At 39.5% G+C, this 120,070-nt stretch overlaps 2 protein-coding genes across 2 annotated transcripts; one reads left to right on the top strand and one right to left on the bottom strand.

Moving 5' to 3' along the window:
* Nucleotides 1–4,522: 4,522 nt before the first annotated feature.
* On the bottom strand, nucleotides 4,523–12,389 carry plpp6.L (phospholipid phosphatase 6 L homeolog). The gene is made up of 3 exons (XM_018258800.2): nucleotides 11,625–12,389; nucleotides 10,717–11,223; nucleotides 4,523–8,830 (listed from the first exon to the last, which is right to left on the bottom strand). The coding sequence occupies exons 2-3, from the start codon at nucleotides 11,183–11,185 to the stop codon at nucleotides 8,469–8,471; spliced, it is 831 nt and encodes a 276-aa protein (XP_018114289.1). The 5' UTR covers nucleotides 11,186–11,223; nucleotides 11,625–12,389; the 3' UTR covers nucleotides 4,523–8,468.
* A 24,536-nt stretch (nucleotides 12,390–36,925) lies between these two features.
* Nucleotides 36,926–102,724, top strand: fam78b.L (family with sequence similarity 78 member B L homeolog). The gene is made up of 2 exons (XM_018258801.2): nucleotides 36,926–37,377; nucleotides 101,543–102,724. Exons 1-2 carry the CDS (start codon nucleotides 37,115–37,117, stop codon nucleotides 102,069–102,071), a joined length of 792 nt encoding a protein of 263 aa, XP_018114290.1. The 5' UTR covers nucleotides 36,926–37,114; the 3' UTR covers nucleotides 102,072–102,724.
* The last annotated feature ends 17,346 nt before the right edge of the window (nucleotides 102,725–120,070 follow it).

The following is a 120,070-nucleotide window of genomic DNA, read 5'->3' as shown; positions in this document are numbered from 1 at the left end:
GTCATATATCATTATATGATTCATGGGCATGACCACAGGCTTTGTGTGGGGGGGGGGAGATCTATTTTCTGGTCTCTGAATTGAAAAGATGTATATTAAAAAGTTTGTGCTTACTGAATTGTTTAAATCATTTACTTGCAGGTTCAGAATCATGCATAGTAATCAGTGAATTTATTTTCATGTATATCTCATACTGCTAGCTATTATAAGATTCTATAAACTAGTGTTCATTTTATTTGAAATATTAATTTCTATTTCTTTAGACTGTCTCTCGCAGACTACTTCCAACCTCCAGCTCCCACCATTCTCTAAAAACCTACTGGGTTTATTTAATGTTTACATGGTTTTCTAGGAGAAGATCCAAATTTACGGAAAGATCCATTATCTGGAAAACCACAAGTCCTGTTGATGAGTGTAGGAGTTAAAGCATTCCCCTGTTGACACAATCTGGTACTGAATACCAGGGAAGATCACTGATTAACATAAACGCCTTCCCTTCTGAAACAAGAATTTTATCTTTGGCTAATGATAGCAAAGTACATTGTCACATTGAAATACGATTGTGTTCAGTGCTAAAGTACTAAATGTATGTCAGTAAATGTATGCCTTGTTATATTAGAACTTGATTTTATATTAGGAGAGATATTGTTAGGTTATTCTTTTTACATATATCTGCAAACATTATATAGATGTGCATTGCAGCAGCCACAGTGCTTACAATGAGTTACTAAAGTGGAACGCGACACCCCTGGAAAAAAGATGTCAAATTGCTGAGCATTTTTTTTAGGAATATGTTAATTTTTTTAAAAGATATGGAATCGAATTTGAAAGCAATTCGAATAGAGTTTTCCTCCAAAAAAAAAAAACTTGAATGTCAGGAAGGCTATTAACTATTAGGTTTAAGATGGCAATTTTGAATTTGAGTTGGTGATTTTAAACTTTTTTAAACGAAATTGTGAGTTTTGACCAGAAAAACCAACTCGAAAATTCTAATTCTAATTTACCATTCGAACCTTGGTAAATCTGCCTCCAAATATCACCTATAGACACCACTGAAACTTTGACTCCAGCATGAAACTGACATGGCAATTCTGAGAAAGCTTACTTGCCTTTATTGCTTGCATTAACCATTAATAACATACAAGGACAACCTCAAATGTACAAGAAGCATTGTCTCACTCAGCAGAAAAAGCGTAACGAAGCTGATACAGGTCTCCATAGTCATAATTGGTCAAGATGATAACCCTTCAGATAAGAGTTTAAAAATCAAATATAAATATAGGGACAAATTTCATTAAATTAAATAAAAGCAGAAATTGACTGGAAGCCAGTGTTGAAGAAGAGATATATACCGAGGGTCTATTCTTTGTATGAGGGAGATCAGATAAATGTTAATCACCAGCAAAGCACTGCATCTGTGCCTATTACATTAGGAAGAACCTTATACTGAACCTGCACTTAATGTTGTTGATCTTTATATTTACTGCCTGACCCTGTCCATTATATAAAGAGAGGGACTTCTCTTGGGCCCGTATTCAAGGTGAACCAAAATGCAGTGTAACTTCTAAACAAATTAATAGAGCTACTAAGAGCTTGTGTGTATGAAGCCTAATGTGAATGCAAATTGACACACTAGTGTAAAAATGACACACAACAATCCGCTCTAACCAGACGGTAGTGGCAGAAATATTGTTTTGAGGCTGTTTTGCAGGAGACATTGTAAAAATCAAGGAGAAATATGGAGCAGACAAAAAGTAAATGCCACAGAACAATTCAATTTGGCCTTATAGGAATTTGACTCCAGGTAGGAGGTAAACAACAGTTCTGTTTCTTGTAAACATTTTATTTGATATCAGTATATTGGAGAGTAGCTTATTATTACATTTTCTTTCATTATGCAGTTTGAACTGCATTACGCAGTTTGGGTGGAGGACTCCTTAAATAACGAAATGTTTGAGAGGCGTATTTCCCCTTTAACAGTGTCAGACTTATATGTGCTATGTTCCACTTTGATGGAACAGAAAATAACATAACTCCACCTTGCCCTGCTTTGTCCGTCATAGGTAATTAAGAGATTATTTCACACATCCCACCTGTGGCGCTCTTCGTCGAGTCCATTGCCTAACATCTGCTTGGAATTTAATTAAAACTTAAAAAGGTTTAAATACAGAAAGCAATATTCATTTGGGAGCAAGTTGTTGATGCCACCTCCAGGCTGTAGAGTTAAAAGACCTAAGCAATATGCCACAGACGTATTGCCTGGGGCAGGTTTAGTTGCCGAACCCTAAAATTACTCATGATTAAATGCAATGCTAAGCATTTCTTAATATGACTAACAATTCCAAAGGCTCTACCCTTCATAGGAATCTAATTATGTCCACAAAATCTGAACCCTTGCATGCACACCATCATGGGTGGATCCTGCTTTTCTAATACCTTTGATAAAATGATATATCCGATACGTATCCTGTATTCACAGTTTAAGATATTTGAAAAACTTTTTATATGGGAAGGCCATGAGCAGAAACAAACAAAAACGGAAAATACGGTGTAGTATTTTTTGATTTGTTTGAGACACCCAGTGTTTGGAAGGCATAGTGAATATTTAAAAATTTTTCTCTAAATTAATGGTTCCTCCAGTGTCACATGCATTTATGTATTTTCCCAAAGGGCACCTTCACCAACTTTGGCTAAATTGCCTACTCACAAGATAGCAGTAGGGCTATTGCATGTAGTAATAGTACTCGTATATCCTTTGCTTATCCCAGGCAGTACAGTATCCAGTATCCTCCCCTGTCAATATTCAGACTCCAAAGCAGGGGTATAAACAGATCATAGTATAAAATCGTTTTATTGAGATAATGTTAAAAAATTAAAATTCGCACTCACGTTACATGAGTTAAGAGTCATGTATAAGCGTCAGTCCTTTTTTTTTGCAGGTACCGTGTGATGTTTTCAAAAGTTGGTGAAGGTGAAGTTGCCCTTTGGGGAAATACATAAGTGTATGTGACACTGGAGGAACCATTCATTTAGAGAATGATTTTTAAATATTCACTATACCTTCCAAACACTGGGTGTCTCAAACAAATCAAAAAATACTACACCATATTTTCCGTTTTTGTTTGTTTCTGCTCTCTCCGTTTGCTTTAGGAGTTGATCCAAAAACATTGTATGTTTTGTGTGTAATATTCATCTGTGCAGCTGAGAGACTGAATGGGAATGGCAGGAGAGAGTTAAAGGATTGCATTGTTCCTAAGTATTGTTGTAATTTGAAGTTGGGTGTATACGCCAGCCTATGCAGTGTATTTCTATCCTTACATAAACTTAAAGAGGCTGAAGTCAGCAGATTTTGAAAATATTGGTTACCACCCTACAAAAAATCAGTGTCCTAACCCTCCCACACCCTGGCTCTTATCAAGCGCTACTCATTAGTACACACCCACTCACACTTCCTTGCTTTGATTCAAATTTTTGCTATAAATTTCATCGATCCCTTAAAAGAGAATTCAACCCCCTTAGGAGCAAAAATCCCTCCTCCCATTCCTGAGAAGGCCCCCTCTCCCTCCCCAGGCAAATGCCCCTTACTTGTTACTTACGCCTCCTTCTAGGTCCTCTCCAGCGGAGTTCACGGCAGCCATCTTCTCCCGAGCGCTCTTTGCGATGTTCCGAAAGTCACGAGGTTTCCGAAAAAGAAATCGGTAACTTCGTGACTTTTGGGCACATGCGCAGTTGGAGGAATTTGCAGGTACGAAGCTACTGCGTATGCGCCCAAAAGTTATGGGGCATTTGCCCGGGGGGGGGGGGAAGTTGGCCGGGCGGGAGGAGGAAGGGGGTCCTACGCAGGGGAAGGATTTTGCACTCAGGAGGTTGAATTCTCCTTTAAGGTGGCCATAGATGTTACAATTATGATCTTTCCTGGAAAAGACCTTTCCAGGAAAGATCATTCATTTCAATTCCCTATAGTAGAGCTGAATTGTCAGATATACAGGTAGAAACAATAGAATTCTACCTGTATCTGACAATTCAGCACTAACAATGGGCGATATTCAGGTTCCATGAAAGGCACCCGTTTAAAATTTTCTGGCCAGTCCGATCAATGAGCCGACCAATATCCAAGTATTTTGCTCGTCTCACACCATACACGCATCGAATATAGCATAAAAATATGTTTTGTATGATATTATTGGTGCGTCTATGGGCACCTTTAGAAAAGAACTAAAAATAATGTTGACACAAGACACTTTATAAACAACTTGCTCCTTCCCAAGGTGAAACTTTCTGATGTTCCGCGCCAATCTTACATGGACTAAAGGAAAAACCTTATTAATGCCAAGATACAGATATGTTTTTGCCTGAAATCGACAATGCAGTGTTTAGGGTAAAAAGTGATTTACTTTATGAAATAACATTTTTCCTACATGTTCTTACCTTGTCCATGAATACCATTTACACAATAAATATACAGTTCCTCAAAAATGAATGAAACACAAGGATGAAGTAGGGCCACTTGTTTTGTAGATCATCAATTTATTTGGAAATAAATTAAAATGTGAAGAAAAAAAAAATCTAAGTAGACATTTTTACAAGTGAGATTTGCCAATATCTATAGCCAAACATGCAGTAATACAGAAACCATCAAATAATTTACTGTACCACAAGATATCGGCAATCTATTAGATAGGAGCTTTTACTGCCCAGGAACAGCCTTGCAAAGAGATGGTAAGAGCATATTGAAGTCTTAGAATAAAGCCATACTAATGGTTTTTGTTTTGATTAATGAACTTGATTGTGCCCAAACTTTTGGGTGATCGGAGATCACAAAAATGGGATACCTCTGGCCTGTATGGTAAGTTGGCCTCTTAGTCAAAGAGCTAAACTCCATGAGAGGCTTTGTAGGATGTTGTTGGATCAACAAAACCCATCCTACAAGGCAATGTAGTTGTATGGGACTTGGGACTGAGATTTTTGAGACAAAAATCTGATGTGTAAATTACATAGAATTTTTTCCATCCTACTCGATACAACTGTCAGATGTGAACGCTGCATGCTGCTTCTTCATCCATCAAGATAAAATCTGATGGTGTCTGACTTTTTTCTTTTTTTTAGTTGAAATACATTGAATGTCAGATGTAGATGCATAAACAAACGACACCATCTGACTTTATCTGCTCGAACTTTACATTTTGTAGCATCCTACAAATCTTGTGCTGTTGTGTGGTGTTGCATGGTATTGCGTGGTGTTGTGTGGCAAGATGAGATAAAATCTGATCAAAATCTCCCAAAAAATAAACTACCTTTTTTAATTGAAAACATACTGATCCAACAAAGTCTATGGTGTACTTGGGAAATGCACAAAAATGTCTGTTAACCCTTACAGACAAAAGATTTTAGTACAGATACTGGATCTATTACCCAGCAAGCTCTGAAATAACCAATGCCATTTCTACCCTAATACCTCTTACCTGATGCTAACTAACCCATCGCAAATCCATTATAATGAAACAACAGTCCTATTTTTTATGTTTAAAAAGTCTCCTTAAGGCACAGTGCTCCACTACACAAAAAGTCCTTATTGGGTCCCAAAAATGTCAGATAATAGATCCAATACCGGCATATAAAATATAGCCCACAAGACGTGTACATTAAAAAAACATAAACTAGTGTTCCATTGTCTATAAAATTATCATATGACATAGAAAATTAAAGCATGCCACAAAACTATTTCTTCTGCACCAGAAATATATATATGAAATCTTCTAATAAAAAGAAAATGAACAGTCATCAACAATAAAATTGTAAAGCTACAATATGCACAGCACTCCCCCACACACAAAAAATCAGAGAAGGAAGTGCCTCCACTTTAATACTCCAATGCACTATACACTACACTATGTTATGTAAGTTCTTATACTACCTAAGGGCAGGAGGTAGGGGGCAGTATGAATGGAAACAACTGGCCCAGGACGGCACTTGTTGAGCAATATCTGCAGGTGGTCAGTAGTAGGACAGGATTCCAACAGTCGTCCATCACTATTAGTGTTGCTGCACACCAACAGATTTCATGCCGACACCTGTTGATTGGCCAATGTGCAGCAAAGTCAAACATTAGTTTGGGCCACAATCATTAGACATTAAGGGTATTATTTATCAAAGGTTGAATGTTAGAGGTATTTTTATACCTCGAATGAACTCACAACGGTTTCTTATTTGAGAAAAAACTGAAATGGAAAAAACTCAAAACAGTGAGTTCAGGGTTAACAAACCAAAATCTCTAATTGATAGAGTTTCCGGCGGAAAAAACATTTTAAATTGCTCTAATTTATCAAGTTTTTGGGCAAGATCCCTCCATATCATCAAACTCTATCATCTTCAAATGGTTCAAGGGACCTCTGCTGTTCACTCCTACATGACCTGGACAGATTTTTTTTTTTTTAACCCGAAAAATAGATTTTTGGGCAAAAAAAAATAACCTCGAAAATTCGAATATTAGTGGAAAACTCAATACTTAATAAATCTGTCCACAAATGTAGCTGGTGCTAATCTCTTGATTTCCCCCTTATTTGAAAAAAATTGTTTCACAGTATTCTTTTGCAATAATTTTGTTACGGCATAAAACAGCAGGTTTTACAAATGTTCCCTTTGTTGACTTAAATCAACAGTAACACCAAAAAACTAATTTGGTTTTAAAGTAATGAAAATATCTTGTAGTGTTGCCCTGCACTGGTAAAACTGATGTGTTTGCTTCAGAAACACTACTAGACTTCATATAAACAAGCTGCTGGGAAATTGAAAAAAGGCTAAATGGCACAGGATAAATATCGGATAACAGATAACATTATGTTCTACGGAGCTTATCTGCTGTGTAACCTGAGCCTTTTCTCCTTTGAATGGCTGCCCCCAACACTACACAGCAGCTTATTTATATAAACAATAGTAGTGTTTCTAAAGCAAACATCAAAGTTTAGCTAGTGCAGGGCAACACTGTATTATATTTTTATTACTTTAAATCAATTTCATTTTTTTGGTGTTACTGGTCCTTTAAATCATCAGTACACTGGCCTACGTCAAGAGGAATGTAATAGAAATAACGTATAAGAAAAGGAATGGGTATACTATTTCTAATACAGAAGAACACTGAACTTGCCAACATGATATTTCAATATAAAAATTATCAAACAATGCTCTGGGCCCAGTAGGGGGTATGCATTAAAAGTGGCAAAGTCTTCCTGATCTATAATGCTTGCTTTCTTTATATACGTGTACTAAAATAGTAATGACTAACTGCAGATTGGCTACTACATGTTCTTAGAGCAGAGAAAACATTGCCCATATTATTACATACCCTAATATGTGCAAGCTAAATGTCTGTTAGATATTACAGTGACTGTGTATGGCTCTACTTTGGACAATGTTTCCCTAAATATTCCCAAATCATGAAGTTCCGTTCTTGTTCTCATTAAGGCAGGTTGGCAAAAGCATGGCAAGTTTAAAAGTTATGCTGGTGGTAGGAACGATGTTCCCAATGAAGTGAATGGTCTACTGATTTGTTCCAAGAACATTATGGCCTTCTCCTCCAACTCATCACATTAACAAGTACAGCACAGATGATTTTATTATTTTACATGTAAACCCAAATGATCCTATCAAATGTAGGCAAATGTCCAAGGTTCCTCTTGGGATAAAATTTCCTTGTTAAAATTATAATAATAATAATAAAATTAGAATAACTGATAATGTTGGCACGTACATCAAGTCTGATAATCTCATAATCCTCCCAAAAACCAATGTCTGGTTTGGGTTGCTAGAAACTGTAATTCCACTACTTACTGGAGGCTCACAACCTGTTGTTATGTATTGCTTTTTCTCGTGTTAGGGGCCCCCACCAACCTGCTTTACCCATGCACTGCTAAAACTGACAATAACCAAGTACATTAAAACCCCTAACTCCAACCTGCAGAGGGAACAAAGCTCGGAGAGAACAGAACCATAGTAGATTAGGAAAACCAGTATATAAAATATTTAAAGACAAACAACATTCATCAATAAAGGCTTCAGCTTGCTGTTGCCTTAAAAATTAAAAAAAACTGATCAAATGTAATTACTTTCACAGAATTTAACATAAAGCCCACGAAATATAATGAAAGTGTAGAAACTAAATTTAAACAACAATTAAATTACATTTTCCACAGTGTTTTTTTTCCCTGCAAGATATGTCCATGCTGTACATATGAACATTGCAGGACAGTTTATGTATTTGGATTGCAATGTCTCTTGAGGCTATTATTAGATTCTAATTTTGTCCCAGTAGTCACCTAAGTGCTGCATGTACCTGACCTCTTAATAACACAATATGAGGCCATGTATAGAAAGCTGCAGGATGCAGTGGAGACCCTTGTCATATCCATAGGAAATGAAAATGAGGTTATTTGTGATAATCCCACCTTAAGATACTTTTCACCCCAGAGACTTCACATTCTGAATAGGGCAGGCAAAGTACTCGGTGACAACCAGAAGTACTCAATCAGACCATATTGCATGTGGCCCATAAAGAATCCAAAGGCCACATCAGTCACATTGTGTCTACCCAGCATGACCCTCGACAAGCTGACCAAAATGGCCCACAGCATCACTAGAATCCTTACGGGTACTGCCAGAACCAGATGATTCAGCATGAAGCGTGACACCATAGCCGCACGTGTGGCGTGGCCTGAAGGGAAAGAATACTTGTCCACAGAGAAAGTAGCAAACATGTCCATGCGATTGTGAACTGGTCTTCGTCTCTTCACTATACCCTTTACAATTCCAACAAGGACTAAATCCAGCAGCAGTGCTGTACAACAAAAAAGCTGGTTAGAAAAATGTCACTTTTATAGAAACAAACAAGAGCAAATATAGGAATCATAGAAATATAGTAAGTAAGGTTGAAAAAAGACACAGGTCTATCAAGTTCAGCCTTTTAGGTTTTTGTTCTTTTTAATCTGCCTAACTGCTTGTTGATCCAGAGGAAGGCAAAAAAAACCATTTGAAGCCTCTCCAATTTGCCTCAGAGGGGGAAAAAATTCCTTCCTGACTCCAAAATGGCAATCGGACTAGTCCCTGGATCAACTTGTACTATGAGCTATCTTCCATAAACCTGTATTCCCTCACTTGCTAAAAAGCCATCCAACCCCTTCTTAAAGCTATCTAATGTATTAGCCTGTACAACGGACTCAGGGAGAGAATTCCCTAATAAAAAGGTCGCCAAATTTTCACTTGAAATGGCAGAGACTCAACATTGTTATTAAGTATGGGTTGAGAACTGGGAATTTGAGAATAATACTGCAAAGCCTCTGCCGCAGGTGCCACTCGCTTCTACCAAAAGGCACATGTAAAAATATGCAGAATTCCTTCCCACAATATTCTACTACAGGTATTGGAGCCGTAATCCAGAAACTCGTTACCCAGAAAGCTCTGAATTACGGAAAGGCTGTCTCCCATAGACTCCATTATAATCAAATAATCCAAATTGATTTCCTTTTTCTCTGTAATTATAAAACAGTAGATTCTACCTTGATCCCAACTAAGATATAATTAATCCTTATTAGAAGCAGAATAAGTCGATTGGTTTAATTTAATGTTTACAGGATTTTCTGGTAGACTTAAGGAGATTTAAGGAGTGGAGAGCCAAATTACGGAAAGATCCCTTATCCGGAAAACCCCATGTCCTGGCATTCTGGATAACAGGTCCCATACCTGTTGTAATTTATGTATAATGCTTTCATGAAGAAGAGTTCTATGGCATCATGATAGCCTGAGGCATCATAAGATAGTGTTAAAACAGTTGTGGGCAGGGATAATGAATTTGCTGCAAAAAAAGGTCATGTACATGGGGCATTTGATTGGTCCACCCCAAAATATTGTGATATTGGTAGCATGCAATGTGTACTGTATTACAACCACACTCATAATACTGTGGCTACAAAGGCATACAGTGAGGCAATTAATGGAAGGACTAGTTCAAACTGAATGTTACACGACTGATTATTTTGTAAATGATGGTTTACAATTAACACAAATTTAAGGCCAATTTTAGAAACAAATTAATTTCAATTTAACTGCAGTTCTGGATACTTTTAGAGTGAAGGTACGCAAGGCATTTTGACACCAACCAAAAAGGCAATTTTACACGGGCAACATAATACCCTGCGTGCCCTTAAACTACAACATGTGGCTAATGTGAAGGTCATTCATTGATAAAAGGGGACGTATACCCAAAAATAAAATTTTGTCCAATGAAAGAAAGTGCAATTCTAAGTAACTTTCCGTTATACATTTATTAACATTTCCAGTAGTTGAAATTTTTTTTGCAAATGTAACTATAAGCAATACTTGTTTATCCCTTTATGTCCTCTAGTCTATATCCTGGAACAAAGCAGAAGTCTTGTCCACTTCTGCACGTGTCTGTTAATCAGCTACTACATTCTTTTAAAAAATTCAAAACCACCAGGGCAGACAACAGGAAGGGGCAGACAAATGCTGCTTTAAATATAATTCACATTTAAAAGCAGCATTAAAACAATTGTGCGTTTGTAAATAGTGAAAGTGTTTAGGATTGACATTTATTCAATTATTATTTTGTACATTTCATTATAAGAAGATGCCATTTTATTTCTGGCTTGACATCCCCTTTATGTTATCTGATATTGCATTTACAGCCACTAAGTTGCATGAACGTACCAAATAGTAGGTTGAGAATGACCTCACGCCCAGCAGAGCTATCACTTTTGTACAGGCAATACAGGCTGCCAGCAATCCAGGGAATGCCATGCCCAGATATCTCCACCAGCTTCATCAAAGGACGGGCACTGCCCCAAGAGGAGCCCTCTCTGGCACATACCCCCATCTTCTTAGTCAACCAGAGGTCAACAGCCAGCAATGAACTGAGAGCAATGTCAAGAAAAGATGGGTTTAGTTTCATGCAGTCTTCTTCTGGAAGCTGCTGCTGCTGCTGTTGTTGCTGCTGTGAGGCAGTCGATGAAGTGGCGTTGAAGGAGTCCTTGCGGTGAACTGGACTGTCAGATGTCCGGTGACGGACGGATACAGGATCTGAAGCATTTGTCCTGTTAGTAAGTAAGGACATAAATTCTAATTTGTTCATGGGATTAGCAGAGTTGTTGGCAGCTCTTGATACCCTTGGACTTGGCATTACGGCAGGATGAATGGTTTCCGCTCTAGTTCAGCAAGCTATGGGGGGAAAGGAAACATAGGATCAATGACAGATATGTGAGCAAGACACTAAAAGCAATATCTGTAGTTATTCACACATCACACACTAAAAACCATATCTAATATGTACTCTTTATGCTCCCAGCTTCCCTGCCTAGGGCCCCACATATCTCACCCTGCTCCCCCATGTCTGCTACACCTGCTACATGTCACACTAGCCCAGAGGCATCACAAGGGACAGTCCAATACAAATTGGGAAGAACAATAGAGCTGGCATAAGAGAATGCACCATTAAATGCCCTAAATGAATTGCAAGCTCAGGCTCACTTGTATGAAAGCAGTTCTTCACCACCAGTCTTTCCTGTTTAAACATTACACAAATTTTGTGGGTTGGTTAAAACGTCCCACAAATCACTTACCTCTCCTCTGCATTCGGTCTGAGCTGCTTCCAAACACAGAAGCTCAAATCTGCAGCTCAATTCATCAACTTCCTGTTCCCGCGTGAAGCTCCGCCCCCTTAAGTTGACCGTGCTCTGCTTCGTTTCTGACAATTTAATCAGTCTGACGGCCCTCTACCGCGCATGCCTAGTAGGTCTCCCGTCAGATCAGATCACAGTGAGCATGCGCAGCTTCCCTCCCATCCCAACCAGTAGCTGCCAGAGTTGCTTATTCGTTCTGCACTTGTGCTTCATTCCCATACAGAGGAAGCAACTGTAGGGGCTCTTACCCAACTGTATTTAAATAGAATAGGGGGGCTGTGCTGCATCTAGGGTTGCCACCTTTTAAAACAATCTTTACCTGCGGGTGGAGGGGCCGGGGTTAAAAGGGCGGGTCCGTGACTATAAAGGGGCGGGACCGTAACGCGCTATTGGCTGGCTGGGTCGTGACGTCAAATGGGGCGGAGCCAAACACGCGAACTTGGCAAGAAGCCCAGGAAAAAAGGTAAGTTTGGAGCAGGCTGGGGGCAGGCCATGGGCTTTTTTTTAGGTGTATTACAAATTTACCGGCAGCTACATTGCCCAATAAATTTGTAATACCGGCCTTGGCTGGTAAAATACCGGCCGGGTGGCAACACTAGCTGCGACGGAGAAAAATATATGGCACTGGTGTACGGAAAGCATTTTAGGACATCCTGCAGCAAAATATATGTCGATATCCTATGCCTTCGGAATGGCGCATTGGTTGCTTTTACCGTCACTCATCGTCCAAATCTGCAGTCGCACCTCCGTCCTCTACCCTCCCTTCTCAGCCGTCAGTCATACCAACTCCGCCCTCAGCCTTCCGCCCTACACCCTCTTTCTTCAGCACTCCCCCCTCAGATCATTCTTTTCAGCCGGCAGTCTTGTCCCTAAGTTTCTGAAGTGGTGAGCGAGGGCGGAAGGAAGAGGACTGAAGGCAGAGAACTGAGGGCGGAGTTGGAAGTTAGCAATTGATCCGCAGCATGCAGCTCACATTCAAAAGCAACAGTTATGACCCATGTGCCCCCCTCAAGTCACTGATTGGTTACTGCCTGGTAACCAATCAGTGGAAACCAAGAGAGCTGCAAAGCAGGAAGTAGTGTTCTGGCTATTATGTTACACATCCAGCCTTTATACATTACATTTTTGTCTAATAAACTATATTAGAAACATTTTTTATTTTGCACAGCCGATCTATTTACCCAGTTTTTATTTTTTTATTGAACAATTCCTTTAATGCCCATAATGTGCCTGCCACATAGCTATGCTTCATTACTGTGCAGACATATTGAATTGCTTTATGGTGCTCCAACACAATGGGCTCAGGCCCCTTGTAGATTTGTTGTGTGAGGCCTAGTGTATATCAGAGATTACGTAACAGAGGATCCCATGTCACTTCCTGTGTCTGAACTTAGTCAGGTGCCTGGCTGCTGCTGCTTCCTAAATGCCTGCCACTTAGCTATGCTTCATTCAGGTTACAGGCATTGATTCAGTTGTGTTGCTCATAGAGTAATGACTGAAGCCTTGTGGCCAAAATAAGTCTCTTACAAGATGTTGTACTTGCATAAAGCAACCATAAATAAACCATAGATTTGAATAGATCGTGCTTGTGACCTTTCTCCAGCTCAAGAACATTTCATTTATGATAAATAGCTATACGGAGGCAGGTTGCCAGCAGCGATTGGCCTGGATTGATTGCCGTGTACTACGCTTTGCATTATCAGCATGTCCAGCGCAAAGACACTGACAGGCAGAGAGCATTGGCTGCTGTTTGCAGACTCCGCATAAGGGGCACTTGAAACTGCAATGTTTACACCATCAATATTATTAGTAGAACAAGAATAAAAATGGTTACATCGATACAGAAAACCCACTGGGATGCAGCATTAACCCATTCTTCACTAAAGGAGAGGCGAATATTATATTGGACAGGGGATTCAAACACACTCCAGGACAGTGCATATCAAAAAGGCAAGTTACATCTCATCATACTGGCATGTACATCAGCAGTATACATCCAGGCTATTTTAAAGTGGTTGTTCACATTTGAATACACTTTTAGTATGATTTAGAGAGTGATATTATATGGCAATTGTTTTTTTTTTAAGTTATGTAGCTTTTTATTCAGCAGTTCTTAGCTCAGTTTTTAATTTCAGCAATACAGTTGCTAGGGTCCAAATTACCCTAGCAACCAGGCACTGATGTGAATACAAGACTGGAATGTAAAAAGGAGAGGCGCTTAACCCTTACAGAGAATTTGTTTTTAGATTGGGTCAGTGACCCCCATTTGAAAGCTGGAAGAAGGAGTCAGATGAAGAAGGCAAATAATTCAAAAACTATGGCCAATTAATGAAGGCCAATTAAATCTGCCAGTTGATCAGTTACTTATAATTAGCCATCTTATAACATACTAAAAGTTAACTGAAAGGTGAACCACCCCTTTAATGTAACAAAGAACTTCAATTAGAAATTAGAAAATTAGAACCAGCTCTAAAGAAAATAATCTGAAACAACCAACCATGCTACAATAAAAATCAGGACTTCTGTTCAAAAAAAAATATATTTTTTAATAACTGAATATAAAATAATATGCTATACTTCAGTCTGTGAAGGTTCTCGTTCACCCAGGTTATGGATTATCTATAGTAATAAGTCAAATCAACTGGACATGCTGTATTTTTTTTCTTTTGAAAACATTTCACTAGTCTTCTGAATTCAAGATACAGCAAGTCCAGTTGATTTGACTTATTACTATATATACACTCAATTTTCCTGCTGCTTGCCTAGAGCCATTGGGTTGAAGAATTACGAATTTTTTGAAAATAAAATTAGTGCACACATTACAAGGCCCTTTATATTGCCCCTAGTTTATACTTGAAAGGTCACACTGGTATATAATGTATATAAACTGATGAAAGGTTAATCCCCATGCAACCAGTCACCAACGCTATTTATTTTCTATTCACAAAGGAACATTTGTTAAAGTGTTAGGAGTATAAAAGGTATAAGGTGTCCCAGCTGCCAATTCACTATAACATGTCAAGCAAGTTGTGTTGCGGCTCAGCGCTGATAAAGGTTAATATTAGATCAGGATGTACAGTTGCTGATGGTTTTCCCAGTAGAGTGCCACTTAAGCAGCAAGAGAATTTCCCAGCACCTCAGCTAATGCCCATTGACTATATTTATTGAGCAGTCAGACCTGCTATAATAAAAAAAAAAGCAGCAGCTCACTAAAAACCCTGTGTCTCCTGAAGCTTAATGTTTTTATAAAAAATGCCCCCCAGTTGAATGCATGGTAATAAAGATTTGCAGCCTGTTTTTTAAATGATAGATATTCTTAATGAACAAACATATATAGTGGATTAACAAGAAATAACTGGACTCCCAGAGAAAAAAATTAGGGGCCCATATCCCCAAAATTCTGGGAAGATGATCTTGCGTATAATATCTCATTATGCCAATGTGAGCACATTATTTAAATGAGATTTACCAGAAGGTAGATTTAATACTTATAATATTCTTCCCATATTGGATTTTTCAATCGCAAATAATACTATAAAGGTATCTTTTTTCATGATAAGGCTTTATTGACATTCTATATGAAAGAGTGTTGTACATATGGGGTATTTTATGTAAAATTCTTTAAAAACTGTAATGTTCAGGGGTTTCATTTTTCCTTTTGCATGACACATACTATTGCCAAAAGAAATGCAAGTGGTAGAATTCCCAGCCAGTTGGGGTTGAAATGCTGTAATTCCACTGAACAATTGATTATATGAGAACTCAGTTATTGAATATATTTAGTTTGTGTAATTTATTCTTATTGGATCATTCCTCCCTACTTTAGCAGGTCAGTCCCTAATCACTGACCCAGAAAGGGGTCTGCCACTTTTATTAATGTCCTCCTTCTCCATCTTCACGAATATTCTCCTTTTTTGCTTTTGAATTTGATGTTCATTATATTCATATATTTGGCTATTTGGTATCCCCTATGTGGACTGGCAGCCTACAGGAGGCTCTACTTGGCACTATACTTAGTTGTTATGCAATTATGCCTCCAAGCCTGGAATTCAAAAATAAGCACCTGCTTTGAGGCAACTGGGAGCAATATCCAATGGGTTGGAGAGTAACATGTTGCTCTCGAGCTACTGGTTGGGGATCACTGTTGTACATAGACATATTTGGTCTGGGACTTCCCTAGGCACCTGCCCACCAACTGCTCCCCTCCTTGCAATTGATGCAGTTGCAGAATATAGCGTACCACCCCTTCCCTTCTGTTCTGCTGGCAGATTTAGGCACAAGTGCACAGCGACAAGCTGGGATCACCCATGTGACACCCCATTAACACTTAGGACTGCTAAAAGGTGCAAAGTTTATCCCTTTACCCTTACTCCTAGGACACCCTGCCTGCTTTTGGCTAGTGTTAAGCTTCCATTGGTTCAAATGACCTTGCTCCTGTATTATGCATCTTGAATAAAGGGGGCACAATAGGGGACATCTACATTCCACTCCAAGGAATTGTACCCTCTGGACTTGGCAATTCTTAAAGCTGGCAAGAAAATTGGCAAGGAATACGAAACTAATAAGTCCTTAAAATGCAGTACCTGCTGCCTGCCAGCAGATAGAGCTGTAGTACAAAATATAAATAAATATAATGCTCTAGAATTATTAAACAAATATTGGTCACTTGGTGCATATAAAACATCAGCATTTCCCATGTTATCTGATTTGAAATAATAATAATGTACTCATAAAGAAAAACTGAAACTGGGCAGTAAAACTGTAGAAAAAATATGTTGTGTAATATAAAACTGGGGAAAAGTGTTGTAACCCATAACAACCAATACATATTTAGCACTTAACTGCTTTGAATAGTGAATGCAAACATTTGACAGATTAAGCCTCCCCAGCCTTTACACTTTCTACAGTCTATTTTTTATCTATCGGAAGGTAAAGATAATCTACAGTATATTGAGTGTAATTATAGTTATATGTTTTTTACATTGTTGCAATAGTAATACAAGATAGCTACAAGTGCAAATAATAGAGAAAGTTCTCCCTTCAATTAGACAGGGTACCATCAATCGCCGTGAGGCATTTTGGATCTTTAAATTAAGGACTAGAGGTCCTGATGGCCTCAACAAACGATGGGACATAAACTGCTTTGTTTAAATTTTGGTAATAATAAAGAAATATTTTTTTCTTAAAAATTATCCACCATATTATTTATTGTTAATGGGGAAGGTTTCTATCACTGTACCTATACCAAATCCTTGATATGGATGGTTTTGAAATTAAATATTCTCCACAAAAAGTGATATGTGCTTATTGCAGCTTTTCTTTCCCTTTAAATGTGTTCTCAAGAGGGAGTATAAATGCATTCACACTTGTCATGTGATTTTATCATTGTGTATTTAAATGTTGTTTGAATTGTACATCATTTAGCCTATGATTAAGGACTAGTTGAGTCTGAAACGCGTCAGACAATGATGCGTCTGCATGCTTTTATGAAATCTTTTCTAATAGCTAAACAATAGAGGAGAAATATTTTTTATCGGTCTATATGGCTGCTAGAGTTCCAGTATCCAGTGAATAGAGAGATGTGAGGGGTAGAGGTATGTTACTTGTGCCTATAGGTTAGGAAGGGGTACAGTATGCTAGAATTATTCCAGAGAGTTTGTGCTGGTATTTTCTGCTAATGCATGATGCAGTCCACCACAAGAGTAGGTGCTGAAGAGAAATGGAAATACCTTCTATGGAGGGTGTTGTGTGTCTTCATTATTGTGTCAAAAGTGTGACTTAGGTAGCTTAGCTTTTGTGCCGGCACCTGCACTCAGGCCCGGATTTGTGGAGAGGCCACTAAGGCCCGGGCCTAGGGCGGCAGGATTTTAGGTGGTGGCATGCTGCCCAATCACACCCACATTGGTTCAGAAATACTGTGGATGCGCAGGAGATACTATAGTTTTTTAAATTCCCTGTGAGCCAATCCCCATTGCTCTGGTCCCAATGATGAAAATGTAAGCAAATAAAAGGGAGGGGAAGGGGGATGATGAATGACAGCGGGCCTAGGAGTGCCCGCTATGTAAATCCGGCCCTGCCTGCACTGGATATTAGAGTGTTGGGTACTGCTATTTAAAATTGGGGACAACTATATAATTTCCTTTCGGATAGTTTCTTGCAAGCTGTTGAAGCAACTTCCAGGAATGGAAGTTAGTCCAATAAATTACCCATAAAATGACCAAAACATTTATTTAACTGCACTATAAATCATCTCTGTATGATACATAACATGGCTGCATATGAACCTCTAGGGGGGCTTGAACTGAAAACATCTATCCACCATTCTAAGTGAGCCATCCCTTAGCTAGTGAGAAGCATTCAATCAGCTGCCAGCTATTAAACACTTTTAATAGGTGGAGGAAAGTTTTACAGTATCACAATGTCACTTTTCACTGTTCACCTTCCACTTTTTTAGTTCAATTGTTTTCAGATTGTTCACCAGAAATAAAGACTTTTTCAATTACTTGCCATGTTTTATTTTTGACTGTTTTTACGAAATTGAAATTACAATGTAATGTTCCTGTCCCTGGTGTTTCAGAGTGTTACTGTTACCATTGGCTCCATTAAATGATACATTTCTTAGAAGCATCTGTGGAGTATTAGCAACTGTTGTATCAATTATGACAGCTGCCTTTAATAAAACTCAGGGATTCTGCTCAGCCAGGACAAATATAGGAAATGTATCAATTTATGTATACAATTAGAACAGTTTGCAGAGTCGGTGACCTCCTCCCAGAGCTGCTTCAGACATAAGAAGGAGGAAAATGGAACTTTAAAGGGATGTTTCACCTTTAGGTTAACTTTTTGTATGTCATAGAATGTATGTTATAGAATGGCTAATTCTAAGAAATTAAGCCTTTATTTCTTTTTATAGTTTCTTTTTTTTTTTTATAGAATTTTTGAATTATTTGCCTTCCATCTGAAACCTAATGGAAAGATGTTTTGGTTGGGTTGCCTTACAGTTATCCAGGATTCTTAAACCTTTAAAATAAAATATTATAGAAGGGTGTAAATATATGTACAGGGGTAATGCAAAGGACTATAGAAATGTGACCATAGCATAAAAAAACACTAATACATTTGTTCCTGGGAGGCACAGCAATGTAGAATTTTAGAAAATTAGGAATTCATGCTTGAAAGAATTTCACTTTGCCTTGTAAATGCTAATCAAAAAATGTGATTGTTGTGATCATTAGATTAGCAGTCCAAATGTCAGAAACCACCAACTGCCACTCATTCAGCTAAATTGGAATTGGGTCTGCCTATGGCACACTGTATGGCACATTGGTCAGTTGCCATTGGCCCAAGATACTAACAATGATGCCTTAAGCAGTTCAATTGCCATATAATACATTACATTTCTTCTTACGGTTATGTACCATGATTCTGTGACATTAGACATCAGCAAGGCACAAGTAGAAATCTACAATACATAGTGAAAATACTGAGGGACCAATGGTGCAGAATGAAGCAGCAACAGGCATCAGATTCAAAGGGGTAGATTTACTAAAGAGTGTAGTGGCTAACACTAGCAACTTTTCGCCAGCGTTGCTGCCAGCAGGGGCATCACAAATTCACGCGCAGGCACCAATTCACTAGCAATCAGGACCGTCAATAACGGTCATTCGCACTGGCGAATGGACGATACTCAACAAGTTCACTAAAATGCTGATTTTACTGAACGTTACCTCTTTCGCCAGAGTTGCCTTTGCCACCTCAGACCAGGCGAAGTGCTATAAAGCTAGATCTTCCTCAATCTTCTGTCACATCATATCCTGTGAGCTGAAAATGCATCAAAGTTCAAAAAAACACTGGCGTCTTTTCATTTTTTCAGCGTGATTGCCTGCAAAAGTCCTAACAATCTTTTTTTTGGGGAACCATTTTTTTCCCCATATGGACATATGGAGCATTCATTTTACAGTGAGCTCCTGTGTAGGGCATTATAATAACTCTATTGTCTTTATTAAGGTTCCCTAGACATGTATTTGAAAAAGTGGAATTTGTAAGTATTTGCACCAACATTCAACATTAAACATCCATACAACTTTAAATTACCCGCTTTATGCAGATTGACCTGAGCGTAAGATCACTAACGATTTTTCGCTAGGCAGAAATGAATGCTAGCACATCTTCACTTGGAAATGCTCGCACTGCCGAAGTAACACTAGCGAAAAGTCGCCAGTGTTCAGCTCCCAGGATGAAACTCCGCATATTGGTGAACTGGAGTAGTCTGAGCGCATTAGCGCCTGGCAAAATGTTGCAATGTTTGTGAAAAGGACGCTGGCAAAAATTCGCCAGTTAGTGAATCTGCCCAAAAGTGTCCACTGTGGTGTTCAACTTAGCATGAATGTCTTCAGCTTTCCATAGGAAACATTACACCATGCTTATTATTAAAAGGCCAAAGGCATCTTCTTGTTATAGCTGCTCTATATTTAAACTGCAAACTCATTTGTTCCCTTAATTTGTATATGCCTGATAATATATTCAATCAGTTTTACAGGGTGATGAATGAGATCAAATAAATCTAAACAAAAATAGATAGCAGAAATATTACAAATATTTGTCATAGCTGAACGCATTCCTGCAGTACAGCAGCAGTAAAGGAGTTAATGCAGCACTTGCAGCATTGTGATAAATGGAATGCTGAGCCAGCAGGCAATCAATAGGCTTTCTTGCTGCAGGACTGGTGGCATTCTGCAGAGGCCACCGGAGCAGACCAAGGGACCAATATAGATCTGGCTTGCATTCTTGTCATTCCTCAGCCATTCTGGTCCAGCTTTCTATTCCTGTTTAGGAAAAGTGATCCTGTTAACAGCTTGCCAGCCTCCTTGGCCCCTCTAACACTTGCCTTCAACAATTAAGATGCTGTAAAAATAGCATTTTCATTCTTTTGCAAAGTAGAATCAACAGTGCTTTCTGAGCATCAGATGCAATAGAGAAATCTGAATGTCCGTTATACAAATAATAGGCAAAGATTCCTGTAATTGATCTATAGTTAAAGCTACATTTGCAGGCTACTCATTTCTTTACAATATATACCCGAACTGCCATCTATTTGATGCAGGCAAAATGAACCATGCATTTTATTAGGGGGGTTTTCAATAAGAGACATGCCGCTTAAAAGGAATAGTTCAACTTTAAATGAGCTTTTAGCATCATATAGACAATTTGCAATTGATCTTTATTTTTTTTTATATTTTTCCATTTTTTAACTATTTCCTGCAGCTCTTCAGTTTGGAATTTTAGCAGCTATCTGATTGCTAGGGTCCAGATAACCCTAGCAACCAGGCCACGGTGTTAATGAAACAATAGAAGATGTATATGACAGTGCCAGAAATCACAGGGAATTAGCTTTTTGGCTGCTGGGGTCAGTAACCCCTTTGAAAGCTGAAAAAAGGCAGAACAAATAGACAAATAATTCAAAAACTATAATAAATGAAGGCCAGCTAAAAAGTTGGCAATAATAGGCTAGGATAGTTAAAGTTAACTTAAAGATGGACCACTTCAATTAATTCACTACCAAAATCTAGCATAGTTACCCCCCATATATATTTTTAAAAAAGTAAGGGGGGGATATACAGCTTTCTACAATCTGCTCTGCTGCCATCATATAAAACATCTAAAATGCGTTAGAATTTCCTACTCTCAAAAATGAACTTGGTTGGCAAACATGTCTGAGTTACCCAAATGACTGGCCTCAATGTGGCCATACCTGTTGTTACATTTTCATAGGACAGTGTTCTGCAGATTTTTCTTTTTGGCTCAAGACCCCCTTATAGCTCCAGCATTTGGTGAAGGCCCCCATAATCTAATTACAGAAAATGAAAATGTTGGTTTTCAGTAATTCAATCATATTTTAAAGAAGACCTAGGATGGCAAATAATTAAGTGGCTGAGCTAATACTCAGTAGGTAACATTCACTAAAGGTGGGCATAGACGAAAAGATCCGCTCGTTTGGCAACATCGCCAAACAAGTCGTTCTTTCCCCGATATGCCACTAACGGGCATGGCAATATCGGGGGTAATCCCTATGGCCGAATGAACAGATTACAATGAGAGCGGAATAGGCTCCGGCGGGATCGGTCGGGACAAAATCCAATGACCAAACGACCGATCGAAAAATGTTGGGACTTTCCACACACGGTCTGAATATCGTACAAATTCTCGATTCATACAATAGGATCTTTGCGTCTTTGGCCACCTTAAGGTGCAATGAGCAGTTACACTAGAGCAATCACCATGATCTTTCCCACAATGCATCATTTTCCCCAGAATTTCACCATAATTAGAGATGCAAATGGGCAAATCTCTTGACGCTGCGTCTACCACAATTGTGTTTGCTGCATTAGTATAATTGGTGTGTTTACTTTAGAAAGACCAATGTGTAAAAGAAACGGATCCGCACACACACCGATTAGTGCAGTCGGGGATTATCCCCTTTTATTCAGCCACCAAACATCAACGTTTCGGGGGGGAGACCTTGATAATTACATTGTACTTTAGAAAAGACCACTATAGTTTATATGAAGAGGCTGCTGTGTAGCTATGGGGGCAGCCATTTAAAGCCAGGTTACATAGCCAATACCAGAGGCACTCTGTAGAATAGTATTGTATAATATTACAGAGATTATCTATTATCTGCTAAGTAACCTGTGCCTTTCTCCTTTTTCAGCTTGAATTGCTGCACCCATGGCTATACAGCAAATTAATTATATAAACTATAGTAGTCTCTGTAAAGTAAACACAGAAATGTTACCAATGCAGGACAACAGTACATGGTCAGGTGGTGGCAGAAGTTCCAGGATTCTCCGGCATCCATAGCTGCAGCAGCTCCCAATTGAGGACAGAAGGCAGGAAGGACTGAACTGTACTGAGCACAACTAATTGGAAATACAATAAACACCACGAAAGTGGTTTTAGGTGCAACTTACTTCGAAAAGTGCAAGTTGTCCACTGCCCTTGCAGATGTAAAAGAGCCCTAGTGTTTGTAGTGGATATATACAAACCAGTACCTAATTAATGTGTATTTCTAGCTTGCACCAATGTGATCTCTATGCCAGTGCTCATTTCCTTCATTTCTTCCGCTACCATTAATGTTTTATTCCTCTGACAAATGCCAAGGCGTATTTATCAAATGGTGAACTTCACCCCACTATCACCCTTTGATAAATACGCCTTTAAAAATCCCATAGAAATGAATAGAGAGACGCAGAGTTTCACTCTGCGGACTGCGGAGATCTCTATCTTCACTCTTTGATAAATCGACCCCAGTTGCATGTAAATGTAACACGTTGTAGCTAAGCACATATTTGCCTTATGCTACATGCATTTATAGATAGAGATATGATATCATTCAAAATAATCTGTCACTGTAACAGCAATGAGAAAATCCTGGCTTGCCATACATGCACATTGTCATGATAACTGCCAGATTTATCAGATAGATTGATCGGGGGAAGGGAGAATTCCTGCAGGATTCCTATTTATTTGGTCTTTGTAATACTTAAAAAATCAATCTTATTTGATCAAGGAGACAAAGTATGGATGCTTCTCATTGGTGGATGCCACCATAGAGCATAGAGGACAACCATAGTGGCTTCCAACAGAAATGGGCAGCTCTGCATTTTCAGTACAGAGGGAATCTTTAATTTGGTTGGGGAGAAGAGAGTGCAGGTGACCCCTGGTAACATTTTGACCCTTTAAGGATCAACCATTGGGGCAATAACTTATATTGATTGTGGTGGGGATCAATTGGAATTGATTGTTCAGTGATAAATCTGTCCCTCTGATTTTGACCTCAGTGACAAGGTGAAACACTGAAACAATATGCTGTTTTACTGCTAATACCAAGGACTTGTAAAGGCAGATTTATCAATGGTCGAATTTCGAATTTATATGAATTTTTTTTACTGTAATAAAAATATACTCACAACTCAAATGGGAGGTTAATTAAGAAAACACTTGAGCATCTAATATTTGATCGAATAGTCCCGAACTGATAATTCATATCCAATTTGAATCAAGTTTTCCCTCCGAAAAAAACTTGAATGTCAGGAAGGCAATTAACATATTTAAATGGTTCAACATTGACTTGTAAAAACTCTGCAGGTTTTAGGTGGCGAATATTCAAATTAGAACTGTTTCCATGGTCGAGGTGTGATAAATCTCACATTCAAATTTACATTCAAATTGGGGGATTAAAATTTGAATGTGTGAATTGTGACAGCAAAGAAAAAAAATCGAAAATTCGAATTTAGTATTCGACCCTTAATAAATCTGCCCGTAGAGTTGCTTGTAGAGTCGGCTACACACTTTGTATATGCTATACTTAGAAACCCCGTAGGTAGGCTGTGCTGAAAACAAAGTCAATGGAAAAGAAAATTAGGTGACAAATTAAAGAATATAGTATACAGTAAAATAACACAACAGATCATTAGTGTTATGTATATAGTTGAACAATTCCTGCAGCTTTTTATTATTGTTATTTGTATGGGTTTGAGCTATTTGTGAAGTTTTACATTAGGCAATATGGAATAATCCCTTTCTTCTTGAATTGTTTCAATAGTGCATTACAAAATATACAGACATCTGTGCACAAACCTCTAAATGATGCATTTGAGCTTAGCCATAGAACAGGGGTTGGTTGATGGGGTGCATGGGGAGAAGATGTCACTGGACTGCAGGCACAAGTATTTAACATATGAGTCCGGGTTGTCCTGTTTTGCATTGGGAAGTCACAGTGCCCTTTCTCATAGAATCACGAGCTGTACACTGTGTTAACCTATTGGTTCCGTGGGGACAATAAAAATAGGTGAATTCATAAATACAAATACGGTTATACCTTTTCAAATAAGTGTAGAAAAATGCAGACACCGCCAAAGGTTCTACAAATAGGGAGTGAAGTAAAACTACTAGAACCTTTGGTATTCCAGTTATTGTTGAGTCCTGGCTATTGCTTCTGGTAGGATTATATTAGCAGCAGCTGGGAAGTCATTTGGCCTAGGAGATTCTTGCTTTCTATTTCTTTCTATTTCTATTCCATGCCACATCTACAAGGGATCATTCAGTCTGGGGTTGGAGCACAGTCATTGACTTAAGCACAGAATCAATATCCATTAATTATATGTATACATCTGTTTGATATAACAGCTATGTGGGTTCTAAGTATGTCGCTGAACCTTCACTCCCATATCCTTCAACATGAGATAAAGTGTTAAAGCATGCTGGCAATTGTGGAACATCTTGGTTTCCCAAGGAAGTGGTTATTCGCATTACAGACATTGCATTAAGAATATATTTCACAGTAAATTAAAAAAGCCTAAGGTAGGCATTAGTGTGAATAATTGTAATTATAAAGCATACAAAACTAGAGATAATAGGAGTAATCTCTGAAATTCTCATATGGAAATAATTTAATACCAGGAAGGAGATATATAGAGGGGCTTGTGAGGAGTTCCTGAAACTGAATACGTTTTGTGAAATACATCAGCAAATGGAAAAGGAACATAGTAGAAAACCTTTGTGAACCCTTTGGTATTACCTAGATTTCTACATGAATTGCTCATAAAAGTGTAGTCTGATCTTCAGCTAATTCAAAATAATAGACAAACACAATCTGCTTAAACTAATGACACAGAAACAATTGCATCTCCTTGTTTATATTGAACTTATTGTTAAAATATCCCCAGGCAACTTTCAGCTGTTGGTAGGATGCTATGAGCTGGAGTTCAAAAAATAGCTGGAGGGCTGAATTATATACTTTTATTCCTCTGAGGGCCTACCTGATATAAAGTCCCCGTATGACTAACTCTTTTCCTGAACCCTTACCAGCCAATCATCAAACTTTGATTTGCCTAGAGAAGTTATAATATTAATAGCAAATGTGAGAATGGTGATAATCACACTTGCAATGGACATATTTTTACAAACATATTCTCTATTCCAATGAAGAATGTTTATCTTTTTTAAATATGAATGCTGTTTATCATTACCTTGGATATGAGAACATAGGAATGAAAAGAAACTTTCTTAACACACATAGGATGGAAACATTTCATCTACCAGTAAGTCATTTCTGTATGAGGAATGAGCACCTTGACTATTTAATTTCATTCCAGCACCATCTGCAGACAATTGTTTAAAAATGATTCCTTTCCTTTATATAGATTTAAAAGAAAGGATGCCATACAAATACCTAATGTGTAGGGTTAAAAAATAAATTTGGATTTAGATAAAATCTTCTTCTAATGGTGGGTCACAGGGACAAGTTTGGTGAGCCACAGGTTCTCCAGATTTTTTTCAACAAAGCCTCAGAGAATTACAATAGTCAACAACCAAGCCACACCCATTTAAACCTGGGAGTCTTTGAATGCAGTCTTTTGACAATTTTGATTACAGGATGACAGTGGTTTCCAAACTTTGAGGCTGGGCCAAGCCTAAAGCTGGTGATAGGGGGCCAAAGTGGCCAGATTTAAGGATATCTAGGGTGGCTTTTTGGAATTCGAAACATTCCTGTAGCCCTACTTGAAGGACAATTGGGATGAGCTTTTTTGGGTGAGTAATTATTAGCCACCCCAGATATGGTTGAATTATTGAAACCCAACATTTTCAATTTCTCTAACCAGATTATGAGACCAGTGTCCTTTGAGGATGTACTGTAACAGCTATTGCCATACACAGGGACCAAAGTGTCTGCCTGTGGATCCTCCCATTTACAGGCTGTCATAATTTGAGAATAATATATTAATGCATATACTGATATATATATATACATAGCAACATAGTAACATAGTAAGTAAGGTTGAAAAAAGACACACGTCACGTCCATCAAGTTCAACCTTTTTTTTTTTTTTTATTATATCTGCCTAAATGCCAGTTGATCCAGAGGAAAGCAAAAAAACCCATCTGAAGCCTCAACGATTTGCCTCAGAGGGGGAAAAAATTCCTTCCTGACTCCAAAATGGCAATCGGACTAGTCCCTGGATCAACTTGTACTATGAGCTATCTTCCATAACCCTGCATTCCCTCACTTGCTAAAAAGCCATCCAACCCCTTCTTAAAGCTATCTAATGTATCAGCCTGTACGACTGATTCAGGGAGAAAATTCCACATCTTCACAACTCTCACTGTAAAAAACCCCTTCCGAATATTTAGGCGGAACCTCTTTTCTTCTAATCGGAATGGGTGACCTTGTGTCAGCTGGAAAGACCTACTGGTAAATAAAGCATTAGAGAGATTATTATATGATCCCCTTATATATTTATACATAGTTATCACATCACCCCTAAAGTGCCTCTTCTTCAGCGTGAACATCCCCAATTTGGCCAGTCTTTCCTCATAGCTAAGATTTTCCATACCTTTCACCAGCTTAGTTCCCCTTCTCTGTACCCTCTCTAATACAATAATGTCCTGTTTGAGCGATGGAGACCAAAACTGTACGGCATATTCTAGATGGGGCCTTACAAGTGCTCTATACAGTGGAAGAATAACTCCCTCCTCTCGTGACTCTATGCCCCTTTTAATACAGCTCAAGAACCTTATTTGCCCTTGTTGTTGCTGACTAGCATTGCTTGCTACAGCCAAGTTTATCATCTACAAGGACTCCAAGGTCCTTTTCCATAATGGATTTGCCTAGTGCAGTCCCATTAAGGGTATAAGTGGCTTGGATATTTTTACATCCCAGGTGCATGACTTTACATTTATCAACATTGAATCTCATTTGCCACTTAGCTGCCCAGATTGCCAGTTTGTCAAGATCGTGTTGCAAGGATGCCACGTCCTGGATGGAATTAATTGGGCTGGATAGTTTTGTGTCATCTGCAAACACTGATACGTTACTTACAACACCCTCCCCTAAGTCATTAATGAACAAGTAAACAAAAGTGGACCTAATACCGAGCACTGAGGGACTCCACTAAGAACCTTACTCCAAGTAGAGAATGTACCATTAACAACCACCCTCTGTACCCGATCCTGTAGCCAGTTTCCTATCCATGTGCAAATGACTTCATTAAGCCCAACAGACCTTAATTTAGAAAGCAGTCGTTTGTGGGGCACAGCATCAAACGCTTTGGCAAAATCTAAATAGATCACATCTACTGCCCCCCCACTGTCCAGCATCTTACTTACCTCATCATAAAAAGCAATCAAATTTGTCTGACATGACCTATCCTTCACAAAGCCATGCTGATTGTTGCTCATAATGCCATTGACTAGGACAAAATTTTGAATGTGAGCCCTTAACAAGCCTTCAAATAATTTGCCCACCACAGATGTCAAGTTTACTGGCCTATAATTGCCAGGCTGAGATCAGAATCCCTTTTTACATATTGGAATAACATCAGCTTTTCTCCAATCCATAGGCACCATACCAGATGAAAGTGAATCTGAGAAAATCAGAAAAAGGGGCTGGTCTAAAACTGAACTAAGCTCTCTTAGAACCCGGGGGTGTATGCCATCAGGCCCTGTAGCCTTGTTTACATAATTTTTTATTAAAGCTTTATGAATCAAATCCTGAGTCAGCCACTGACTAGATTGAGCTGAGCCATTAGTGCAGCTATAAAGTGAGCCTGGGAACTCAGACTCCTCTATTGTATACACTGAAGAAAAGAACTGATTTAACACATTTGCCTTTTCTGTATCTGTTACAACCATACTGGTACCATTATTTAATGGAGCAACACTCTCAACCTGCATCTTTTTACTATTTATATATTTAAAAAACTTTTTAGGGTTAGTTTTCACCTCCATCGCAATTAACTCTTCATTTCCTTTCTTGCCTTCCGGATTGCTGATTTACAACATTTATTACACTGTTTATATTCATTAAATGCAGCTTCTGCCCCAACAGATTTGTAGTTTTTAAATGCCTTTCTCTTCTTTCCTATTAACTTCTTTACTTCTGAATTAAGCCACATAAGATGATTCTTAGAGCTTCTACATTTACTTCTTAAGGGAATAAATTGAGAACAGTAATGATTAAATATCATTTTAAATGACAACCATTTCTGTTCTGTGTTTTTAGCTGAAATCCTAATGCCCCAATCAATGCTCTGTAGGGCAGCCCTCAAGGCACTAAAATTAGCTTTTGCAAAATTCATGGTTTTTGTTGCCCCAGTATATTTTTGTTTTTTGCACCAGACATTAAATTTATATAATATTATGGTCACTATTACCGAGGGGCTCAATGACTTGCACATTTGCTATAATTTCTGGGTCATTTGAGATCATTAAATCCAGAATAGCATTTTTTTCTGGTTGGCTCCTCAACAACCTGTGCCATAAAATTGTCATGCAACAAATTTATAAATTTGTTCCCATTAACTGATCTGGCAGTACTGTGGCTCCAGTCAATATCTGGGTAATTAAAATCGTCCATTATCATTACTTTACCCAAACTAGCTGCCTTTTCTATTTGCATGAGGAGCTTTGCCTCCTCCTCGTCACACCAATCACATCATATTTTCCGTCCAGCACCTTCAGCTCTCCCATTTTACCAGTTAGACTCCTTGCATTTGCAAACATACATTTAATACTGGTACCATATTGAACATATGACATGTGGTCCTCCCTATCCTTAACAGTATCCCCAGCCAAATCTCCTCCCCCATTTTCCCTTCCTTTGCCCACTATCTCATCAAAGAATGCAGCTCATCCCCACTGCCCCCTACCATACATAGTCCCACCTCCCTGCTTCTGCCCGCATCGTTGATAACTTCAGTAATTCCCCCTAATCCTGTAATTATCCCTCGTTGCAGAGTAAGCACAGCGGAGCTCACAGGTGTCATCTTCTTCTCTTTGGTTATCTTCGGGTCTTCTTCCTTCCCTTCAGCTATTTCTATCAGTTGTTCATAATCGAAAGACTGCCTCAACTGCACATGCGCCGATATGGCGCTTACTTTCCGAAGATTATCGAAGAGAAGAAGATGGTACCATGAGCTCTGCTGTGCTTACTCTGCAACGAGGGGTAATTACAGGATATGGGGCAATTACTGGAGTTATCACCTGTGCGGGCAGGAGCAGGGAGGGGGGACTATGTAGGGGGTAGTGGGTTTTATTATATGAGAGGTTTAGTTCTCCTTTAAGGGCAGATTTATCAAGGGTCGAATTAAAAAATCAAACTTTCTAATTTTTTTATGTTCAAAACTGTCAAATTCAACTAGGGAGTTATTAAAATTCGATTAGAGTTTTTTTTTAAAAAAAAAAATTCTAATTAGATTTTCGAGGTTTATCAATTTTTAGTTTTTTGCAGCCTTCCTAAGTTTTTAAAATTCAAATTGAATTCAATTCAAGTTTTGGGTCGATTCCATTCAGCCGAGTTTAAAAAATTTGGTTTTTTAAATAAATTTCGATTGTTCTAATTTATGGGAGTTTAGGGAAGTTTTTAAAAACTCACATGAATTTGAAATTCGACCTTTGAAATATGTGCCTCCTCGTCAACTAAAAAATCATGTAATAATTATATAAACCCTAGAGGCTGGTTTTGCTTCCAATAAGGATTAATTATATCTTAGTTGGAATCAAGTACAAACTACTGTTTTATTATTACAGGGAAAAATTTTGGATTATTTGGAAAAAATGGAGTCTATGGGAGATGGTCTTTCCGTTTCTGGATAACAGGTGTCCGGATAACAGATTGCAACCCAAGAAGTCCTGCAAATGAAAGCAAGAATAGATAAGTTATCTACTACTCAGAGACTCAGTAGCACAATTCTCTTTTCTAACTGTCGTGTTTTTTTGTTTTTTTCCATCTTGATAAACCCTTACCCTTTTACGTCTCTCAATAATCAACAAAATGTTATAGACGTGCTCATGCTATACCCCCGTAGTTATAATTTTATGCTTTTGCTATCTTATAATTGAGTTCTTTTAGCCTTATGATATCTCACCTTTGTTTCTTAGAGTTTCAGTAGAAAGCATTTATTTTCAGTAATAAAAGAGAAGTTTTAATGTTATTGTTACATCCCATCCTGTGTTATGTATGCTTATGCTCTGTCGCACGCACCAGAAGAATTTCAATATTCGTCACAGCATGAGAAAGGCCATATTGATATAAAGGAATAATTGTTTTATTTTATTGTATCAAATATAATATCTCAGCCTTGGTTAATTTACAGTGTGTGATTTCTTAAGGTGCCTGGTTGCTTCCTTGGTATTGCTTTTTAGTAAAAATATGTAAAGTCAATATGACTTTATATTTTGGCTGTCTTTCCTGTGGTTATCCTAATTGTCAAACATGTGGTTAAATCTTTCCTGGCATCTCTGCTTTGGCTGCAGAAGCAGAGAACTATATCAAAAGGGTCCCTTTTAGGACAAAACAGAAATTGAAAGGCATTTCTTTTACAGACACAAGGTAACACAGCCTGGAAATGAGGTCTTTGTAGCTCATGTTTGAAAGAAATTAGCTCAGTTCATAGACAGTATCTTGCCTTTGCCATTTGGCAGACCACTGACAGACCACTGTGAAATGAGCAGCCTCCAAAAGGCATGCCTCCCAGAATATGATGTCTGTCAATATTTACAGACCAGCCGTGCACCAAGCACAAGGATTCCCTTCCAATCTGCTCCAATAACAAAGTTACACAGCTGCTCTAAGACCCATTAGAGCTGCTGAAAATAGGTACAGGTATGGGATCTATTATCCAGAAACCCATTATCCAGAAAGTTCTGAATTACAAGAAGGCCATCTCCCACAGACTCAATTTTAATAAAATAATTTACATTTTTAAAAACAATTTCCTTTTTCTGTAATAATAAAATAGTACTTTGTAAATAGAGATAATTAATCCTTACTGGCGGCAAAACAATCCTATTGGGTTTAATGTTTAAATATTTCTTTAGTAGTCTTAAGGTATGGAGATCCAAATTACAGAAATATCCCAAATCCAGAAAACTCCAGCTACCAAGCATTCTGGATAACAGGTTCCATACCTGTACAATGATTGGAGGACCGCTCTTTGTAAGTGAAAGCCCCTTTATGAAGATGCTGAATGTAAAAACAGCTTTTAAAGAATGAATACTACAATATCATTGGTCAATTAAAAATGGGTCTTATGTCTTGTTGAGAATCACTAAAAGATGTTATGGCAATATAGTTATTCTAATAATGGTTCAGTTTCTTATTCAAAAAAAGTACATTCTACAATGCTGGAGCTGGAGGATCCACCTACATAATGTTTGCTTGTAATATAATGGTACAAGTATGGGATCTGTTATTCAGAAACCCATTATCCAGAAAGCTCCAAATTATGTGGAGGCCTAATTAATTAAAGGCAACAAAATCCCATTCGGTTTATTTAATGTCTAAATTAATTTTAAGCAGACTTAGGGGCTATTTATCAAAGGTCAAGGGTCGAGTGTTAGAGTTTTTTTATACCTCGAATGAACTCAAAACTAAATAAAATATTTACAAAAAGGGTCGATATTTACTTTATTATTATATAAAATATCATTGTATGAGTCATCAGAGCAATCACTTAGACCTCCATAAACTCCTGCAAACACCTGAGGCCTCTAGCCAATTAGTCATGGAAATGTTAGACAGTTTTCTAAATTTTGCCAAGCAAAGAACCCATGTTGTAGTTGTCAAGAAAAGATATGACTTCAAATAAAAATACATTTTCTGTGATCATAAAATACACTCTCTGAGCCTGCAGAGAATCTGCATTTCTTTGTGTATTAGAACCAGGGAAGTGTTGAAAGGGGCAGTATACCTCCTTCTTTAACATGTGTGCAATGAATAGGGCTTGTATCGAATGTGGGGGTTATTTATAAACATTAGGCAAGTTTGCCCCTGCAAACAATCAGGTGTTTGCTTAATTGTTCTACCTGCAACGGGCTAAAACATGCTAATCACTGATTGGTCACTAGAGGTTACTGCTCAGGGGCAAATCTGTCCAGTGTTTATAAATAAGCCACATGTTTTGCTTATTGTTTTTGTTATTTCTTAAGTCTTAAGAAACAACAAAAACAATAGGTAAAAAATGTGGCTTATTTATAAGATAACAGGGCAAAAAGGGGACGTGAAGCTGCTCCATGTTTGATCCTTGCGAGGTAGATAATTAGATAAAAAGATAGTTCTCCTGCAAACAAAACAGTCACAACAAATGATGGATGAATGGGGTTGGACACTGGGAATCTAATTATTTACCTCACAATTAACAAACATGGAGTATTTTCAGTTTCCCTGATTATCTTAAAGATGACCTGGCATCCTAAGAAATAATTCCAAATTCTTTTCTATTGGCAAAATAAACTTTACTAACACTATATACATTATTTAAATAAGGTAAAATATGTAAATGTCAGATGAAGTCGCAGCGTTGATCCGACACGACACGACTGGCAGATGCAGTGTGCAGCGTCTGCATCCGACAGTCATGTCTCGTTGGATCAATGCTGCAACACCATCCGACAATGCTATTACTTATTTCTGTCGCATCCGACGTGAGACCTGCGTTTTTGTGCAGCACATCGGATTGCGCTAAATCGCTCCGTGGAGTTCTACCCTTAGGTAGTTTACAGAAACAACTGCAAGAATTGTTTTTCCATTTGTGTAATGCACTTTGATTTTTCCTTTACCGTTGGGTGCAAGTTTCCAACACTGTCGTTATACCTGTGATAGTGAACGCCGGCTATTACATAGAGGGCCTAAATCAAGTGCAGCTATAGTTATGTGTCTCTCTCATTCTCTGATTCAGTCACCACATTTTAAACTGCTGCAACTCTGCATTTGCCATGACAGATACAGGCTCAATTGTACCAATCTGGTATGAAGAGCAAAGGGTAGTCTGTGCAAGGCCTTTCAAATGTGTGGAATGAAAAAAGTTTAGCAATATGCGTTGAATTTATATGGTAGTTAGACATGAGGGGTCATGCTAAAATCCACCAGGTTTGGGTTGTGAAATACTGTTTATGATTAGTGCAGGGGCTGCCTGGCACACACATAGTTAAGGTATCAGATGTAGTTGAGCACATTCCATGCCTATTTTTAACCTGTCTAAAGACACACAGTGAATTCCATCCTGACCTACAGAATTGCTGATGTCCATTAGATTCCTCCCCTACTTGGTGCATAAAGGCATTTCATTTTTGCACCATTTATTGAACACTGCCACGGTGCCACCAAACAGTTTGTCAAGTCATCTTGACCCGCCTGTATTTCAGCTCCACCAGCGTAACAGAGCCTGTAAATAAAGGGCCCATCAAGCACTTGAACCTTCTTTTATAAAGAAGTACTTCCCAAGCACTATACAGGCATACTAGAATTACATGTATAAAATTCTATACATAGCTGTTGAGTCCGGACTGATAATTTAAATAGGCCCTGGCATTTCAGGTACACAGAGGCCCAATCAGCCCACATTGAGGCCCAAACAGCCCCCACCAGCCCATTAAATACTGACTTTCTATGGGACCTTATAGCAGCCCCTCCGGCATTTGCCAGAACCAACAGATTGCCAGTCCGGGCCTGAGTGCAGATGTTACATACCTGTGTGCCCACTGTTATCTCCTCGCTTGGCTTGATACAGTGTCTAAAGTCAATCTTATCTCTGCTCTGGTATTTAAAGTCATATTTTACTTTGCTAATGTAAATAAAGAATGTTTGGGTCTTGAAGGGCTATTGAGAGAGATCAGTCAGCACATAAATAGTCAAAGGCACAGTATTATATTGTGATTATTACGATTCAATGCAGTCTCATTCACATACTCATTTACAGTCTCCATCTATGTGCATATGTCACATCTAGATAATAGCATTTCTATCTATCTATCTATCTATCTATCTATCTATCTATCTATCTATCTATCTATCTATCTATCTATCTGTATCTATCACCCTTTCATGATTTTCCACAATTAAAAGGTAAGTAGACATTTAAAATAAATGTTGACATGTTATGGACAGACCAATTCCAAGTTATTGTTCAGCTGGCATATTTTTTCTGCTCTTACAATGATTTTTCTTCCTGTTCTGCTTTCCTCCAGCCTCTGGTTGGTGAGTGTTTGTAGACCCATGGAAACCATGTATAATGCAGGAGTTCACTTTATTCTGAATGAATCCAAACCTTACATAAAAACCAGTTGTCATAGAATGTAAATGTCTAGTACACCAAACTAAAACTCACTTAATGTTGTCAAACCAACAACCCCTTCTATTCAGTAGAGAGGAGATATACTGTACATGGCATTTTATAACAAGGTGGTATAAATTGTGTGCTCGAGCTGAACAAACACTACTCCCCATCTCGTGATTGCTGACGGATGTTGGGAATTGTAGTAGAGGGAAAGCAGGTTGTACATTTCTGCTTTAAACAAATAATGGGGTCCCACACAAGTATTATTGCCCTGGCCCCAGACCTGACTGCAGCTTAATATATTGTAACAGCATTTTGTTCTACTTCCAGGAAAATGTAGGGAGCAGAATGGAGCACCTTTAAATTGTCGGCACAGAGCTATGGCAAGCCATGCCGTTTTCTTATTTTTGTTGCCTTCTCACTTCTGTCCATCACCCTGCTATAACTTCAAGGTCCCCACTTGCCCCGCTATATATAGAAGAAGTTTGGAAAGGATCATGTAACCCAGACAGTTTGTTTCTGATTAACAAAGCAGCAGAATGGTAACATAAAATGAAATAAATGAGTGTGGGTATGAGAAGGAATGAGTGTGGGTATGAGTGTGGGTATGAGTGTGAATATAAGAAGGCATGAGTGTGGGTGTGAGTGTGGATATGAGTGTGGTTATGAGAAGGGATGAGTGTAGATAAGTGTGGGTATAAAAAGGAATGAGTGTGGGTATGAGTGTGAATATAAGAAGGCATGAGTGTGGGTGTGGATATGAGTGTGGTTATGAGAAGGGATGAGTGTAGATAAGTGTGGGTATAATAAGGGATGAGTGCCAATGAGTGTGGGTATGAGAAAGGATGAGTGTGGGTGTGAGAGGGGATGAGTGTGAATGAGTGTGGGTACGAGTGTGAATATAATAAGGCATGAGTGTGGGTATGAGAAGGGATGAGTGTGAATGAGTGTGGGTATGAGTAGGTGGGGATATGAGAAGGAAAGAGTGGGGGTATGAATGTATGATATGTGATGTCCCAGGTGTGTGTGTGTGTGTGTGTGAGAGAGAGAGAGAGAGATAAGGGGATTTAGACCAGAGAGAGAGATGAGAGAGAGAGATATGAGAGAGATATCAGAGAGAGAGATATGAGAGTGATATGAGAGAGAGAGATATCAGAGAGAGAGAGCGAGAGAGATAGAGAGAGATCAGAGATATCGAGAGATAGAGATAAGGGGATTTAGACCAGAGAGAGAGAGATCAGAGAGAGATATGAGAGAGATCAGAGAGAGAGCGAGAGAGATATCAGAGAGAGAGAGAATCAGAGAGAGAGAGAGAGAGAGAGATAAGGGGATTTAAACCTAATCTTAGCGTGGCCGGGAAGGGACAAATCTCGTACAGGTGAAACGCGTTTATATTCGGGGCCACATAAAGTACAGGGATGGATACACACACACAGGACAGGAGGTGATGGTGAAAAGGATAAATAACAAAGGAGGGGTGTGTGGAAGATGCAGAGACCCTGACAGCGTTTCACATCCATCCCCTGACAGAGCGCAGCCTCCCCGGGCCCGGACCCCAGGTCTCTAGTGGCTTCTGAACATCATACGGCGCCTTTGGATCCGCTATCTGTGCGTCTTAGGGGTCTCCCCAAACCGCTCGCTGTATGTATGACAGATCTGTGGGTGGGAGGATCCGAACAAGCCCCCCCTCCCTGTGCCTGAAAGAGAGAGAGAGAGCGGCTGAAACAAGAGCAGGAGAGAATTCACCATCCGACAAGGACATCAGCCCCGGCCACCTGGGACATGACAAGCCCTGGCAGCCCCAGTAGCAGCAGCAGCCCCAGTAGCAGCAGTGGCATCAGGGCACAGGGGGAGAGGCTGGGTCGGGCCTGCACAGGAGGAGAGGTAGGGTGGCAGGATTCAGTGGCAGGTGGCGGCGGCACAGGGAAACAGCATGTCAGGGAGATGAAGAGAAGCAGGAGGAGGAACTGGGAGGGGGGTATCTCTCCATCAGTCAGCAGTATAATATTACCATCTGGCTACACTAAGTGAAGAAGCAGCAGCACATACACACACATATATACACATATATACACATATATACACACACACATATATACACATATATATATATACACATATACTGTATATACACACATACACACTACACCCTGCACTGACACACTCACTCACTACTCATCCTGGTGCTGCTGCTGCTGCTGGAGATGCTGCTCCCCCCATTCCTTGTGTCACACACACACGTTCAACCTCGCACTTGCCCTCATCGCTCTCATTGATGCCTCTGCTTCCCTCCTGCCCCCGAGCCGAGCACCGACCATGGGCTGCCTGCAGAGTATCACCTGCAAGTCTCGCGTCCGGAGGGAGAACATCACTGTGTACGACGTGTGCGCCACCATAGACCAGTGCCCGACCTCCATCGAGGAGAACTCGCCCATTGTCTTAAGGTACAAGACCCCTTACTTCAAAGCCTCGGCGCGGGTGCTCATGCCCCCCTTACCTCGCAGCGAGACCTGGGTGGTGGGCTGGATACAGGCGTGCAACCAGATGGAATTCTTCAACATCTACAGCGACCTGGGCATGTGAGTGACCTCTCTATCTCTCTTGTGTCTTCTCCTCACTTCAGGGAACTTTTAAGTTTGTTTTAGTCAATGTGGGGGGGGAAACAGCAGCTGGCTGCAACTAGTAGCTGTGCTGTGCGACTAAAATCGCTACATACTGGAAGGATCCCCTTTAAAATCAAGTGTGGTGGTGGGGAGATTGAATTGATGACATTGTAGTTCAAGTGCACCTGGAGACCCTCTAGTAGGAAAAAATCCATGATGTAGATATTCAATACAGCCTTTGTTGAACCAGCATCACCTGAAAGCACTTTCTGAGTTCTGTAGTTCAACAACAAACAGACTAACTACTACCCACTCAAACACCATCTCTTAATCACCTGAGTTCACCCACTGGATCCTTATTGGAATAATATCATTAGAGAGAGAGAGGGTATTTAAGGTTCTGGAGGCCCAGAAATGGTAAGAAAGTTAAAAGCCCTGGACCAACTCATTTACTTTATCAAGGGCAGCAATCTAAAATTATGCCTGGCAAAGAAAGCCAATGAATGAAGTGATGCCCTAGAGCAGGGGTGCCCAAAAGGTAGATCAGGATCTACCAATAGACCTATAGCTGGTGATCAGTAGATCTCAAGACACTGTCAACAATCAGCTTGTCTATATCACCCTCCTATTTCATTCTTTCCATTCAGATATTTATTATGTTAAGGTTACTTAAGAAATAGTTGTTTGTTAAATATAGCAATATAAATTCTCTCATAAATCAATATTTAAGTTATATTTTCCATGGAACAGAATGCTAACAATGCTTTTATGGATATAGATCATAATGGGACAACATCACTAAAAGTAAACCCCGCTTTAATAAAGTATGGGCAGTTGACTGATGCTTGAAGTGGGATTAGGAGAGCCCATTATTCTCAGAGCGGAACTCTTTGTTTTGGGAGGTCTAGTGCCATTTTTCTGCAGTGGGTGCGTCTGACAATTTCCTTGCTTTTCATCTTAACCAGGAAGGTTAATGCTAAATACAAGTACAAATACTAAAAGTAGCTAAAACCTAAGACCCTATGAAAGAAGGGGGGCAGTGGACTAGGTGGGTTCCCCGATAATGATCCCTTGCACCTTCTGCCTTCACAGGTGCTGCGAGAAGGGTTCATGGTAAAGTGTCATGCAGTGGGTCACAGGAAAGTTAAGTTATAAATCAATGTAGAAGGCTGTGCAACTTGCTGACGCTATATAAATAAATCATGATGAAGTTACTCCACTGGATAAAACACTTCCCTTTGGCTTCTGTACTTGCAGTGTAGTGCAGAAGGAGAACCCTCGGAGCAAGACAGTATGGCATGAGTTAAATATACTGCTGATTACAGCAGGCTCATCCCATTTATACTGCTGCATTTTTACAAATTCATCTGCGTCCTGATGTGGCTGGATTGTGCCTAATCCCCGCGTGTATTGCCCTTCCATCCCTTTTGTAATCTCATGTTCTTTGGCTTGCCCTGAATATTACAGTCTTCGGCATCATCTGTCTGCCACAGTGTAATTCTGCATTTTGCTGATACTCTTTCTCCCAGCCGAGCCTGTATCAAGTCAGGGCCAAGTCAGCTGGATAGCAAAGCTTTAAAGAAGATCCAATGGTTCCCAGTCATCATACTGGTGTGTGCCAGACACAATGCATGGAGTAGTACTAACCATGCTCATCTACAGAGGATATGTATTAACAAAGGTAAAGTTTGAGCCTGTCCTGTAACTCATAGCAACCAATCTGTGGTTCAGTTTTTTTTCCTGGCCTTAGTGCAATAAGAATAATAACAGTAGATGGTTACTAGAAGTTACTGGAGTGGAGCAAACTTTGCACAAGTTCCTACTGCATATCCCCCATGGTTTATTATATTCAGAAAGTGCGTTTGCATTCTCATGTGCTTCACATGCAGGTATAAAGACAACCCCATATTTGATACTGGCACTGACTACCATGCATATATTAGCCCTAAATCCCGACAGGCAGATAGACATATAGACATAGATACAAGTCTGTGATTTATTTCCACGGTTCTGTTCTTGTATTCCCAGACTATAGCGTGTCTCATTGTATAATCAAGCCATTGTACTATTATTGTGTTCCGCTGAATTATAGTTTGTCTTGTAACTTAAATATGGGAATAATACATTGTAACTGGGATGGTGGCATTCTGCAAGGTAAATGATTGGCTGACTCATAGGAGCTTACAGTCAGTTCACTTCTGTTATAGAAACATTACACATGCACCAACTGATTGCTGGGAGGTAAAGTACTTTATCAATGTTTAATGAGCAGATCTGTAGGAACAGTTCGGATAAAAAAATGTCAGCACATCAAGTTAAACAGTTGGACCCTTGGCACCAAACTGGGTGAATTCATATAATTCAGTGAAAAATTTAAGCAAGTCAGAGAATGGAAACTAATGTTTTTTTTCTGCACTTAAAGATGACTATACCTCCCCAGGGGACCAATGAACCAGACAGAGGGGTACTAGGATAAGTATGTCCCCATTACATGCTTGTTAAAGGCACAGCATTTAAGGTGGTGTATGGGCACCATTTCAGGTAGCCATAGTTAGCCTTTAAACATCATTCAGAAGAACTGGTCTGTGCCATATTGTACTTGTACTCGCAGCCAGGGAAAGATGCACTTGCTGAGCTGTTACACAAGCAGAAAAGAATTATCCATCTATCTCCATGTTCATTGAGACATCTGTAAATATGAGGTGGCAATTGACAGGTGTGGGGACAACCTTGGCAAACCTATAGCGCTCAGCTGAGCCTGAGGAGGTTTCCCCTCTCTCCATTCTAAGGGGGATTCAGTCAAATCTGAGGAATGTGCAGAAGAATTCAGAAACTGCAGAGACATTTTAGGAATGTGTTTCCATGTACAAGTGAGCAGCTGATTTCTATATGTACTATATAATGGCATGAGCAAACTGGCACTGGAAATGCACCAAGTTATATTCTGCTCTGAGTTCTTAAAATAGAAGAACTAACAATGGCCTGATTTCAGTGCAAAACTCTCATATATCTCTGTAGCAGTGGCACTGATATTACTGCACTTGTTTGTAGTTCTTTCTTGCACTGACTAGGGATGTCGCGGACTGTTCGCCCGCGAACTAATTCGCGCGAACATCGGCCGTTCGCGTCCGCCGAATGTTCGCGAACGTCGCGCGACGTTCGCCAATTTAGGTTCGCCTTAGCTGGCGCTTATTTTTGCCCTCTCACCCCAGACCAGCAGATACATGGCAGCCAATCAGGAAGCTCTCTCTCCTGGACCACCCCCACACCCCCTGGACCACTCCCCTTCCATATATAAACTGAAGCCCTGCAGCGTTTTTTCATTCTGCCTGTGTGTGCTTGGAAGAGCTAGTGTAGGGAGAGAGCTGTTTAGTGATTTGAGGGACAGTTGATAGTAACTTTGCTGGCTAGTAATCTACTTGATACTGCTCTGTATTGTAGGGACAGAACTCTGCAGGGATTTGAGGGACAGTGAGTTTAGGTTAGTTAGCTTTGCTGACTAGTAATCTACCTTCTACTGCAGTGCTCTGTATGTAGCTGCTGTGGGCAGCTGTCCTGCTTCTGATCTCATCTGCTGACTGCTGTAATAACCCAATAGTCCTTGTAAGGACTGCTTTTATTTTCTTTTTTGTTTTTTTACTTTGCTACTATAAGAGCCCAGTGCTATTAGTCTAGCTGTGTTGGGGAGTGGGACTGGTGTGCTGCTCCTAGTAGTAGTTCACCACTACCAGCACCAACCAGAGTCAAAATTGTTACAAAGTATCTTATTTGCACCTGTTAGCTGTTCTGAGCTCTCTGCCAAAAGCTAATTAAGTTAGAAACTGTTTTTTTTCTGGCTGTTCAGTGCAGAGAAAAGAGGGACTTTCCAGTACAAAAGAGGGACAGGGGGTTGAGTGGTCAAAAGAGGGACAGTTGGGAGGTATGCAAGTGCCACCTAGCTGTGTGAGCTTTTTCACATTCTGTCTAAATAACAATAATAATTCCGTGTCCGTAAACATCACCTGAGTGATGTTTTTACAGCAGCAATAATATATTCAGTATCCACTACTGTATACGTTGCCCTTGCAGGCATTGTTTGCCCAGTCTTTAACCAAGTGCCACCTAGCTGTGTGAGCTTTTTCACATTCCGTGTCCAGAAACATCACCTGAGTGACGTAGTGTGATTTCTGCCCTTTACAGCACAAAACGCAGCGCTGTGTCAACAATGTATTTTTCAGATACATTTTTGCCCTTGATCCCCCTCTGGCATGCCACTGTCCAGGTCGTTGCACCCTTTAAACAACTTTTAAATCATTTTTCTGGCCAGAAATGTTCTAGCTTTTAAAATTCGCCTTCCCATTGAAGTCTATGGGGTTCGCGACGTTCGCGAACCGTTCGCATTTTTGGACGCAAGTTCGCGAATATGTTCGCGAACATTTTTTCCGCCGTTCGCTACATCCCTAGCACTGACCCTGTGGTGTTACCATACTGCATATACAATATGGTAATATTCAGTTTACACACCGTTCATCATTTAGAACGATGTTCCATTTTGTTTCCTGCTCTTCTTTTCTGTTGATGTTTATGAAGAATGCCTTAAATGAGACTGGGAATATAGCATCTTCAACTGACTATTAAAAACCACATAATATCAATAACCAGTGCTTAAAGGGGTTGTTCACCTTTGAGTTAACTTTTGGTATGATGCAGAGAGTGATATTCAGAGATAATTTGAAATTGGTTTTTCATTTTTTATTATTTGTGTTTTTTTAATTATTTAACTTTTTATTCAGAGGCTTTCCCATTTGCACTTTTTGCAATTTGGTTGCTAGGGTACAAAGTACCCTAGAAACCATGTATGGATTTGAATAAGAGACTGGAATATAAATAGGAGAGGCCTGCATAGAAAGATGTGTAATAAAAAGTAGCAATAAAAATACATTTGTAGCCTTACAGAGAATTTGTTTTTTAGATGGGGTCAGAGTTAGAAGAAGGCAAATAATTAAAAAACTATAAAAAAATAAATAAAATGGTAGACCAATTGAAAAGTTGCTTAGAATTAACTATTTTATAACATACTAAAAGTTAACTTAAAGGTGAACCACCCCCTTTAAGGAGATCAAGATGTTAATCCAATTAATAGCCCCATGGTGGGTAGGCTTATTTATCAATGCCAGATTCAAGTGGTGTGTGCTCCAATGGGTGCAAAAGTGGTAGAGCCAAGCCAGCTTATGCCAACACTCCTTCAGGGGAAAATCCTGCTCTCTCTGCCATACTGGCCCTTATATTTTGTGTTGTCTCTGTCGGTGGCATAGCATGTGCTATCATATGTATCCAGTTATTCGCAATACCATCATTCTTAGAAGGTTCTTACATTATGATTATTCTTTTCAAACCACTAGACTGAAACAATTTCTCCTGTCCTTAATATTTGCTTATAAAATGAGCGCTTACCCAATGGTTAGGTTAAGTGTTATCCCGCTGTGAGCTGATGCAGAGTCAGGAAGAGTCACAACAGCTTCACTTCAAGTGCTACTGCACATTCCCTGTCTCTTCCTCGCTCATTTGCATAGCATTAGCGGCTTTCATTGCCAGTACGATTAATATTATGCAAATGAGCAAGGAAGACATGGGGTATGTGCAGTAGTATTTGAAGCCACTGCCTGCCTGACTGTTCCTGGCTAGGGATGGGCGAATTTTTTCGCCTTGTTTCACTGCGGAAATGATGCCCATAGACTTATATGGCGTTGTGCGTAAAAAAAAAAAAAAAGAAGCGCGTCAAAAATATTTCGCTGCGCGACAACATTTTTTTCACGCCCATAGACTTCTGCATTTAGTAGTGGAGGCGACAGAACTGAACCTGGGGTTGCCACCTTTCCTGTCCTACCTATAGGCTTACCTTTTATTATGCATGTTTTATTTAGCTTTTTGTTCAGCAGTTTTCCAGTTTGGAATTTCAGCAGCTTTCTGGTTGCTAGGGTCCAGATTTCCCTTGCAACCAAGCAAATATGAAAGTGGAGTAAGTATAGGAGAGGGTCTGAATAGAAAGATAAAGTAAATGCAACAATAACAATGGAATTGCAAATTAACAGAACAATCGTTTTTTCACTTATGGGGTCAGAAATTAAACTGTAAAAACCCTATCTGTTAACTGACAAGTTGGTCCACAGGCAGGGTAAGAATTTTGGGCCCTCTCTTTCCTTTGCTCAGACACATATATGTATCCTAATGATCCACTAATCACAAATACAGGTATGGGATCTGTTATCCAGAATTCTCGGATACTGGGGTTTTCCAGCTATTGGATCTTTCCGTAATTTGAATCTTCGTACCTTAAGTCTACTAGAAAATAATGTAAACATTAAATAAAACCAATAGGCTGGTTTTGTTCCAACTGAGATATTAATTATATATTAGTTGGGATAAAGTACAAAGTACTGTTTTAATATAGAGAAAAAGGAAATAATGTTAAAACGTTTGCATTATTTGGATAAAATGGAGTCTATGGGATGGCCTTTCCTTAATTTGGAGCTTTCAGGGAAAAAAATTTCCTTGAGAACAGATCCCATACCAATGCTATTGCGTGATACACTTTTTGTAGAGATGCTAGGGGTCTAGGGAGCATTGAGTCTAATCCAGATCTGGTAACACCTGCTGAATCGTCAAATACAGGTAGAATTCTATTGTTCATACGTGTATATCTGAAGATTCAGCTCTACACGTGTGTATTGAAACAAACGATCTTTCTTGGAAAGATGTTTTCCAAGAAAGATTGTAATTGTTAGGTCTATGGCCACCTTTACTCTCCTCTATGGGAGGAGAGTATTTCGTACTTTGCCATAGCCTCTCTATACCCACCCCCCTACTAGTGATGTGCAGGTCCAGATTTTAAGAACCCTAACCCGCCCAAGCAAGCTTGACTCCTTTATTTAAAGAACCGCGCCTGCCCGCAGTGACATCACGAAAGGGATAGGGCCAAAGCAAATCTATAAATGGAGGAGTCAGAGGCCAGCAGTGTTAGGCGACGCGAAGATTTTATTTGGCTGCCGGTCCGAACCTGCCCGATCCCTGGGTCCCGTGAGTTTTAGGCCGGCCCGCACATCAGTACCCGCTACCCCCTCATGCTTTGATCAAGAATTCCACCAATTGCTTATTTCCTAAATATGAAAGGAGGACAAAATTCTTAGATATATACAATTTCATACAATTTCATATTTAGTTTAAAAAAAATTATCCACTGCCTTCTTGGTACTGTGGGAGCCTTCTGTCAGCACATCCCTAGAATGACAGAATGAAGGCCAGAGTCCTTGAAAGCCAGAGTAAGTAGACTGTAGAGTTTAGCTCTTTTTGAATGCAATTATACCCCCCACACCCGTGTATTAATTACATGTTTTTTTCTGATCAACAACTTTTCCAGTATCTATTATTTTCTTTGTATTTCCATATTTATAGTATTATATACTGTATACAGGTATTAGACCTGTTATCCAACATGCTTGTTACCTGGGGTTTTCCTGTAATTTGTAAATTCTACTCATGTAAATCATGTTTAAATAAATCCAATAGGCTGGTTTTGCTTTCAATAAGGATTAATCAAATCTTAGTTTGGGTCAAGTACAAGGTACTGTTTTATTATTACAGTGAAAAAGGAAATCATTTTTAAAGATTTGGATTATCTGGAGTCTATGGAAGATGGCTTTTCTGTTATTCTGAGCTTTCTTTCCTATATCTGTATTACTAACTCCCATAGAAGGAGGAAGGGAAATATTGTTTCTGGGTGAACTCAAACTGGGAGCCAGAAGGCCATTGAGTACTTTTATTCCCCTTCAAACCCAAGCATGCTCCTCATTATGAAATGTACAATAAATTATATGTGTACTTTATATGTGTACTTTTTTGCTATGGAACTTGTAGTTCTAAGATATTTACAACGATGCTTATTTTTTATTCTTCTTACCCATATAATCAGTCCTCCTCAATATATCTCTCTTATACTTGTCTAATAAAAATGATGTATTCATACAGGAGTGTATTATTGCAATGTGGGATCTTTATGGAGTGGGAATTTAAAGCCTATGCTATCAGGCTTGGATCCTATTTGTATAGTATTAATTACAGCCATTTGCATGCTCGCCAGCTTTAGCTGCAGTTGCATAAGATCTTAATGCCAACTGGCCGACACTCTTGTTATATTCTGCTGGGCTATATTAGTACAGGTATGAGATCTGTTATCTGGAAACCCCAGTCCCCTGCTTGTTGAAAAGTCAATGAAAAACAGTTGTCTGGAAGCAGATCAGCTCTGCTCAACGGTTGTTAACACAGAATAATATGCATTCTAATTATATATATAAATGAGTAAGCGCATGGCATTCTCGCTTCTGTTCGCCTTCTTGTTTCATTTCCATATCTGTAGGCAATGTGAATGCTCCTAGTGTAGGCTACTAGCTGCCAATTCTTGCTTTTGATTTCAGGACTAATTTTATAGATGCTCTCTGTCCTCCATAATAGCACATACCTGTTGTTCATTTTGATGCAGGTAATTCTGAATCAACAGACAGAATACAAAATGATTCCAGTCCTTGTTTGCTGTACTCATTAGTATGTATGGCTTGAATGTTTGGGTCCTGTGGGGCCATATTCAATACTATATATAACTAGATCTGTCAGAGCCTGCAAAGCTCTTATTTTGATTACTCTATCAGCGTCTGTAGCCCATACTCACTATGATGTGTCATGTCACTAGATCTGTTAGCTCTTGTAGTTCCATGTGCTTTATTTATGCAGCTAGATTTATTACACACCTAAAAGTAGATCTGTTATGTACTGCAATACAGGTATGGGATCTGTCCTCCTGAATGCTCAGGACCTGTGGTTTTCTGAATAAGGAGTCTTCCTGTAATTTAGATCTCCATACCTTAAGTCGACTAAAGAATCATTTTAACATTGGTTAAACCCAATAGGATGGTTTTGCCTCCAATAAGGATTCATTATTTTATTATTACAGAGAAAAGAAAACAGTTTTTTAAAATTTGAATTATTTGATTAGAATGGAGTCTAATTTGGAGCTTTATGGATAATGGATTCCGGATAACAGATCACCATACCTGTACTTACTTATAGGTCCAAAGCATTCAGGATAATAGATGCCATATTACATGGGAATTGTTGTAGCAGCACTATACTCAGTATAAAATGTGAGTTTGCAAGTACTGTAGAACCATTCAGATTTTTTTAACTTTTAGTATGTTATAGAATGCCTAATTCTAAGCAACTTTTCAGTTGGTTTTCATTATTTATAGTTTTTTTTTATTACAGTTTATGCCTTTTTCTTCTGACTCTTTCCAGCTTTCAAATGACTGACCCCATCTAAAAAACAAATGCTCTGTAAGGCTACAAATGTAGTGTTATTGCTACTTTTTATTACTCGTCTTTTTATTCAGGCCTCTCCTATTCATATTCCAGTCTCTTATTCATGGCAATACATGGTTGCTAGGGGAATTTGACCCTAGCAACCAGGGTGCAGAAATTGCAAAGCTGCTGAATAAAAAGCTAAATAACTCAAAAAACACAAATAATGAAAAATTAAAACCAATTGCAAATTGTTTCAGAATATCACTCTCTACGTCTTACTAAAAGTTAACTTAAAGAACATCTCCTTTAACTGGGGAATTTTAATCTATGTGTAAAGATATGAATAAAATGATATTATGTGTGGGTAGAGTTGTCAAATATGCCAATTTCTGTACCGTGCCTGATGGTGAAATTCAGTTAGTTGAAAGGGTTGTTCACCTTTGAGATAACTTTTAGTATGATGTTGAGAGTGATATTCTGAGATAATTTGCAATTTGTTTTAATTTTTTATTATTGAAGGTTTTTTAGCTATTTATCTTTTTATTTAGCAGCTCTTCAATTTGCATTTCAAGCAATCTGGTAACTAGGGCCTAAATTACCCTAGCAACCTTGCATTGATTTGAATAAGAGACTGGAATATGAATAGGAGAGGGTCTGAATAGAAGGTTCAGTAATAAAAAGTAACAATAACAATACATTTTTAGCCTTACAGAGCATTTGTTTTTTAGAAGGGGACAGCGATGCCCGTTTAAAAGCTACAAAGAATCAGAAGAAAAAGACAAATAACTATAAAGCTATAAAAAATAAATAATGAAACCCAATTGAAAAGTTGCTTAGAATTGGTTCTATAATAAGTTCTATAACATAATAAAAGTTACCTTAAGGGTGAACCACCCCTTTAACTAGGTGCCTCACATAATTCCAGATCATTTCTACGTTTAGCAGAGGCAGGGGCATTATTAATGGGACTAAACCAGATCCCTGCCTTATATACTTATATACCTGTGTGGTTGTGAGAGCTATTGCCACCCCAGAGATGAGACCTTTCATGTTGTGGAACTTTCCTATCCTACAACCTGTAGACTACTCTTTCTATTAAATGTCCCTTGTTCACTGCGTTGTGCAAATACTACTCTGAATCTCATGATCAGGGGTTCAACCGGACCCCAAAATAGTGGATTTTAGTGCTTTCCTAGTTGCCACCTTTTCTAAAAAAAAAATACCGGCCTTCCTATAGTTTCATCTTTCTTCCCTATTAATAGCGTTGACATCAATCATCATTTATACCAGCCAGGCAAGTAGAATACAGGCCAGGTGGCAAATATACTTGCTCTAAACTAGGGATGCACCGAATCCACTATTTTGGATTCAGCCGAACCCCTGAATCCTTTGCGAAAGATTTGGCCGAATACAGAATCCGAATTTGCATATGCAAATTAGGGGTGGGAAGTGGCAAACATTTTTACTTCCTTTTTTTGTGACAAAAAGTAATGCAATTTCCCTCCCCGCCCCTAATTTGCATATGCAAATTCATATTCGGTTTGGTCGAATCCTGCTGAAAAAGGCAGAATCTTGGCTGAATCCCGAACCGAATCCTGGATTCGTTGCATCCCTACTTTAAACTTTATTACTACCTTCAGCCTTCTGTTGAGTGACCTCAGTATAAAGCATTACTGTCTCCAACTTTCCCTACTGTACTCCTCTATGCCTTTCTAAATAGTTCCTACCAGCCAATAGGGGTCAGGCATGAAAAGGGTGGGCAATCGTGCATGGACAGATGGAGGGTTGCTTATGGAGCAGATCTGGGAATTGAAAAGGTAAGATTTGGGCAGACTGGAGCTGGGCAGGGACTCAACTAAAGGGTTTTACAAGTTTGTAATAGCAGCCCTGGACTTGGGTATTTTACCAAGATGGTAACCCAACCCACAATTACTGCTCTTTGGAGCCCCATTTTATGCGGTGCCCCTATTTTCACCTCCCTCAAAAGAGATCCTGGGCGTCAGAAGAAAGGAAAAGTAAATCTAGCCAGAGATAATAGGTAAGGAAATTTTTGGGTAAAGGTTTCTTTGACTGAGAACTAGCATTTTCACTGCAGTTGTACTCAACTACAGCTCCCTAGCTACATCACTTATAGCTGGAGTTGATCAACAGCCGAAGATTAACAAGAGTGACAGCCCTGGTCTATGGAAAGTGTTAGGAGATCTTTGAAATCTGAATGGATTAGCATGTTCCCATAAAAGCAGAGTTTCTTATTCTTAATAGTCAGGAACTTGATTGAAACGCGTCAGATATGTTTATGAATTACACATCCCTGCAGGCTTATAGAGACAACAATGTCTAACATATCTTCCTTTATAAAAGGGCAGTCAAGAGACAAGACTTAAGAGTTATCAGTAGACTAATCATAAAATGAGTTGCTTGGGTACACACTGCCTTCTTGTTGCAAGGTGGAACATACCGATTTCAGTATTCCACAGGAATGACACCAAAACATGCTTCTAAATTCAGTAGAGTTAAGCTGCCCATAGACGCAAAGATCTGATCGTACGAATCGAGTCCCGACATCTTTCGTCCGGCAGAGATCGGTCGTTTGGACGATCAGACAGGTTAAAAGTCGGCTGCGGGTAATTTCTCTGCATGTATTGCCGATCGTACGATTTCAGAGGGAGACTGTCACCAGCTTTGTCGGACATCAATTTTGTATGATTGCTGTCAGGAGCAGAACATTTTGACAAAGGGCCCGAGTGGTCCGAAACGTTGCCCTTGTCTGTATGTATTTGGGTGAATAAATTTAACACTTTTTCAGCATTCAGTGTGCCACTGGAATTTTTTCTAGGGGCAGAACATTGGCTGATCTGTTCTTTTCTACTTTATTTGATCGGAATGTTTAGTGGCAGGTCGGGAGACGTTTATTTGTACAATCGGATCTTTGCGTCTGTAGCCAGCTTAAGTCTGAATATCAGAATGTGTGTTCTTGCTTTTTGCACATAATATCATATATTCTAAATATTCTAAATAATGTCACTCGGGGTACATGTAAATTCCCAGGCAGATGCTAGATTCCTTACATATGTATCAAAATGCCAGCCTGGAATGTGGCTATAAAGCATATGTATTCCCGAGCATATTTTTTTTTAAGTTGTATAGCTGCACTGTAATAAATATGTAGAAAGTGGAGATGGTATTACACAAACTGATACCCAAGAGATGTTTCAGCCTGAATATAGCCTTAACCCCAAGTCAGACATGAGCAGATGTATTTCACACTCTCTTTAACACGCAGAAATTCACATTTGGCAGGAAAACATTCCTAACTAATAATTCAACACATACATGACAAGAAGTCATAATTTTCTCTTGCTAAATAGCAATCCAGGGAATTCTGGTAGTTGTAGTTCAACAACAGCTTCTAAGCTACCAATGGGACATACTTGTGTCAGAGGAACGTATTTACTTTAAAAGAAAGGGGTATCATTTCCAAGTCCTTTAAGGAATAGCATGTACGCTTTTTATGAAAGATATGTATTTATCTTTTTTACAATATTTCACATCTTTATTTAAAATGAAGAATTGAAGAATGGTTTAAGGGCTCTTACTGAGGAGCAGTTGAAGCTGCGCTCCCCTGCGTTCCGTTTTTCTGTGTTCAGCCACAGGGGAGCGCAGTAATAGACGCATTAATCTTTTTTCAATGGGGCTGTACTCACACAGGCGCGTGTAGGCGCCGAACGCAGGTTGAGACGCAACATGCTGCATTTTTCCTGCGTTCAGCGCCTACACACGCCTGTGTGAGTACAGCCCCATTGAAAAAAGCTTAATGCGCATCTGGACTTCACGGGCGATTTCGCAGTGATCCGACGCACTGCGCAAAATCGAAGGCATCACGTTGAATGCGACGGAAACAAGGTAAGTAATTCAATTGTCGCATCATGTCGCATTGTTGATGCGACACGACTGTCGGATGCAGACGCAGCGCGTCGGATCGCTGCGAAATCGCCCGTGAAGTCCTGCCCTTAAAGATATTCCATTTCAACCATCAGTTGTTTGCAGCATTGAGCTGTACTCAATAGTAGGCTGTAGAAAGCCTTGTCTCCTGGGGTAAAGTGGATCACAAGTTACTGCAGCTGTTACTACTTTTTCTAACTCCAACTTTTCAATAAAGGTTTTTCCGGTGATGTCAGAAGAGCGTTGCAGCATATGAACTTTCCTGTAACACATATAATACATAGGATTCTGCAAATAATAATTACCAATGGGTCTAGTTACATGATGGCCCTGTAATGTTCCCAGCCAGCTATATACCTCATTTCTGTTTGTCCTTACCTCCATCTGTTTGTGTGTTTTTTCTGTATTTTCATATCCTAAAATGTCTCTATGTGCCACTGATTCTTAGTCTGGTTGGTGCAGGCACCTGTTTCAAAGAAAAAAAAGGCTGTAGAATTAAAGTCTTTTCAATCAGTCGTAGAGCATAAACAGGCATGTCAGAAATTTCCATCTGTGTCCGTTTATCCTTCTGTGTCCTGACATTCATCTCAGCATCACCCTGTGAGTTTCTTATCCTACATTGGCTCCTGTGCATCTCGTTTCTTCCTCTGTATCCCTCCATTGCTGCCTCCATACACGTGCAGACATACCTGCAATATCGGACGAACGATCGGACGTCCCAATCTCCCGACCTGCCACGAATTTTTCAGATTAAATAAAGTAGTAGAAGAACAGATCAGACGATGTTCTGCCCTGATGGCAATTGTACAAAAGTTATGTCTGACAAAAGCTGGTGCCAGTCTCCCACTGATATTGTCAGATCAGCAATACATGCAGAGATATTATCGGTAGCTGACAGAAATCTTCCAACTTGTCCAATCAACTGAACGACCGATCGCCATGGCACTCGGTCCGAAAATCGTATGAAACAAAGATTGGAACGATCATATCTGCACATCTATGGCCAGCTTTAGTCCATTCATCTTCATGTCACCCAGTGTGGGCTCTTTTACTGCACCTGGTCCTCCCTTTCACCCTTGACTCCATGACTCCCTGGGGCTGAATTCAGTGATTGGCTTTTACTTATTGCACTTAGAACAAAGAATTCAACAATTTGATAAATGACCAATAATGTCCATACATATCTCTCATACTCCTAGTTACACCTATGTGCGAGTTGCAGTTCAACTAAGCAGCGCAGCACAATTTACCTTCACCTTAATTATGTGAGGTATAGTCAGCAGGGCTGCATGAGGGACATCCCTGACACCTTCTATTATTCTGTGGACTATCTTTCATTTTATAATTTGACCAGTTGTACACTTATAAGTTCCCATTCTCAGCCTGAGCTCTGTTATTTTGAGTGTGAGTCTGTGTGTGATTATCACAGTTAGCAGGCCCTGTGCCCATGTTTTTTAACCAGAGCACTTGAAATAAATCTCTTATGTAGGCAGAATTGGAAAGTGAACCTTTATGGACCCACTCAATGACTCACTGTGATTAATTTACTAACAGTGGGCAATGTTACAGTAACCCATGGCAACCAATCAAGTTGTTGCTTTCTTGATTCTTCCTTCAGCCGGCTGAATAAAGCTAATTACTAACTGGTTACTATGGGTTACTGTGTGTGCAAGTGTTAGTAAATAAGCCTCTGAGTTGACAATTTAGAAGGCAAACATCTTAGGGTAGGATTAGATTATATAGAACTGGATATACCCTGACCTCTGGCATGTTAGGTTAAGCTTGGCTTAAAGATGAAAGTGTATCTCAATAATATGTCCTTCGTGAAACATTCGTAGCAGGGCTATCATATTTATAGTGCCGGACATGTGTGCATTGTAGGATGAGACAATGTAGAGATCAACTCCAGTAAGGCTAATGACCAGTGTCGGACTGGGATGCCTTGCCCACCAGAAAACCTTAGACCGTGGGCCCACTTTCCAAACTATTATTCCTCCTCTACTCACTTAACCTCTTTATTCTCTTAGTCTTTTATACCTACTTACTATACTCTATTGTTCTATTTTTAAACCTCTTTTTTCCTGAAAAGAAATAGGGAATGACCATGAAATAGGCCAAATTGTTAGAAGCAGCAGGGCCCACTAATACCTGGGCCCACCGGGAGTTTTCCTGGTATCCCGGTGGGCCAGTCCGACAGTGCTAATGACCAACAGGGAGATTTGTTGTCCACAATAAAGTGGCATTTCTGTGAGTGACAAATCTCCCAAAAACACTCTCATTGAAATTGGCAGTGGTAAAACCTATGTGTTGCAAAATCGCCCAAAGTTTCCATGTGAGGCAACTTCAAGCGACTTCAGAAAGTGAAGCACTTCGAGTGCAATCCCGCCAGCGATTAACATTCTAGCGGGTGTGGAGATTAGTCGCCCCGAAGAAGAGATTTGTCAACGGGCGACTAATCTCCCCAAATTGCAGCGTGTGTCTTTGCCCTTAAAGTTGAGTGGGGAAGCTTTTGTCTGTAGGGTATTACATGTAAATTGGAAAAATCTCAAAGCAAATCTGTGTTTCCTTCCTAGGATTATCTCTGCTTTAGATAACATAAAGAATGATTAAACAGCAACTAGAGGGTTACAGACTGACCATTTATGATTGTAGTTGTATGTGTTTCCTTTCCCAAGGTGCCCATCTCATGCTTGGGGCCCAGGATCAAGGTTCTTTTTTGAGTTAGAGGGAGTTAGGGGGCAGCTGTGGAGAAGTCCTTCAGGCATTAATGAGAGTAGGAACGTGGCATGATTACAGGAGATCAGATATGAAAGATACGGAACCGTTTCTGGGAAGCTATAGACGTGTGGAGGAGCGACATGAATGTGAAGGGCTTTGAAGGTTATACACTACATTTGCTGAGAGACCATAGAACCTGCAGAGAAGAAGAAGTCTGGGAGGTGGCTGAGGTGGGCAGCAGCAGCAGAGGAGGAGAGACATGAGTTATAAATCATTAAGCTGTCTCTCCATCTGAGCTATAAAAGCGTGACAGAAAATGCACACGGATAAACTACTTCATCTCACATCCAGTGACTTTATTCATCAAAGTCAGTCGCTGTCTAAGCCTTGGATCTGGTATGTGCTAATTCTTGGCAGGTGGGGGCACAAGAGAAAGTTCTGCTACAGAGCCCATCATTTTACCCCATCTCTCCCATTACAGTATTGATGAATCAGGTGCCTCTCTAATTCCTATTGCTCCAGATGAGAAATAGCATGTACCAACCATCACCCGCCCATGAATTTAATGAATTACTATACAAGGGAAATTAGCATACAAATCAGACGAAGATGCTTTGGTAAGAAAGACCTCTTAGCATCCTGTGATAAAACCCACACACATAGCACACCATCATTTAGCAAATAGCTTTTTGTCTCTGCACTTAAAGATAAATGGCCCAATTACATTCACGTTTAATTAAAGGTCCAGGAGTTCTTAAAGAGAATCCATCATCCTAAAGGCTGAGCAAATCATTGATCTGCTTCTTTTGGGAACCTTGTGCAGCAATATGTATCCCCTGGGTGGCCCTAATATTTCCTCCAATCATTTGAAAGTGGCCCTTTTAGCCAACAGCTCTGGCCACTAAAGCTGCATGGCATTATATCGATTAGACTCAAGACTACAAATGCCATTGTGTAATATGACAAAATCTGTAATGAGGAATATAGACTAATGGCCCCATACATGAGCAGATATAAACTGCAGACAGATTATTGGACAGTGTATGGGGCCTTCAAATGTTGTTTGGGTGGGTTTAAAAATCTTGTCGGGTTGTGGACCGCATCGGTTCATTGAAGTGGTCCTCGATCCGACTGCCCTTATTTTCCTCATTGTGATCTGACCGTTGGGTCCTAGGATCCACGAATGGATCAACCCAATATTGCCATATCATATGAGATATCTGCTCATTTGTTGACCTCACCAAACGAGCGGATCTCCATATGTACAATACAAATAGTTACCTGCTGTATGCAACCATATATTTACCAAGGTTGTATTCTCACTCCCTCAGAGGCTGTGGGCCTGGGTAAGTACCCGCTATGCTCAGAACTGATATTGTGCATCATAACCCCCCACCCCCTAGAAACTGTGCCAGACAAGACCAGAGTTTTAAATATGAATTTTATTATATCTAATGTCTTGCCAACTTTTATTTAATATATATCTCCCATCTGCTTCCACAAAAGCAGTTAAGTGTTCTATTCTAGGGATTATGGAGTCCATTTAAAATCTGCTCTTTGGAATGTTGGGAATATGTGGCCATAAGAGCATTGGAGGCCCCCTGAGAAAGCACAGTCGAACATTCTTGAGAAGCTTTTCTTAAATGCATTTTACTATACACGAGTGCCATACTTCCCATGGTTTAAAGTTTGGGGTTTTTAGAGCACGGCTCCTCATGTCTTTCAGTGTGTTTGGTCATGCAGAATCACTTTTTGAGTGACGGCAGCAGTGACGTAACTAGATATTACTGGGCCCCACAACTACAGCAAATTATTTTTCAGGCCCCCCAAATTTTTTTTCAATATTTATTGAAATATTTATTGAAATTGTATATGAATTAGGGCCTTGTGGGGCCCCCTATACCTCCTACCCACCTATGCAGCCGCAGGGTCTGCTTCCTCAATAGTTACGCCCCTGGACAGCAGGTCCCACCTTGAACTTACACCCTAAGCAAGACCACTTATTTTTGGATGTAGTGAGGATGGGTGTTTGCCCTGCTGCCTTGTGCTATGTGTTTACTATATCTCCATAGTTTAGATGTCTGTACAACCAATGCCTGGCTCCATATTTCACAGTAGGTTGAGAGCCATGAGTTTATATCTCTTTTTTTAAAGAAAAGGGTACAAAATATGGGCCAGTTTAAGAAGACTCAAGACAAGGCATGCCGGTTGTTGTAGTTCAGTGATAACCAAATGGTGACAACTAGCCTACCCTGTGGTAGCATTGGCCGGTTTACCTTTAGCTGGATGTATAGTATATCTGCTTATGCAAGACCCAAGGGGCAAATTCACTAAGATGCGAAGTTGCGCCAGGCACAACTTTGCCGCACTTCGCCACACTTCGCCAGGCGTAGTTTCGCCAGCGCTCCGCAAATTCACTAAAATCCAAAGTTGCGCATAGGGGTAGCGTAAGGTTGCGAAGTTGCGCTAGCGTTGTTTCGCTATGTAAAGCGAAGTTACGCTAGCGAAGGCTAATTTGCATACAGCGCGAAATTCAAATTTCAATGGAGGAATACGTATCAGAACTACAAATGCCAAGAAAACCTTCAAATCATCAAATAAAATTTTTATTTTGCCCTACACATGTGCCCACTGTCTAGGTAAGTTGCCATGAGTCAGGAAATGTAGGGGGGAAGGAGGGGAGCCCCAAAAATTTTTTCGATCTTTTTCAGCCTATCACCCATCATGTAGAAAACACGCCAGCGTTTATTGGGACTTAGAAAAAATTTTGACTTTTTTTGAAACAATCCCTATCTACTCTATTGCGCTTCGCCAGGTCTGAGGTGGCGAAGGAAGTCTAGCGTAAAAGGTAGCGTTCAGTACACTGCGCAAGTTAGTGAATTTGCGTAGTTACGCCGCTAGCGAAAATTCGCCTGGCGTAAGGGTGCGAAGTAACACTAGCGAAACTACGCCAGCGTTCGTTAGTGAATTTGCGCAGTAACGAAAATGCCAAACGCTAGCGAATTAACGCTAGCGTTCGGCGCTTATTGAATTTGCCCCATTTTAGTATCTCAGCCGTGGAGCAGATGTGTAGTCACTACAGTCTTATTATCATTTTCACTTTCATAAACACCCAAATGTATATTTGTTCATGTCAGTAAATTTCCTCACCAAAGCTACATGTGCAGTAGATACAAGCCTGGAATTCTGGAGTCCGTCCAACAATTATTTGTTCATTTATAGAATGCATTCAGCTCATTGACAGCTATTAGCCAGGGTGAAATTGCTGCTTGTGGGTGATCTTTCAAAGCAAGATGTTACTGCAGCCCATGGAAAATATCTATTGTGACTCACTTCTCCTGAAAGACACTTGATCAGCCTAATTAATAGATAATTGCAATTATTTAAGTGCCGGATCTAAAATCAGGGAGCCAAGGTGAAATCCAAACGGAGATGGCATGTAGACTATGCGAAAGGCCTGACACCAGAATGGCTCAGGGTGATGAGGATAAGTTAGGGATATCAAGAGTATCACTTGTCAGCAAGAAATACTATTAACTGCCTCTCACTACTGCACCTGGTGGGAATTAGCACCCGCATGCTCTCAATGACAAATACTATTTTGATGTAATGCTCAGCTTTAGCGCTCTTAGACACGGCCGTTTTTGGCTGCGCTCCCCTGTGTTGCGATTTCTTCCATTCAGCCGCAGGGGAGCTCAGGAGTAGACGCAGCCAATTATTTTGAAGGGGGCTGTACTGACACAGACGCATGTATGCACCGAATGCCGGTGAAATGCAATATGCTGCGTCCCAACCTGCGTTTGGCACTTACATGCGTCTGCATGAGTACAGCCCCCTTCACAATAATTGACTGTGTCTACACCTACGCTCCCCTGCGGCTGAACGCAAGAAAGCACAACGCAGGGGAGCGCAGGCAAAAACGGCCGTGTGTAAGGGCTCTTACTGACGAGCGGTTGTAGCTGCGCTCCCCTGCGTTCCGTTTTTCATCGTTCAGCCCCAGGGGAGCGCAGAAATAGACGCATTTAGTTTTTTTTAATGGGGCTGTACTCACACAGGCGCGTGTAGGCGACAAACGCAGGTTGAGACGCAACATGCTGCATTTTTCCTGCGTTCGGCGCCTACACGCACCTGTGTGAGTACAGCCCCATTGAAAAAAGCTAAATGCGACTATTCCTGCGCTCCCCTGCGGCTGAACGCTGAAAAACGGAAAGCAGGGGAGAGCAGCTACAACTGCTCATCGGTAAGAGCCCTTATGGTCAGGTCATAGTAATATTAATGGCAAGATGGGTGCCTCATCATATGAAAAAAGGCGGGAGTTTCCTATTTTCTTTCTTTCTGTTTTATGATTGATCTTTTTCTTTTATTTCTTTTCCTTCTGTATTTCTTTTTGTATATATTTTATTAATTCTGATATTTATGTTTGTATCTTTGAAATACCTTTCAATAAAAATACAAGTTACAAAAAAAAAGTTTCTGAAGATGCTACTTTTTGGAATTTTTTGTTGGTTGATACAGCGGTACACTGAAGCCTAAAAAAGGCTGCATTTTATGTACTGAAAATATAGTACCAGTATAAGAGGTTCAATATATATATAAGTAATGTTTCAGGCTTTCAAAACTGTCCACAACGTATCCAGCTTGGATCTTGTCAGGCAGTTCTTTGAGTGTCAGTGGCACTGCTCATGCTCAGTGTGCTCTGGGCTGCTGTTGAGATGCTTCAATTTGGGTTTGTTGAAAATTAGCAAAGCATTACCGTTATCTGTCATAGCGACTGATGCTACAGCATGTCATTCAGCTAGAGAGTGCCATGGGAGATAGTAAGTCTGAGCTTTCTGGATATCAAGTTTCTTCATAAGAGATTCCATATACTGTGTACACTGGCAGAACTATAATGGAAGCAGACTTGAGCTTGCTGAGGGTACAGTCCTTTTGGTCTGCAGCCTCTGTAGTTGTAGAAATTCCCCCTGATATATGGAATGAACACTGTTTTGATGTAGTCCCTTGGAAACCATAAAATTGGGGTTGTACTGTATATTTGTATTTTGTATATACACTTTATATTATGAGTTGGTCCCTAAGCACAGAGCGTGTGCTGTAAATCAGCAGAAAAGAACATGGGGAGGTAGAGGGGGCATCATCTGACGCACAGATCATTCTGCACTGCTAAAGATTTCTTTTTTTTTCTCTTAATCTCAGAAACTACAGTAACCGTTAAACCGTTATAATAATAATTTTTCCTAACTGTATTGAAATCACAGAAGTTCCTTGCTGGACAGTAGTTTGTGTATGGCCTGAGACCAGACAGGGTGAAGTTTTGGGGTGAAGGTTTATATGTAGTGTTTATGAAGTAAGAGGGACAGGGCCGTATTTTCTTTGTTTTTTTGTTTTGTTTTTGTTGTTTATAAATCCCTCCCCACCCTCTGCCACGGACAGTGATGGAGCTGAGGGGGTGAGGGGTAGGATGGCTGAGGAAGAATGCTGAAGTGAAATCACGCACATGACGTTGGCGTCAATTCCGCTGATTACATGACATCAACGCGCACGACGTCTGATGTCAGTGTGCTCAGCGTGTGATGTCAGTGTGCACCGCGTAGGGGGTGTTTCGGTCCGAAGCCTAGGGTGCCATCAGACCTAAATACAGCCCTGTAGAGGGACCTGGAAAAGTAATGGGTCAGCAATAGTCTTGAACTCATAGAAGTCTGAAAATAGACCGAATTCCTTTCTGCTGCTTAAAAAGGCGACAAAACATCTGAGATATTTATTCTTATTTGCAATAACCGTACCCACAAAGCCTATGGCAAACTGCCAGTTTCATGAGCTTTATAAGCTCAGCACCTGCCATTTATGTTAATAGCTATTTTTACTCATGCTGCAATATGGCTGTTTAATCAGTAGCCTATTGAGAGCAGAACAAAAAGCAAAGTAGTATTTCTTCTCCAAATTTAGGTTCCCAGCCCTTTTCTCTGCTAGGTATATTCAAGCAAGTCTTGAGATATTAGTATCAGTGACTGAGAATTAAAGAAGGTTCTCACTGATAAAGCAAGTCCCACTGTGGTTAATTCATACAGGTATTATGGCTCTAGTGAATTGCACAGAAATGCAGGTATTAGCATTCAGGGCCGGAATGGGGGTAGGCACGTACACAGGCTCAAGATGGCCGGACAGTTGGCCTAGGGCACCCAGCTTGCGTGGGCCAGCTCTGTTAGCATTAGTTGGAGAGTGTGTGAGCAAACAGTAAGGGGTGGGGGCTTAGTATATACAGCAGGCTTGATTAAATAGGTGAGCATTTGAAAGTTTGGAGGCTTTTATAGGAAGAGAGTTCCATAGAATAGGAGCAGCATATGAGAAGTCCTGGATGCAGAATTGGGAAGAAGTATGTAGTGAGCAGGAGAGAAGGAGTTCATGTGAGCAGGAGGAGGTGTATGAATCTAGCAACATCATTGGACTGGAGCTGGGGCAGTTTACAATAGGAGGGCATGGATGAGAATATTGGATGTTTCTTTTGTGAGTAGGATCAAACTTGGAGAAATGTTCCTAAGGAGGAAGCGGCATAAGTTACTTAGCATTTGAATGTGGCAAGTAATGAGCAGCAAACATGGAGAACTGTGGTGATATAGTTGTTTTGCACACTGATAGTGATGTGTAAGGTGGGAAGATAACCTGTTCAGTTTTGTCCAGTGTATTGGCAGCCAACATTCTGCAAATAGAAAGAGGGACAAAAACATTTGCTGATTTTTTTACCACACACATTTTTGTGGCCACACCCCCAAATTACTATGTTCATTTTACAAAATTTATCAGGTTATGAAAGTTTGAACATATTTCTGTGGTTTTTATGTGCTTTTATGTGTTTTAGGTTTTTACCTGCAAAAGAAAGTAAATTGCCTAGGGTCTGGCCACACGGGCAGATTCTGCCTTCCGCTGGCTAAAATATAAATCACCTGGAGGCAGGCACACAGAGCGCTTCATTTTCCAAAGTTACCCGTAAAAGCCTCACGAGTAAACTTCAGGCGACTTCGGAAAACGAATCACTCCTTGTGCCTGCCCCCAGACGATTTACATTTTAGCCAGCGGAAGGCAGATCGAGGAGATTAGTCGCCGCGAAGAAGAGGAGATTTGTCGCCTGGCGACTAATCTCCCCGAATCTGTCCATGTGGCCAGACCCTTAAACTGTAAGTCACAGTTTCCCAAAGAAAACTACTTATCTTAAATTGTTACAATTGTTTCTTTTCTTATCTTAAATTGTTACAAAAGAATCTAAGTGCACCTGCCACATATTCTGGGCTCTTTGACAAAAGCCAATTAAGTTTTAGAAACTTTGTATCTTTTTCTGACTGTTCAGTGCAGGGGATCAAAGAGAAAATCAGGACATTTCAGTAACAATACAGGACTGTCAAAATCAGGACTGTCCCGCGAAAAAAAGTTGGGAGGTATAATAGGATGCACGATAATTTGCAGATATAAACCAATTCAGATACTAAAACATGTAAATGGAGCTCCGAGGTGACAGGAGGGTTAATTTCAGGGGCTATTTTATCGTCTGCTCTATTATTTGCAACTTGCTTGTGATTTCACACAATTCATTCGGGATGAGCCCTGATGCGTTGGTGCTAGCCAAAAATCGGAGGTGCGTGTATCGGTGCAAGTACACGATTTGCATTTTCATGTATAGAATTAAACATATTGGCATACTGTATATTAAATTGCACAGAGTAGACCGGCAAGTCTCCAGGGATTTTACTCCCTAAAGACAGCTCTGTGTCAGTAGCACCCCTAAAATAATTTCAGAGCACAGTGCTCCTACTTCTGCCTAGTGCTGGGCACATAACAACCATTTACAGTTTGTGAGGTTTTTCCTCTTATGAATTTTTAAAACCAGTTCAAAAATGTTGTTTATCCTGAGTGGAAAGAATTACTGCGGTGTGGTTGGTCTGTTTCCTTGTGTAAATATTTTATACGGTAGCGTAGTTGTCTGTTCTGACTGTTCTGATTCTGTTATGTTTCTCACAGATTTGTCGCTTGAAATGATTTTGGGCAATGTTTGGGTTGCTGTAATCTCAAGGGCCTTCCTTTTGTCTATAGGTCCTATAGGTCTAGACGGGGCTAAAGTATTTAAAGCAGTGATTTTCATGATCTCCAGACCTGCCCAGTAAAGGTGGCCATAGACGTAACAATTACGATCTTTCTTGGAAAAGATCTTTCCAAGAAAGATCGTTCGTTTCAATACACTCGTGTAGAGCTGAATCGTCAGATATACAGGTAGATATACGGGAAGAAACAATAGAATTCTACTGTATCTGAAGATTCATCACTAACAATGGCCGATGTTTGGGTCATCAAAATTTTCCGTCCGGCCCGATCAACGAGCCGACCGATATCCAAGACTTCTGCCGATATCGGTCTGCTCTTTTTCCATCATACACGCAACGAATATCGGACGAAAATTTGTTTCGTACGATATTATCTGCGTGTCTATGGCCACCTTAACATATGGACATCAGATAAATAAGGTGCGTTTATCCATTGTAGACAGGGACACAGTATTCTTCATTGTTGTTATGCTTTATTTATATAGTGCCAACTTGGTATGCAGCACTTTACAGATTATTTATCATTCACACCAGTCATTGCCCCAGTAGAACTTACAATGTAAGGTCTAGCCAGAGGGATCATATATGACACTAAAGGTGTAATCACTGATAGGTACCCCCCAGTTATACTTGCTTAACCGATATTCCGGGAATGTGCTCCATTTAGAAGAAAACCGGACCGGCCCAGGACATTCCTGTAGAAACTCAATTGCAGAGATCTGCTTTCTCTTCTGTCCGAGCCTGGTGCATGAAAAACCCTGCTTTTTGCATCTAAGTTCGGTAAACATTTTGTTAGCCCCAGAGATTATACCTTTAGTTCTGCTTTACAATAAGGTACTCAGGCCCAAACATCCTCCATGCACGTAAATGTATACTTATAGGAAAGCCAGTGGGCCCACTAGTGATGCACCGAATCCTTTGTGGACGATTCGGCTGAATACCGCATTGAATCCGAATCCTAATTTGCACTTGCAAATTAGAAATGGGAAGGGATAAAGAGATCTTTTCATTCTTTGTGACAAAAAGTCACATGATTTTAAGGATTTGGTTCCCCATGCACGAGGATTCTGTTCCCCATGCATGAGGATTCGGCCAAATCCTGCTGAAAAAGGTGAAATCCTGAGCAAATACCGAACCGAATTCTGGATTCGGTGCATCACTAGTGCCCACCCTACGTACCCCAAATTCAGCAAATTACTATCCCCAATGAATCACACACTAATGCTGTTAACACCACACACATCAGGGTGCTGGAGGTGATGCCATCCCCATTCTGTTTTCCACAACTTATGCACAATTCATGGATATGTGCATGGTAATTAGCATGTGATTTGGCAAATCATTGGTTGCAGTGGCATAACTACAGAGAAAGCAGACCCTGTGGCAATAGGGGGCCTGGGCTAAATTCTTTTGCAGGAGGGCCTGTGCCTGCTTTTTTTTGGGGGCGTCATGGGCGCTTGTGCTTTTTTCCATGTTTTACCCGGGTTTCACTTTGTTACCAAGTTATTTTATAACAACTTATGTTTCCAAGCTCCTTTTCAGCGTTACTATGTTGACGAGTTGCTATGTTACTAAAGATAGCAGATCTACATGCCGGCTCTCGCCTGTGTACTAATTCTTCACTTTCAGTTCTTTTTCTTGTTGATTTGAAATTTAGTGGAACGGATGAAATTACAGCGCTTCCCGGGAGCGGGGAGAGTTAAAGGGCACACTGGCGTTTAATGAATGTTATTGTTGGGTGACCTGAAAGTGTTAGTTTCTTGCATTTGTGTATTTAATTTTCAACAGGCGTATCTTTATTGGGCCGTGAGCACACCCTGCCGCGCTAGTTAGGTCACAGTGTTTGTATTAATAGCAAATGATGCATGGATCTGGTGAGACATTATTGCTTGTCTAGTTTGGCAGAGGACCTGCTTTAGGAGTCAAGGGGGAAAGTAGAATATAAAGGACACAATTTTTTTTAAGGTAGGACTGCTTGACCCTGTTGCTACAGCTCCCAGGACCATATGCAAATTAGGATTCAGATTTAGTTTGGTATTCGACCGAATCTTTCATGAAGGATTCGGGGATTCGGCCGATTTGGTGCATCCCTATTACTAACTCCATCTTGCCCTACTGTCACCATCTTTTACTACTATACCCACTGTTCCTCCTTTATACAGCTGCAGCTCTGTGTGCCCCTGGGAAGTTACCTTTATTTAAACCCTTAAAGACAGCTTTGTTTTGACAATACACCTTTTATTCAAAAGAACAAGCAGAACCTTAAGGAACTTTTGTTGTGGTGGTGACAGAGCACGTATATGAGCAACATAGGTTTTTGACGTTGCCAAGGGAGGGTCCCTGCCATGGGTGTCCGTAGAGAAATATCCAGGGGGGCAAGTAATCTAATATCACATAGGGTAACATCCCACTGAAGATAAACCTATTTAAGACAGTGCAGAAAATAACCTAATTAAGAGTCGTCTTGGGGTGGGAAGTATAAAAAATGTTTTGTGTTGTTGGGAATTAAATTTACAAACAATTTCTTGGAACTAGCTGCAGAAATCAGGGTAGAGAAACTGACCCCTTCTGCAGACACCCATGGTCCCTGCACCCAATTCTAGACTTTGGTCCACTGGCCTGTTAACACAGACTGTTGAAGGGTGGTGTGAGTTGTAGATTAACAACAATTGAAAGGTCTATGCTGGATGCTAAATGGGTTAATGTGGCTTAAATAGAAGTGATTGACAACACAGAAATATCACAGGGAAGATAACAGAGGACATTGTGTGCAACCTTAGACAGTTTATGGGTAATATAAGTATTTCTCTATAATATCGTAAAGGAATATTTACTTCCTCTGAACACGCAGCCCATCTCTGGCCTTCTAGACTACAGTGTTCTGCAATGATTCCAGTTCTTTCCATTAGTAAATTTGTATGGCATATTCTGTTGGATTTCTTGTTTCCTCCATTTGATTGAGAAACTCTAGAGATGCATGCTGTGAGGCAGTACAAGTCCCGGGTGGACAGGTGCATTTTGCTGCGAATTTTTTCTTTCACCAGTGGTCAAAATGCCCCATGTGCCACATTCCATAGTAGTGAAGCCTTGAGAATGCACCACACCCAAGCCTGGAGGAACATAGGCTCATCACTGGCTGAACTAATCTTAGTCCCTGTTGCTGTCAAATTATTGGGGAATTAATAATACAGATGACCTCTAAACTGAAGAGACCGTGTTCCACAGGCTTGTGCAAGCACCCATGTGTGGTATCATTTTTATAATGGCTGTAAGGATGGCCAGTTGGGCTTCCCTGTCCTTTAAATCTTTTGAGACATTGAAATTCACTAATTACGAGTCTTTGATTGGCTGAAAGTAGATTTTAAGATTTTAAGATTTTATAACCAGCTTGTAATGTGGCTCAGGCTGTTTCTTCTTGATATAAGAGCCATAACAGGACATATGACAACTATGTTATTTTTGAGAAGTTTTCCCTTTGATTTTGGGTGGTTAAAGGGTTGTTCACCTTTGAGTTAGGTTTTATTATGTAGATAGTGATATTCTAAGCTAATTTGCGATAGGTTTCTCATTTTTTATTATTTGTGGTTTTTGAGTTGTTTAGCTTTTTATTCAGCAGCTCTCCAGTTTGGGATTTCAGCAGTTTGGTTGCTAGGTCCATATTATTTTAGCAACCATGCCTTGATAAGAGACTGGAATATGAATATGAGATGAGTACTCAAAAGTAGCAATAACAATAATATTGTAGCCTTACAGAGCATTTGTTTTTAGATAGGGTCAGTAACGCCCATTTGAAAGCTGGAAGGAGTCCGTAGAAGAAAGAAATAATTAAAAAATTAATTAAAAATAAATTATGAAAACAAATTGAAAAGATCCTTAAATTGGTAATTCTGTTATAAACCAAAAGTTAAATACCCCCTTTTAAGGAAGTATTCTTTTTATTAGGGCTCCAAAGTCCGGTACTTGGGATAATATGGTCGCAGTTCAGTCTTCTATAGTCTAGTATTAGCCTATAAGGGTACAGTTTAGTTGATAATTGTGGACACCAACATGTTTATGAAGTAGGTAGGCAAGAAGACAGCAATAGTTTGTACCCCCCTCCTACTGGGCTCTCAATTCTCCAGGATTCTCTTAAGATAGGAAAGGCATATGCATAATACAGTTCCCAAAATAAGGTATCCTGTAGCAATGTTCTGCTGGGGTATAATGAGTGTTATAGTACAGCGAGGATGCACTACTTGCAGATTTTATATATATATATCCTCTCTGGTGTGTGTTTGTTTGTGAGGGCTGGACATGTCTTATCTGGTTCTGTTACTAAAATAAAAGAGCCAGCGCCAGAGGCACGGGAGACAGACAAACAGGCAAATAGGGTAATATCGTTTTGCAATGTTGCCACCTCTTGTGTAGGGAACAGATCGCTTGTTACACCATATATGTGTGACCTTTCTTTACTGTCAACCTTCACCAAAAAGGGTTAGAAAGGACTCTCCTCAGGAGCTTGTTTAGGTGGGTACTCACAAACAAATAGTATCAGCTTGCACGTAAAATCTGGAGCGTTTCCCTTCGTGTAGACTGTAGATCAACAAATAGCAGCAAATAGTGTAAAAAACTTTTTAATAATTGTAAAACAAGATTAAAATGCACTCACATGGCAATGGTTAAAATAGAGCATATCTATGCACCGTCCAACTGGAGGCCCCCCTGATTGCACCAGTCCACAGCAACAAGTCCCAAGATGATCAGGCTTGGGAAAACGAATAAAAGAATGTTTTCGTTCGTTCCTTGTATGTGATGATTGTTTGCGTTTGTTCCTCGTGTGCAATACTCGGCGCCTACCAGTGACGTCACCTGCCTTTAGGCAGATATGCTCTATTTTAACCATTGCCATGTGAGTGCATTTTAATCTTGTTTTACAATTATTAAAAAGTTTTTTACACTATTTGCTGCTATTTGTTGATCTACAGTCTACACGAAGGGAAACGCTCCAGATTTTACGTGCAAGCTGATACTATTTGTTTGTGAGTACCCACCTAAACAAGCTCCTGAGGAGAGTCCTTTCTAACCCTTTTTGGTGAAGGTTGACAGTAAAGAAAGGTCACACATATATGGTGTAACAAGCGATCTGTTCCCTACACAAGAGGTGGCAACATTGCAAAACGATATTACCCTATTTGCCTGTTTGTCTGTCTCCCGTGCCTCTGGCGCTGGCTCTTTTATTTTAGTAACAGAATTTGTGGACTTGAAGGGATACAAGTGGGAGCCGGCTGGGATCTGTGGACACAATCAAACCTGGGCCTATCTTTCTGGTTAAGGAATGTCTTATCTGGTACCTGGACATGAGTTCATGCTGATGGATCCGATATCCTAACGAGGGCAGAGATAAAGGTTTCATTTACAAGCATGGCCTCGGTTAGGTTACACATCCCACGTTACATGAATGACTAGCAGAACAGAGAAAGAGCCATCCACACAACGCTCCAATAAACCTGACATTGTAGCACTCGGCTGTGTGCTGACGCTTAGTCAAATTGAAGTAAATAAGGACAAAAAAAAGAATTAAATAGTAGACATTAAGGCTGAAGCCATTTTGGACTTTCATGTGCAGCTTTAAAGGGAGAATGTGTGTCAGTGCAACAGTGAGTGAATGTGAAAGTGCATGTCTAGGGGTGCAGAGACAGAGAGAGAAGCGAGAGGGGCGTGTGGGAGGCTAGGATTACAAAGAGAGAGAAGGCAAGAAAAGAAAAGCTGGCTAGAATGCTAAAATAGGAACAGTATGAGCAATAAAGCACCCAGAGCCTGTCGACCACAGGAGGCCATGACATATAACTGACACTTATTCATGGGAGAAACAGTTCCTTGTTCAGAAATAGCCAAAGAGCTGGATTTACGTGACATCTAAATAGATTTATGCCCAACACTGAAGGCAAAAGTAGGAACTATTAATCTTGTGACATGTCACACACAGACCTTTCATTCTGGCTTCTACAACTACAACATTTTCTCTGCTTCAGTTTTAAACGTCTCAGCCTAGTAGTGTACAAACTGCAGACAGACTCAGAATTGTAACTGAACAGAAAATCACTGGCACAACTGGGTAATACTGGCAGGGAGAACCCTTGCTCGTTAACCCTTGTTCGTTTATTGCGGATGCAACGTTTAGGGCGTAACCCTAAACCCTCGGGGTTACGCCCTGAAATGCTTCATCCGCAATAAACAAGAAAGGGTTGTTCCTGCTAGTATTACCCAGTTGTGCCAGTTATTTTTCTGTTCTTCTACACTGAATTTGAAGTTGCCAATCTTCTTTCATTGATCACGGGGGATTCATATCTATTGGACAGCCAGGGTGTGTGATGGTAATTCCTTCTTTTCCTCTGAACTGTAACTCCCATTACCCACTGCTGGTAAAGGACAACAGGATTAGTATAGGCATGGAATCCGTTATCTGGAAACCAGTTATCCAGAAAGCTCAGAATTATGGGAAGACCATTTGCCATAGACTCCATTATAATAAAATAATCCAAATTTTTTAAAATTATTTCCTTCTTCTCTGTAATAATAAAACAGTACCTTGGACTTGATCCCAACTGTGATATAATTTTTCCTTGTTGGAGGCAAAATATTCCTATTGGATTTAATTAATGTTTAAATGATTTTTTTTAGTGGACTTAAAATATGGAGGCTTAAATTATGGAAAAAAAACCCTTATCCGGAAAACCCTAAGTCCCGAACATTCTGCATAACAAGTCCCAAACCTGTTTACCTTTTAGGCTGCATTAGTGATGATGCTAACTGTATATACCTCTCTTTCTAACTTTCCTTGGACTGATCTTGGGGGACTTGCCTAATGTATATTTTGCCCTATTTATTAGCATTAGTATAAGTTTGGTTGCAGTTACACACAGCTCTTGCATACACCCCCAAGCAGCTGCCTGTCAAGCCAACATATTTACTCTATAATTATCTCCACAAATTAGGAAGAGGGAGGTTCACTTTCCTTCATATACCCTTCTCTTAATGCTGCATGGAAAGGCAATTATCGTCTAATCATTGTTGGATAATTCAACATTTTCATTCCACTTCAGAGATCCTTTAGTGCAGGTTTAGAGTTTCTTGCCCAAGGAGCAAGCAGCCATGTATGGTTCAGATGACATGTCCCTATTGTGAGGATAATCTACATGGATATATCCTCCATTGGTCAACTGAAAGCCTTTCTACAAGAGGGTTTTGTAGGCAGATCTGCTAGCCAGGAATCACAAGAACACAGTTAAGAAATGTATACCTCTCTGGTATTTGAAGAAAAAAGCCTTTAACCAATGCAGATTAGTCCTATTCCAGCACTGCCTATTGGCTGTCTGAAGTACAAGGCTCAAATTAGACTACTCAGCTGAGCAGAGAAGAATGAAACACACTCACTTGTATTATAGTCACCATGGCTTGTTCCTATAGCTGTATGATCCAACTGCAACTATCTCATCCAGTAGTTCCCAAACTGTGGAAATGGCCTCCCTGGAATGGGGGAGCTTGGAGCAATAGCAGAGGACCTCAACCTGAAGGTCAATTAGAATGAGATCTGGGGGTGAGCACTTATTTGCTGCCCTAGCCATTCTATCAATTATCAGTTGTATTTTTGTATGTAATCTGTATGTTCAATATATACATTTATTTATAGCACTGCTATAAATATGCCAGTGCTTCATGATTATATGTTAATAATAACAAGAATAACTATGGCTGACTGACCGGCTGGTTTCCATTATTGATGTTTCCATGTTATGTGGCCCTGTCCAAAGAGTGGGGCTTGAACTGAAAAAGTCTAAGAACCAGTGGGTTGATGCAAAAATGTGGTTGCACCTCTTCCCTCTATTTTCTTTTCACTATTGTTTTTCCAAGGCATTTTGTGGCTGTGAAGAATTGGAGATACGTGTGTATATCTTGTCCTGAGAAGAATGGAAGCTGTGCACAACTCAATGGCAGAGTTCATGACAATGAAGAGGCTAAAGCTGGCCATAGACTCAAAGATCCACTCGTTTGGCAACATCGCCAAACGAGCAGATCTTTCCCATGATATGCCACTAGATACTACATGGCTACATGGGGGTAATTCGAATGTTCGGCCGAATTACAATACGCCAAGGGGCTCCGACGGGTGGGTCGGTCGGTTAAAAATCAAACCTTACCGATCTATATCGTGGCCAGATATCAATCAGGAAGACCCGTCGGAAGCCCCCATACACGGGCAGATAAGCTGTCAAATTGGTCCAAACGACTGGTATCAGCAGCTTTATCTGCCCGTGTATGGCCACATTAAGGACCCTTTAGTTTTATAAAACCTCCCTCTGACATGACACATCTCATAGAGGAGTACCTGTGTGTGTTTGTGTGATTTTGGCTAAATTAAACCCCCATTTCAAAGGTGCACAGCGTGGTTAGTGATCACATGTCCCCCAGATATGGGGCTGCCAGCTTTGCTGCTTAACTCTGCATTTTGGGCAGAGGTACTAAAGCACTGCGTATCTTGACAGCGCTATATAAATAAATGATGATGATGAGGTACAGGGAAACTGGGAGCATTAGGTGCAGCGGTTTGGGAGAGGGGCCAGGGCAGCAGTATTCTTTTGTTAAATAGGATTAAGTTCTCATTTAAATGGAAATGATATTATTAAAATGGACCATATTTGTTATATAGGCAGGACTTTGTGCCAGCAGTATAATCCCAGAGGTAGTGATGTCTTATTATATATGGGATAATGTACCCCCTACTGTATATAATGGTAATGGTCACGAAAGTCAGAATTGAGTATTAATGCCCTTAATGCTTTCAGCAGGGGGTTTGTTATTCCCCATATATCTGCACAAATGCTATTAGTGTTGGAAAGAATATTAAAGCTTTCTATGCCATGAAATGTAGTACATTCATCTTGAGTGAAATCACTGGAGACATAGTGGGACTAAAACAGAGCCATAAACTGTATTTAATATACATGCAGAGCACCCCAGGAGCCCATGTTAATAGTTCTCACTATGAATATCATTCTAAAGTGTGCTGTTCTCTTGGCAGACTATGAGGATGGGATCTGGGCACCCCATTTCTTTTCATAGAGCTTATGTTATGAGCGCTAGGACCCAGGAAGGGGTGTTGGTGTTCTTCACATTGCTCTAAATGAGACCAAAGAGGGATGGGTTCTGCTACAGAAATGTTGCACTAAAGTGCAGTCAAGTCATTTGCAGACTAATAATGACTTTTCCCTGGCTCACGTTTCAGTGAAAAGATCATAAAACATTTTCTTCCTCCCCGTCCAGTTCATCTAGCAGGGAAGATTGCAGAAAATTAGACATTTGTGTAAATAGGAATATTAAGCGTCACAGAGCTACTGCAGGCTCAGAAACTCATTACTTTAACATGTTCCGCTATACAGATGTAACTGACAGATCTTTTTGTTCCATTTATTTATGTACAGTATTATTCTGCCCCTTCCCCCTCTATTCCATTGTCTGTTCCTCTCCACATTCTTCCCTTTATCAGCCCTTTCCTGCAGCCACCAATGAAATCCAGCATGGCAGGAGCATCTTCTGGCAGAGAGAAAGGAGCTAATAGTGGGATATTTGGCAGCGGCAAGAATTCAAAGCATTTTCAGCATTTGGCCAGCTCCAGTCTCTGAGCCACCAGCTGACTCTGCCTGGATGGGTGGGAGGGAGGGAGGGAGAGGGGGAAAAGCCACCGATAATTAATAACCCTTGCCATGCTGGAAACAAAGTTTCTTCCCTTACTGTTATTATTAGCCTTTATTTGAAAAGCTCTCCTATGTTTAAAGAGATTACATATCAGTCCTTATTACACACTATCATCATCAGTTTCATCAGAAGCCAATTAAACCTTCCTGAATGTTTGTGGATTGTGGAAGGAAACCAGAGTACCCAGTGGAAACCAGCCAGGGTCAGAGTAGGCCAGCTGAACACCATGAGAAAAAACTGGTGGGTCCCATCAACCCAGACCCAATCCCTGCTTGAAACCTTGGGGCAGATTTACTAAAGGGTGAAGGGACTAATGCTGGCGACGATTTGCCAGCGTTACTGCTTTCAGGCACTTTGCCGATTTACTATTGGGCACAGGCGTAAATTCGCCAACGAAAAAGACAGACGCTAGCGTCCATTCGCACTCTTTCGCCAGGTGAATTTTTGCTTTGGTGAATGGACATTACTCCAAAAATTCAGATGCAGATTTTACTGAACGTTACCACTTTTGCCAGACTTGCCTTCACCAGCTCAGACCAAACGAAGTGCATTGGAGTGCATAAGACTTCCTCATTCTGTTACTTATATCATATTTTTTGTGGAAAAAGTCTCTAAGTCCCAGAAAACGCTGGCGTCTTTTCCTTTTTTCAGAGTGATAGCTTGCGATAGCCCAACATATGGAACATAAACTATACAGTGAGCTCATGTGTAGGGCATTATAACAACTCTATTTTCTTTATCAAGCTTCCCTCGAATTGTGTAATTTATTTGCTGCAACAAATACATTAAATTTCCTGCCGTATGCAAATTAGCCTGAGCGAAGACCTCTAACGAAGTTGTGCTAGGCAGAATTGAAAGCTAGCGTATCTTTGATTTGATTGCCGAAGTAACGCTAGAGAAAATTTGCCAGCATTTGGCGCCCTGGACGCAACTTTGCATTTTAGTAAATTAACGATGACCTAGCGAATTTACGCCTGGCAAAGTGTTGCGATGGCTGCAAAGCCATCGATGGCTAATATCCGCCGTTTAGTCAATTTACCCCCTTGTGTGTTGACCCCTGACCTTCCACCCTTACCCCAATTACGGCCATGAGAAGATAAGACAAGGGGGGAGCTGCAGCTGAGTGGGGAGCCCCAGACCCCCAGTGTGACGCTGAAACCCTCTCAGACTAAAGGAAGAAATATAAATTCCTTGCAGGAATCGAACCCTGGACCTTAGAGCTGAACAGCAGCACTACTAACCACTGAACTGTTAATAGCATTTACAGTATCTCTATTCTTTCCATACAGTGTTAGTATCAGCTCTGATTAGCTATCAGTCCCACAGCACATGGATTTAAAGCTCAGGTTTAAAGGAAATACATGACAGACTTCATATCTAACAGCAGTCCAGCATTGTGTTACTATACGGAATACAAATTGATAAAAAGAAAAACACATTGAATCTACACAGCAGTTACTGAAGTGCTTGGTGCAGACTGCAACTGTTTCATATGAGACATTTTCTCCAGTGGTATATTTCAGCCAGCGGAGAAGCACCCAAGATCAACCACTGAGTGGAATTTCCTGACTGCACCATTGCTGGGGAATCCTAGCCAAAAAGCTTTAGCCTTACAGTGTGCATCTAAATGAAAGCTAAGTAGCCTTACAGGATGTACATTTAATGTATGTCTATTGATGACATTCACAGAGCAGTGACAGTTGGACCTCAAGGGAGGGTTTGGCCCATGTGTCATAAGCCTTTTATTTAATAAAAAGTTTGCCCAAGCTTCCCGAGCAAACAATGTGACTTGTCACTGTTCAGAATTGAAACATATATGCATATATAGCAAATGCAAACCAAAATGTTCTATGTCTGCATTTCAGCAAGTTCAGCCTGGTGTTTATATAGTGAATAAAGTACCCCCTCTTGTAAAATATAAGGATATTATAAGTTACCGAGGAGTTTCATGACCATATAAAAACACAAAGCCGAAGGCCGAGTTTTTTTATACAGGTCATGGAACTCTGAGGTAACTTCTAATATCCTCATATTTTACAACTGGGGGTACTTTATTTATTATAATACACAAATTTCAATGAGTCATGTGACTGAAATGACATCATAACTCACTGTTTATAACAGATGACATCAGAACTCACCGTTTATAAGGATATAATTTACAAGATATTCATGGCTTTTGTGTATTATATATGAATATTGCAGGGCTTTTTTTACGACTGCAAGTGCAAAGTGTCATTTCTGATGAAAACTGCCATATTTCTTTTACCCATAATAAAGCAATTCCATTGTAATTGCAGTTGCCCGATGCATCAACACGAAAACAATTTTGTGTCCTTGTAGTAACGAATTGGATTTTAATTGTGGCTAATATTTTCAAAGTGGAAATTGTGTCATTCCGGTGCTCTGCATGTGGTTAATCCAACCAGCTATGAGATCTCTGTAATTACCTATAGACAAATACAAGAGTCCTCTGCACTCAACCCATTATCAATATATTTAAGACAGAGACATTTTGTGCATACTGCTACTGAATAATGCCTTACCCTTTAAACAAAACAGGGATTGTTTGTCCATATATTGCAATATATTTAAGATGGCCAATTACGTCAAAGTCATCCCCATTTACCTGCAACTTACTTGCTGCTTTCAAAGTAAAACTCCCAAACTTGCCTGCCCTTTTATTAGACACCAGTGGGATCACCTGACTATAGCTGGGAAGGGTGGGAGCTACAACATGGAGCTGGTCACTGCTTCTGTATAACTATAACAAACAAGGGAAAGTTGTGCTCACCACTAATTCTTAAAACCATTAGGCGGGGGTGCAATGAGGCTGTGACCACAAAATACATATAGTCAACTACAAGAGTCCTCTGCACTCAGCCCATTATCAATATATTTAAGACAGAGACATTTTGTAATTACCGCCACACTTAGGATGGAGGAGGTTTCAGGGTATCACAGTGTTGATAAGATTCGATAAGACTTGCGACTAAGTTTGTATATGATTTCTAGCATGTATCATACAAAGGAATATTTGTACGGAAAGTCATTAATGGAAAAAATATGTCCATTTAGTGAAAAACACATTGCACATGTTATGGTTTGCACTGTTGTGCAGTGTATATAATGAAACTTATATGATCATTATTTTTGCTCAAAAAACAAATAAGCAGGTCTTTGAATAATATGATTTGTGCAAATCATACTAATTTTCTAATAAAGGATATTACACTGCAAACGCAAATGTTTGTTTGTCTATTGCATTTCCCCAATAGGGTTATTACCTGCAGATTATAAGGTTTTTATTCAGTGCCATGCATTTGTTAAATAGAATTCTGCCAGACACAGTTCTGTTTGGAAAAGGCATAATCATATCTTGAGTAAATTACTGTTGACAAATTGCCCTACTCCTCTCGCAAGTACCCTCTTCTCAGTTGTAAGTAAATCATGTTCTTTTGCAGAATGAATGCAGCTAATAAAACCGAAGGAAGAGAGAACTGTGATAGGAATGGGGGAATAAGAGGCACTGAAGGGTGGGGTGTAAGGTTAATTTATTGTGCATATATTGTCTCCTCAGGAGTGTAATTATCAAGTGGAGTATCATGGTCCTAGTGATGATCAAATTTTTTTGCCAATTTGGATGACGCCCATAGGGGCAAATTCACTAACCTGCGGATATTCGCCAGCGACGGCTTTGCTCACATCGCCACACTTAACCAGGTTAAAATTCGCCAGGACAAAGCTAAATTCACTAAAATGCGAAGTTGCATCCAGGGTGCCGAATGATGGCGAAGTTTCACTAGCGTTAATTCGGCAAGCAAAGCAAAGTTGCGAAATTTCAATGGACGTATATGTTGCAGCAAATACATTACACTACACAAGTCCAGGGAACCTTAATAAAATAAAATAAAGTTGTTATATTGCCCTACACATGAGCCCACTGTATAGTTTATGTGCCATATGTTAGGAAATGTAGGGGGGAAGCCGGGTACCCTAAAAAAAAAATTACAATCTTTTGCAGCCTATCACCCTGAAAAACTGAAAAGACGCCAGTGTTTTTTGGGACTTAGAAAAATTTTACATTTTTTTTGGAGGAAGTCCTATCTACTCTATTGCACTTTGCCTGGTCTGAGGTGGCGAAGGCAAGTCTGGCGCAAGAGGTAAAGTTCAGTAAAATCCGCATCTTAGTGAATTTGTGTAGTTACGTCCATTCGCCAGAGCAAAAATTCACCTGGCGTTAGAGTGCGAAATAGCGCTAGAGTCTATCTCCCTTACTAGCGAATTTTCCCCAGCGTTAGTCACTTCTCTCTTTTGTAAATTTGCCCCATAGACACTCTTGGGTGAAAAAAATTGTTGCACGACAAAAGTAGTGATGGGCGAATATCTCCTGTTTCGCATCACCAAGAAATTCTCGAAACTATGAAAAATTTGTGAAACTTAAATGTTGACACCTGCGTTAAAGTCAATGGGCGTCTGAATAGTGTTGACGCCAGACGGTTTTGACGCCATCGACTTTTCCGATTCGCTTCCAAATACTTTTGATGCCGGTGAATTTTCGCAGGAGTTTTGAAAATTTATTCGCCGGCAGTGAAATGGTGAAAATCTTCACAAATTCGCACCTGCCAAATTTATTCGCCCATCACTAGTCAAAAGAAAATTGTTGAACGTCAAAAAAAAATTGTGGCCTATAAACTTCAATGCGTTTTGCCGTAATGGGTCAGACTCGCCCATCACTAGTCATGGATTTTCCCTAGATGTTATGTTGTCTCTGGGTGTTCACATTGGATTAGGAAAATAGTCTGTATGTAGCTGTTAATAAAACACTATAAATGCTTTTGTGAGAGTCTGCAGAGATGTCCCCCCATGTCATGAGGGTGCTAATCATCCAGTCCTGATTTCTTTTAATTCAATTAATCAGACAAATGTTATCATGGAAAATAGTTTGTAAAATGCCCAAGTGGAACATTCTCAACCTATTGACATTCCTGCTGGAGGAGTAAAAGCACTTAGTGAACATTTCTTTTTTAGCACATGCTGAAATCTCCCAAATCAATGTTCCTGTGTCTTTAGTGCTCAAGGACTCTTAATGCTGAACTTCCCCTGAGCCTTACAAATGGAACTTGAATTGCTATGAAAATGTATAGGAAGAATCCAGGTTAATTCTAGCATTATGAACGCATAAGATGTAGCCCTACAAGGACAAAAGGCTTTAAGACTTTTGTTGTACAGAGAAATCACTTGAAAAATTACAAATTTCAGCATTTGGTAAAGGGGGAACACAGACATTATGGGGAGTATCATTGCTGCAGGTGGAGAGCAGATTCGGGGGACCAGTGATTTTTAAAGTGTGCCTATAGTTTTATTTAACTAATTTCCTTATTGTCTTAATAATGAAAAAGGAAAAAATATATAGTTTGGATATAGAGACCACCAATCCCGTGCAGTCCCTCTGGGGATAACAATAAAATATTTAGTATCCAAAAGATGGAACATAAAATCCAGCTACTAATTCATAAATATAAATAAAAACTTCTTTATAAATATTTATGGATTAGTTGTTGGATTTTTTGTTTGTTTGATTTTTTGTATGTGCCTTTTGGATACTAATAGGGGCAGATTTATCAAGGGTCGAATTTTGAAGTAAAAAATACTTTGAAATTCGACCATCGAATTAAAATACTTCGAAAATATCGAATTCGAAAAATTTTCATCTAATTTGTCTATTCTGCGGTCGAAGTAAAATCATTTGATCGAACGATTAAATACTTCAAATCGAACGTTTCGAACGATTTTATCGTACGATCGAACGATTTTACTTCGACTTCAAAAAACATAGAAAAATGCTGTAGAAGGTCCCCATAGGCTAACGTAGCACTTCAGCAGTTTTAATTTGGCGAAGTATTGAAGTCGAAGTTTTTTTAAAGAGACAGTACTTTGATTATCGAATATTCGAATATTCAAACTATTTTACCTCTAATCGAAGTTTTTTTAAAGAGACAGTACTTTGATTATCGAATATTCGAATATTCAAACTATTTTACCTCTAATCGAATTAGAAGTAAATTCGAAGTCGTAGTATCCAATTCGATGGTCGAAGTATCCAAAAAATTACTTTGAATTTCGAATTTTTCAACTTCGAAAATTCTCTTGAATTCACTTCGACCCTTAATTAATCTGCCCCATAATGTCAGGTTCATAACAATGGAGTTAAAGTGATGGAAAACATGGATTTAATCTAGTTTGACTCTGGAGTTCAGGCATTTGTAAATTTGTTGTTATATTCAATATCAGGCTAATTCAGATTTGGATTAGGAAAAACTGTAAGTGACCATTACGTCCCCTGGGTATTGACTTGTGGCTAAATACTTAACTTAAACAAAAGATGTTCCATCTGGGACCCTCCAACTAAAGTTCAGCCATAGTAGTGTTGTGAGGACTGATCCAAAATCCATTAAATTCATAAATCAGGTGGGTTCAGGCCAACAGTTTACTCCTTTGGTGACAACTGTATTCCTACCCCAGATGCATCTGGCGTGCCTACCCTGGTTCTATCCCAGCTGACACTTTCATGTATAGATTCACGCCCACCCAGCCCCCTCCAGTAACGGCAGCACAGCAGGACAGGTTTAGGCTGGGAGAGGACAAGAGAGGGTCGGATGGAGGTTGACAATTTGTCAACCCGCACATCGCTAATCAGTCTTTCTGGGGATGCTGGGAGATGCACCACAGCTACTGGAGAGCTACAAGTCTACATCCCTGTTAATATGCCAAAATTGTTTCTATTAGAAAAGTCTTGAAAATCTTCTATTTGTCACTAATTATGGTGTTAAAAGTGGTGCTGTGCTGCATGTGCGCTGTGGTTATTAGTACTGTGCTAGCAGAGAACAAAACCAACATATAAACACAATTTTTATTGTGCCTCGGTGACAATTACAATAAATGTCTTCGGTATAAAAAAGAAAGAATATCAAGATGAGAAAGTAGCTGAAAAGGGCCATAAACTTCCCTTATAGGCAGCTAAGCAGCATGAAACAGTACTTAAGGAGCTTGTGTTTTTGTACATTGCTCTAACAGCCTTGGAAAATGAATCTTCCTTCATAATATGGCTAAAGCGGTGTGACAGAGGACAATGTATTGAACTGCTATAATTATTTTGTCAAAGTTACCTTTATCATGGGCTCCGAAGCTCCTGGAATAAACAAGCTTGAAAACCAATGAGAGAAAATAACTGAGTCCTGACAAATTTCATAGTAAGGGGAAATTGTTGTTCATCATAAAAATAGTCACCGACCCAGCATCTCAATACAGCCCAGACTTAATAAACTCATCCATCACTGCCTTGTAAATCTATATACGCTGTACAGCTTGTATGTTAATGTGCACAAGAACATCATACAGAGCAGCAACTTCACTTTTCTACAGGGTTGGTTTTAGGGTAGGGGCCGAGGGGGCATTTGCCTTGAGCATCACCCATTTTGTACAGAACTTTGATAAAACTACATAATGTATTGTGTACAGCATTGGAACAAGACCTTATAGGGCCCCTACTCAAGACTCTATTATAGGAGCCCCTATCTTCTCAGTCAATAAGAAAATACAATTACCACCCCATCATCAGACCAACTGGGGCCCTGAATGTTGTATAGTTTTGCCACTGATTGTAATGATTGATATTTAGTAAATCATGGTTGCCCATTCCGCAGCCCTCCAGCATTGATAAATAGCATTGATAAACAGCCTGAATGGACCCTTATTTACGTAACTTTTCCACACAATGTTCCTTTGTTGAAAAGGGCCCCTAACTTGGGCCCTGGTTGGCCCTCAACACTTACAGACCTGCATAAATACAAGTATAGAAATGGGGCTCATTCATACAACCTGTTTTGACGCTGTTGTCACCACAATCAGATAACAACAGAGTTATCATATCCAAAATACATTGCTGTGTACTTCCTTCGTTGACTATACACATCCTTTTTACATACAGGTGATTTAAATCATGGCTGCCATTCTCATATCTAAGGATAACTCCAGGTATGGAGAGAGGTAAATACTTTCAGTAATAGAAAAACAAAAACACATGAATAATCATCCATCACAGGTGGCAAGAATAAGATATGCCGCCACTGCTGTTGTGTGTGTGTGTGTGGGCAAGGTGACTACATAGTAAACATCTATTTACTGTTTGTGCAACTGTGTACATGGACATATGTTTGGTTCAATTCTCTCATCGTCATCATCAACCCATATTAATATACTATGTATAGATAGAAAAAAAAAATATATATATATATATATATATATATATATATATATATATACCTGTATGATACACACATCGTATAATACTTATATAAATTCATAAAGCATGTTGTGCAGTTTATATGGATATGCTAAATATTGTTTTATATTCTAAGGCTATGTAGGTCTCTTTACGGGTCAATTATGAACTGGAGGCAGGGGATGAATTGCAAAAATCGACCATTTTTTGCATTTTTAAAACTTGTCTTCTACCTTATAGAAGGAAGTTTGCCAAATGTTAGCCACCCCCCCCAGTGATTGACAGCACTCCAAGGAAATACATCAAGTCAATAATTCAAATGAAAGTGGAGATTTATTGGTGATCCAACGTTTCGACTCCGCACAGAAGCCTTCGCCAGGGAAAGACGAAGGCTTCTGTGCGGAGCCGAAACGTTGGATCACCAATAAATCTCCACTTTCATTTGAATTATTGACTTGATGTATTTCCTTGGAGTGCTGTCAATCCCTGCATTTTGTCTACATACTTCTCAGACTAGCACCCAGGTTTCTGCATACTAATGGTTGTGCATTCCATTCTGTTTGATTATATATATATATATATATATATATATATATATATATATATATATATATATATATATATATATATATATATATAATTACTAACCTGATACACTAGGTGTATGCTCTTGTTAACAGAAAACCGCATCATTCTGGGGAAGTCCTCAGTGATCCTCTTCTTCCGCTTCTTCTTTCTCCATTGCCCCCAACCCATGCGCCTAACATTTGGCACCACCAGTGATTGAAACTTTTCTTCTCCTTTAAATATATTGCCTCAGGTCACAGCTCTTCATTTCAGAGCACAAAGAACTGTGGCCTCCCTCATAAATACAAAGCTGTCTGTATCAGCAACTCTGTCTGCATGAGGGTTGGGGGACACATAGTCATGGCCCTACCAACTCTTACCTGTCCCCTAATAAGCACATTATTTAGGGAGGGGGACTAAACTGCACCCACTGATGATGTACTCTGCACCTTGCACCGTATACACTATTAAAGCTTTTTTCCCCAAAACATAATTAAAGGGATACTGACACATCTTATAAAGGCAGGGGGAAGTTAAGTTGCTGCATGCATCCATAGGTGAAAGCGGCACTCCTTAGTTAGTTGGCCCAGAGCTTTGGGTGCTTGTAACTCTCATTTTTGGCTGTGTGTAGGACCCCTTAGCTTCTCTTCCATTGTCTTTCAACATGAGAGTTCAACGTTTCTTCCTAAAGAACTTGGCAGTCTCTATACAATATAATTCTTCTAGTAAAAAAGTTGAACCCAAAGCAAGAAGTGGGTTATATAAACTCAAGCTCAAGAGTTAAGGCTGGTGATTGAGCTTTGTCTTCCCTTGGGACAAACAATATTCCAAACAATCCTAGAGTTTTGAGGTGCAATCCAGACTTGATGATGATTAAAGTGGAAACATTTTGAAGGATACTATTTCTTTTTATAAAGCTCAATAACTCGGATTTAGCTCATTCAAAGACATCTGAGAAGACTTTGCTTTTTATTTCCACTGAACCATGTAAATGCAAACTCTTGAGAGAAGCTCCTTTTATCGTGATTTAGAAAAGTAGGCCAAAGCCATGGCAAAAAAAGATGTATCATAGCCGAAATCCCTGTTGGCAAAAGCTCAGATACAAAGCCTCCTGTGTTGCTCTTTAGAACTAAAATTATCCATATTGGGGCATATGTGCAGGTCAAAGGGGAAACAACAGGCTAAATAAGTACTACGCCAGTTAGCGTAACACCAGCTAAAAGTGTGTGAATCCATTGAAACAGTGTTTACTGCTAATTGGAGGTATATTTAATATGCAGTAAAGGGGAAAAACTATACCACCATTACCCCCACCCTTTTTGATATAAGCTCATTTAGTTGGGGATATGAGAGAATGTTACATAAACCATTTTATTCATCCTAGGCTCATAGTATAATGCAACTCCTCCCGCACCCTTTTCCATTGTAAAGTGATATATTCTGAGACTTTAAGTCCCTCTGTTGGGTGGTGCACAGATTTTCTGGAAAGAGAGGGACTTTAAGTTTCAGAAGATTTTTTCGGGGGGTGAAAAGAATTTGTTTCAATGGAAAGTGTTATGAAGTCTAATAGTGGACACAGTGAGCTAAATGTCTAACTTGCCCAAGTATTTGCAGATCTGGTCTTAAGAAAGTGATTTTTAATAAGGTTTGCAAAAACACAGATAACAGGGTAATTTCCAGCAAGTATTATATCTGCCTTATTGACACAAAAGATGCAAGCTGAGCCTCCACATTTACTCCATCTGTATGCAATATGCTTTTTTCCTTAATGTTTGAGGATAGTTTCCCTATACATCCCACCATAGTTTTCTATACATGAAGTGGAACTATTATGTATACCTTTGTGGATGCTCTTGAGTCTTAGAAGGTGCTCATTGAAGTTTTTCACTTTATTTTATATATCTAGGATGTGCATTTAATGTCAGTACAAGGACTGTGGTACCTGCAAGTACTCAGTCTTCTGTTTTACAGAATAGACGAAAAAAACTTAATATCAACATTTCAGAAAGTGAACATAGTAGTAATTAACCTTGGTGCTGTCAGAAATTTCACAAGCTGGGCAGTTTTCAGATAGTGTTGGGTTGCAGGTGTATGACAGAAAAGCAATGCTTGGCATTCAAACAGTGCTGTATAGTCACATTGTGAGGGCGGAAAAGGACACACAACCAATCACTCCAGGTTTTTCCGTTGCCCAGAACACCCTTCCTATGGTGATGTTCTGCTTTCAACCACCCAACTTCTCTTGCCACCAGCTCTGTCCTGGGAAAGAGGCCACATTGTAGAGTAAGTAAACAATTGTGTTCTGGAACCTTGGTTCTGTAATGTCTGATTATTATCTTTCATGACACCCTTTCACCCAGTTCAATTCACTTGTGGCTTATTTGAACTCTTTGCTCTGGGCTAATTAGATATTGCTTTTACATTTTTAAAGGAAGATTTGGTATAATTCTTGAGAAAATAGGCCGGTACCTACTGGACCACTGTCAATGGCCTTCAACATAGTGCAATCATAGTGCAATCATAGTGCATAGTGCCTGATGTGTTTAGTGCCTACACTGAGCTTATGACTAAGCGCCCCATGTAGGCATGAAAGTATCAGGCTTCTCATATCATCCTACAGGAGAAGGGTAGATGTGTGTGTTAAGAGCCTGGAGTAGGCAGGGTCCCCTGTCGAAGGTTAAACTGGGGTAAGTAAGGTTATGCAGGGTAAGACTAGGTGCAAAGCTAAGTTACTTTATATAAGAAAGCCCTGTGCTCTATTGAGAAAAGAAGCCCTGTGCTCTATTGAGGAATAATATGTAAGCTACCAGTAGAAAGATCATGACTGATATGCATAGGACTAGAAAGTAAGAACCCCCCTGAAATTATCCTGATGTGTCATAGAATCAGGGGCAATGTGTGAAGTGCTGTGAGTACTGATTGTGTTGGCCGGGAACTCAATAGTTATACGCTTAAGGTGGCCATACACGTAGAGATCCACTCATTTGTCGATTTCACCAAACGAGCAGATCTCTCCCCGATATGCCCACATTGAGGTGGGCGATATCGGGCTGATCCGATTGTGGGCCCTAGGGCCCAAACGATGGGATCATAATGCAGCCAATATGGGCGGTCAGATCGCAGGACTGAATCAGCGAACAGATGCAGGTGCATTCTGATGGGATTTTTAACCCTGTCCGATCGACATCTGGCCGACTTTCGGCCAGAAATCAGTCGAGGAAGCCCATAGGAGGGCCACACACACAGGCCAATAAGCTGCCGACTTAGTATATCGGCAGCTTTTACCGGCCTGTGTATGGTCAGATTTAACTTCCAGCTTCTTGAAAAAACCTGTTATTGTGTGTTAAAGAACACCTAGCTTCCAACAATATTATCCACAGACTGGAGTAAAGCATCAACTATTGCACTGTCCTGGTTCTTTTGTGGGCATTCAGCCTGAGTGTAAGGAGTTGAATGTTTGCGCCAGCAGCCAAAAGGGCATTTTAGAAACCACAAAAGCAATAGACTTAACAGAAAGATAATTATCTCACTAAACTTTTACTGGACATGGGTGGTAGATGGTGTTTGGGCTGTGATGCTTGTTGCCAGGAAGATTTCTGGGAATAGAACAGTGTGGTGAGACATAGCCGTGGTTAGCAATTGATGTTCTCTTGATATCAAGACTTTTATCATTAATTATAAAGCACCAACGTAACATGCAGTCACACAGCCGGAGTGAATATAACAGGCCTTAGGTACACACAGAAGGTTCTCTAGCTCTAGATGATGTGTTCTATGTCCACAATGCAGCATTTTCCCCCATAATTCCAGGCAGCAGTGCTAAGTGCAACTATGTGAAGTGCTATAGAGGTAACTACTTTTAATAAAAAGCAAATATTCATGCAAAGTCTGAAGCAAAACTAGTTTAACCTCAACGTCAAGATTGGTAAATGAGCCCTATAGTCTTGGCTTTGGAGTGTGGTATAAAAGTAGGGATTCCCAGAGACCTTTCTTTAATACAGGTAGGGGATCCATTATCCAGAAACCCATTATGCAGAAAGCTCTAAATTACAGGAAAGCCATCTCCCACAGAGCCCATTTTAATATACATAAAAAATGTTTATCTATAATTAAAAATGTTATAATTGATTTCTTTTTTCTATGTACTAATATAAGAGTACCTTGTATTTTATCCAAACAAATTAATCCTTATTGGAGGAAAATATAATATAAATATTGTTGGCTAAATAAGGTATGGAGATCCATAAGTTCTCATATCCATACAACCCCAGGTCTCAAGCATTTTGAACAACAGGTCCTATACTTTTTGCAGGAGAACACTAACACTAAGGAAGTTAGAGTCATTGGTTGGGTGCTTCATTCAGGGGTGAATGTGACCTCCTTATATAGCTAACTCAATTTTCCAACTGAATGGAGCTCCACCCCACTAGCAACTGGATAAGTTTCATGGATGGACCAAATACATGGCCCCTGTGCAGGCTTTACATGTCCCTTTAGCTGTACAGCAGAAAAGGTGTGGAATCCCAAGGATTAGAGCAGAGTTATTCTGATTTTTTGTGTGTGTTCTAGTCCCTCCAACATTTAAACTAAAGGTGAACTAAAGCCTACAAATAAATATGGATAGAAATGCTGAACATACAGTAATGAATCTTACAGAATAGAGGTTCAACAGCCCTAAACATTAATGATCTAGGCCTTCAAAGATCTCCAATGAGCTTCCAGCTTGGAACTTGTTTGATTGGTGAGTATCACTGACACTGCACATGCTCAGTGTGCTCTCGACAGCTGGACACACACACAATATGAAGAATTTCTTGTCACCCTTGTATTTTTCAGGAATTCTATAGGGCAGCAAGTATACAATCACCCCTTATTTCACTCCGCAGTTAGGGAACCTCTCAGATTTGAATGCATTTGCAGACAGTCAGCTATTCCCTATAGTAGTACGGACAATATTGCAGCATCCAATGTGTCGTTCTCAGCAGTACCCAGGGGATGTGCATAGGTCATGATATCAGCAATTGCACTTGTAAGCTATAGCTCTTTCTTTTTGTTCCTGTGGGATTAGTTGGGTTTTATATGAAATGGTATGCTCTTTTAGAGCACAATCAAATGCACTTTTAGCATGATCATTTCTAACAGAAAACTCCAGCAGAGGCTTTAACTGACATTATAAGAGAGCTACACGTGGAGCCCTATTTATCAACATTCTCTCAGTCTGTGGTTTTTGACGTTTTTGAAACCACGACTAAAGTCACATTCTCTGAAACAACGAATGTCATTAAATGTGTTCAAAAAATCTGAACTGAAAAAGCACGAATGGGAAAAGTCGTAGAAACATCGATTTTTTTTTGAGTTGCCGCACAATAACTACAACTTTTTCATATTGTCGCACAAAAGTCAACATCAGAAACACCAGAAAACCTCTAAAAACACAAATCAAATTGTTAAAAGGACATCTGCCATTTCATTTTTTGTGTTTTTGACAGGTTTTACCCAGAGTATTTTTGTATTCAGAATTGCAGCAGTATTGCCACATAATAAGTTATAAATAATAAAGTTTTTTTCCCCCGCTACTTTTTCGGATTTTTAATGTCAAATAGTCAGATCCGAAAAAGTCACGGCTTAATAAATCAGCCTCTATGTGAATATTATAGCTGGTTGAGATGACTTTGTTTCTGATGATTCAGTGAGAATTGTGTCTCCTGTATAATAAATTATATAATAATACAATATATTGGAGAAAGCGCTAATCAGACCATGGACATGAATAAAGTGCTGCATGTGGGTCTAAATTTTATCTCAATATGCCAGAATGTTTCCAACACTTTTATAATGGTGCTATGTTTTCTAATTCTCTGGTATCCGCCAGTTGTTCACTGCAGCATAAAACAGGGATAAAACATGGGATTGGTTATCTGGAAAACCGTTATCCAGAAAGCTCAGAATTACGGGATGGCCATCTCCCTTAGACTCCATTTTAATCAAAGAATTCATACTTTTAAAGGAGAAGTAAAGCTACGGAGGCATTTTATTGCAAATAGATTAGCTGCAATAGTGCAAGCTACAATGCTATATTTATTCTGTAGAATGTTTTACCAGACCTGAGTAAAAAGCTCTAGAACCTCTCTGTTTGTTTAGGATAGCAGCTGCGGTATTAGCTTCGCGTGACATCACTTCCTGCCTGAGTCTCTCCCTGCTCACTTATAGCTGAGCAAACTGAGCATGGAGCAGAGCAGTACTACTTTGAGGGTTTACTGGTATATTTAGGTGGGCCTTTCCTTCTCCTTAAAGAAAAACTTCCTTTATCTCTGTAATAATAAAACAGTACCTTGTACGTGATCCAAACAAAAATATAATTAATCCGTATTGGAAGCAAAACAATTCTATTGAGTTTATTTAATATTTAAATAAATGTTTTTCTTAATAAACTTGAAATATGGAGATCCAAACTACGGAAAGGACCCTTTCAGGTCCAGACTGAGCATTCTTGATAATAGATCCCATGTTTGTACATTAGTAGGGTTTCTACTCATCTCTTGTTAACCTTATATATCACACAAGTCGGGTTCCCTTGATTTCTTCCACTTTTATATCAGATTGTGGTGGAATAAGGTAACAGATGTTCTTTCCTCTTTATTTGCAGCTCTGCAAGGTGATGCCTTGAATATAGAAGCATTTCTTTGAGATGCAACCCTAGTGATTTTAATCAGGGCCATGCAAGGGTGCAAAGCAGTTAAGGAAAACTGACCCAGTACATCTACAGTTAACCCAAAACGATGGGATTGAGTACTTCAGTCTTACAAAAGCCTGCAAGATGCTAGTGTATTGCTTACACAGTAGGTTGCTGAAGAAATACAAAGCAAGGCAGACAGTGATTATTAGCACTAACAGCCTTTTTCCAGTAGAAAGCATAACCTTCCCAGGAGGTGAATCCATGTCTTGTTACGCATATCGTACAGCAGGAATATTAGCTAGAAACTGTGACTATAAAATCTGTACCTTCACTGCCCTGATGAACCCAGAGTATTCTCTCCACCTAGTTATGGGGTCTGAGGGAGAATGAGCATTGACCTAACCCCTGTATAAGCGAAACAGAAAGGGCCACTGATAAATCAGCATTCAGCACATGAAATAGGTGCAAAAATAACTTTTAGGTATAGCATAATAAGGAGTAGAAGAAATAAAGGTATGATAGGTATAGGATCTACTATCTGGAATTTTGGGAATTTGGGATTTTTTTCTCTAATTTGGATCACAGTACCTTAAGTCCGCTAATAAAAAAATATTTAAACATTAAAGGGGTGGTTCACCTTTAAGTTAACTTTTAGTATGTTATAGAATGGTTAATTCTAAGAAACTTTTCGACCAGTCTTCATTATTCATTTTTTTTATAGTTTTTTAATTATTTGCCTTCTGCCGCTTTACAATGGGGGTCACTGACCCCATCTAAAAACAAATGCTCTGAAAGGCAACGCATTTATTGTAATTGCTGCTTTTTATTACGCATCTTTCAATTCTGGCCCTTTCATATTCATATTCCAGTCTCTTATTCAAATTGATGCATGGTTGCTAGGGCAATTTGTACCCTAGCAACCAGATGGCTGACATTGCAAACTGTGTGAGCTGCTGAATAAAAAGCGAAATAACTAAAAAAAAAACACAAATAATAAAAAGTTGTTGTTCACTGCAGTATAAAACAGGGATAAAACATGGGATTGGTTATCTGGAAAACCGTTATCCAGAAAGCTCAGAATTACGGGAAGGCCATCTCCCTTAGACTCCATTTTAATCAAAGAATTCATACTTTTAAAGGAGAAGTAAAGCTACGGAGGCATTTTATTGCCAATAGATTAGCTGCAATAGTGCAAGCTACAATGCTATATCTATTCTGTCAGGCCCTTTCATATTCATATTCCAGTTTCTTATTCAAATTGATGCATGGTTGCTAGGGCAATTTGTACCCTAGCAACCAGATGGCTGACATTGCAAACTGTGTGAGCTGCTGAATAAAAAGCGAAATAACTAAAAAAAACACAAATAATAAATAATGAAAACCAGTTTAATAAACCCAAAATGATTGAATTGCCACCGATATTGATTTATGCTGCTAAGTTACCATCGAGTACAATATACTGCTTTATTAGTACAGAGCAAAAGGCAATGGCCTTTCTGTATTTTGGATTGTTTTGGATATCAGTTTCCGGATAAGAGATAGGCCCATATATATATATATATATATATATATAGATATAGATATAGATATAGATATAGATATAGATATAGATATAGATATAGATATATATATATATATATATATATAATATATAATATATAAATATATATATATAGTATTTGGCTTTGTTCTGCTCGCTCTGGTATTTTCCTGCTGTTTTTCTTTCTCTGAAATGAATTTGTTGGCTGAGTGAATGTTCCAGGTTGAGTCAGAATACTTAATTACATTGTGACTACCATTAGTGAATTGTAGCCTCCGCAGCAGCTCAGCAATGCCCTAATCAGCATCCTAGGACTCATTATCAGTTCTGCAGGCAGGGGAGGCTGCGCTGAGGTCCTGTGATTCAGCTAATCAAAGCCAAGCTGGTGACATAAAGTTAAATGAAGATTAGAGCTGAAGTGTGAGTTGCTAGCGAGGAAGTATTTTGTAGTGAATAGTGATGATCAACTTTTTGTTTAAACAATTTCTGCCCTTACCCCATTAACCACTTGCTTTCTTCCCTTCACTTTCTATTTTTTTTTTCTGCTTTAGTCAATTTCTTTGCTATATTGATGTGCTGAGCACTTGATATGGAGTTCAAAGTATTATCTGTGTATGCAGTGAAAAAGAGAAGGGTCCAGCACATAACTGTGGGTTAGAGAAATTAGGGAAATTTCATACCATCATACCATTAAGCCTTCCCCCACCTCCTGTGTTGTGGTGCAAAGGGTTATTATACTGAGTAAGGAGCTGATGGATGCTCAGCCAGAGGGATACATCTGGGGGGTTATTTATTAAACCTCAAATTTTTTTGGTCGGGCTTTTTGGGGCAAAAAAAAAAGTCAGAATGCGAAAATCCACCATCTCAAACCTGTCAAGGTTATGTATAAGTCAATGGGAGATGTCCCTATCCCAATTGAAGGATATCATGGTTTATGCTGGGTTTTAGAATCTGAAAAATTTGAGGTTTTCGGGCAAAGAAAAATTTCTGGGAGTTTGATTGAGCTACTTTTATTTAAAATATGAGATAAGATCAAATTTTAGTAAATAACCCCCCCCCCCAGAGTGTGTAGGTAAACAAGCCCACGTAAAAATATTTACCCCCGACCAACACACATGGGGGTAGGGTTGCTGGTATTTTTTTCCAGAAAAGGTGGCAATCTTACATGAAGGTTAGGTTCAGTTGCCTGAGGCAGGGCTGGACTGGGATTCAAAATAGCCCCTGGCATTCCTAGTACACAGAGGCCCAAACAGCCCCCACCAGCCCACATAATAGTCACTTTCTATGGCCAGTGGCGTAACTTCCGGGGGAGCAGAGGGTGCGATTGGGCCAGGGCCCGCACCCCCTCAGGGCCCCCCGGCAGCTCGCGTACACTAATTCAGCCGGTTCTGGGCGTACGGAGGGGGCGCATCCCGCGCCAGGACCTGCCCCCCTCTAGTTACGTTGCTGTCTATGGCATCTTACAGCAACCTCTCTGGCATTTGCCAGAACCCACAGATGGCCAGTCCAGGCCTGCCCCGAGGGAAGGGTATTTGCAAACTGCCGCCGGCCATCAAAATGCAGCTACTATGGGCTAATCTGGAACACCTTTCCTACAGCAGTGCATTTTTCTTTATTCTAATGCAAAGGAGCTCTCTCTAACTTCCATTTAATAGGAAAATCAAGTCAAACTGCATAACTGAATTTTGATATACAATTTCATTATCAATAACGTCCGTCTTCCAAAGTGAAAGCCTGAGTAATTTACATTCTACTTCAGCTTATTTTCATTAAGGGAAATCATTTTGCTGCAGGGCCAATATTTTCACCTCAATTGGCCTCTGTGTAGTGAGCAGAGCAAGAGGCTGTGTCAGGATCTGGAAGTCAGCAAGATAGAGATGCTAATTTCATTCGGATAAATGATCTTCCGTTGGGCATAGCAATTGCCAGCCATCTAGCAACATGGGACAGTCTTTGGGGCATTGACTTTCTCAACCACAGAAAACTGGTACTGGGCACCCCAAATGTTTCCTTTGAATAACAGGGATACCCACACTGGGGCCCATCTGTCTGTTTTTGACCTATATGTTCGGGTCTCCCCTAGCAGCCAAAGGGGACTTAAAGCTCAACAATATTAATAATCTTGGTAACGAAAAGGTTATTAGATATATGTTTATATAAAAAATGTATGAAAAATAATTATAAACTCCTGGAGTTCTGTGGCCTTGGTCACTTACAAAATGACTTTCAAAATCCTTAGTGGTTAGGGGAGGGGATACATTAACCAGTCTACAGTATAACCACTGTACATTCATTTTATAATTGATCTAAATATCATTTCCAAGCTGTTCAACAAGATCTTTTGGCAAAAGTTGATGGATGCTGCTCCTCAGCCATCGAGGAAGGTCCAGCAAATATTACCGTCTCGTTGTCATTTGGGGGTAATCTATTAATCAAACCTCTTCACCCTTCTGTGAATATTTGTCTTGTAGAACCTATCGGTTCTATATAGAGAAATACAAAACTCTCTGTATTCCTCAGTTTAAAAGGCTTTGTAGGTGGAATTGTATTTCAGTTGAAGAGGATGAAACAGAACTTATTCCTTTAATAACCTTGGTCATGCGCTAAAGAAATAACAATAGCTGGCACTGGTGAGGGTGTAGAATCCCTCTGGGTAGAGATTTTGACTGGGCAAAAGGTAACAAAAAGAATTATCATTGGTGTATGCTATAAACCACCTCATATAAGTGTTGATTATGAAGCCCAGCTACTCTTGCAGATACAAGCGGCTTCACAGCTGGGTCAAGTTGTTGCTATGGGTGACTTCAATTATCCAGACATTGACTGGGGTAATGTGGTTGCTAAGACAGAAAAGGCTAATACGTTTGTAAACTCTCTTTTGGACCTTGTAATAACTAACAATACTGAACTCATCTCTAACATTTGTGTGGGTGAGCATTTAGGGAATAGTGATCATAACATGGTCTCCTTTGAGATTCTGTTGCAGAAGCAATTCTATAAGGGAGTAACTAAAACACTAAATTTCAGACGTGCAAACTTTGACAGTATAAAGGCATCTCTGCAACATATTAAGTGGGAAATGCTTTTCACAGGGTTAAACACCGAACAAAAATGGGAAGTCTTTAAAATGCTGCTTCATAAATATACTTGTCAGTATATTCCACTTGTAAGCAAGGAACGTCGTTGCAAAGCAAAACCTTTTTGGTTCAATAGAAGCGTTGGTGTTGAGGTGGGTAAGAAAAGACGTGCTTTTAAGGCTTTCAAGTTAGCTGGTACAGCCGAAACATTTATAAGGTACAAGGAGGCCAATATATCATGCAAAGAAGCTATAAGGCAAGCTAAAATTGATATAGAAAAGGATATTGCAGCAAGCAGTAAAAAAAAAAAATCAAAATTATTTTTTAAATATGTTAATAGTAAAAAAATTAAACAGGAAGGGGTGGGACCCTTACTATCAGAGGGGGGTCAGCTGGTTGATGAAAACAAAATAAAAGCGCAGATTCTGAACTCATATTTTTCATCTGTCTACACAAATGAGGAACCAGTAAGTGAAGGTTTCCTTCTTAAGGGCTCTTACAGACGAGCGTTTTTACCTGCGCTCCCCTGCGTTCCGTTTTTCTGCGTTCAGTCGCAGGGGAGCGCAGGGATAGACGCATTACATTTTTTCCAATGGGGCTGTACTCACACAGGCGCGTGTAGGCGCCGAATGCAGGAAAAATGCAGCATGTTGCGTCTCAACCTGCGTTCGGCGCCTACACGCGCCTGTGTGAGTACAGCCCCATTGGAAAAAATGTAATGCGTCTATCCCTGCGCTCCCCTGCGGCTGAACGCAGAAAAATGGAACGCAGGGGAGCGCAGGTAAAAACGCTCGTCTGTAAGAGCCCTAATAGTCCCAATTCTAGTAATACAACTAATGATGCATGGTTCACACATGAAGAAATTCAAAAGAGACTAGAACATGTTAAGATTAACAAAGGTCCGGGGCCAGATGGTATTCATCTCAGGGTAATTAGCGAGCTTAGCTCTGTGATTGCCAAACCTCTTTACTTAATTTTTCAGGATTCATTGAGATCTGGCATAGTGCCGAGAGACTGGCAAATTGCTAATGTGGTGCCTCTATTCAAAAAAGGATCCCGTTCTCAGCCTCAAAACTATTGGCCAGTTAGTCTGACGTCAGTGGTAGGAAAGCTTTTTGAAGGGTTAATAAAGGATAAGATACTGGACTTCATAGCAAATCATAATACTATGAGTTTGTGCCAGCATGGTTTTATGCTTAATAGATCTTGCCAGACTAACTTAATTTCTTTTTATGAGAAGGTAAGTAGAGACCTCGATTCTGGGATGGCAGTGGATGTGATTTACTTAGACTTTGCTAAAGCATTTGATACAGTGCCGCACAAAAGGTTACTGGTTAAATTAAGGAATGTTGGCCTGGAACATAGTATTTGTACCTGGATAGAGAACTGGCTAAAAGATAGACTACAAAGAGTGGTGGTAAATGGAACATTTTCTAATTGGACCAGTGTTGTTAGTGGAGTACCGCAGGGCTCTGTACTAGGTCCCTTGCTTTTCAACTTGTTTATTAATGACCTGGAGGTGGGCATTGAAAGTACTGTTTCTATTTTTGCAGATGATACTAAATTGTGCAGAACTATAGGTTCCATGCAGGATGCTGCCACTTTGCAGAGTGATTTGTCTAAATTGGAAAACTGGTTGATAAATGCAAGGTTATGCACTTTGGCAAAAATAATATAAATGCAAGTTATACACTAAATGGCAGTGTGTTGGGAGTCTCCTTAAATGAGAAGGATCTAGGGGTCTTTGTAGATAACACGTTGTCTAATTCTGGGCAGTGTCATTCTGTGGCTACTAAAGCAAATAAAGTTCTGTCTTGCATAAAAAAGGGCATTAACTCAAGGGATGAAAACATAATTATGCCTCTTTATAGGTCCCTGGTAAGGCCTCATCTGGAGTATGCAGTGCAGTTTTGGACTCCAGTCCTTAAGAGGGATATAAATGAGCTGGAGAGAGTGCAGAGACATGCAACTAAATTGGTTAGAGGGACGGAAGACTTAAATTATGAGGGGAGACTGTCAAGGTTGGGGTTGTTTTCTCTGGAAAAAAGGCGCTTGTGAGGGGACATGATTACACTTTACAAGTACATTAGAGGACATTATAGACAAATAGCAGGGGACCTTTTTACCCATAAAGTGGATCACCGTACCAGAGGCCACCCCTTTAGACTAGAAGAAAATAACTTTCATTTGAAGCAACGTAGGGGGTTCTTCACAGTCAGGACAGTGAGGTTGTGGAATGCACTGCCGGGTGATGTTGTGATGGCTGATTCAGTTAATGCCTTTAAGAATGGCTTGGATGATTTTTTGGACAGACATAATATCAAAGGCTATTGTGATACTAAGCTCTATAGTTAATATAGATATGGGTATATAGAATTTATATGAAAGTAGGGAGGGGTGTGTGTATGGATGCTGGGTTTTCATTTGGAGGGGTTGAACTTGATGGACTTTGTCTTTTTTCAACCCGATTTAACTATGTAACTATGTAACTATGTGTTGGGAGTTTAATTAAACACAGGGATTTGCTTGGGCTATTAGCACAAATATCCTTAGGTTGTTTGTACGTTTAAATATATATACATATTAATAAACATGTACACAATACGACAATCTGATTTTATATTCCCAGTGTTACTGTTCTGCAAAAAGGGGTTTGTAAAGTTTACTATGCATTCCAGACTAACTAGAACATTGTTACCAAGTTAAACCTCCGAGAGCAAGTTTACAAACAGACAACAAAAAAGGATCCGTCTGTGAGTCCCATTCAGACATTATATATATATTTCTATAGCTGTATTAGCAGACATGGCAAGAGTTAATGAAATTGATGAGTTGATCAGTAATGCCTCCGGGGACAGAGTAAATCTTCAGATTAACACAGTTGGCAATTGTGGTATTTTTATGTACAACTGAGCATGAGTGCCAAGCAAAAGCCTTTGGGCTAAAGGGCATTACAGTAACAGCATTAAATATCTGAATATGCCTTAATCCAGGGAACGGCTGGCTACATGACTAAATATGGACAAGTTAGCTTGTCCTTTAATACAAGGTTATTTTTACTATCAAAGTGGAATAAAATCAGGGGTATATCTGTATGTCCATACTTGCTTTCAGTTGTCTGATTAATAGTTTGACAGGCTTGTTCCTAATATTTAGTCATTGCTGAGCATGAGAACCAAATATGTTTGAACGACCCTATCTCCATGCCGCATCGCCAACATTTATCCGGGGTCACCGACCCCATCTAGAAAACAAATGCTCTGTAAGGCTATTAATTTGTTGCTATGGCTACTTTTTATTACTCTTGTTTCTTATCAGTTTTTCCTAATCGTTTTCCAGTCACTTATTGAAATCAGTGTATGGTTGCTAGGGAAATTTGGACTCCAGCATCCGGACTGCTGGAATTGGAACTAGAATAAAAAGCTGAATAACTTAAAAACCATATAAAATAATAATAAACGAAAACTGTCTCAGAATATCACTCTGTGCATCAGACTAAAAGTCAACTCAAAGGTGAACAGCTCTTTTAATAGATGTTTCTTGCTGTGTGTGAAGCTTACTCACAGGAACGGTGTTTCAAGCTTTAAGCATTGAGTTTTCTCTCTACCTTAACAGCACAGGCATAATATAATTCTCTACATCACTGTCTACATCAGTGATCCCCAACCAGTAGCTCGTGAGCAACATGTTGCTCTCCAACCCCTTGGATGTTGCTCTCGGTGTCCTCAAAGCAGGTGCTTATTTTTTAATTCCAGGCTTGGAGTTAAGTAAAAATTAAGTATAGTGACAAGTAGAGCCTCCTGTAGGCTGCCAGTCCACATTAGGGGCTACCTAATAGCCAATCACAGTCCTTATTTGGCACCCCAAGAGACTTTTTCATGCTTGTGTTGCTCCCCAACTCTTTTTATATTTGCATGTGGCTCACGGGTAAAAAAGGTTGGGGACCCCTGGTCTACATCATACTAAAAGTTACTAGAAAGGCTAATAACCCCCCCCCTTTAATAAAGAGTCCAGTGTTGTGTTTGCAGTATGACTATTGGGGAGGTCCAGATAGTTTGTTCTAAGTGTTACCTGTCTCTGGTGAACATCATCTAAAAAAACAGACTTAGTATGACATTGTGTTCCAGCACTTGCAGATGGTGGCCACTTTTGGAATAAGCAGTAGAATAGGCAATTTTACAGAGCTCTGGTATAAGATGAAATATCTAAACAAGGTGTTTATTGACTTCATTCTTGCCATGGATTAGCCTTGAAGTTGTTGGAAGTCTGATCTTTATAGTAAACTCTAAGCTTCTCCTCAAGCCTCTCCAGCAGTTCACACGTGCACATATCCTCACATGACATTGGTTTGAAGAAAGAATCTTACAGCCAGAGTTGTATGGTAGCCTATGGAATCTCAACAGGGAGGTCTCAGTAACAGCCTCCCATTAGCACAGATCACAGTGCTACAACTTACTAGCGATTCGCCAGTGCAAAGTAGCATCCGTGTTGGTAAGTTACATGCAAGTTGTGGCACTGGTTTTTGTGAACACTTCCAACAGCTTCAGCACACCACTTACTTCTTGGGATTTTGGCCCAGGCTGCTCAAAACTACACATTACCATCCAGAAAAAAGGGATAGGGCACGTCAGTTGATTGTGGGGTATCACCCTATGATATGTTTTGAAATGTGAGGACAAAGGCACTTCATTTTTGCATTTTAATAAATATGGTAGGGCAGTAGCCCACAATCGGTTCATGTGTCTATAATTTTTTCTTGATGGTCACTTCCAGCATGCGAGTGCACACAGTATAAAGCTGGACATACACTAAAAGATGAAGGCTGGGACCACATTGGCTTGTAGCATGCGGGCTTTTTAAACCTGTAAATAATAATAAATATCTAGCTGATTTTCAGACAGATATGGGTTGCCAGGCCCTTCGAAGTTCCCCATAGACTGGCTAATAAACTGCAAACTTGCTCTGTAAGGACCAAATTTGCAGCTTTTATTGGTCCAAGTATGGCCAGCTCAAGTGTGGGATTCACTTAATGCAATAAGAGTCCTAGGAGTAGCACCTTCTCAAGACATGTATTGTCCCTTGCATGCAACTATATGCAGATTATCAAAGCAGCCTGAATCGGTATATTGGCATGCAAGTGGCGTGGAGTGAGTATGGGTGTAAGTGTGTGAATAGTGAATTTTCCACTGGTGTTCACACACGGCGACTAAAGCTGGCCAAAGCAAGGTCGCCAAACAAGATGACCTCATCCCGATGTGTCAACCTTGAAGGAATCCCGATCGGAAACCGATTGAAGAAACAATCGGATCATAACGAGAAAAAAAAGGGTAGTCAGATCGAGGACCACATCAAAGAACCGATGTGGTCCTTGATTGGACAGGATTGTTTAGCCCGACAGATCGACATCTGGTTGACTTTCGGCCAGATATCGATTGGGGAAGCCTGTCGGGGGGCCCTATACACTGGGCAATAAGCTGCCAACTTAATCTGTCGGCAGCTGGCATTTGCCTGTGTATGGGGGCCTTAAGAAGTTGATTGTTGAACATGTTAAACTGAACGGAAGCCTCACATTGTATAGTAATTGCTTTTCTGTTTTCCCTCATTAGACAAGCAAGGATAGCAGAGATGTGTGCCCCAAGCATTACAAGACCTCACATTATAGTACTGCATTCCACCTCTGGCCCCAATGGGTTAAGCACTCTGCCTCCCGATCACTGTAAAAGGAGCCTCTCGCTGCACTAATTGTGCAAGATTATGTGCAGGTGTATAAATAGCCACGCAGAATGCAAAGTTGATCCAACAGTTGATTAGATAGCAGGGAGGGGGTCTGCGGGCTCCATACAGAGAAGGAAAGCAAGACATCACTGTAAATATGTTAAGTAGCGAAATCAAGTCTTTGGCAAACCTCAGGTCTTGCAAGTAAAATTCACCGAAGTAAAGAAAGGAGCCCACTAAAATTCCATTAGCAGTTTAGCACAGTATGTATAAGGCAGACAGCGAAATTCATCATTATTTAGAAAGGTTACCATGTATGCCTGCGAGTGTGACCTCACATAGATTCACTTAAGTTGTACCCACAAACCTGAAGTTGTTATCCAAGTAGATTCACAGTTGGCAAAGTGAGTTTTAAGATCATTCTGTTTTGAAATAACCATTTTCTTAGTGAATTTTCAGCTAAAGAAACAGAGGAAACAGACGTGTTTGCACCCTAAAGAAGAGGATCTCTACGTGACTTTGTTCAGCTCGAGCGAATCCACGGCACAGTTGGATGTGTGCTTCTCGTTTACTTCCAAATGTTATCAAAAGAAGCAAGTGCTCTCATATTGCTGGTGCTGTTTTAAGAACATTAGGCGTCCCAGAGGACAAGCATGCATTTCTCTTTCATCCTATAGCAAATACACGCAAAGGACAAATAGATAAAAAAAAATCCATAATACCGTCTTTGGTTATTAAAGTTATAGATAACTGATCCAATGGGCAAGTTATGTGTGATTGTTTCCACTTTGGGAAAGTACAACAGGGGATATTGCCCCATATCACTTCTCATTTTTAGTTCATGGGAATTGTCACAGATATGGCACGTCTACGACTATTGCCTAAAAATGCAGACACTCACACTTCCAGATGGCAGTTGCTTGCATGTGCCCTACTCACAACAGCTCCCATTAACTATAATTGGGAAGTGAACTGCAAAAAAGCTGCACCTTATAACTGGAAACGTTATGTGCTTTTATTTCCAAAGACTGGGAAATGGAATAAAACTTGCAAAGTTTGCAGCAGAACCAACAGAAGCCAATCAGATGCTAAACATATAGTAAATGTTACCTGCTCATTGGCTTATATGGGTTACTAGACCTGGTGCAACTGTTGCAATCCTTATTACATTTTGGCCAACACTTTTCAGCTGTTTCCTCTGTCCACATTCTGATGATGGAATATTGACCATCCCTGTTGCAGTATTGGTGCTACATTCTGTTTAATAGATAAAATAATTAAAACAAATCTATCATATTGACTTCACTTGGTGAGCAGAATATTACAAGTGCTCTAAATGGAATTAAATCTTCAATCACTTTAATCAATTACTTCTCCAACCAATGTTCAATACAAATATAATTTGTCTTCAGTGTTATAGGTAGATGTAGTTGAAGTAGTCATATGAACTCAGCTACATATTCCCACTGACAAAAAAAAAACATCAGTGTTGGTGAAAAAAATGTAAGCGTATCAAGGTTGAATAAAGACTCTGGCAGACACAATTAAAGTCATGTTATACATGCTGGAAACTATAAAGCACTTTGTAAAAATGAGACTTTGCTGCATAAACTGTTTATTTCTTCTAAACAAGCTGCTTTAGAGGTTCATGTGTAGGGCCAAATGACTTTGTATAACTAGCTAGCAGCTGAAAAAGTTTTTTCCAATGGCGCCCAATGACTAGCTTGTAGCTATTTATGTTGTTCCTTGGGCCCAAGGGCTCTCCCAAACATTTTCACCCGTGAGCCACATTCAAATGTAAAGAAGGGTTGGGGAGCTACATAAGCATGGAAATAGTTCCTGAGGATGCCAACGAAGGGCTGTGATTGGCTATTTGGTAGCCCATATGTTGACTGGCAGCCTACAGAAAGCTCTATTTGGCAATGCAACTGTTTTTTATGCAATCAAAAGTTTCCTCCAAGCCGGGAATTCAAAAATAAGCACCTGCTTTGAGGCCACTGGGAGCAACATCCAAGGGGTTGGGGAGCAGCATGTTGCTCACGAGCTACTGGTTGGGGATCACTGATCTAGAAACTACATAGATTGTACCAGGGCCAGGGACTCTGTATGACTAGCAAGTAGCTGTTAAGCTATTATACATAAGGGGTGTCCACTACAACTCTATGGCTTGTGCATCTAAATGACATGCAAGTTAGAGGGGATGCCTTAGGCAGGGTGCGGATCTGGGCTGGCAGGGCCCACGAGAGCCAGGGCCCAGCAGGTTTTTTCCAGGTGTCCTGTCAGCCCAATCCGACCCTGGTGGCCACAGGTCTCTGACCTCCAAAACAGAGCGTAGAGCTTTATGGCAATTCATATAGTGGTGACTTAGCAAGAGATTATAGGAGTAGCAAGGCAGGTTGCAAACAGCAGATTTCTCCCCCTTTTCATTGTTGTAAATAACTTCTATAATCTCTTGATATTAGGTATGTAACAAAAGAATCAATAATTACACAAGGCCAAGTAAAATGTAGCAACCAATCAGAAATTAGCATTTAATAGCTATTAATCAGCAGTTAGCATTTAAAGGTCAACTATTTGAAAGATGACCATCTGAGGTTTCTAAACCACATGTTAACTATGCAGCGCCAGCTCTGATGTGTATGTGTCAGCTTAATGCAGTCATACTGTATATCAAACAAATTTATTTTATAAAATGCTCTTGATATCGTATTTTTTTTATTTTTTAACATTACAAAATAAGAATTTGCTCCCTGATAATTCTATGAGATGGGACTTTTGTGTATTTGATTGTACGAATCTCCATTTCGTATGATTTTAGGGCCGTGTGTGGAGAGTCCCGACATTTTTCGGCTAAATTTCGGCTACCGATAATATCTCTGCATGTATTGCCGATCTGACGATTTTCAGTGGGAGACTGTCACCAGCTTTTGTCGGACTTAACTTTCATACAATTGCTGTCAGTCTTTTACTACTTTATTTGATATGAAATGTTAGTGGAAGGTCGGGAGATGGCACTGAACGATGGTTCGTCCGATAGGAGGGTACATCTGCACATCTATGGCCACCTTTACAAACAATGTCATTTGCTCTTCTGTTTGCCTTGATACAATACAGTTCTGAGCAATAAACTATTACATATCCAGAGATATGAAGTCCAGCTTAAACAGCTCTCAGTGTTCCTGTCCTTTTAGACTTTTTACCACTCACACACAGCTAGTTAGCGGTTTAATCAATCTCTTGTCAAGTAATTTATCCTCCTTTTTTCCCTACATATGATTTATTATCATTGTATTCTGCCTACACGTGATTATACCTCAATATAATGCCAGGAAGGTACCCATTACATTACAGAGTGACCTCTGCAGCAGGGCTGGAAGTAGAGTTAGGCAGCATAGGCCACTATCTATGGTGAAATATTTGAAATAAGCGGTGGGGATAATTTCAGAAAATGAATATTGCTAATTCATACAAAGCCTGTAACAGTGTTACGTGTCTTTATTAAACCATGGGCAGCATGCTGGGCACGTTGATAGAGAAGCAGCTGAAATAATTGACCTTGTCTCTTCTCACCATTCCTATGTCAGCAGATCTCCATCCACCACTGTCTTTGCAGGACTGGCAGTAAAGTTGTGGTGCGACTGTGAGGGAGGGTGCAGACCTAGTAGCTGAAGATACTAATAAAGAAACCAGTGAACATCATTAAACCCTATTAGGAAAGCCTATATTATATTTATTTTCCAGTCTCATTTTTTATCTAGTGGAAGATATCCTTCCCATATTTCAGAGCTATCTGATATCATTTTCCAATTAAGAGTTCCCATACCTGTAGTCTGTTCTAGAGAATCACATACAAATTTGCAGACAACTGAGGATGATCACTTACCCAATGGTCCTACTCTACATTACAGAATCTGTGAGTTCTGGCAAATGCCAGAGGGGCTGCTGTAAGATTCCATAGACCCTCACTATTTAGTAGGCTGGTGGGGGCTTTTTGGGCCTCTGTGTACTTGGACTCCTGGTCTAAACCTGCTGACTCCAAATGGTATGTGTGTTAGTAGAAAAAAAGGGTGGCGTTGACTGTGTGTTTTAAGCTTTTTCATTTTTGAGGACTTGGTGGAACCGTGGAAGGTATGCATTTGCCCTCCCCTGGGGTTTTAACTTTGGTTCTTTTTTTTTTACTATTGAGATATCTGTTGCCATAAAGTCTGTCCCTCCATAATACCCCCTTAACTGGCCTGTAGTAAGTTTCTTGGCTCTGCTGCTGTAAACAACTGCCCGAAAAAAATATAATCAACTCAAAGAACAGTTGGGTACCATGATCTTCTTCACCAACCTAATATACAAGGACTGGCAAGCTGTTATTTCCTAATAACTAATACAACCACTGCCATGCAATTTCTTTTGCTAAATGAGATGAGAATGTCAAATGAGAAATGCAAACTGGCTCTATCTGTATTTTTATTTTGTCAGGTCAAGTTGGGAGCTTCCAGATTTGAGGGAAGGAAGAGTAAAAGCAATCAGCGATTCTGATGGTGTAAGTTATCCTTGGTATGGAAACACCACCGAAACTGTGACCTTAATGGGACCTACAAACAAAAGCTCACGATTCTCCGTTAGCATGAATGACAACTTCTACCCCAGTGTGACATGGGCAGTACCCATCAGTGAAAGCAACATGCCCTTGCTCACCAGGATCAAGAGAGACCAAAGTTTTACCACCTGGTTAGTAGCTATGAATACCACCACCAAGGAAAAAATCATTCTGCAGACTATAAAATGGAGAATGAGGGTAGACATTGAGGTGGATCCAAACCAGATGCTGGGTAAACGTGCCAGGCTGGTGGGAAGGACTCAGCAGGAGCAGCCTAGGATTTTAAGCCGCATGGAGCCTATCCCACCAAATGCACTGGTAAAGCCTAATGCCAATGATGCACAGGTCCTTATGTGGAGACCAAAAAGAGGACAGCCTGTGATAGTAATCCCAGCCAAAAAAGAATGAAGGGCAGGGGTCTATTAAAGATATTCTTTATAGCTTGCAAAGACCACATGGAGGATTTAAGGTACAGAACTCTTTACAGTGACCACCATATGCACTTTTGGAAGGAACACAGACGTTTTATACATTATATTTATTTGAGACAAATGGCATTTGTCATTTACATTTCTTAGTGCCTGTGGCCAAACATAAATTATAACTCCGGGAAGGTCTTCAGTACAGCGACTGCTATTGCCACCTTTTTGCTTCAGCCAATTAGGTGCATATATGGGAAATGGGAGGGGGGCTGAAATGCTTGTAACCTCGAGGGGTAACTTTGGTGTGAAGTGTTGTGTTCCATATCAGTTAAAGATTAATCCTGAATAAGAAAGGGGTGCAAGAATTATGCAAAAACACATAAAAATACATCATTGACATATTGCTTCCCTTTAAAAGTTATGGAAAAGAATATTGTACTATCCCCTTAAGGTAAAATTCTTCCTGTTAACACTCATCTCCTGGCATTTAGTGACTGTTGGCTGTTACAATTTAATAACATCTGGAAAGGCACAGGTTGCACTACTAGCCTAAGGTGATGATTTAAAGGACAAGTAACACTAAAAAGCATTTCTTTAAAGGGCTGGTTCACCTTTAAGTTAACTTTAAGTATGTTATAGAATGACCAATTCTAAGCAACTTTTACATTTATCTTCATTATTTATTTCATATAGTTTTTTAATAATTTGCCTTCTCCTTCCGACTCTCTCCAGTTTCCAATTGGGGGTCACTGACCCCATCGAAAATCAAATGCTCTGTAAGGCTAAACATTTATTGTTATTGCTACTTTTTATTACTCATCTTTCTATTCAGGCCTCTCCTATTTATATTCCAGTCTCTTTTTCAAATCAATGCATGGTTGCTAGGGGAATTTGGACCCTAGCAGCTAGATTGAAAGTGCAAACTGGAGAGCTGCTGGATAAAAAAACTAAATAACAACAAATAATAAAAAATTAAAACTAATTGCAAATTGTCTCAGAATATCACTCTCTGCGTCATACCAAAAGTTGATTTAAAGGTGAACACCCCCTTTACTTGCAATGGCATAATAGTTATTCATGACAAACTCAAGAGCCTATCAAAAGTAATTTTTGCAAAAATGCTGGACAAATGTCATAATTAAATTCATGTAAAGATCTATTGTTTGTTGTTAGCAGCTCTTTCTTGTATTCTACTTTATTTATGTAATCAAGATTACAGGGATCCAGCAGTCATACTTATCATAAATGTATCACAAGTGAATCCAAAATAGCATAATACGTAGCCCCCCACTGTTTCCATACAATATTTTTTTACCGTTTTTTTAAGTGTTCAGATGTTTAAGTCAATTTCAGGCCGTATAACAATCTCCCTGCCTCTCATCTCACCCTTAGATCAGGGTTTCAGCCTAGAGTGTTCATTGTATCAATGGGCCCCATAGCCCTATGGTCAATATTATATTACACAAGAGCCTTGAATAAACTGTGAATAAGATGCGTAGAAATAGTTCTTTATGATGTTACTTGAGTCACGTGACTCTTGTGTATTATAAACGTATTACAAAGTTGTCTAAGGGTAGGACTCCACGGGTGATGTCTGCGCGATCTGACGCGCTGCACAAAAATGCAGGCATCACGTCGGATGCGACAGAAATATGGTAAGTAATAGAATTGTCAGACGGTGTCGCAGAGTTGAGCCGACAATATGCGACTGTCGGATGCAGACGCTGCACGCTGTGTCTGCATCTGACAGTCCTGTCGCGTCGGATCAACGTTGCGACTTCATCCAACATTTGCACATCTTACCTTATTTCGTTGCATCCGACGTGACACCTGCATTTTGCGCAGCGCGTCGGATCACAATCAAATAGTCCATGTTGTTCCTCCCTTACAGTTCCAAAACTATACAAAAGCAATCACTGTGCCCTTCTGTTATGATATGGTCATGACACTCTTTGGTGACTTCTGATATACTTGTATTTTACAAATGGGGCTACATTATTCCCAATGCGTTTTGATAAGTTTGGATATGGTCAAGTGTTCATAGAAAAGAATGCCAAGTCTGTTAACTTCAACCTGTTCCTAATGTCTTGTATTAATATGTGCTATCTTCCACACTGCAGGCATTATTATTAAACCGTCGACCCAGCTGTCTGTAGTGTGTGTGTGTGCTCACACCACTAGTCACTTCTCTTAAAGGAGATCTAAACCCAAAATACTGAAAAATTACAGAAAATATCCACTGGAGTGCCTGTGATGGAATATGAGATTGGAATTGATATTTGATCAACATGATCTCAAATTTTTGTATTTCATTGAATATAGATATTACTACCCTTAGGTGCCAGTTGTTGTTAGACGATTGTCCCTAGAGAAGTCAATTGTATTATATTACCCGGACACCATTTATGGGGGCTATCAATATGTTCTCTTCTGAAGATGGATCTGTGTATCTGGAACACAAAGTGCTGCACATCTCAAGTTAAATATAACTTGGCTCATTGCACTTATACTGTTTATAGGGGTAGTGGTTCCTTCCCAATATACTGACGAGCACTTGCTGATGAAATTACATTAATAAGGAAGATAGTTTTTGTTCAAAAACTTCTACTTCAATGTAAGTGAGGCAGGTGGTAGCCCCTTAGGATGTCAGGGTAGAACACTGTAGGGGCTTCAACCAGAGGGCAATTTTGAAGAAGTTCTTTAAGATATTCCTGAAAGCCGAGTATGAAGAGCAGTTAGTGTAAGATTGGGAGTGAATACTTATTTTTGTCATAGACATTGTCTGAATCATCGATACAACACTGTTGTGGCTGACAAATATTGGACCTCAAAACAGGACTTGAACTCCAGAAAATCTGAAAACCATTACCGTATTGTTCTTATGCGCCTTGACCCCACAGTGCGTGTTTTCTGAGAAGTCAAATACTGCCCTGCTGGACCTGCTATAATAACCTACAGTCTTATTGATAACCTGTGTTCTTTTGGATATATTCTGTGTTTTGGTGGTGGGTACTATATTAAGAAAAACATTATTCTTGAGTATGAAAGGAGAACAGCAATGCTCCTTTCTTCCTTTATAGTTTGCTTATGAGATCCAGAAGTTTGTCTGAAAACTTGGCTTTGTGTACGATACACTAAGGCTCAGTGCAGAGAGTCGGCAGTTGCGGGCACATGGCGGCATTTTGTTCTTCTGCGCAAAGGGCATGCTTGCGACAGTCTCATTAAAACTCCATTTGCCAGTATCATGTAGCTAGCTGGCAAACTGCGAATGTGGGCTATTCAAAACATCAATACAAACTTATATAGAAATGAAATGAAAAAAAAAAAAAAGCGTTACCCTTATTAATTGTTATTTTTCCAGCCAGTGCACTCAGTTCTTTCTTTCCGATATCTGACAGCTGTGCAGAAACTGCAGGGTCCAAAACTTGAGCCAATTGCTGTTTAGCAAACAAAGCAGATGCTGTTAAATCCATGTCCTGAGAGCTGCCCTTTGATAACAGTTATATTTGGAAATGTATAAAAAACAATAAATATGAACCCTTTATGCTGTTTTTAATACTGATTTAACTCAGTAGTAGAGAGTGGCTATGTCCCTGCTGAAAGTGCTTTGAGAATGAGACCTATGGGGGACAGGGGAGCTAACTAGCCAGTCTCTTCAGGCTGCTTGCACTTAGCAACAATTTGTTATTTATATGATCTATAATAACAATAATGTCTGGAAAAAGAAATCTATATCGATGTCTTTATCTCAGCCCAGTGTCTCCGTGTATTCACCTGCCTTCTCGGCTGACAACTGCAGCTGTTGAGTTTCATTCTATACAATAAAGAGAATAAATAATTCACACTGAATAAATGCAGAGAAGCATTAGCATTAGAATCCTGGTAAAAAGAGAGAACTTGCCCCAGAGAGCTTTTCATCTAATCGAGACGTGGGCATGTGACAGCTGGAGACAATACACAAGATGCCATGTTTATGATACTAGACCCCTCTCCTCGCCCTTCTTTTCATAGATCACTAGATTTAAAGAGAGCTCCCAGTGTATTTGCTATTTTTATGAGAAATCATAGAAATCATTAATTGTTGTTTGTTCCTTTGTACCATTTACTTCCTGTTCTGCAGAGCAGGAAACTGACTAATGCTCTGTCAAGGGACCACGACCCATCAGTGCAAAGAAAACTGTTCCAACTCAGCAGCTCCTGTATTCCAAGACTTTTGAAATACAAGAGCTGCTGTATTGCAGCCAAATCAACATGCAACTGCTTGAGGCTAGAAGGTGGCCTTGGGAGTTGTAGTTCAGGTTGGATAGCTCTGATTTACATGTTATTTACCCCTTGGATTGAAATCCATTAGTGATGGGTGAATTTCTCACATTTTGCTTCGCCGAAAAATATTGTGAATTATCCACGAAATTCGCAAAACGGCAAAAAAAATCACAAAAAATTTGTGAAACTCAAAAATTGACAGCAGCATTAAATTCAATGGGCGGCCGAATAGTGTGTCACGGGGCAATTTAGACGCAAACAACTTTTTGGAAGCACATCCAAAAATTTTTGACACCGGCAAATTTTCGGGAATTTCTTCATCTGTGGCGAAAAACGGGAATTCGCCGCAAATTTGCGCCAGGCAAATTTATTCGTCCATCACTAGAGTCCTGGGCCACTTACATTGATAGGGCCCCCTAATCTATATCTGTGTACCTATTAGTATGCCCACCCACTCCTTCCCCATCCCCGCATTCCCAACAGGTCTTTTCCTTATTGATTTTCCCAAATCAAACTCCTTTATACTGGGGAGTAACACCCCAGTGGTGACAGAGGAGCAGCTCAGGCAGATTCAGCTGCTATTGTGCCAGGCTCTTTCTTCACTGCATCAGCCCTTTGTTTATTTATAGAGGGTTTTTTAAGGAAATCACATATTTCTGTATTTGTTTTTTAACTAAAACCAGCAGCACCAAGCAAAGCACATTTTGTACCACTGGAGAGCACAACTTCTTTATTTTTGGTAAGATCACAATTAATATGATTAAACCGACCCCTTTTTATTTTTCGGTCAGGGATGTCTAACCTGATATCTTGTAGCTGTTGCTGCTCTACAACTCCCAGCACCTCACAAAAACCTTTATCTCTCAGTGGGCTTATATGCCACAACACAGGAGGAACAATGGATGTGCGTATGTAAAGGGAAGGGTTAATATACATTATGCTGGAATAGGTTTATGTTGCAGTAAAGTTTAGATGCAAACATAGGGTTTGCTCCTAAGCCAACAATACCTGTGGAATTAATGTGTGTCTCTTTTTGTCAATGATCTCAGATAGGCCACATCCTGGACATTACAAGGATAAGAAAAAATGGCTAATTCTAAGCAATTGGCCTTAATTTTTTTCATTTTTGTAGTTTCTGAATTATTTGCCTTTTTCTTCGTACTCTTTCCATCTTTCAAATGGGGGTCACTGACCCCATCTAAAACAAATGCTTTGTAAGGCTACACATTTATTGTTATTTCCACTTTTTATTACTCATCTTTCTATTCAGGCCCTCTTCTATTCATATCCCAGTCTCTTGTTCAAATCAGTGCCTGGTTGCTAGGGAAATATGGACCCTAGCAACCAGATTGCTGAAACTGCAAACTGGAGAGTGGCTTAATAAAAACCAAAATAACTCTAAAACCACACATAATAAAAAATGAAAAACAATTCATAATATCGCTCTCGACATCATACTGAAAGTTAATAACCCCTTTAAATCGGATGCAGTTTAGGCAACTTTCTGACTGATATCAATTGGGCTTGGCAGAATATCCCATGGACTTTATCTAATCAAGGATGCAGTCCACTGCCAACCAGCACAGGCCCTTATGCCATTCAGTGATTGGTTTGTAGCCCCATCAGTCATGTGCCCATTACCCTGCTGTTACTTGGGTTGCCAAACAGGTAAAAGATCTGTTTTTTGATGACCTGGCCAGACAAAAGCATATGTATCTGGATACATTCATCTCTTAAAATTCCAATGTGACATACAGAAAGGGAAAACCAAAAAATCTAGATAAAAAGGTACTTTAAGTAGTTTTCCTGAATATGCATTGCCCTGGGCTCCCTGTACTTCCCCACTGAACCTGGACACTGTTTGTTAAAACAAGTCCTAAATAGAAGGAAGAAAAAACGATCTCACTTTATAAAATAGATGTTAAAGCTGTTGCTGTCGCGCTGTTGTAAAACTACATCACCCATCATGCCTGACAGCGTTCTCCTATTCAATGGCTCCGGGCTTTACAAGCTCATGAAAAATGAGACTAAATTATTATACTTAACTGTTCCGAAACCCCCTTTAGCATTATAAAAATAAGCATCTATAAGTCTCGTACTAAAGGGATTACAGAATATTACAAAATGAAATGTCACAGAATAGATTATCATTTAGATTATGCTAATCAAGCATGAGTTAATTTCCCTGTAACAGCAGCCGAATGCTTTGGCGGATCACACACTAATAAGTATATAATCCCCAGCTCGGGCAAAGGATAGTGGAGAACTTGCAGAAATCTATGGAGCTGTTTATGGTGCTGAAATGATTTGTACATCACTACTTCTTTATTTGAGGTCGTACTCTGGAATCTCATATGATGGGTTACCCATTGTTTCTCCCACTATCAAATGGGAAGATCGGGGTAATATATATTGGCTTTTTTGGCTAAGCTTTGCCTTATTACACATTTTCTATTGTGAATCAGAGGAAAGTAGGCTGAAATGGGCTGTTCATCAATGTAAAAGTGTTTATAATAAGTTTTAAGGGGATGTTAGTGGAGCCTCAGATGAAGGACTACCCAGGGCAGAGGGATTTGAGCCACTAAAGCTGTAATCAGATCTGGATACAGCTACAGAGAATGGCCAATCATTTCTAAAGGTTCATTAGAGGCAGGGGAAGCAGCTGTAATGCAAAGGCTTCTGGGGATAGAGAAAGCCAGTGTGGAATGAGAAGGAGAAGCTGCAAGGCAGAGTTAATGTGAGGATAGGGATGAAAGAATCAAACTGCCTGAAACACAGGGGACGTTTGCTATTCCCTAGAGTCTCACCAGCAGCACAAACTCTAGGATTTCCTCATCTAGGAACAATTTTATCAGGCAGCGGGTCACTCATTTACGCACATGCCCCTGAGCGAAATATATATAATGGAAGAAGGGATTTAAATACACCTTGATTTCTTCCCTAAGTATTTTTCTTGTGGAAATTGGGCATTGTACATTGTTTGTTACAGTTCCATGATAATACTAATACTTTTAGTAAAACTTTTATTTTGCAGTTAACATGAATGTAAATCCAGTCCAATCCAATCCAAAATATTGTGTGCACCAGAGCAGATGTACTCTTCTGTAATGTTCTGTCTGTAGCTGCATGACTGCTGGAAAGAAGCAATGGTGCTAAAATGTGCTGCAACCACTGCAAAATGATCAAATTATAACTTATAGTGCAATTCTAAATAGGTTCCATTGCTTGTTGAAATATTGGTTAAACCAACAGAGAGTAGGTTATATTTGGTTAGTCTGTGGAACTCTTCATTTGTACTTTTAAAGGTAAACAAAATATTTAAATATAACATATACCCTTTTTATATAATTCTTTGAAACTTTTATTTCTTAAACACACATTTTGTGTATTTATTCAAGTGGGAGCTGCCACCTGTATGACCGAGTCATTCTAGATAGACTTGGAGAACAAAATCAATGCAAGAATAGTCCCCTTAAAGGTACAATCCACATATGTTATATGCACCAGATACAATGGAATTCCATATACACCAATATTCAAATATCCAAGCCTAACTAGGAGCTTTAATTGTCCTTTAAGTATTAATTGACCTCAATTATAATGTGACAAAGAACAAAAACTGTATTCTGCCTTCCTGTCCAAACCCCATTCTCTATAATAACAGGCACTAGCAGTACCTCTAAGCCAAAATCAGCCACTTGGGGATCAGCAGCAACTGAAACTGGGCTAAATATCATTGGAGTCAGCAAAAGAAGTCTTTGTATCTGCATTTAGAATGACCCCAAACTGCTGTTGGTTAAATTGATGCTACCCAAGTGCACAGATAATAGGAAATGCAATATAACAGATAAATAGTAATTGCCACGAGTGCTTAACTGCAGGCACTTGAATCATACTAGAATGTATGAGAATTGGCATTCATTATTGCTACTCTAAATGTCAAGGATAAAGATAAGCCAGAGAGCAGTTTGCATTGCGTATATGTATTTGTATTATAGGATATGAGGATATCAGTAAAGGTTAACTCGTTCCCCTTCCACAGTGGCTACATCATATAGCCTTAAATATAATATAACAGGGGGATTATTCATTGCATGGGTTGGTTTCATTGGCAGAAAAGGACTGTGTGAATGGAGTTGCAACGTGTTCAGTAACAATGAATATTCCGTTGCCCTTTGTGCCTTTGTGCATAGGCCTTCACAGCCCCTCTCACAGAGTAGCTCTTGTATCTATATGTTAAAGGAGTGGTTCACCTTAAAGTTATCTTTTAACATGTTATAAAATGGCTTATTCTAGACAACTTTACAACTGGCCTTCATTTTTCTCTTTTTTATAGTTTTTTTTAATGTTTTGCCTTCTTCTCCTGACTCTTTCCAGCGTTCAAATAGGGGGGACACTGACCCCATCTAAAAGACAAATGCTACACATCTATTGTTATTGCCACTTTTTATTACTCAGCATTCTATTCCGGCCTCTGCTATTCATATTCCAGTCTCTTATTCAAATCAATGCTTTGCTAAGGTTACTTGGACTCTAGTGACCAGACTGCTGAAATAGCAAACTAGCGAGATGTTAAATAAAAAGTGAAATAACTCAAAAACCACAAATAAAAATCAAAAGCAAATTGTCTAAGGATATCACTTGGTACATCATACTAAAAGTTAATTGAAAGGTAAACAACCCATTTTATAAAGGGATGGAACCTGTTATCCAGAATGTTTGGGACCAGCAGCATTCCTAGAGGGGGGCGGTGCGTGACGCGCAGCCGGGGCCCCGCCCCCTTCTCCGTACGCCGCGCTGCAGGGGTGATTTCAGTGGTGTGCGGCCCGCTCGCACCCCCTGCTCCCCCGGTAGTTCCGCCACTGCTTGGGACTTTGGATTTTCTACATAACAGATCTTTTCTTTAATTTGGATTAATTCATAGCTTTTTTTGCATAACAGATCCCATACCTGTATTAGAGCTACCTTGGTACAAACTTTTAGCATTTTCCACTACAGCAGCATGGTAGGGGAATGATATTTCTCTATAAGGCTAAAAAGATAGCCATGAAAATGACACAAATATTTTCATTTACCGACGCATTCTGGGAGTACTGTGCACGGAGCTGGCGGGATGTAACTTTGCTATGTCAGCCAATGCATAGTAACGTAAATTCAGTTTTTTTCTACCGGGATAGGAAGAAAATGTGCAATATGTTACATTTATGGCTGGTACAAGTCCAGTGTAGGAACTGGAGATCAAGCCAAATATCTAGCATTGTATATAAGTAAGGCATGTCCAAACTGAGGCCTTTCTGCTGGTGCTAAACTACAGCACCCAACGGGCCTGAGAGGACAACGCTGTGGGAGTTGCATTAACCAATACTGATAGAGACATCACATATACTACTGTGGGGTGTAAAGAATATTGTGAATGGCTGCTTCTTTTATTTCAATCACTTTAGAAATGTTCATTTTCCTTTTCCCTCTTTAGTATTCGTGTACAGTAATTTATTTTATTTATTATTCCAAATGGCTTTTGTTATCATTATCAAGCATCCTGGGAAGGAATGGCTCTGTTAGTATCAAAGGTCTCTGCTCCAGCTCAAGAACATCAGGGAACTGCACCTAATTGTCACTTTGCAGAGTGCCTTATTAACCTCTCGATAATGTGCTGAGAAGTCCAGCAACAACTTAGGCTGCAACTCTTTTCCAGCTCTGAAAAGGTATGGAAAAACACTTAACCATTATTTACAGTGTTTTTTTTTTTGGTCATATTTGAAATACTCTCAATTATTGTGGGAATATTGTTTATTTTTTTCTTTTCAATTCTTTGAGTTTTTTCATTGTTAAATACAATTAAAATTGTACAGAAAATATAAACGTCTGGTATCTTTTTTTATGATTGTTTCTGAAAAATGCTGTATTTTGTATACTAAACATAAACATGAACTTACTGCACCACAAGCCTAATCAAACAAATGATTTATGCTTATAGTTGGCCACAGGGGGTCACCATCTTGTAACTTTGTTAAACATCTTTGCAAGACCAAGACTGTGCACATGCTCAGTGTGGTCTGGGCTGCTTAGGGATCATCATCAATTATTAAAACAGCACAAGTCAAATAATATCTGCCAGAAGCTGAATATAATCCTCCAAATAGAATCCCAGTTTATCTGTTTAAATCTGGCTCCATGATCTTTGTCCCTGCAGCTGGAGTTGAAAAAAGTAAGGGGATGTAAAGGAAAAAATAAAATACAATACAAATCTATACACAGTCACAGACTGCTCTACAGGGAAACAAACAAAGCTGCTTGAGTTCTGCATGGCTGGGACGTAAGACAAGGGCTCCCCCTGCTGTTCATAAGTATGATTGTTTCCCTGCTCAGCAGTTAGGGACCATCTGACAATTCCTATCCACAGCAGTAAATGAAGGGAGGATTTCACTGCATACAGTCAGGTTTCTTATAAAAACTGCACACATTTTTTGATTAAAGTATATTGGAGATAATGGTTTCTTTTTCATTAAAGAAAGTAAAAATTGGATTTTATTGTTTTGCCTTTACATGCCCTTTACTAATGAATGAAGCACTCATATCATCATTAGTATAGGTATGGGATCTGTTGTCCAGAAACCCATTATCCAGAAAGCTCCAAATTACTAAAAGTCTGTCTCCCATTAGACTCCATTTTATCCAAATAATCCAAATTTTTAAAAATGATTTCCTTGTTCTCTGTATTAATAAAACAATACCTTGTGCTTGATATGATTAATCCTTATTGGAACAAAACCAGCCTATTGGGTTTATTTAATGCTGACATTAATGTTTAAGGTATGGAGATCCAAATCACGGAAAGATTAATTATTTGGAAAACCCCAGGTCCCGAGCATTCTTGACAACAGGTCCCAAGGTCTTTAAGATGAGGCATTTGCAGAGGCCTCCTCTTCTTTAATCATCAAATTCCTACCAGGTCAGGCACGGTTCTTCTATACAATGGAAATACATTTGGCTTGTGGTTTTGTGCAGATATCTGAAACCTATTTAATATCTAAAGAGCACCAATATATACCCCATTTTTATAAGTAAAAAAAAAAAAGTCTCCTTGATGTCCAATTTTGCCTCATACATTTACTTGTTCATGGAAATCCTGGAAGCCAATGATGGCTTGTACTGATTCTCACCTTGTCATTTTATCTTTGTAAAATGATCCCTGAGTGCATCCTTATTCATTTGGCATAATAAACCACACTCTACCCTGTGCAAAATATGTCTGAAGTTGGTTATTGATCAGCATATGCCCTATATGCTTTCCAAAGCCCTTGTGGTTTGGCTCTTGCTTGTAGGATATCTAAGAAAATAGGATATTTTGAAGCAAAACATGACATTTATTATATTTTACAATTACATCTTCTATGGAGATTTAAGAACAAGTCAGTGACACAACTAAATCTGAGTACAGACAAAGAGACATAGAGAATCAATTAGAACAGTCTGCAGTTTTGTAGAGATACACAGGCCATGATAAATAGAACTAATGGCATAAGAATTGTCTTGTGTGAATGCTACAGTGGTGTGTTTCATTGCATGGCATGGGATTTAGTAATTGGTCCCATTCCTTCCTACGAGTTTGTACCTGCAGGAACAAAGGCGAATCCTTGGTGGGAAAAAAATTGTCTCCTTCTTTGTGGGTTCAGCCCTACAGGGATGAAAGGCACCAATTAGTACATACATTGAAAAATATTGGAGTACTACACTGAAAACACACAGTACAAAGTTGTCACATATTGACATAGTGAGTTTGGGTTTGAAAAAGGCAGATAGATCGATGCATCAATAGGTAGAAATATAGATCGATAATAGAGAGATAGATAGATAGATAATAGATGATAGATAAATATTTAAGGAGGAATGTAATGAAAACCTTATTTAAAATTAAAATTGCTCCTTTGCTAATGTTTAGCACTGCTCGCAATATTACGTTGCACATTATCGCTAAGTAAAAGTTTAATGTTAACACCTGGTCTGGAGTTTTGTTAAATATTTTCTCTCTAAAAAGACTTTGCACTTGCGAAATGTAATTATATATGCTGCGAATGTTCACAAAAGCCATTCACTTTGCAGTCGTTGAGGTCTTTCATCAGTCAGGACACAAACATGGTCGCTAACGTTCGCAAGCATCTTTGCGCAGGTTTTTTTGCGCTAGTGAAGCATATTACATTCCCCCAAATAGACTCTTGTTTAAATGGAAGGGACGTTATTCTACATTTCAGCCCTTTGGAGTTTTTTCAAGAACATTACAGATTCCGTAACTGGACACCTGTTGTTGGGCAGGTGAAAGTCACTTCATCTTTATGATGTCCACTGCTAAGTTACAACAACCAAAAAAATACTTGCAGGTGCAAATACATGAAGGGTAATCTACAGTACACTAGGAATTGAACCATACCTGCACCATTTCTCCAAGCCATTCAGGCCTCTTTGAGTTGATGTGGGTTTGTTATCCTCTTGGATTTATACTACCTCTCTATGCTGCTCTGTTGCCACGCCTTTCTTGTTAACGTCATGTGTTCTCAATTAGCAATTTACCCCGTTTATAAGCCAGTTACAAGCAACTCCCAGTTGATTGGTCATTGATTTCCCCAGCCTGATCTAGCCTACAACTCCATCATATCCTTTCCTCATTCAAGTTCCAAGTCCTCTCCCTGTTCCTGTGCCCTTGTCCTGGTTCCCTGCCTGCTTTGTGTGATCTCCTGGTACTGAACTCAACCTGCTCTTTGGAATTTCTCTCTGGACTTTACTTTGCCTGCTGGTACCTCTGTCATATTCTGTTTATTCATTGGTTTCTGTTTTACACCTTTTTCATTAAACCTTCACCTTTTCATGGCTTCTGGACTCAGTTTTATTTACAGTTATACATCAGGTTATCCAGCATGTAGGTTTGCTAGCACTTAAAGTGGTGGTTCACCTTTAAAGTAACTTTTATTGTGTTATAGAATGGCCAATTCTAAGCAACTTTTTAAATTTGGTTTCATTAATTATTTTTTATAGTTTTATAGTCATTTGCCTTTTTCTTCTGACTTTTTGCAGCTTTCAAATGGGCGTCACTAACTCCCTTCTAAAAAACAAATGCTATGTAAAGCTACAAATCTAGCTGTAGCAAATGTGGTTGCTAGGGTAATTTGGACACCAGTAACCAGATTGGTTAAGATGCAAATTAAAGAGCTGCTGAATAAAAAAGCAAAATAACTCAAAAACCTTCAATAATAAAAAATGAAAACCAATTGCATATTGTCTCAGAATATGGTATTTGCACCCATATATGTTCCTTTTGTAGATTGTCATTTCACCTGCCAAACCTGTTGGATTACATGCAACTGAGCACATGGATGCAAGAGAATCCAGGAATTACTGCCACCCAAGACATGGCAGTAATTCCAGGGTTCCATGTGCTGGTTGAATTCATAAAAAAGCTGCATTGTTGGGAAAAAACATGGCAACTTGTGTCTGAAAAGTGCACTTTGCACTATGTGCTGCATTCTGCAAGGAGAATTATCATGAAAATGTAAATCATGATCAATTAAAAAAATCCTTCAATCCTCCTTCAAAGTAACTCCAACACCAAACTTGTAGAGAGACAGGGTTTGGGTTCACAAGATTTATTTTGAAAGACAGGAAACATTAATCTAAACAAAAGAAGATCTCCCCTGCCCAAAATGATGCCCACGTAACCGTCCGTCAGAATTTGACTCGGATTCTTATAATGAGAGGCAGATTCCTGAGAGGAGGTTGTAACAAAATAACTTGATTATTTCAGAAACAGTACAAAATGTTTAATGGATTAGATATAGAAAGTTTCTTATTTCTGTGAATTGACGCTAACACTTTATATCCATTTCCCAATAGTTACTCTTTAAATTAAGCTTGAGATCCTATTTGCTAAATGAGAGCAAGAACTCTGCACATTCCTGAATGTTCCTATGAACAATATTAATAGGTAATGGGTGGAAAGCAGATGGGATGCCTTATAATCCTCTGACTTTGACAAGTTGCTACAAATTTCAGACAAAAGCACAGCTTGGGATTCTTGTTTATATTACCTGTGTAGGGTTAATGCCTTATTGCAGCTCTTGGTAAAAAAAATATCTGCAGTAGGGATCGATTCATCACGATCTGTCCAGTCTAACAACAGGCGCAGCTCTTTTCATGTTTAAGGTGAAAGCTGTTAAACTCCAATAGAGAATTTCTGTCAGCCGCCTGGCAGTGTAACCTTGTCTGCAATTTATTAACGCTTTGGAACACCGATTTATCTATAAAAAAAAGGCATTCTCTCGACATCAAAGTGCCAAGGTATTCTTACATTCCTCAAATATTTATGTTTTAATAATTGCTATGGCATCGCTGATTAATGAACGTTACATTTAGCAATGTTTCAGAGCTGTGTGTTTTTGTTATTATGAACAAGGAAAGACTCTTACGGGCTTATTTACTAAACTCTGATTAATCTCTGTTTTTTATGAAAGCAAAGTTGGCCAAACTCCCTTCCATGAATTGAAATCATTTATCAATAATTTTTCTTGAAAAAATTGGAGCGACAAAACGTCACAACAGAATCAAGTGTCAATTCATATTGCCTTTCGACTTCGGATTGCCTTATTATTTTTCCATGAAAAATCTGAGTTTTCCCCCAAAAAACCTTGACCAGAAAAGTTTTAATAAATGGGCCCCTTTATTTCAGCTTCTGAAAGCAGTGTGATTCTGCTACCTTTTAATGCTCTAGAACTTGCATCGGGGAATTTGATAAATTACCCCTGTAGATGAAATTTCACATGGGGTTTTGCACACATTTCATGTCTTATGACATGTAGGGGGTTATTTATCAACCTCCGAATTTATCTCAGTATTTCTAGGATAAAAATCCAAGCAACTCAGAATTCCCGAATGGGAATCAATTAAAAAAAATAGGTTCGGGCAGGTTCTGACCTTTGCCTGAAAAGTCCAAAGTTTTCTGACTTTTCCGCAAAAACCCCAATATTTTCCTGGTTTTCTGACTTTTTGGCCCAAAATCCCCAAAAATCATCGGATATCGGTACTGACAGCAGCGCAGACAATGTGACCTTCCCCATTGACTAATACAGGACCCCGAGAGCTATGAGATGCCGAGTTTTCGGATTCAGAGTTTTCATACCATTGGACTTTCATAAATCCTGAAAAATTCTGATTCGGAAAAATCCGAGCTTAATAAATAACCCCCATAATCTTAAACATATACAAGTTACAACAATTAAGATCATCTGCAACACAGCCCATTCACACTTAAACCACTATAACTGGAATTAGACATTTTGGGAAACATATTAAGTTTAGAGTACTCTATCTAGTTGATTCAGCCGATTTCCAAATTCATTTGTTACCACTTATATATTTTAAAAAACAACTTCCAGCCCCGTTTAGCATTAAGTCCATTGGGTTACAGAGATAGATCTGAGTATCTAGGATAAATCCATTTACTTGCTCATTCTTTGCAATAAACCAATGTAACACATTCATGGTCATTACATGATAATTGTAAATCATATTAGGTGTTGAAGGGGTGCCTCATTTTTAAAGGGGCTGTTCACCTTCAAACAACTTGTTAAACAACTAATTAATTAGTATTTTATATTTGTGAACGTTTTTCTAATATTGAAGTGTAAAGTGTCATTTTTCACCTTCTAAAGCAGCTCTGGGGAGGGGGGTCGCCGACCCCCTAAACTGTTCTAAACTGATATATTTAGTTGATACATTTCTTATCTTTGTCCCGGCTGAGCAGAATCTCTGGGTTTCATTACAGGCAGCTGTTAGAATTGATACAATAGTTACTAATACTCCAGAGATGCTGCTGAGAAATGTATCGACTAAATTTGCAAAATTGTAACAGTTCAGAGTCTGCACCTGAATTACTGAGCTGCCAGACTGAAACACCAGAGACACAAACATTCAAGTTTTAAAAAAACTATAAAATATAAATAATGGAGAGTAATTGAAAAAAATCTTTATTTCTGGGGAACAATCTGAAAACAACTGAACTGAAAAAAGTGTTTGAAAGGTGAACAACCCCTTTAAGTTGACTTTTCTTTAATTTTTTTTATAGTTTTTGAATGAATTGCCTTTTCTTCTGACTCTTTCCAGCTTTCAAATGGGGGTCACTCACCCCATCTAAGAACAAATGCTCAGTAAGGCTACACATTTATAGTCGTTGCTACTTTTTATTATTCTCTCATCTCATCTTTCTAATCAGGCCCACTCCTATTCATATCATTGCATTGTTACTAGGGTAATTTGGACCCTAACAACCAGATTGCGGAAATTACAAATTGGAGAGCTGCTGAATAAAAAGCTAAATAGTTTAAAAAAAAACACACACAAATAAAAAATGGAAACCAACTGCAAATTGTCTCAGAATATCACTCTGCACATCATAGTAAAAGCTAACTCAAAGGTGAACAACCCTTTTAATAGATGCTTAATGCTGTGTGTAAAACTTATTTACAAGAACCCTGTTTCAAGCTTTAAGCATCTAGTTTTCTGGTTTTCTCTCTACCTTAACAGCACAGGGATGATTGCTAAATATAACTGCTTGGACAGTTCAAATAGAGTTGCTATCACCCCACTCTGCAATTAAGATTGCCCACAGCATTTAGGATCCCTGAAAATGACTAGAAATTCTTCCCTATATAAAATAGATAGTTCACCAACTTTTAGTATGTTATAGAATGGCCTTTTCTTATCATCTTTTCATTTAGCCTTATTCTCTACGTACATCATACTAAATGTTCATTTTTAGGTGAACAGTCTCTTTAAAGGGATACACTGATCCCTACAATAAAAAAATCACTGCTCTGCTTTAGACTGATGTAGCGGCAGTAAGTACTTTGGGGTACATCTGTTATTTGCCCAAGCAGCTGCAATTATGGACACTATAATGTCATTAGCAACTAGCAGACCCTATCCAGCAAGCATGATACTACTTATGAACCTCGCTCTATGTCTGCTGTATTTCTCACCCCTTCAGTGCTATCAACCTGAGTAATATAGGAATTGCGTTATACCTCTTGCTTGGTTTATATGATTTAGGGGCTACAGTGCACACTGACACTTCATAGGAACAAGCTCACATTAGGCAAGAGGTGTGTGTGGCAATCCATTCTGTTAGCATCCACCTACTCTACTGTACTTGGATGTAAAGCAGTGCACTCCTGACCAACACAGCCCCTACTCGTCGTACATAAAATATGTCTACATAACAAGGACCTGCGAGCTTGAAAGCTGAATAATAAATTATGAGCCTTCATCAATAAGTAATATAATGAATATTTCCTTTTCATCTTCAGATTCAACGTCAGCAGCATGAGTGTAAAAAATAAATAAAATACAGCATTTATTTTCATTTATTTTCATTTATTTTATATCAACAGTTTTTCAGTTGAAAGCATGGGTGATAGAACTCACCGTAGTATAAATGTTTATATCTTGGTTAGTGATCTGCTACACGTGGCTTTCATGCTGTTTAAATTACTTTCCAAGCATCTATATAAAGTTGCTGGCTTTAATAATATGCTGAGAGCTGTAGTTTAGCAACCTACAGAGAGCTGTAAAATGTCAAATCCCAATATGATGGGAAGCTAACATACAGTTGCACATAACACAAACCTCCGTTAGGTGTTTATCCTCGTAGCACCTCCTGACCTCTATTTGTACAGT

Source organism: Xenopus laevis, chromosome 4L (genome assembly GCF_017654675.1).
Source record: "Xenopus laevis strain J_2021 chromosome 4L, Xenopus_laevis_v10.1, whole genome shotgun sequence".
Classification (NCBI taxonomy): domain Eukaryota; kingdom Metazoa; phylum Chordata; class Amphibia; order Anura; family Pipidae; genus Xenopus; species Xenopus laevis.
The sequence above is the reverse complement of the archived record's forward strand: the minus strand, read 5'-3'. Positions and strand labels throughout refer to the sequence as shown.

What these genes read in the sequence shown, in the direction of transcription:
- plpp6.L (XM_018258800.2), bottom strand. Translation starts at nt 11,185, where the DNA reads ATGCCAAGTCCAAGGGTATCAAGAGCTGCCAACAACTCTGCTAATCCC. An exon ending in CATTCTCAACCTACTATTTG is followed by an intron (nt 8,831 to 10,716) that starts GTACGTTCATGC and finishes TTTGTTGTACAG; the next exon opens with CACTGCTGCTGGATTTAGTC.
- fam78b.L (XM_018258801.2), top strand. Translation starts at nt 37,115, where the DNA reads ATGGGCTGCCTGCAGAGTATCACCTGCAAGTCTCGCGTCCGGAGGGAG. An exon ending in ATCTACAGCGACCTGGGCAT is followed by an intron (nt 37,378 to 101,542) that starts GTGAGTGACCTC and finishes TTATTTTGTCAG; the next exon opens with GTCAAGTTGGGAGCTTCCAG.